The sequence below is a fragment of the Opisthocomus hoazin genome, chromosome 5 (assembly GCF_030867145.1).
Source record: "Opisthocomus hoazin isolate bOpiHoa1 chromosome 5, bOpiHoa1.hap1, whole genome shotgun sequence".
NCBI classification, from domain to species: domain Eukaryota; kingdom Metazoa; phylum Chordata; class Aves; order Opisthocomiformes; family Opisthocomidae; genus Opisthocomus; species Opisthocomus hoazin.
In genome coordinates, this window is record NC_134418.1 from 34481750 (window position 1) to 34624882 (window position 143133).

Sequence of the window (143133 nt, forward strand, 5' to 3'; positions counted from 1 at the left end):
GAAGCAACAGAGCGTACCCTCAGCAAGTTTGCTGATGACACAAAACTGGGAGGAGTGGTGGATACACCAGAAGGCTGTGCTGCCATTCAACGTGACATGGACAGGCTGGAGAGTTGGGCAAAGAGGAACCTGATGAAGTTCAACAAAGTCAAGTGCAGGGTCCTGCACCTGGGGAGGAACAACCCCATGGACCAGCACAGGCTTGGGGCAGACCTGCTGGAGTGTAGCTCTGTGGAGAGGGACCTGGGCGTCCTGGTGGACGACAGGTTAACCATGAGCCAGCAGTGTGCCCTGGCTGCCAAGAAGGCAAATGGCAACCTGGGGTGCATTAGGACGAGTGTGGCCAGCAGGTCGAGGGAGGTTCTCCTTCCCCTCTACACTGCCCTAGTGAGGCCTTATCTGGAGTACTGTGTCCAGTTCTGGGCTCCCCAGTTCAAGAAACATGAGGAGTTACTGGAGAGAGTCCAGCGGAGGGCTACGAGGATGGTGAGGGGACTGGAACATCTCTCCTACAAGGAAAGGCTGAGGGAGCTGGGCTTGTTCAGCGTGAAGAAGAGAAGGCTGCAAGGGGACCTCATAAATGCTTATAAATATCTCGAGGGTGGGTGTCAGGAGGATGGGGCCAGACTCTTTTCAGCGGTGCCCAGTGACGGGCACAAACTGAAGCATAGGAAGTTCCGTCTGAACATGAGGAAGAACTTCTTCCCTCTGAAGGTGACGGAGCACTGGAACAGGCTGCCCAGGGAGGTTGTGGAGTCTCCCTCTCTGGAGATATTCAAGACCTGCCTGGACATGGTCTGGTGCAGCCTGCTGTAGGTGACCCTGCTTCGGCAGGGGGGTTGGACTAGATGACCCACAGAGGTCCCTTCCAACCCCTACCATTCTGTGATTCTGTGATGCTGCTTAAGCATACTGTGAAATAAATCATAGCAAAAGATGGGGGTATAATGACAAGCGAATACTGAAATTAAGAATACCTGTAGATAAGTAACAAAACAAAGAGCAATTTCCAATTTGATTTTGAGATAATCATCTATGTTCTCAAAATCTATTCTACCCTCTGTTTCCCTTTTCCCTCCATTCTTGCCCAGCAACAAAAATTGTCCAGCAATAGTTTTGGTCAGCACACACCAGTACCGATATTTCTCAGTGCAGAATTGAGGCATACATGTTAGCAGCTACTGACAGGCTGCCTGCATACCAAGGATTTCATTTCAACTGTTCTACCTACCATCCACTAAATTAAGGACGAGAAGATTTTTTAAAAGGATGATTATTATTGTCCAATTTCAACTTCCATTACACCCAGGAAAGCCTCCCTGATGTCTTTAATAGGAACAGACTCTGACCAACAAAGCACTTTTGAAAATCCCCTCTTCAGTGACACGAGGGAAACACAAGCCACCCTAACCACATTAAGAAATATCAGAAACATATAAACTGTCTGTTACCCAGATCTTTTCAAAATTAATACCCCCACCCAGCAAAAATGATAGACAGACAACCCTCTGCCCCCATGTGGAGATGATCACAGGAGCGAGGGTTGCGTTTATAACTAAATCCGTATGCACTCTCCACAGACTGCACAAGGCAAGGCAGAGAACAAAAAGAAGGGGCCAGAACAGCAATTTGTTCCGTATTTTTCCAGGAATATATTCTTCTTTCTTTTACAACATTCAAGTCTTCTGTGTCTTCTCATTACTTGCTCTAAGATCAGTAAGAAAACAAGAAACAATTATTCAATTTCCAGATGAACTCGTATTATAATAATTTTGGGTTATGACAGGAAGATAAACGTTCCTGCTATTGCTTGTTATTCTACTAATTGTTCCTTTTTTTCTTTTTTTCTGGCAAAAAGTAAGACTCAGAAACAGTGGAAACCATCCTCCAAAGAGCACATTATTCCATTATAAATGCAAGGCTTCATAAGTGGCAATAATGAACAACAGAGTATGGGAGTCACCAGTGTAAGCTGCTGCTATGGAACTGGTTAGGAACTGCTTCTTTCCCCTCTGGCAGGGTGCGAGCGTGCCATGAGCTGAACAACCAAGCTTTCGTTGGGAATTCTGCCCACAGCAAAGGCACACACCACACAAGAGAACAAATAGACCCCCAAATTTCTGTCAAAAAAACTCATCAGGAAACTTTCTCACAGCCTTTGCACAGAGAGCAATGCCTCACTGCAGGTGAGATTCAGTTGTGTAAAGATAGGCATCCAGTGGCACTTCAGCTGCCTTGGGGCATCTGAAAATGTCTCCATGAGGCTGACAAATGAGACAGGACCTTGTGCCCTTCTAGGCAAATGCAGACCCAAGTGAGTTGCCCTACAGCATCTTCCAGAGCACAACGGGGTTTAATGCTTAAGCAACTGAATCCCACCCACAGTGTATGCCTCACCAATATCAGAGTCTGTACATTCAGATCTGTTACAATAAATTCAACTTTTGTTTGTTGGTAGGGTTTGGGTTGGTTTTTTTTTTTTTTATGAAAACAATTTGAAAACAAGAGACCAGAAAAGGTACACAAAGACGAAGGGGGAAAATAAACAGAGGAAAAACATGACTGAGGTGTAGAGTTCCGAGATATCCAGACAGGGATCCTGAGGCAGGAAATCCCACCTGCAGGGATCTCTTGCAGCCATCCGCTCCTGCAATTGTCATTCACATTTGCATTAGTTTATATCTCGCCTCACAGAGTGGAACAGCATCTGAGTGCTGCACAGTGGTAACAGGTGGTGGTAATCCCATGGATTTCCTTGAAGATATTATGGGAAATGAAGTTTTCACTGCCTGCCCCACACTAGTAATGTAAGAGTGTGAGCAAGAGCACAGGGGACAGCTGGGAGTGGAAGATCATCTTCTGGGAGGGGAAGGCTCCAGGACCAGAAATCTTCCTATGCCAACGCTGGCATCTCCCTCTGAATTTCAGCGTTACTGACTCCCTTGACACCTAATTCCAACTGATGTATTTAGGGACAGCTAATGGGTGAAAAGCTCTGCTCCCCAAACACATACTCTGCACACAGTAATGCTTAGCTGTTTTGGAGGCACTGTGCTCTTCGCTGCACTTGAAAAAAAGAAGTGACTCCAGTGAACGTAAAGAATTTATTTCTTTGTTCATCCTGAGCATGGAGAATAACACTGATGCCTTGGAGATACCAAAAGATTTATTTCCTGAGAAATATTTTTTAAGTGATTTCAGTTTGATTTTCTAAGATATCACCACAGCTGATCATCAAAATAAATCAATTTACAAACTATATTGTACAAAGTTCCTCACTTAAACTGCCATTTACATCTGAGGAGACAGGTATTACACATACCTATATCATAAGTTTCCAAAAGTATTCAGTTTTTAGAAAGGACAGAATATTACAGTCTTCATTCACCATTTCTGTCCACACATGCACAGTGTACAGCATGACTAGATATTGGGGTACAACGCAAGGCAGTAAGAATCCCAGTCTGCCCATTACCCAGACTGGGCAGCCTCTCTGGGCTGCCTGCCAGAGCTGCTTTGCATTGAAAGCTCCACTAAACTGAGAAACGTAGACAGAGCCATAAATACAAAAGTGAACTGCACTTAAATACCTCCCAGTGTAAGCCATGGGTTTTACACTCATTTTGCAGTGGTATAAAATAGTTACATCCAGCACAAGCAAGCAATGAATCAGTCATTCCATGCTGGATATGCACTAAAATAACAGGATGTATCTTACAGTCAATGTAATCTCATTTTATTTCTAGGTGCAGACAATGTTTTGTCCCTCCTCCAAGTAAATCACAGAGGAATTTACATTGCAGAATGGACTGCAAAGCAAACACCCAAAGCTACAATACACTGAGCTACCTTCAACCCTGGAAACTGTACAGTTGAGACTGCAAAGCCCTTTCCCAAATTAAGACCACCTGAAAAGTGGGTTTGCTAACTCAGGCTAAGAGCTAGGCTCTACTGCTTCAAGCATCAATGCTAGTTAATCTACACAGTATTGAGCAGCACCTTATGGCCTCTCCAAATCAGAGCTAACTTTGCAGAGGTCTTTGCGCTCCTTTTCCAGTTACTTTCGTCCTAATTATGAGCACAGGTTTATAGAGAAACCTGAGCAGCAAATGTAAAGGGTTAAATGTCATGAAGCACCAGGCTCAATGGGTATGTGTTCTGCTTAGTTCAAAAAAAAGATGATAAATTTATAGCATGCTAATTTGAGTAGTTTTAACCAACACAGAATGAATTTGTGCATTTTAATACAACTGCAAGAAGCATCAGAATTCTTGCATGCAACCTCTTAGCCCACTCAGGAGAAAAAAAAAAATCAGGAGGAAAAAAAAAGAGAAATGCCGAATGGTATTTAGTACATGGCATGTCACTAAATGCATATCACAAGATCCACAAATGTAATATTTTTGATCACAGAGGTGAACAAGCAAACAAGCAAAATGCCTCCAATTATTTGCAACTGTGCCATTAATGCTAAATCTCCTCAAGTCCAAAAGTGTTTTAAGAGGGTGAAGTTCAGACCGTTGGAATACAATGCATTCACATTTGATGCTACAGCCAGAAAAACAGATACACTAACAGCTCCATGTCCTTGTCTCAAATGCCTTCTATCCAGACCTTTCATGTGGATACAGAATACATGCTGCTCAGTTTCATGCCAGTGTTCCAGTTTAGTTTGCTTCTTCCTTTACATACAACGCATGTTCAGTTATCAGAGGTTTTCTGCATATTACATCACTTTTACAAGTGACCTCATGAGCTTGCACCACTAATTCAAAAGGATTAGTGACATTTGCTCGACATTTCTTTGAACTCACTTCTACTAAAGGATGGGCTGTTGAGCAGAAGTTCATCCTCCTGCAAAAATAATAGAAAATAGGCTTTGGTATCTGTTAAAAACATGTGCATCAGCAGGCAATCTCCTGTTACAACAGGGAATTACTTTTGATAACACACAGAACTTTGATCAAACTCTTACAGTCTGTTGAAATACATTTACTCACATTGTCTTATGCAGTTTCAGTGGTTAAGCTACTTCAGCTTCAATTACTGCAGTCTGGCTCTGACAGATCACAGAATAAAGTGGCCACAGTAAATTATTCAGAGTTCTAGATTATAGCTGTTTCTAAAGTATTTCCACTGAACTTGAGGATGGATATAAGGCATTCAGCAGTTTACAGTTCTCAAACAACATTTTGCACTGAAAATGCCTTTTTCTCTCTTTCTTAGTAAAATGCACGTTATGTACTTTAAAGAAAAATCCATCCTTAATTAAGAGGATAAGCAAACAATGCGGCCATTTTTACAAACTTTTAGGGTTTTATTCCCTTTACAAATCTGAACACGGAAACAACATGAGGAGAATGAACTGAGTAGACAAAAAATACATAAAACAGTGCAGTGCAAAACAAATGTACATTTTTTTTTACCTAAAAATTGTCTCTGTCCTATGTGGCTCTTAATACACCATCTTTGCTGTAGTGCAAGAAGCAAAGGTTCATAAAGAAACTCAGGGGTGATTCCTTTGGCACTTTGGGATTCAGAGCCTTGGGTTACAAACCCAGCTTTTCCAGGTATAAAGACAGCCACAAAACCCACCTTTTAACACTGAGACACCTGTCTCTGTCCCCGTCTCCTCAAGAGTGTCACATCCCAAACTGTAACAAAAACTCTTCTATTCCAGGCTATTGCTCCGCAAAATAGGAAAACCAGAGTGCAAAATTAAATCCAAGCTTCCCAAGGTCAGTGTGCGTGCTCCAGTCACCGAAATATTGGATAAAAGGAATAGATGTCAACTCCTTGTACCTGTTCTAAGCGAAAGTGGCAACCACTGCTGTGCTGAATGTATTTTTCTACTGGTTATATTGCCAGGACTCCTCCTGATACGAGCCTTCAAGAGCTACAGGAAGTTACGTGCCTAACACATGCACCCTACAGGCTGCAAGCACGAGAGAAAATATCGATCTTGTCAAGAGTAAGGTACCCTCAGCAACAAAAGAATTGCAAGACTTCACTCATCTCTGGAATGGTATTACAAACAACTAACATCCTTCCTGGATATATTCCCTGAAACAATCAGCCCTTTAAAGAAGCACGTGTCTTTCACCTATTTGCTGTATTTCATAAAACAGGGTTTATATATAGAAAGATGGGTGGTAGGGGTGTTAAAATTAACTAAGTGTCATGTCAGACCAAGGATTTGGCACAAACCAATAAAATATACTGTTATCCTATAAATCTAAGCCGAGTTGGAAATTGGCCAAGTGCTGTGCCATTTGAAATAGTTTGTATATTGTCACATATTTTAAATACTTGGGTAATAATATATATCAAAAGCAGAGTTCTTTCACATGGGGAAAACAAAGGAAAATATAATTATAAAAACATAATTTTAAGTTAGCCCAAATCCAAAGAATAATCCCCAGGCAAGCATAAATCATGTGGTGTCCTCACTCAATCGAAAAGTCACTGCCGTATCTGTGGCTTGGGGCACAGGGATGGGAAAGATGGGAGAGTTCTGTTGATCAAATAAACCACAATACTTAATGCATACTTAATATTACACAGTTTGTTTGAGCAGACAATATCGGCTGAGAATGTTACTTTAGCCCCACAGTATACAGCAATTACATCCATTGCCAAGTGCATTCTCATTGTCTGCCCTGCTGGCAGAAAACACCAAATGCCAAGCAATGTCTGAGAAGACGCAGATCCTCTGCACCTCTCACTTATCTACTGAAGGCTGACCAAACTAAGGAACATCTCCACTGAACCTGATACTCACCAGATGGCTATTAATTTGAATGATAACAAAAGAAACTATAATGAGTGTGTGCCTTTCAATTCTGTTCAGTTCAGTACATAAGAAATTTAAAGTTTACGACTCCATGCTATTTCTAAGACACACTAGCACAGCATCCTCCCCTCGTCTCCCACTAATAAAAGACAACATACAATTCACAATGTGGCTGTCCTATCCATCAACAATTCACATGTGGGCCAGTATCAATCTGCTGCTCAATGCTGAGCAATCTTTTTTGGTCAGCAATGTCTGTGTCCCTTCAGCTGGGTCACAGAAACAAATCTTCAGCTAATGAAAAGTCAACATAAGTCTCTTGAACTCTGTGCAGTTTACACACCACTCACAACAACAGTTGACAGTTTCATTTTGCAGCTCAGTTTTCTGATTTTTCAGTCTTTAAATTCAATTTTTACCCTTTTTTGCCTGGGTCCAATTTCCTTCAAAAACTTTATAACAAGATGAACTCCCACAGGCTGTAACTCATCCTAAAGCAACCTCTGATCTGGGAAGTTTAAAAATATCAGGGGAGGATTTAGAAAGCTGTTAACAAGCGATTCAGACTTGAATGCCACATCTTAGGTTCAGACCACTGTTTACACACTTGACCCTCGTGGGAATTTAACACTTTTGAAAATGGCAGACCTTATAAGAAATAGTTAGACAATTTATTGATTGACTGCCTCCTCCTGAAATCTTGAGAAGTTTTGCAACTTTGCCTTTCTACAGTGAGATAAAACTGAAGAAAACTATTTGAGGGAAATGAGTTTTCTTCAATGTACTGGCATTGAAACACACTGAACTATAGCTAGATAAAAAATATCAAGCAAATTCTGCAAATTATTGTTTCCATGAGTTTACTGGAACATGAGTTCGCCTATCGCAACATGCAACTTACTGCTTTTATCTCTCAAGGGACTAACTGGTAAGCAAATGTCAAAGTTACACGCCTGACTGCATAAGGAACATGAGTTTCGAACCACCTACAAATCCTGACTGCAAAGCACTCATACCCTTCTCCAATCAATGACAGAAACAGGGCCACATGACTTATCTGAAATTCATTACTATTTAAATTTCAAACATTAGATTAACACGCTGAAAAATGAAACCACAAATACCAGCATTGAACACGTGAGAAAGAATATATTCAGCCTCACTGATATTCCTTCAGAGAACACATAAGTTAAATCACTCAAAAAGCTATCCGCTGTAGACATTTTATTCGGATCTAGTTAAAATGTAAACAACCCTTGAAAATTTAGTTTGCTTTTCCACTTCCTGTGTTATGCAATGTACTCAAGTTACACAAGGCTGTTTTTTCAGCTGGATCACAACATGGTAGCATTTGCAGACCAATGCTGATGTTTCATTAATGATCTCCATAACAAGAAGATCATTGTTTTCTTTTATGTAAATGCTGGCTAAGTTACAATCACATTAAAATTTACTACATTCTTTTTGGTGGCCCAGTATCAGAGAAAAGGTCATGCTTCCTACCAGTAAGGACACTCCAACTATGTGTAGGCTATTTTGGGTGAGTGCCTGGTGATTAAAAAAGCCACATAGTTAATGAAGTCCGCCAGCAAAAGAGGAAATCTCAGTTGTTCATGTCAAAGCAAGACAACTTGGTTTGTTAGGTGACAAACTACTTTATATAAAAAAAGGTTTTGTACAGCTGAAACTCTTCCCAGTCAAGGAGTCCAACCTAATAGCAGACTCAGAATGCAGTTTCAAATCCTAGCTTTGCCACAGACTTCAGAGTGTTGCCAGGCCAATTCACTATTTCATTCCCCATTTATTAACCACAAACTAGAAACAGTATTTTTCTTCCTTTTTCTTACTATTGATCTAAACTGTAAGCTCACTAGTTAGGAATAACTCACTAGGTAGGTCCAAAACAGTACAAAGTAAAATAGCATCCCAGGCTGCAAGTGAGAACAAGCAGAAGACCACAGCACACACATCAAATAAAACTGTAATTCTTAGAGTAACATTTGCAGTTGACAGTCAGTGATGTTTCAGTTCACAAATCACTCAGCAAACGTCTTTTCCCAAATCAAAACATTTTAGCAATGTAATGAACTATTCTCATACTAAGAAAAAAAAAAAAAAAAACCACACTCTAGGTCACACTTAGTTTCAGGCACAAACTGGCAGGAAAATGCTGACCGTTCATATAACACCCGAACACTATTCCAAGCTGAAAACAAGGTTTTCAGAACAAATGTTCTTTTACAAGTGTCAGTACTAACTTTACTGAACAGAAAAACAGGCACAAAAATCCACCCAATGCCCTCCTCACATGCAGACTGATCAACACTTAGAAAAGCAGCATTAATGCAAACTGGAGATGCTTTAAGGAAAAATGACTGTAAGATATATTTTATTAAATATCTGCAATAAACAGATAATATATTAAAAAAATAGATCACAACACTACTAACAGATGCTTTCAATAAATACGCCAAATTTGATCTTGTAATTGCCTTTGGTAGCTTCCTGAGGCAATAAATCATGTTAGGAAAATGCTGCCACTAGCTGCAGCCTACACAGGGACTACCACGCAATGGGCTCCTCATCGTTGTGCAATGCGGGTGGCAGAGAAGAAATTCCAGCAGGACTTGACACTTAATTATCCGACAAAACGCCTCCCTCTCACGAATACTTGTGGGTCTCATTTGGCTTCTTCTTTTGGAAATACTGAAATGTTAGATAACTATGAACTTAGTAAAGGAACTAAGTATCTCAGTATCTATACTCCCAGTCACTGCTTGGGCACATAATCACACGCAGCCAGCCTCATGTGGTCTTCTAAATGAACCAAATAATACTGACTCTGCCTCTATTCACGTAGCTCTGAAAATGTTAGAAAGACATGGTTTAAAAAGAACAAAACTTTAGCAGTTCAGTAAAACAGCTACAGCATGCAGGAAATAGTGACACCTACATTGCATTAAAGTTAAAAATACATCATAAGGTGTGTCAAAGATACCAGAACATAGTTTTCTAGGGACCTTGAACTCTGCATAATTACTTATGTTATACCAAACTCAGGTGGAAAGGAAGTGTTAACTTTTCTCTACAGAAACACATTCCTGCTTTTACCACTTGCAGTCACATTTTCCTAGGTCACATCTTATCCTAGTAATCCACAGCAGTGCACAGCCACAGCAGTGAGAGTTTGAGCAGGGATCAAGATCTGGCAGGTGCCTCTGGAGGAAGGCTGTGAAAACACTGTGAAAAATATTGGTTCAAGTTGTGAAATCAGCAGGGAATACACCACTCATTTTGCGCTTTTGTTCTTCTGCTTGGAAGGAAAATAGATGAGTGCATCTTTCCAGATTTCTTGAAGAAAGATCCAAACACAGAGAAAGACAGCCAGGAAAGGAAGGGTTGAGAAGCTGACATGTAACAGCAACAATATCCTGAAAGGAAAAGGCAAAGAGGGGAAAAAAACTTAGAGAGAAACAGAATTTGTGTCATACCTAATCTACTATAAGAATTCTACTAAAATAAGAGAAAGGTTCAGTGGAATTGAGAACACAAAGGTAAAATCTTCCAGTGAAACACTCCTGGCATTTATCAGGACTTTTGCAACAGCTAAAACTCTGATTCCCTCTATTTCACACGCAAACCACCTCAGCTTAGATGAAATGATGAGTTCCTTCTGCACCTCATTTACCCTATTCCTAGTCTCCAGGAGATTATCTCATAAATTTACATACAAAGCTATGGAAATCTACCTGAAGTTCCACAAACATCTCTTTTCTGTAGTCTTTCTGCTTGTAGCCTACGCTTACCTCAGGGTCCTTCATCATGTACATACAAAGATGTACTTTCACTAAGAGTAAGCACACCAAATTCAAAATGTCCCACAGAAATTGTGAATTGCTGCTGCTTTCCCCCCAGGAACAACCACACAAATACTTCAAGTATCTTTGGTACCAGAGAAAGCTGTTTCAATATAATCAGCAATTTTTGGCGGGTAATGCAGTAACAACAGCAGATGGTGCAAATAACCTGCAAGAAAACCCATTCTGTTATTGTACGTCTTTGCGTCTACTAACTACAGTGTAAAATGTGGGATCAAAAGGCTCTTGTCATTAGGTGGAAGACTGGATTAAACTTCATTTAGATGGGCTGGAATAACACTGGACTTTCAATTAAGATAGTTTTATAAAGCCATTAAAGAGTCAAACAGATAAAACATCACATATGCTTCCACGCGAAACAAAACTGCACAGAAGGCCACCATCAAACCTGAGCTACATAGGTGGAGGTGTTTCACTGTATATTTTTTTGGCAGAATTGTGTATCTGTACATCCAAAATAAGAAGGCAAAACCATACAGGCAAGAGAAAAGAAAACCAAAGCCAGTCAGGAAGTCAGAGCAAGAATAATGTGCATATACCCAATGAAAAAAGCTTTGATGGAAAGAGAGCATTTTATAGTGACCACTACCAAGAAATTCTTGGAATTGCACTCAAAGACATTTCAGACTTTTTTTAAATTTTTCTGTATTCAGAAAAACAGAGTTTTGTACCTTCCTTGTAAACAAGTAAGATTTTATTGAAGATTTTCTTTATATTGCCATCAGTTTCCTTTCTTACTGGAAACCTGTAAAGCCCCACATTTTGGCTTTTTCTCCTAGAGAATAACAACATTCTTGCAGTCTGTTGCTAGCACATTCTTGCTAGTTATTCTAGCAACAGCACTGCAATATCAGAGCAATGAGAACGATGCGAGGAAAAAATTCAGATTCTAAAGAGGTAAATTCGCGTTCAAAAGTAAGTATCACCAAATAGAAGTAAGAAAAAAAATCTGCTGCTCAGCCACCAATGCCTACAGCATTTCAAAACTGAGGAGAGAAGCTTAAAAAAGGAAAAAAACCTCACAAGCTGGGGGGGCGGTGTGTGCAAAAATCAGGAGCTGGAGATTTAACGAAAGGAAGTAAAGCATCATTTAGAGTGTTTACAGAAGAAAAAGATGGATGATGAGTTGCATGAAAAAATAAAGCATAGTTCATTCGGTTTTGTGCTTAAATGATATGATGCATGCTAAAAGACCTCATGTATGTACAACGCGCTCTGTCAACCTGAAGCTAAATCCAGAAAAGTTTGTAGTTTGTCCAGAACAGATCTACCCTTCATACACTGTCAGCAAGACAGGAATTACTACTGACCAACCGCCACAACACTACATGGAACAAACCATCTCTGTAGGCACTCCCAGACATGCAATTCTGTGCATCACTGCCCTAAGTACAGGTTTATTTGTGGGTATGCCAATACTATACAGCCCACTATTCTGCAGAATTATTTAAGATTTTTAAGGCTGAAAAAGGCCCCTGTGACTGCTCCTTTCTTGGCAGACCCATGCTTCAAAACCCTTCAGATGGGACACAGATGATAGTGCTCAAGGACTGATGGCCGTGTCAGCACAAGATCATGAAGTATTTTAAGTAATAGACACCTGTTACCGAAGTCCTTGTTCTACAAAAGGAGATTGGTACATCACCTGGAAAGAATTTGTGGGAGGGGTTGCATCTATAGGATATTTTCACTGATATTGCTAACTTGTTAAGTGTCCAGAAATACCTCTATGCTGTGATTTCAGTAGCTCTGAGACCTGGTCACAAACTTGGTGACAAAGATGCAAATGGACAGGTTGGTATAGGCAATCTTTCAAGCGCATGCTCATTTATACCTGTGTGAAATATGCATTATCCTCTGACGTGTTGCGGCACTCTGGAGAATTAGACTGGGAGTAGGTGCAGCCCCTCTGGCAACGTGGGAGCTGCCTCTCTTCCCAGGTCACTTCACACGCAGCTGACTACATCCACATTTCTCAGCTCTGTGCAGCATTTCCAGTTCTCTCCAGGTCTTCACACCAGTCTTTGGTGGCCACAGAGGAACTGCAGTACTTAACTAGGAAGATCCAAATTGCCAGTGCCACTGCAGGGATTTTAGTGTAAGGAAACACCTGATTCATTAGCAGCTTTCCACTTTTCCCCTCTTTACATCTATACCTAGACCTTGATTCTGTTCTGTTGCTGAATCACTACAGAGGTTGGGCAAAATCAGGTGTAATCAGCTTGGTTCATAGAGGTCATAACTTACTGCAGCTCTTGTTCCAGTCAATGGAAAATGCAAGCGTTTGCATTATCAGCAAACAGGGCAATTAACTGCCTTGTGCTTCAGTTCCCACATCCACAAAATGGAAGCAATTATTCCTTCTTTCGAAAGCGCCAGCAGAATCTTACACAAAAACTGCTGAACACTTCCTCTTTCCTATAGACCACGGTGGTCTGTCATTATGCAAGTTCCTTTATCCAGTGTTGCTGCCTGACCAGCTACCCTTCTGTTTAATGAAACAACCAGAGAGCTGGAAGCCCTCAACGCTCCTTCTTCCTACTTGTGCTTCTTACCACACAGCTATTTATGTCACCTCCGTCTGGCTACCTCCTCTTTTTCTCAGAGCTGGGCACACCTGTTCTGCTGCAGCAGAAAAAGAGGTAAAAAAAGCGAAAAAGGAAACCATCAGAGAGCTATCCAAGACTAACAGGGATTTGAATATTATCTTTACCAGCCTGATAATTACCAGAAATGGCAGCAGATCTAAATCATGATTAGGTAGGAGGTGGCCCTGCCAGCAAATAAGATAGTCCTAGCTGGCCCCGCTCAGCAGCTCTTTTGCTGTAAAAATATTATTGCACCGAAATGAAATATTTTGGCCTCACTCCAGTAATAACCAAGGCAGGCTATTGTTGCTCTGGAAGCGAATTTTGCTCAATGTGATGGAAGCAGCTACTGCCTACTGGAAAGAAAATTCAGCAGAAATATCTCTCTGCTCTAGTATTCTGGACTGAGCCTTGATTTCTCTCCCCGCTGTCAACAAAAGGAATGCTCTGCAAACAGGAGCTTAGCAGCAGACAGTGGTTTGAATATATGTTGCCTTAATCTGGCATACCTCCTGTTAAAACCGCTAAACATTCTCTTAGAGTAATGCCAGAAGGTCTTAGGGCTGTGAGTCAGAGGAGTTGACAAAGCACAGAGCGCAAGTTAGATCTAGTCAACGTGCACACATTTTATTGCTGGAATCTGTTGGACACCTTAGAAATTTTGATACTACAGCCCAAGAGTACAAGACGAACATAAATAATAAAAATATTTTGATAATTTGACTGTCAAGCAGAAAAACTAACAGAACACATTTAGATATTCAAATACACTTTAGATGCATGGCATCAGCCCTTCAGTGGCCAATATACTGAAAAAAACCCCATAAATAGTTTGCAGAAACAGACTTTGTCAGATAGTGCTCTAATTGCTAGAGTCTTTTACTTCCTGGCTTGTCACTGACACTGCTACCTTATAAAGCACCTTATAAAGCAACACTGAGCAGCAATTAAGTAGGGCTATTGTTCACCAGTAACTTAGCAAAGGAAGAGAAATAAATGAGCTTTCCCAGGTTGCAGTAGTTCCAGATTGTCTCTCAAAGGGCTGCATCAATTACTGTCACTTATTTGTCAGCAGTATGCCATGATTAATTGGCAAGATCCACATTTCTGCGTGCCTTACGTCACACAAAGCTCTGCTCCCCAATCTGTTTTTACTGGTGTTATAGACGAAAACGTTCCACACCATGCACCTTGTCAAAGCTATATTAATGTCTCACAATGGACCCAAGCTAAAACAACTTAAAACCCTACAGATTATTTAAATGTGCTGAAAATAAAGATGTAAAGAGAAGTGACTGCAATATTCAGTAGAATTGAAAGTTGAGATGCAAAAAAGAGCTCCTACTCAGAAATTGCACTATTTTGAGAATCCAACTTTTATTTTTTTAAAATACACTTCTCTCTTTCCTAGGTGGAGAAAAAGTAAGATATCAGAAATTTTCATGTTCAGCCTCCAGAATCCATCCATTTTTAGAATCCATCTCCTCAGAGTGACAAAATCCATTTCATAAGATGCTATGAAGGACACTATTGCACTTACGTAGGAATTATGCTTGCCCTTCCACACTTCATGCCTTTCTGATCATCTGAAGCACTCAAATACTTACACTGCAATAATTTTCTGGCTTTTTGATTGCACTGGCTTCCAAGTTCAGAATCATGAAAATAGCACAGTGGAAAATTAGAAGTCTCTTATAATTCTTGGACCATCTCTTAGTAATTCTGCAGGGGTGACACTTGTCCATAGTACAACAAGAAAAGGAAGCTCCTAAGTGTCCTTTATATTTCCATATTTTTACTCTCAACATATACAATCTCAATTCAAAAGCATTATTTTTCCTTTAAAGGAAATACATTTTAATACACTTTCCTTGCTTACCCTTTAGTTAGCAGAAATGATTGACAGTCCAGGACAAACATTAAAACACCTGTATAACCTCTTTCAGTTTTCCCACAGTTCTGGAACATTCTCTCCAAGCTTGAATCAGAGTCCTTTTGAGTGAGCTAGATGAACAATTACTCTTCTTCTCCTGAAAAGTCTTATTTTCTACTCCTGTGTCAATGAAACAATGCAGGGGAGAAGGGAAAATGAGATGATCTTTTAGGAAACTGAATATTTGCCATCATGCATTCCCCCTAACAATATTGTCAGGCATTTAAAGTTTCCCAGTGGGACAGTCATTGCTTTACTATTAGCTGTGATAAATAAAATCCTCCTGATAACAATCCCCCCTCAACCTACAAGTGCTTTTATAGAAACAGAGCCTTCTGATCAGCTTTGTGCTCCTTCTCCTCAGAATTCTGATGCTAAACAGAGAAAAAACAAAAGTACAGAAGAGACTACCACCAGCCTTACCAGTCAAAACTGAGTTTACAGTTTCAAGAGATGTAAATGGTCTGTAATGTCAAATACAAATAATTTCAAATACAACTAATGAAATTTTACTTCCACTTCCATACACATCACAGCATAACAGCATCTTCCTGGGTTGAGGAGTTGTGGTCTATGTGATCTCTGCCAAAGAAATAGCATAAGTTTACTTCAATGTCTCTGTCTCTCTCAGTTTCTATCTGTTGTTTCACTACTCATTACAGTAAGCTACTGCTTCCACATTCACCAAAGGGACCTCTAAAGTCTCTGCTGTCTCCTACTGCAGGCATGAAAATGACCACATACACCACAAAAAAGCAAAGAAAAAACAACAAAAGCAAGTTTTGACCTGAGAAATTACAGAGATTAGGAACCATGTCTACACGAGGCAGTAACACTGCACGATAAAAGTTTAGTTACTAACAAGAAATTAAATTTCATTCTTTGAATATTTTTGTTTCTTTCTCAAAAATAAACAGAAAAAATATTCTGCAACATCATGCAAATGATGCAAACGTAAGCACAGAGGAATGAGGTTAAGTTGATGAGACATTCAGGCCAAAATGCAGATAGCCATGCTTTTGTGATGGCTACATACCATACCTGCATAGACGTTACCACAATATCGACACTGTCGGTACAATAGGCTTTAACAGTTACTCTTCCCACATCGTTGCGCAGAACCGAACAAAGCCTTGCTCTGAGAGATCCATCCTTTATCTGGGGGCTTACTGGTCCCAGAAGGCAGGCCCCCAATTCTGTGGTGCAGAGATTGTTCGCACGCCCTCTGTGCCATCGGCACCTTGGACGTTGTGAGCCTGGGCCTTACAGGTGGCACACACTGTGACCCCCACACAAAACGCAGGCAAAGCAGTGACCCCATGGTCACCCACTAACACCCCATGACATCTTAGGGACTCCACTATGGGATTTTGCCCAAAGTTTCATGGCTTTTACCAAAAATACGTTGAATATTTCCAGTAGGCCAGTTTGTGTGCTTCCAGAAAAGAACAGAATTCCAATAAAATAGTGCGACCAATGCAAGCTCTTGCCAGAGACAGTTTTCTAGTATCACTGGCTGCTGTGCTCATGGAGCTGCTGACAGCCACAGTGGTAGAAAACTGTAGAGGAAAAAAGCAAGATTAGACTGGGCTTTTGTCTTTACCTCCATTTTGTTATAAAGCCCTTCAGACGGCTCCTCGAGAATGCTCCCCGGTGCTAGAACACCTCCTACTTCCAGGAAACCAGCAACCTATTTCAAATTTCTCTCCAAGAATTCACTTTTCACATTTATTTCTTAATTCCCGACTTTGAGCCCATGCTATCTGTTTCCCCTTTCTTGTAAAATACAACAGTCAAAGGACAAGATATAAACCAAGAGACTATGTAAATTATTTTGCTTTGACCATTATATTGCCACAACAATATCGTCTGATAAGTCATCTTACATCAGCTGAGATTTTCTGTTCCCAGCTGCACACTATGAACATAAGACATCTTTCTCCTTGTTTCGTAGCAAAATTCAAAACTGCATTGGCTTAAAACACAGAAACACAATGAAAATTACAGATAATTTGAATGACTCAGAAACCCACAGAATGTATACATACTGTTTTGAATATCTAGGTGTGGATTTCTATTTTTATGCATTATTTACTATATTGTACCTTGCAGGTTTACATACACTAATTCTCCTGTACTTATTTAGCACAGGGAGTTATCCACTGGCCTCCAGCTTTGAGGCAATTTTGAAGCAATTTACACACACAGCAACATTTTAGATAGAAATTATAGGTAGTATTAGCAAAGTGTTACGCTGTAGAAGGCTCTGATCTGTTCACCTTATGACTTCAGAAAAAAGTTCCCAAAGCTTTGATAAGTCAGTGGTATTTCATATGCCTGGTCATTATCTTTCAATTCATGGTTTCCTGAGACAGTCAAATTTTAAGAGTGATTGTGTGACAGCAGGGGATGAGAAATGAGAACAACATGCAAAAGATCTGGCAGCTATGCTGTTCTGTGTAAAAACAGAACAAAACAACTTCCTAAACCAGAGGGTGGCTAGAACAATTCTTTTAGTCAAACAATGCACTCAGAAGAAATGCAGCAGATCCTAGAACATGCATTCCTGTTTTTTTTCTAGATAATGCAAATTAGTCCCAAGATCATTACAAAGACGTGTAGTCTTAAAATCTGGATAACATAAATCTAAGTATTTACTACATTTAAAATCCACAAGAGGGCAAAAGCATAGGTAAAATGATGAACGTAGAAGAGACACACATACAGACACCAGATTAAAAAGTTCAAGACCCTGGAGTTCTGACATATGTGTGGGGTTTGTTGGCTTGTTTTTGGTTTTCTGGTTTTGGTTTGGTTTGGTTTTTATTAATAGGAGAATTTGACCATTTACTAGGGGAAATTAGATTAACAGATTTAGATTCCTGAATATATTTACGTAAACATATAACCTTGTCATATGATGAAAATACAATACTATTAACCAGGTTCAGACAATTCTTCATTTGTTCTGAAACTGGCCTGCTTTGGTTCCACAAGATAATCAAAATGACCACAATTTAGTCATTAATATTTGTCCACATTTTTCAGCTGGAAAGCCCTTAATCACTGCTCACTATATGACGACTTTTAAAAACACACAGAGGAAGCCTGCATCCTCAGCCTGGTGGTGATATGATCAGTTTGTATGACAGCTAGCCCAACTCACATAGAGCTGCAACTCAGACACAGTATCTCGTGCTGTCTTTGACAGGACAAGACAAAATTGTCCTAGCTGACTTGGAAGCCTAAAAACAATTTTCAAAAGACATTGAAGTATTTGGGGCTACAGCCATAAATAGACATACTCCCAGACATTCTTTCACCCAGCTGAACCTACACTCCCAAATTAGACACCAAGATCCATCTTGTAAAACACATGAAAAGTACACGAAAACAAAGTGCAAGAGGGAAGTTGGCTCATGTAATCAGTATAAAGTCAGAATTATTATTCAGCACTTCATTTCAAAGCAGGTAACCACCTACCTGATGAGGGATTCTCTACGCTAAATCCTGTTCTGTGGGGTGCCCAGGTAAGAACAGAATTTGACATGAGAAGCCTGCCCACTGCAGCCTCTCTACTAATGTTGTTGTTATCTAGAAGACGAAAAATTTGTTTGAGCAACCTGCTCTAGTCTTGAGTAACCTGCCCCATGGCAGGGGGGTTGGAAACAGGTGATCTTTAAGGCCCCTTCCAACCCAAAACATTCTATGACTCTATTACCCCAATGTAGCTATTTTGGGAATCCAAGCCACAAGGTCAATATAAATTGGATGAGTAACTCACACTTCGGAGAAGCTTATTCACACACAGGGATGGTTCTGTTAGTCTGTGGACATGGAAGACACATCCTGTGTTTCATTAGCCGGTTGTTCAATGAACCTCATCAATGAAAGGCCTTCTTACTGCTGTCAGTTGCTCCTCACAGAGACAAGGCAGAGACACACTGTTCTCAGATTAACACAGAGGGGGTTTTCATCCTCCCCAACATAAAGGTGGATCTGATTTGTCTTGTTCAGTCATTACGAAAAACTTAAGTCATATTTGTAACAACCCTTTCCTACCCTGTACACATTTTGATCTGTGTATGTGCGTGCATGCATACATGTGTAAACTTTCTAACTTAAATATATTGCTTGTGCCTATTGCAAACAGTGAACTCCACAATCATAAACTTGCATATGTATTGACTATAGTAATTTCTTTCTCTTACACCAGTATAAATCAATTTCCAAAAGCAAAATTAAGGAAGTATGAAAAGAGAACACGAAAATGTTTTCAGTTTTCTCAGACTATATATGGCCAAAATCTAACAGCAGCTGTGGATTCACCTAAGGTAAGCCTGAAATGGATCACAGACCCAAGGATTCATCTGTGATCTATTTTTCTTGGTTTCTAGAAAATGTTGCTCTTTATGTCTGGGTCTTCTCAAAATATAGCATGAGGGATACCGAGCAGAAACAGAGATGGTAACAACAGTCACTTTATCCAGCCAGGATCTGCTTTTAGAAAAGCAAAGGCAAATTCCACAGCCATCTTGAGTGCACATCAAATCTGTGGCCCTAAATTCTTTTAGAGCAAGTGCCTTCATAGTTGTTTTTATCTTACTGAAAATATCTTTTGAAGCAAAACATGTAAGTACTTATCCTCTGTTGATAAAGAGATGAACCATGGCTAAAATGAACAACATCCTTGTGGACATGACAGTAGTCCGTATCCTGAGCAGACCTTGCTGGACTAATTTAGAAAATAGCACAATTAATCATAGGAAACTTGCGACTACAGAATTGACTACTGACTAGGTTTTTACATTCACAAGGGAAGGTACCAGCAATTATGAAAGAAGTCTGCTAGGAAAAACACGTTAAGCTTTCTTAGCTTTAATAAATTTATTCACCTTAGTAATAACTTGATACAACGATCAGTACTATGTTCAGGAGTAACAATTTACAATCATGACTAAGGACTCCACAATCTGACTATTAATTTCCTATTTCTGCAAAAATCTTGCCTTGTAACATTTATCTGGAAACTGGTTGTTTTATTGGCTAAGAGCTGTATTTCTGCTTACTGATGGCATTTTAATACTGATGAATGGGACATGACTGAATGGGAAAATACCATCTTCTACTGTTAGTCTTTTAAAAAGAAATAAAATCATTAGCTAATCCTAAAAGACAAAGATTACTAATATATATAAAGTCCCTATAATAATGTGACTCAGAAACCAGAATCTTGCTCACTGTCCATAGTAAGCAATCACACGGCTAGTAGCTAGCAGACTGAAATGTAAGTAGAGCGATTCTTTTTATGACTTGCTGATTTAAAAAAAAATTAAGACAACCTCAGCCAAAAGGGTAGATAATTCATATTGTCACTGAAATATACAGCAGAAAGGTACTATTCTGTTACAAAGCAAATAAACGAATTTATACCAGGGAAAACCAACATTTTTTTTGTTTTTCTTCTGATGGGCTGTTAATTCTTTAAGTTTAAAAAGAAACCATTAAAATTCCATATCAATCATAGTAGTTTTTCCATCTGACTGAGAACAGCTAACTTTTAACCAACAGGCAGCCCGCTCCTTTTCCACCTCTCCAGTGACAAGCTCAGTGACATTCAGTTTCGTGGTCGCACAGAAGGCCTCCTTTCTACAAACTGATTTTTAGAACCAGAAAACAAAAACAAAGTCCATATCATTAATTTCATAGATCTTTTTCACTCCAATCCTCATTTGAATTCTGAGGCCACATTCAAACCTTACTTATCTCACTATATAATTGCTAAGCTGATGAAAATCATCAAAGCAAGGAAAAGAACTCCCTGCTTCCAGCCATCCTTGCTGCACTGTAAAGGAGTGTGCAGAAGAATTTATAGAAGTTTTGGTTTGCAGGTCAGTACAGCTGACCTCATTCTTAGCTCTAATAGAGGGCTTGTGATCTAATGGCCTTTTTCTCTATTGAAGAGCTAAGCCTAGCCCCGTCATCCCACACAAATATTTTGGACCTGGGTGAGGAGATAGTTTAGAAAGAGATAACCTCACCTGCTTGGCTTACCAACAACTAGCCTCCAGGCAGAAGAAACTTTCCATTGCACTCATTTGAGTAAGACACTTAGGCCAAACCACTAAAAACAACTGCAGGATTTTCTCTCAGACAGACAGAGTAAGTATAGAAAACAGAAGTACAGGAAGAGATTTAACAGAAGGTGTTCTTAAGTGACTCCAGGCTGCTCAGATTGCAAGAAAGGATATGACAGCTCAGGCCTTGGCACCCTTTGCCCAGAATAACTGAGTAATTCAACAATCTTTTCTTTCTGTAAAAGCAAAACAGTAGGATATGTCCTCTGCATAAGCAGTCAGTGTCATCTGACATGATTCAGTTATCATGAACTAAACTCTGTGCTTAAAACCAGAAGGAAAGGCAGCAAGTAGCCCTGGTTAAAAACAGCAAGCTCCAATAAACAAATACAAAAAACGTGCATCTTGTCTCTTTTCAAATATTAGTGTAGTTTTAATTTAATAATTCATCCTCGTCTCGCATTTTCTATATCGAATTTGATCAAATAGATATTCTCAATTTTATTATTCAAAGCTTTTAATAATTTAGTTCTATGTGATAAAGGAAGAAAACTGAACTACGAAACTGAATAAATTGCATACAGACACAGAAAACAATGTAGAGATGAATCTTTCTGAATTTCATCACAGTATAAATGACCCAGACAAATGGACTTCCATGCTTTAAAACATTTAGAAAAAAGACGACATTTTGTGAAACAACTTTAGTGCTTCTTGACTTGAGAAGTGGATTTATGATCTACCTTGAATTTCGCAGACGAAGTTTGTTAAATAACATTTTAAAGTCAGAGGCATGACAAAGAAAATGACCACTATTAGCGCCAAAGAGTTAACCTGGATAATACTGCAGTGAAGGTCTCTAATCCAGCAGCAATGTTACCTGTTGTAGCACCTCCTCTCAGTTTTGTTTAAACAGCTGTTAAACTGGAAATGAACTTGTGGATTTAAGGGCTTACAATCTTTTCCTTGTAGAAGGATAACAAAAAAAACCAAAACCCACAAACCCAAAGCAACTTTTACTAATGGTTCCTTTTTTGCTGAATGCCTTCTCAAAGAAAAGCAGAAATGAAAACAACCTCTCTTCAATTACTGTTCAACAAATGACACGGTGCTTTTCCACGCAACAAATGGAACGAGAAAATCGTGAACCAGTTATTCATTTTACTACTTGCTAGATCTACCTGATGCTAGCTGCTGTACAAACATGCTGAGAGACACTTTAATTACTTCAGTGATTTCATAGCTAAAGGGCACGAACACATATGACCAATGTTATTTCAAGTATAGCTGTTTAAGTTAACTGTATTGCTCAACAGCTGAAACACCATAGCTAACCATCTATTTGCTTGTGATGCAAGATGCGTACGTCTCACAGGAAATTAATCTTACATAGAACCGACATGACATATCAATAAAAGGCTACAGTTTTGTGTCTCTTTTTTTTTTTTACAAACAAAAGAAATATAAAATTAAAACTGGGACATTTTCTGGTTATTTGTAGCCACATTAAATTCACAGTCCTCAAATACTGGTTTCCCCATCACGTTCTACTACCCTCTCAGTAATTATCAAGCAATGCTCCTATTATTACTACTACATTCAGCACAGTAACTAAACAAAGGCAAGTGCCAGTAGCTATACAAGCAGAAGAGAGATACTTTGTCTTGAAGAGCTCAGAGGCTAATCAGAAAGAAAACAGTGATGAGAGAGAAAGAGAAAAACAGATACAGCAGTTTGTCCAAGTGGAAGACAGTCAATAAGCAGATCTTGGACTAGAATACCCACATGCTTTTGAGTTCCTCACTTCCTATCCTGGGCCTCATGCTTGTTCCAGAGTGCAACAATATTTCAGAAGCCATGGCTCTATTAAAATGTCTTCTCAGCTAAACATAATTTGTTTTATTTTTAAAGATAAAGGTTTCAGTTCTCTTCTCACTTGCACTCAAATGACTCTATTGACTTAAAGAGCAACTGTTTTCCACGTATACTTGTACACAACTGAGTACCTGCTTACCAGCACATCCTGTTAAGGAAAACCTTAAGAACGCAACCAAACTCAAAAATTTACTTGAATTCCACTGATTTCCATAAGCACACACAGAATCAGGCTTCAGAGCTCTACAAAACTGTCATCTCACCTTTTCAGGCTAGACTATCTTTTATATATCTGACCTATACAACAGTTTAAGCATATGCATGCATACCTGTCTGTGAAACACCTGTGAGATCACACCATTTCAAAAACCTAGGTGGCAACTCTTACTGCTTTTCTCTTTCTTAAATTGAAGAACAATGCCTAACTCCAGGTTTTCTTCAGGTTAGTTGTTGGAAGGACTTCAGTCTTATGGACTAGCACCAGGAGGTTTCATTTTCTTCCTTTAAAAACATCCCATCTGAGACTTCAGTTGTATACAGTAGAAAGATGGTAAGCATCTAAGTCATATACTTGAATTAAACAGTTTTGGTTTGTATGTAGAAATGTATATGAAATGCATTGTAAGATACACTGCTTAAGTCATTTATCAAAATCCTATTCCACTCAGGACACACAAAGACTGAGAGCAGTGAGAATGCTCTCAGGACTCGGCTGACTCCGGTTACAACCGATCATTGCACAGTCAGTATAGAATGTGTTCACTAAAATTCCAAAAAAATTAGTGAAAGTTCCACTTGAAAATGAATGTACTACTCAATAACACACTTCTTACCCACTCCTGCCGCACACTCAAAGCAAAGGGGTTTTGGTTTTGTTTAAGCTACAAAGCACCTGCCACTACTTTCAAGGCAGGCATCAAACCACATTGCCTCTTACATTTCTGCCAATAAGTGAAACACTAAGTAGCTTTAAGTTTTTTCCTCCATCTTACTATCTATACTTTTCTGAAGTGATCAGGCCTAGGACATGTGCAGTGATTGAGATTCAAGAATATTTTCTTGCCTACCTCAGCTGTGGTCCACAGAGACAAATGGACCATCAAGACTCTCCTCCGCTTGTGACACAGGCTGATGTTCTCCTCTGGTTTCTTTCATTACTGGAGGGTGATGACACTTTATATATCATGCACAGCCTCTGACCACATTCCTGTTGTAACATGAGAGGCAGCTGAGGTTAGCAAACTCAAAGATGCATGCTACTTGAACATAATAAATACGGCTCGGTGAAAGTGACACAGAATAGCAGCAAATGCTAGTTTGCCAGTATACCGTCTGCCCTTGTTCGCAGGATATTACAGATTCAGTACTAGCTTACAAGGGAACAGAGATGGGAGATACAATAGACTGAAAAAACAGACAATAACTATTAAATAAAATTAAGACTGACATTCCCAGGTCGAAATGCTCAACAAATGATTTTCCAGGTCAAGGAAACTGTTTAGCAGACAGAACTTCTCAGCTGTTACTGCACATCCTTAAATCAGTCCATCATCTTGGCGTGCCACAGTATGTACAAGAGACAAAATCAGATGTCAGAATTCAAACGTACTCAAGATACAGCTTCACAGCTGTAACTGCTATCATATTCTAAGCTAGCCTTAAAAAAACCAAATAGGCAGATTTCAAATCTCTCTGTGAAGGGAATCCCTATACTTTTGTGCAATGAGTACTTATGCAACTGAACTTAAAATGTTTTATTATAACCTGATCATACACAGACAATAGTATACTGAGCCCCTCCACATCCAAGTAATGCTTTAGAGAGATTATTATGCTATGTCTTTCAAACTGAAAAACTAAAATATAGTCAGAAATCTTTGAAGAATAATGGTATTGGTACATATTGACACAAATGCAGAGCATTCAAGGTTGCAATTCAAAACACAGACCAGAAATATATTCTTATAGCAACATCACAAATTAACTTGCAGAACATCCAAATTGCTTTGACTACACTATGTCTGTACATTCAAACGTAGCAACTGTCCTGGGTTTGGCCAGGACAGGGTTAATTTTCACCGGACTCCAGGAAGGGGCACAGCCGGGGGGTGGGGGCTGACCCCACCTGGCCAAACGGAGCCCGGTATTCCATACCATGTGACGTCACGCTGGGTTCCGGGGGGGGGCGGCGCGGCGGGAACGCACTCGCGGCTTGGGGGGGCGCAGCGTCGGTCCTGTTTCGGGAGAGCGGCTGTTGTACGGTTCGTGGTTGTGTTTTCTCCTTATTTGTATCGTTGTTGTTCCTGTTTTCCCTCTGTTTGCTGTTCTGTTAAACTGCCCTTATCCCAACCCACCAGTTTCTGCCTTTTTCTTTCCATTCTCCTCCGCACGCCGGCGGGGGGAGGGGCGGCCGCGTGGCGCTTTTGTTGCCGGCGGCAGCCGAAACCAAAACAGCAACATAAAATGCCTGACACACACATTAACTTACACTATTTCCTCCTTTGTCTAATTTCTAATTAGAACTTGCTAGTGTAAACTAAAGGATGCATCAAAACCTTCACAATCACATAAGACAAAGCAGAGTTATAAACATCCTTTGCACTTGCTAATGTTATCATATTAATGACTCGTAACAGCTTTTGGTCATACATCTGACCGAAATGGGAAGCAAATGGAACAAGCGAGTTTGCTGCTGTTCCTAACATCAGGGATGGAGTTATCTCCAAGACAGGTTGACTGTAATGGAAAAATCAAGACAACAAATTCATGGTTATGATTTGCAGAAAATTATACAATGAGGGGCGAAATCAGAGTCTTCTAAAATTTCAGTGACTACATGCTATTTCAGGAATATCTCTAGCTTTTCATGTTACTCTGCACAGCACAACTTACCATGGAAAAGTCAGTATTTTAATTAATGATTAATTTTTGTCAGTTTGTCATAGTAGACAGTAAAACAAAAGAAACAGACACACACATAAAAATTAACGATTACCTTTAAACCAACTGCTTTGAATTTATTATTTCTCAATGTCAGCTGAAGGGAATGTTCTCTATCTTTTCCAAATGTAATACCAAGTGGAAGACTGTCAATGGAAATTCTAACTCAAAGGAGAAGGGTTTGTTGGTTTAGTTTTTTCGTGTTTGGTTTTTGTTTTTTAAGAAAGCTATGACCAAATAGAAATATATTGCATAACAGTAAGTCTGCATTGCACATAAACGCAATTATACAGTTTACTACCACGAATTCAGTAATCTGAACCATATTACCTGCGACTGCAAGAAATTCAAGCACCTCGTGGAAAGGACAGTACAGTTCTTGCCATGGAAACACCTGCAGCTGCCGAGCCAGGTGAAGGCTCTGTAAGAGCTCAGGCAGATCTGCAGCCACTTTAGCCCCACAAGGAAAGTTCGTGGAGGACATAATCGAAGAGTCATCATCAGGAGACGGGCTTCAACCTCCTGCACCTGCTTCTTGTGTTTCCCATGAAGGTCTTTCACTTGCACATTGATCCTGTCCACCCCTTGTTCTAGTGAAGCCATTAATAAGATCAAAGCTTCAGTTAGTTAACTGCTGCTATTGATTACATACAGCAAAATTAATCTTAACATGTATATTGTAATTGATCCAGCAATAATTAAAATAAAAAAAGTACTTTCCTGTCTTCATATACGGACTTTCTACAACTAGCTATTTATCTCAAATACAGTTACTAATCCTAAACATGTAACACAACTTTGCAGCAAAGATCTCTGGCAAAAAGCATATACAAAATATGTAAAATATATCAAATTACCTGGTTTTTTCCCCAAAAAAGGATTTCCTTTTTTGTGTCTTAATAGCATTGTCCCTCATATACTGTTTGGAAAATCTTCAATTTTGAACTGATTTTGGTTTCTTTGCTGTTCTGTGCCCTAGTTTGCATTAACCAAATGGAAATTTTCAGCCTCAAGAAGGCTGTGAAGGGACCTAATAAATGTTTATAAATATCTCAAGGGTGGGTGTCAGGAGGATGGGGCCAGACTCTTTTCAGTGGTGCCCAGCAACAGGATAAGGGGCAACGGGCACAAACTGAAGCAGAGGAAGTTCTGTCTGAACATGAGGAAGAACTTCTTCCCTCTGAGGGTGACGGAGCACTGGAACAGGCTGCCCAGGGAGGTTGTGGAGTCTCCTGCTCTGGACAAGGTCCTGTGCAGCCTGCTGTAGGTGACCCTGCTTTGGCAGGGGGGGTTGCACTATATGACCCACAGAGGTCCCTTCCAACCCCTACCATTCTGTGATTCTGTGAAAAAGGAAAAATATAAAGGAAGAAAAATTTTAAAAAGTGTAATCTCAATTCTTCTATCACTAAATTCTTGATTTTTATTTATGTCAAAAAGACAAACAAACAAAAAAATAAAGTCACCTTTGCAATGTTGTCCCACATCAGACATGTTAAAAAAAGTCACCAACGTAATTCTCCTTGCAGATAATTAAGAACATACAGTTAAAACACCACCAGACATCTCAGCAGACAGTACTGATTGATTTTGCTACCTGAACACTTCAATTACATTAATTTTTATAGTAGCTGTAGCAATAAGATCTCTGGACCTAAAATAGACTAGTCTGAGAAACTCTTTAACAACGCTCTCAAATAAGAAGAGGAAGTGTTCTTTACTCAACCTTATAACGTCTACTTCTACTATATTTCTCTTACACGCATACAATATGTATGTGTGACATGCTCCAGCACCTCAATGTCCTTGCCCCTGTACTCGGCACTGGTGAGGCTGCACCTCAAATACTGTGTTCAGTTTTGGGCCCCTCGCTACAAGAAGGACATTGAGGTGCTGGAGTGTGTCCAGAGAAGGGCAGTGAGGCTGGTGAGGGGTCTAGAGAAGAAGTCTTATGAGGAGCGACTGAGGGAACTGGGCTTGTTTAGTCTGGAGGAGAGGAGGCGGAGGGGAGACCATATTGCTCTCTACAGCTCCCTGAAAGGAGGTTGTAGTGAGGCAGGTGTTGGTCTCATCCCAAGTAACTAGCAATAGGACAAGAGGAAACGGTCTCAAGCTGCGCCAGGGCATGTTTAGATTGGATATTAGGGAAAATTTCTTTATTGAAAGAGCAGTCAGGCATTAGAACAGGCTGCCCAGGGAAGTGGTGGAGTCATCATCCTTAGAGGTGTTCAAAAAATGTGTTGATATGGCACTTCAGGCCATGGTTTAGCAGGCATGGTGGTGATGGGTTGACAGTTGGAGTTGATGATCTTAGAGGTCTTTTCCAACCTTAATGATTCTATGATTTCAATATATTCAATTCATATGAATAAATCATTTGTATGGAATTGGCAAAGACTCCAAGTTTCATGTATCTCTCGGGAAACAAAAAGGGCATGAAGAAGACTTACTATGCTTTTACAAGTAGGTGGTTGTCACAAACAAGTGAAATATTCATAATGAAACTGCTCCTTCAAAATCTGCAGGAATCCTAAACTATGTAGAAACAATTAAGTATATGTATTTCAACAGCCAAACTGAATGCAATAAAATCGTCAAGTGTTACTGAATAATTATAATTCATGAAACATCAACCGTACAGTTTGCCTTCAAAACTAATACTGGAAAAGACTATTAAAATATAGGAAAATAAGTTCTATATTTAATTAAAATTAGAAAGAGCATAGAGGTTATTACACAACACCATAGAGATTATAACTCAAAATCACGTAACACATACATCTAGTGACATGCTTTTCTGTTACACACCAGTGTAACACAAGTCATTTTTTCCACATTGAACCAATACATTACAGAACAACATTACAGGAAATTGGGTTCTCCATATGCAGGACTTCTCCAGCATCCTCTACACATGATCTTACATCAGTGTAATTCCAGTGGCCTATTTTTTACAATCACACTAGGGTCTGGATCACTTGTCTATTGCTTTACTAAGCTTTAATCCTTTTTTGGTCTAGATCAGCCTAGGGGAGACTGCATTCCAATTTCAAATCTGCAAATACAGCTGAAGGTTACCCCTTTGCCTGCCGAACCCTGCAGGCGGCTCATTCAAGCCTAACAAGTCATATGTACTTTGAGCCAAGGACGTATGAAATAAATATGAAGACATCACTTCAAAGTTTTCTATAATGCTGAAAACAGTGACAGTTCCTGCTTGTTCCTCATGAACTTTGTTAGAATTGCTAGCAGTAAGTGACCTGGTTTCATTAAGAAAGGGAACCTGTAAAATTGAGTGTACAGCTTCATTGTAAATGGGAAGGACACCTGTGAACTTGTTAGTCTATTGTCATGGAGCATTACAGGCATCCAAAAGGAAAGAAAGGGGGTTGAAGACAGTCTCACAACAAAACAGGAGGCTTTCTAGAAAAAACCTAAGACCCTCTGATATAAACTCTGTAATCAAAATTACCGCTTATTAGTGACTTGCTTTCTTCAGCTTCTGAGAAAAACACAAAGTGTCTTCTGTTTATTTTCTGAAGAAAAGTAATGGCATTGGAAAATATTACTGCTGGGATCCAATGCTGGGTCTCGAAACTTAACACGTAACATACAGATGTCCATGCAGAAGAATGGGATCCAAAATATTAGTAGAGAAGGAAGGAAGTGTTAATCACTAAATATATCAACATCTCCTATTGCTAGCTATTTCTATCACTATTTCTTTTTTGCTCTTCCGAGTAAAAATCTACTATGTGATAAACAGATTTGAGTAGTCTACTGTGAGATACAGAATCATGCTGTCCATTTCAGCATAATTGTCCCTGCTGCAGTTCAGAAAGAAGCTAATTCTTTTCCCACGAAAACAAGAAGCAAGATGTCCTAATGCAAGTTCATTTTACAAAACACTGACAGATCCAAAATGAATATGAACAGTTTACTAATGACAGAGCCTTAATATTAACTGCTGATAACTCAGGAATTTCACATGCAATCACCCTCTGAAGTTACAGCTTTACTGTCCTTGTAGATAAAAAATTTCTTGGTTATCCAGCTGTGGTACAAGCAGGCCTGTGGGAACTCTCTTCCAGAGTTTTACTGCAGTAAATAACTCAATCTGATAACATGGAGAATTTGATTGTTACCTAGTTGTAAAACAGTGTTTTTCCTAGTGCTCGTTAACAGAATTAAGAAAACAAAGGTAGTTAAGTGCAATGAAGAAATCCAGGGCATCTGATTCATCGGGAAGAAACACTCTCGCAACCAGGAAATCACATACACATGAACTACACAACTGTAACCGCTCAAGCCACTCTATTAAGATGTCTTTCCACTTGCCTTGCCACTCATAATGATGAGTATGAATATAGTACTTCAACTAAATTGCTCAAAGTTTTCACTTCAGTCTTGCTTCAAGTAAGCAGAAGAAATATATCATTCTCAATGCTCATATAGAAATACTTAACGTAATAGATTTCCACAGTTTCTGTACCCATACATTTTAGCATCTCAAGAACCAGTTCAAGTTACTGAGTTTCATCTAGTAATGAGAAAGCTGCAAATAAAACAAGACAAAATCATGTTACAACAAAATGCAGAATTAATATCTGAATAAAATATGCCTGGATGCAATTAGCAGTCAATTAAAACGACAAATTCTGTGTGGCTTCGAATTAAAGAATTTTAATAGAGTCTTCAAGCTTACAGAAATACAGTTGAAGACAACCAAGGGTTCAATTCCAAATGTCCAGGATTTCCAGATAACGCTGCCAATACCTAAGTTTTGAAAGCTGTAAGTGAGAAGGTGAAGTTTGCTTAAAGCTTTTTCTTTTTGGTTTTACTTTTTTTTTTATGAGGATAAAATTTTCCCAAAGTTCTTTTATTTTCAACTTTTTATTTTCAAGCTACATTTTACTTTGGGTGAATGTCTGTCTTTGGTTTTTATCCTACTAGTGTATTTAAAAAAGTGAGAAAAACAACATGTGAACACATTACAGTTGTTTCTCCTGACTATTCTTATTAGTGAGGTGAGAAGTCTGGATTTTGTACACATACAAGTGGAGCACTTTGGAACGCAAGATCCATTCTTCTCACACACGCCGTAATTAGCTGTCAGTTTCACCATGGACATTTTCCATGTGCACTTTGAGGTAGTCATTTCTTGTAAACTTCTTGTGGCAAAGCTGGCATTCTGCCATCGGTCGATTGGGGTTGTGAGTCAGCTTGTGTCGGATCAGCATCTTCTTCAGGCTGAAGGACAGGTCACAAACCTAAGGCAGTGAAGACAAGACAAAGGATGTCTTAAAACTTCAAGCACGTATAAAGCTCCTTATGTTACATCACTGAGGCCACAGCCACACATACCTGCAATACTTAATAAATGAGCTGGTCTTTGGAAGAATAACTCCTTCAGAGCGCACCTTCAAGATTATTACTCTGCCTGGTATCTTTCAATGTTGTACATTAAGAGTGGTACCACAGGCACGGGGGAGGGGGGGAGTGGACAAAGAAAAGGAGGAAAAGACCCAGTCTTCAAAATGTCAGTGCACTGAGGTGTCCCAGTTACACTGTGGGTTTGGGGTTTTTTTTTTAAACCTATTATGCTATCTGGGATGCACAAGCCTCTGTCAGTTCAACCTCGAATGAAGTATTTGCTTCCTGACCTCCAGAATGACATCTGTGGGTTCCTAAAAAAATCAGTTCAAATTGCTTAGTTACAAAACGGAAGGAGTGAGAAAAAAAGAGGCTCAGAAGACTGCAAGAAAGGTTAATAATTAGTATAAAGGAAACCTCATTATTCCAGTCTTCCTCTGCCTGGCCAAGAAAACGGAAGACATTTTGCAAATGAAAGTGCAAGTCATTTGATATATTAGTTGGTGTGCTGCTTCTCTTTCTCCACTGTACTCCAAGCAGTCAAATTCATTCTGCCATTTGAATAAATGGGTAGAGGGACGAGGGACTCTGCCATACTAAAACCATCACTTCTTATATAAATCCCTGTACTGAAGTCAAAATGAAAGGTTAAGAACAAGTTCAGCCAAGAGAAGTTAGAATGAAAAGTTAAGAATCTGTAAGCAAGGCATGAAGTCAATTGAAATGGTGCAGTTATATTGTTACATTCACCTTCCATCCAGGTACATATTCTATGCATGAATTGCCCAGAGAAAAAAATTTAGAAGGCATGCTCCTGATTTGACAAATTAGATAGGCAAGAGTTATAGAATTAAATAAGAATGAACACTCATAGGCTTGCAATCTTAGAATTCCATCTTCATTCCAGACAAAAATGTTCTCCCTGCAGAGGAAACTCAGCAAACCCAGCACAATCTCTCTGTAGGAAAATAAAGTTTAAAATTCATATTGGTATCAAACTAGTAATGAAAATTACTAGCTGAATGATTACTGATTCCTTTTGAAACCAAGACAGACAAATAGAGCTGACTATCCATTGTAGATAATCTTGACCTGCAGTACACGTATTTTATGCCAATTCAGGCAAAACCATACAATGACCATAAAAAGGGCAATTGCCAGAGGCTAGTTTTGCACCCAAAATAATTTTTCCCCAGACAAGAACACTGTATGTATTGTTGCAATGGAACATTTTTGAATTTATGACATGACGTAATACCAAGGACTTTTATACAGCAACCGTAACTCTCCAAATTTTTTCCCCTCAATGTATAATTACCTCTTTTAGACCCAAGCAACAGTCACCCTTTTGTTATGCAACAGTGAATGTCACTTACAGCATCCACTGGTCAGGTCTTAATATTGCTTTTGCCAAATACCACTTTCTACTCCTCTTCCACAGAACACACAAAGTGAACTCGTAACATTTATCTAATCATAAACACCATGCTTGCTCACAAGTCTCAACATGTTGAAGTATCACATACTTTTAAGTACATCACTTTTCTTGGAAGCCAGGAAGCTGATCAAGGACACATGTGCAAGATATGTACGTGTTCTGTGTCTCTTACACACACCTCTTCAATTTTAAACAACTTCCACAGTCTTAAAGTAGATTTTTTCTTTTATAATGCTTATGTAACTAGTATAATGTCTCCTGCTGTTCCTTTAAAGCTCTAGCATGTTCTACTACCTAACTTCCTCAAAAAGAACATGTAATGCACAAGATCATTAAAGATATGATACATCTTGTGCTGTGCTTATGCATAAAAGGGTTTTTTTTAAGAGTTTCCTTCATATTTTAATTTTATAAGCAAGACTGACATTTTATAGATTTACAACCATGGTTGCTAATGTGCACTTGAACTGTAATCAATCTCTTCAAAATTATCAAAGTTTTGATTAAGTAGGGAGGATGGAAAAGACTGACTTTTGCAAGTAAGTGTAGGGTCAACTAAAGGCAGAGTGGAGGGAAATACTGTACTAGAAAGAAACCAGGACAGGCAGTACCTGACCTTTCTGCCCCCAAAGAATAACCTGTTGTCTCCGAGGCAACTGAATTTCAATTGGTTGTCCAGTAAAAAACAGGCTGGTCTTCAGAGGACAAAAGTCTAATATATTAGGAAAAAACACATTTTATATTTCCATATTTCATTTATTTTCACTTTCCTGTGTGACATATATTAGAATTTTCACCTTAAAATGGGAATATTCAACTTCCACTTAACAGTGGGATATGACAGCTTTGAGTCATTAAACAGTAAGTACGGAAAATGTTTTTGTTGACTGATAAGACACAGAAATAGTCACACAAATAAACTGTGGCACCTTCATCAAACAGGGTACAAGGATTACTTTTACATGTAGCACAATCCTGTACTGTAACGTCTGTTCCATATGCCTGAGAGAGAAGAGAATGAGAGAGGAAGGGAAGACATGGCTTTTATTTCTGATTCTGGAAGAAAAATCTATTTAAAGCCAAAACACAGTCTAAAAAAAAAAAAATCGGTATGTAATAGTTTACATTGGGTGAGGAGAGGTGCATTGTCAAGCAAAGCCTATTCTTGAGCCCATAAAATATACTTTTTTTTTTTTCAATAGCCAAAAGTTTTCTTTCTTTCATTCTTTGGCACTGAAAGCAATTCCTGTTTGTAAATGCTAACAGTACTAAGAAACAAAGAAAACTGACCGCAAATAATAATATGTTTCGATGAAAGAGATGAATAGTCTCTATGACCGCTTCTAATGCCAGGTAGAAGACAAGACCAAACCTCTCAATCCTATGAAGACTTTTGCCTTTCAGTGTGGCTTCATGTATAATTACACTTATGAATATGCTCATCATTGAAAACACGCCTTGTTTTTCACCTTTAAAAGATTGTTAGTAGGTCTGGGCATTTGACTTACGGACTTCTCCAATTACTTTAATGAATAAGGGTATGCCAATAGTATGCCTTCATCCCTTAAAACAAGCAAAGGAAATAGGGAAAAAAAATCCAGAAAATAGTAACAAAAAATATTATGAACATGGGAAGTAAACAACTTGAGACGCTGACCAAGAAGAAACATGGCACATCTATAGAAAGCAATGAATGGAATCGTTATTAACACCTGCTGCTTGTGAAAGAACTAAAAGTCAGTTATTGAAATTCCATTGCAGTAACCTGACATGCTCTCCCCTCTGCAAAAACTCTTTCCACAGTTAAGAATTTGTGGAAGTAGTTGTCATAAGTTACCACTCAAGTCATTACAAGAAAAACAATGAAAACATCTACAGCTACCTTTAGTAGGATAAAAAAAACTGTAGGTGAGAATATTTAAGTGTAAAAAGCAATCTCTAGTATTGGGGAGCCAACAGTAACCGTCTCTCACAGGTACATTTTTCTGTAACTGTCCACTACTGGTTTTCCTGTAACTTCTGCTGAAAACTCTGGTAACATGCAATGTGTGAGACAGCTCTGGAGAAATGGTCTGCTCTGAGTGACATTTACCATGTCCCCAGCATCCACAGAAGTGGAGTCTAGATTAAATCAGGAGTAACTATCAAAAACAAAACTTTCAACACTCTCCAACTGTGCATTATGCAGCAGACCATGGTAGGCACCTGGGCAACTGGAAAATGTATGAACGCAGAGGCAACTGCTATTTATGTCCAAACCTCAAAAAGTCAGCAATCTCTACAAAGTGCAGCTGGCAAAAGACTAGTGCTGAAGAATAATTTTGGTGAAACATGGCAGTAATGTCAAGCATAAAAAAAAAAATCTCCAGTAAACGAAGGTACATAAAAATTCTCAGAGAAGGACTATGACTAGACACAGATTACAGCTGTTTCTAGATACACTTTGGTTTGGGAAAATACAGTTCTACCTAATCAATGAGGAAAACTGAAGGAATAGTTGAAGCAAGAAAGTATGTTGTCATACAGCTCCTATTTGCAATTAAAGAAAGAAAAAATAATATAACCACGACCCCAAACTGGTCTGAAAAAGCACACTGTGAATCCAAGACCCGTGAATCTTGGATCCACAGTGTGGGAAAAATTGCATTTACACTGCAAGCTAGCTAAAAGCTGATAGACATTATAGTAATCTGAAAACTGAAAGTTATTGACATTGATTTGGAATTAGAGAAATCCTCAAGGTACTATCTAGAGCTAGGCTGAGATTATCCCAAAAGAATACAGCAAATCTCTTGACTTCCTGACATCACCAAATTACTGTAGCTGAAATTTTTTATTAATACATTTTATGCTCAGTGAAATGTCATCAGATTATTTATTAAAAGCCAGATCAGTTAACAGATCCTTACGACTTTCATGCCAAGTGGTTATTCTAATTTTGCGTGTAATCTTAGAAATTTGTGAAAAAAATCTACAATTATTCAGACTGAGCCATCTAGGCTATAACTGAAAGCTGGCAGTTCCCTTGTGACTGGACTGTTAAAAGCTAGTATCACGGAAGAAAGCACCTATAATAATTCTATATCCTATTCTGACACCCATCTAAACCCTCAAGCAACAAATTCTGGCATTTCATAATTCTGAAGGACATTCTTTTCCAACAGTTTCAGCACATTCAGCCTCCTCACCTATCTTCAAAAAGCTGAGATACACTGTATACAGGATGGTGGATGCTGAACGAAAGGTACTTGACAGTGATCTATGAACTATAATATGACACACTGCATTTCAGTGCTGCAAGCACACACAGCATCCATGATTCCTTCACTGAACAATTAAAAAACCCCAACCTATGAGCAGGTGTTGAAAATAATCAGACCAGATTTTACTGAACAGAAACTGGAAAATCTGAATTCATATTTGTGTCATTCAACAACATCAGAAGCATTCAGATTCCATGTAATGAATTAAATACCTTTTCCTGTATAATCTAATCAACAACCATTAACCTGTCATACAATTTATAAGGAACCCAACCAGCATGAATTTGTAACTTGCAACATCCAAATTGCATTAATAATGTTGAAAATAACTCTTAAGGGATCCAAAACCATAAAATAAAAGGGCGTGCAACACTCTAGGTAACTGAAGAGGGTACATAAAATTCCCTGAATGGTCTTTCGTTAGTTAGGCAACCAAAGACCATGAAGTGTAACTTTATGCGACAGCCAATAGGTGCAAGGCCGTAGTCTTACTGCAATTAAGTCCCGCTGCTGCACTGAAGTCATGAAGACAAAGGCATAGATCAACTCACATCACACTGAAACGGCTTCTCTCCGGTGTGGGTTCTCATGTGCTCATCTAGGCCTCGCTTTTGACTGAAAGCCTTGTTACACTCTGAACACTGGTATGGCTTTTCCTGTATAAAATGACAACAGTGAGTGAAAGTGAGTGAAAGTGAGTCAACACAGAGACCAAGTCATTAAAGGAGTGGAATTCCATGCTGGATAGTGCAAGTTTTATATTCTCTCTACGGGATTACAGTCAGTGAAAACAACAGAAAATGACTTTCAAATGATTAAGTGAAAGCTGGGAAAGCTGTGGCCTGACAGTTTCCACTTCAACACCCACTTATGAATTAATTATCTGTTCCAGTCTTTCAAACCCAGCCATTTTGGGAGTCTGTTTTTCATAATGTGAAAGGTACAGAAACCTAAAATTCCATTGTACTTTCCTTTATCCTCTACAAAATTTTAAAGCATAAAGACAAGTAAGATGTCTATAAAAACCCTCAGGTTTGTTAGCACATTTCCAGGCAGGGGAATAGGTGAGAGGAGGAAGTGGGGGTACATGGAAAACTTGTGGAAGAGAAAAAACTTATTCTGAAAAGTGGTGACAGAAGGTTAATCACATATTCATTGCAGAATCTCAAAAGAAGTGCAGACGGCAACCAAGCCATCTGTATTTTTATTAGAGCTATCGGTGAGCAGCTACTGTAACACATGATGTTAAAAAACTGCAAGCTCACTAACATCAAATAAATAGTGAGAGCTATGTATAGAAAACCACTACATAAAGATTTTATTCTTTGAAGTTCTTCCTTAATATGGTACCTCTATATAATGTGTAATTCCTCCTTTATTCCACTAAAGTTACAAAACAACTGTATGGAAAACAACATCTAAGTAAACTAAACATAAAAGTATTATGGCATTGCACACTGACTCACTAAAACGTTGATGCTCTAGAGGCACCTTTACTTTCAATCGAACAATTATACTTATTTCACTCTCATCCTACTTATTTCTGTGGTCCCTAATTCTGTATTGCTTAAGTTCTAAAGACGGGTATTTTAGGCAACAAAGTAAACATTCTGAACTAAATTAAACTGAAAACAAAGACTTAAAATCAATAGGCAATAAAAATGCTAAGTCTGTGAATTAAAAAATAATAGGCAGTAATCCTAATGGTCTTTTGGGAAATAATGTGGGATCCGAGGATAAGTAAGAAGAAACAACTCAGGTTAGGTGTTGAAGCTACAAAGCGACGAAATCCTCTTCCGAGGATGTAGGGGACAATCAGGTCTCCATATATTGCTGAATCCTGCCAGGTACTCAGCATAAACCACACAAGTGATACAATGGACTACAAATCAGTGTTGCTCTGGGTAAGGCCCAAGCTCTCTCTTTGGGGCAGCTCTTCGCAGGTACAGAGATCTTGGGGGGCATGACGACTGGGTTCTTCATTTTGTTCTAGTTGCGATGGACTGCCCCTCCCATAACACTTCCTATAAAAGGCAGTGTCATAGAAACATCACAGCTTTTAGTGGTAGGAATCCTCTAGCTCACCAAAACCAGGTCATAAGCTGTGTACGTAGAAAAAGGACTTCTGCAGTAATTTCAATTTCAGATATGAGTAAATCATGAGATAAAGTACATTTCAGTATGATACATTTCTACTGACAGAGGCTCAGTATACAGTGTCCAGCTGCATATAATCAAACTGGCCTAAAGGAAAGCCACTAGTGAGCTTTTCTGTGCAAGACGCTCCCTACACATGTTCACCATCTTTGTGTTTCTTCATCATTCTCTTAATTTTGTAATTTCCATGATTCTTCAGTATAGAGTAAAACACAACAAATTACCTAAAAAAGATATGAGCTAATCTTAATTAAAAAAAAAAATCATTATCTACACCAAAAACTTCACGTCCCTGGGAACTGTGCTAGACTGACTAAAGACTTAATGGAGCAGGTTGGTAAGTTTTAAGGAAATGTACAAATAAGCCATATGAAAAGCAGGTTTCTGCAACACGCCCTTAATTGGTTTTGCATTGTGGTTCACATACACCACATTTTCTGCGAGTTCTCTGAAAACACCATTCTCTGTGTAGGTTGTTCCACAGAAAGTGCAAAGAAAGTGTATGATGCACACACCTTAAACACCTATGAAAACATTCATTAATGCAAACTGCACCAGGTGTATTTGCTCCCTTTTTATCATCTTGTTCTTCAGGTATCTGAAGAGTTAACTTGATTATGATTTTCTTATTCATTTCAGAGTTAAATGGACTTCAACATTCCATTTTGGAGAAAGAGCCATTACAAATTCTAGGAAGCTGAAGTCACAAGCCTGGGCTGTAATATCTTCCCCAGGGTTATGTTTGGCTATTTGTATTATTCTCTATGGCAAAAAAAAAAGGGCCTAGCTAACCATTCCCTCAGCATTTGTACTCAAAGTCACATGTAGTGCATGAAATGCATCCAAAGTTGTCTTTGATCTAATTTTAGATTCCTTACATCTGCATATTCCAGTGACTTCAGCAGACAATTCCAATTCACACCAGCCCTCTCTCCCCTAAGCTAAGCTGTCCTTCATTCACATTTGTGTCCGTTTCAGCAAAGTCGGTAGTGTTGTCCAGAGCAAAACCTGGCGATAGGTTTCTCTCCAGAGAAAAAGACTGTCTTGTCAGTTTTGAAGAAGACATTCTCAGAGACTGATTTCTTCAAAGCAAAACATTCTGTGCTTTTCCTTTTCTCTCTCCCCCTTCTTCCTCGGTATCAAATTTCCATTACACAATACTTGGACAAGGCAACATTTGTAACATGGAAAAGATGATGTTGGCTTGGCATAACCACCACTGCTCTAAACATGAACAGATAAAAACAGATAAAAACCACAGCAGTAAGTCTGAAAGAAAGTTAATGCCACCACAAAAGGACAACTGGAACCAACAATGAGATTAGAAGAAAGCTGGACAAATTTAAAACATCAAGCAAAGGGAAAAAACCTGCTGTCAACAAAACAGGAGGTCATTGGGAAGATCATGCAAGTCTGACTTCTGAGGAGTTAGCAACTGCTATTGCTATAAATCTACCCTCTGTTCAAAAAGCATCTGCCAGACCATGACTGTGGTGGCAGCAAATCCAAAGGATTACACATGTTTTCTTGTATTGATGACATAAATGAGAAAGAGAGCAGGGAGAGCAATAGAGATAGGATGTTGCTGATACTACAGTGATTTAATATTACATTTTTAAGCACACCAGGTATAAATGGAAATATGTAGATCAGAATTTATAACCTTCCTGCCACTAAACAAAGAAAGGCCAAGGAGAGCTCAAATGGGACTTGGTATTCTGGAAGGTGCTTCGCTGTAAGACTAATATGCTAACTTGGAAGCTCCCGTGCCTCTGATGACTTTCACCTCACCATGTTAAAACTGAGAGGTATTCAACATTTTAACAACTATGACAAATAAAACAGTGCCTGCACCACACACTTTCATCTGTCTGTGGATAACTAAATCACAAATGACTATCTTGGATTCTATGCAAATTGTGCTTTGCATTAGAAAGACATCAGAACATGACAAATTCTCAAGGCCATTTGACACCACCTTTAACAGATTGATAGAACATGTGTACAGAGTATCCTACAACTACAGCAGATAGAACTACTTAAATGCAGAATATCTGAAGTGCTAACTGCTGCTATAGTTGACTATCTCCCTTAAGAAATATAAATGCATTATGTATGTTAGCTTAGTACTAGTACACGTGCTTGTTTCTGTAAACCTGGTATAATTGATTAAACAGGTAAAACATGAATGACTTTGGTAGGAGTATCTCCAAATAACTTTTTAAGTCTGAATATACAACTATTACATGAGCTAAACAGCAACAGCAAGAAAATCTTAATCTAGACACTACTGCATCCAAACAAATCATAGCTCAGCATTCAGACAGATGAGAGTTAAGGATAGTTCTAGTACCTCTTTGCAAGGTGGCAGGAGCAAGTTAAAACTGGGCTGAATCTACAATTCAGGAGACCTTATTCTTGATTTTTTTCGTTAAGTTATTTTACTATAGTGACTGCAGATTTATACTGCTCAGAAGGTGAACCTGTTGACTACAGAAATGTTACTCAATAATCCTTTTTAAAACTTAGGTTTTAACTGACTTACAGAGTATACTAAAAATCCTAGAGCTATCTAGGATCTAATCTCTCTTCAGCTCATTTTTTTACATCCTACTGAATTCAGCAGATTTACTTGTAATTTAATTCAGAACTTCACATATCACACATTTCTTCTTGTAGATCATGCTCATACACCTAAGCACACATCAGAATTAGCAGCATCTCAGGGTAAGACATACGGACCATGTTAAGTTTCACATGACTAAACTCGCTAGATCTGTATTTTCTACAGGCTGAAAACTGAACATTCAGAGAAGTTCAGAGACACAAGGAAAAGTGTATCAGATCTTATATTACTTGTAAACTTTTAAAAGAAATCTTATATCAAATGTAAACTTTCACATTTGTGACATGAGTGTGAAAATTCTCAGATATGAATAAAAAAATCTTTTTTCTTCTCTGGAGACATAGAAAATTGAGATCTGTATAACAGAAAAATATGATGTATTCTGGAAAAAATAACAGGAAGGCCAAGTATGTACATGAAGATTCTTCATAAAACCTGAATAAGCCTGAAAAGGTCTCAACCTAAACTCCTTGATAAACAGTGGGTATGGAACTTTTTTGGGTGAGATTTCTTCTCACACCAGAAAACAGAGCTAAAGAAAAATACCAGCTTGTATTTTCAACACCAAAACATTTTAAAATATGTAGATCATCCTTTAGTTCACCTATTTTTTTCCTTCTTGTTTTTAATTGCTTTCATTATTCTAAAGCAAAGAGCTTTGCTTTGCTCCCAACAAGAAAGTTTTATAATGCCTACACATGAGATGTAGATACAGTAACACCATCTGCTTTCAAACCTTACGTGGAAAATTCGAAAATATTTGTATTACTCTTAATATTATTTGCTGCTACATGTATTCGTATTATCGCTTGAATACAGGGTTAGTAAAAAAAAAAAAATGTTTTGAAAAAAATCAGCAATGGCAAAACAGGGCCTAGAATGAATAAAAATGACCAGTCAGACAATGTTAAAATATACTAGTCAGGCTTGCAGCTATCAAAAGCTGACCTCTCACACAGAATCCTGGAAATCCTACAGCTTTGCCAACCTGAAAATGCAGAAAAGACAGTGGTGTGATCTACTTACAAACTAGGAGGGCAGTGACAAATAAAGACAGACTTCAGGAACCATTATCTAAGGGGGACCTTAGGCATTGATAGAATGAGGTTAAATTTAAGACACCTGCATATTTCACACAAACCCTTTGCTTTGTGTGTTTTAAACCTTTTCCTAATATCAGTAACATTTTGTTTCAATTATTACTGATTATTAATATTGATGTGTCCCTCAAACCACACTCAGCAGCTCTTCAGCCAGTTGTACATGACATGTATCAAAGACAGTCGCCAGAACGGGTACTACCCTGTCAAAAAACCCACTTGAATGTGAACTGAAGCTTCAGAGCTCCAACAGCCCAAAAAGCATGACCCCAAGGACCTGGAAGAGTCTAACCAGAGGCAACCTAACACAGGGTTTGTGATGCATACCCATAAGCAACCTGCAACCTACCTTGCAGCCTCACTAACAGCAAATTTCTACCAAAAGTTAAGCAGAACTGTGATGAATGAGTAACAGAAATCCTAGTGAATTGGACAGATCTTTCTTCTTGGTCTAGAAACTCCCCACAGATAGTGTCAGACCATGCTGAGGGACAGGTCAAGTGAATTGTTCTTTACAAGAAAACTTGTTAGACAGCAGCTGTGGTAATAAACCTTTAAGCCTCAGCAAATTCCAGTGTCAACAAACAGGTTTTTTCTACATTTAAGAACACTGATAGGTACTTTCACTATCAATGAAGTGGCAACACTCAATCTATTGCTCAATTGTTTTTAAAAGACTGGCTTTCATCTTAATAGAAGGGCTGGGAATTTAGGTATAGTGCAGTAAGAAAGACAGTAAAGTACCTACTGAAACAAGGGTGGCTTATGTAGCTAGTGTTTAGCTACTTTTCAGCCCTAAAACAAAAAGATTAAGTTCAATGTCAGGAAAAATGCACCAGTGATACTTTCTGCTAAGTCATCACAACTAGAAACACATTCCCTGTTGAGCAAAGAGGCAAAGTCACTTCAATCACAGACGGTGCAAGTTAGTGGAGTCCAGTTTTGTATTTAAGTGTGAAAAATGTGCAAGAACTATTAAGATGGTCTCTTAGTAACTGGAAAGTTTTTGGAAGATACAGCAAGTGGCTCACCCACAGACAGAAGTCTACTTAAACTATCAGATTTGCCTTAAATTACTAAAGCAACGCGGACACAGGAAGACAAAGGCTGATGAGAATTTACAACTCTACAGAAGTAGTAGGGATTTGAATCTTATAACGATTAAAACTCAATAAACAATCCCTTTACAAGTACACATTTCCTCAGCTGAGAAGTAAAATCCTTTAAAAAAATATTTCCAGTAACTAGACCAGGCACAGAAACCTCCCTGTTGAAACAATTGTGAAAGGATTTTGGCAAATTTAAACAGAAGTCACTTTTATTAGAAATGACTGAGGTTTTTGTTAGAAAAGTCCTCAATTCAGTTTTGAGGGTTTTAAAAAAAAAAAAAATCTGAAATTCTTGCAATAAAACTTGTAATGAAAATAAAGACATGGATTTTTACTGAAATGCCTGCCAGAAAAGAGATGTATTTCTTCAAAAGCTCTACTATACGCAAATTGACTTTAGTATATTATTAACGTCCCATTTTCTACAGTAGATCTGCCTATTTGCTACCTACAATCTGTAAAGTTTTTGTTTCTTTTGTTTTTTTTTTTTTAAATCGTTGAAGTAATTTCTGCCCTTAAGTTGTAGTGAAGGAGTGTTTATTTAAGCAGTCATGATGAAAATTCCATAGATGTTGATCCGCTCTTCTAAAAAGAAGAATATCAATACTAAAAAATATATTTTCATTCTATGAGAAAAGGATGATCATCAGTCAACATTACATAAAAGTGTGTGAAAATATAGGTCCAGTGGGATTCAAACCTTCTGTATTCTGTATACAAACACAGATTCCACAGGCAAGGAAACCACAGCACTGGAAAAGTCATCACTCAGACAGTTGTTTGGGAACTCACTGATGTCTCACCAATACGGAGAAAATCTAATATTGAAAAAAATCAAAATTCAACACCTCATATTATTTTACTACACACTGTCATGTGCATAGAAGATTATATTTAGTACTTAATGTAATTTTTTTTTTTTAGCAATAGCATGGTATGCTGTTTCTGGAACACATAACCTTTTTTAAAACTTTAAGCCCAAATATGTCCTGGGAAATACAGAACAAGTGAAATTGTCACAATTGTCAATATTGTTCTTGTATTTTTTTATTATTGTTTTATTTAATATTCTTCTGGGTTAAAAAAAATAGAAGGGGTTGTGTAGAGTTCCAGATGACTGCCTTGGAAAGACTGTTTAACTGAGGACCTGGATGAGGACAGTTTTCTTCTTGCACTGTTCCAGCAGCAAGCTGAAACACTGACTCGATGAGAAAGCTTCAACAGAAGACTGCTGAGCTTCCATACTTACCATGACTTCTACCTATTCCCACGAAATTAATAAATAAAACTCAAAATTAATTCAAGGTTGGTTAACTCTCACACATATTGTATCCGGCCTTGAGTCCTTAGCCTCTGAGGCTATCTTTACACTGAAGTCACTTACATGACCGCAGCCCACGGAGACGTATTACGAAAAGCTTCAGACTAATACTCTCAGGCACCACTAACAAAGTAACTGTGCCATTGAGTCCAAGTACTGACTTCAAAACATATCCGACACTCCAGACTACACTAATCCTTGCAATTTTGAGGCTACACTGCTAACTGTATCCAACTTGTCCAACTTAAAATGAGCGAGAAAGGAGACAAAGCTTCCTAACCAGTATTGCAAATACTGATAGCTTAAGTGTCCAGAAGCTACATAACATCAACTGCAATCTATTGACCAGTTCCATGCAACATATGCATGTATGCGTATAAAAAAAATGTACACACTGGCTAAGCATTTCACGCATGGACAAAGTTAGTTGCAGAGTCACAAAAATACGCTTATCACTTAATTTGCTCTATTTCTTACAGTATAATCTCTGAACATGAAGTCCTTTTTAAAAACATACTTAAAGATTAATGCATTTTTAAACAGTAGGCACTGCTGCCCAAAACAAAAAATGCATCTACTAATACATTGTCATTTCTGATTTTTAAATACTACCCCAGAAATGTACAATTAGAGTCAGCAGCCTTCCAACCACCAGAAATCTGATTTTTAAACAAGCTATGAAAAATACGTATCTGTTATACCTTCAAAGTATAAATATGAAATATTCACACCACGTGATGAAAAAGCATTTGCAAATGACTTCTCTTCCTGTTTTCCATCACTGCCATGTATTTAACTGAAACAAACTAATAAAACTACCATTTTCAGAAGTAATGAAAACATCAATTTGACACGATAATAACTCTGGGCACCTATCATTGATCACATTTCCAAACAAACAATTATATTGTAGTAACATCCAATAATTTGTCTACATGTTTAAGCTCAAACTATGTAATATTATGTGTCAGGCACTCAATGAAGCCTTAGGAGAGAGCTGTGGTTTACTGCACTGTAAAGGTTGGAAGTATGCATGTATCTCAAAGCTGATATGGTCTGTAAATTCATTTCATCAAGAACTTCAATGTTTTTCGTTTGTATTTTCTTAGGCTGATACATTTCTTCTTCTTAAGGAAAACAAAACCCACACTAACCAAAAACCAAACACATCTACTTCCATAGAAACAAATTAGTACTCAGGTGACATTTCACTACTAGGTGGTTGGTATTCTCCTTACATTGTCAGTAGGGGTTTTGGCTTACCTTCTCTGTTTACTCCAGAATTTGAGCTGACACTTGTGGCCACCCAGGTTGTACTCAGTTTAGCAGCTGCCAGACCTTAATCAACTTTCTGCAATGATTTTTCCAGCAGTCTTCCCCGATCCAAAGGATCAGGTTTGGCACTTAATCCCACTGGTAAAATATATCTAGATTTAATCTCTGCAATGACATTTTCCTTGTTGAATGTCATATTGCTAATTTTAAGGTGCTTCACAATTTTTCTGGCTGAAAGACCAGATTCTTTTTTCAAGATATATAGAAGAACAGCCCTTAAGGAAGGGTGCTATGATTATGTTTATTTCCACATTGCTAGGTTTAGCTGGTACAAAAATACCTTCTGGATTTATGCATCTTGTTATGTATTCTTTGAACATTTATTTTGCATGCAAGAATAAATCTAAAAATAAAATGTATACGTAGGAAAGGGTAAGAAAAGGAATAGGCAACATCCTTACAATATTTTGAAAAGTCACCACAGATATCTGAAGAGAGAAATTTCAAGTGTGACTTCCTGGCTTTTCTTGTTCTTAGAACTGACAAAAATAAACATCAATAAACACACTACATTTGTTATTTCCTAATCTTTAGTTTTGTTGTTCTTTAAATGGCCTAGGATCACTGAACAAGTTATAATTAATTAGCATCATGCTGAAGAGTCTTAAGCTACTTCTACATAGGTATAATATTTCTTCACTGGAAAAGTTCTTACACAGTACAGTCAGAATACAACTCCTTTCGTGTTTATATTCAGATCAGGGGTGTGCTTTTGAAGCACACTGTCCAAATGTCCCGTTACTGTGCTTTGCTGCATACTTCCAAAATCTTTTGGACTGCATGACCTGGATGCCTTCTGGAAAAAAATTAAACCAGAAAGTTTAATGCATTCCAGGGAGTGCTATTATGCATTTAGTCCGTAGAACCAGACTACACATAATTTGCAGTAAAATCCTTGAAATACATACAAGATAAACACCAGGTCTTCATCACCATTTCACTCTGCATTGTACTACGTGTTCAGATACGCAGTCTCTTGATTTCCAGAATGAAGAATTAGACCATCCTTACCCTAAGCACCAGAGAGGTGTTACAATGCGACTGCAGACATTCACTTCAAAAGACACCCGAATAGCTCCGAATTTTCAGTTCAGTTTATATCGCTCTTGGTTAAAGATCTGAAATTCTCAAAGCTGGAAATTGAACTATCAGTACTACACACCAATATGTTAGGCTACCAACCTGGTAAAGTAAACCACCTTAATATTTATAACTCTTCATCACCTCTACAAAACAGAGTAAAGAGAGCATCTGACTAAATGAGCAAGACTACTGGAGAGTTCCCACGTTTTTCTCCAGCAAATAGCATGTACCTGCTTGAGAATGAAATGGCAGGAAAAAGGAATCATAGAATCATAGGGTGGAAAAGACCTCTAAGATCATCGAATCCAACCATCCACCCAACACCACCATTCCTATTAAACCATCTCCTGAAGTGCCACATCTACATGTCTTTTAAATGCCTAAATAAAAAAGGAAAAGAGAGAACGCCTCAAGCAGTAACAACAGACCTGTCTGGTCTTAAAGCAAATGGCAGAAACTCTCAAGAGCTCTGTGTCTCAGACAGCGCACAGATTTCAGCTTTGCCAGAATCCCTGTTTTCAGAGAAATGTCAAGGCAGGTGATCCTGATATTACAAAACTACTATATAACCTACATACTCAACAGCTGTTTTCTCTACTGAAGGGGGGTAGGGGGGAAGAGGTGTTTGTGTCCCGTAAAATACACATCTAGATTTTTTTTCTCTCAACACACAACGAAGTTAAAAATCATGCATAAACACCACCATACACACAAGGATCAATTAAACTATTCAATGTCTCTTAATGAGATTCTGGCTGTCAACCACAACATTCCTGACAAGCATCAACCTACCACATACATTAAATAAAACTTCATATTGTTGCCAAGCACACAAGTGTTCTTGTAAATAATGGCCTTTTTTCAATTTGCCTTTCAGTATTTTCTCTCATCCTCTTCCTTCTTATTCATTCAAATACCCCAAATCCCTTCACCATTCTGTTCTCCTTCACTCATGTCCGAATAACACCACCTAAAACCCATATTTATTCCCCTACATCTGTACTAATATTTACTCATCTGAACAACTAAACTACAGCTTATTATCCTACAGTACTGCATGTATAATGCTCTGCAGAAGAACAGACTCAGCAAAGCCCCTCCTTCTGACTTTAAAATCTGTGAAAGTTCATAATAAACTTAGCTTTCTGTTTTACCATTTTTATTAATACTACTAGCCATATTTTTTTCCCCTTTGCTACTAAGACTTTAAAGTTTTTAGCTGTCCAGTTCTATTCGGATATTAAATAAGGTGTTGAAGTGTGAGTAAGAGTAAAAGTTGGGAGATGCAAGATTATAGCAACAGGCTTTGGTTTTCAAAATTACTAGTAATGTTAACGTTATCAACATAGATTCTTATTAGCTCAAAGTAAAAAAATATTTATTTGGGGATAAATGAATATAAAATGCCATTCATGTATGTCTAAAAAAAAAAAACCCTGTTGTGCCTGCCTATTTTAATCTTCTAGCATAATTATAAAGACCTCCAATAGTCTGCTTAGCACACACACAGAAAAAAGAGACTGAAATATGACCTGTTCAGAATTAGATAATAACAACATCTCAAGTATATAGCAACACTCCTATCACATTTAGTGTGAACCGAGTTTGCTCTTTCTGTAAGGATGATATTTTGACTACATAATACAGCAGAACATTGAGATGTCTGTCTAATTACAATATCTATATATATTAAAAAGAAATCTCCACTCTGTAATATCTATTTCCATAACTCTCTTCTTTCCTATTAGCTAAACAAACATTGGTTAAACTGTTACAGAATCACAGAATCACAGAATAGTAGGGGTTGGAAGGGACCTCTGTGGGTCATCTAGTCCAACCCCCCTGCCGAAGCAGGGTCACCTACAGCAGGCTGTACAGGACCCCGTCCAGGCGGGTCTTGAATATCTCCAGAGAAGGAGACTCCACAACCTCCCTGGGCAGCCTGTGTGAGGGCTCCGTCACCCTCAGAGGGAAGAAGTTCTTCCTCATGTTCAGACAGAACTTCCTGTGCCTCAGTTTGTGCCCATTGCCCCTTGTCCTGTCACTGGGCACCACTGAAAAGAGCTTGGCCCCATCCTCCTGACACCCACCCTTCAGATATTTGTAGGCATTTATAAGGTCCCCTCGCAGCCTTCTCTTCTTCAGGCTGAACAAGCCCAGCTCCCTCAGCCTCTCCTCGTAGGCGAGATGCTCCAGTCCCCTCACCATCCTCGTAGCCCTCCGCTGGACTCTCTCAAGTAGCTCTTCATCTTTCTTGAACTGGGGAGCCCAGAACTGGACACAGTACTCCAGATGAGGCCTCACTAGGGCAGTGTAGAGGGGAAGGAGAACCTCCCTTGTCCTGCTGGCCACACTCTTCTTGATGCACCCCAGGATCCCATTGGCTTTCTTGGCAGCCAGGACACACTGCTGGCTCATGGTTAACCTGTCGTCCACCAGGACACCCAGGTCCCTCTCCGCAGAGCTGCTCTCCAGCAGGTCCACCCCAAGCCTGTACTGGTGCATGAGGTTGTTCCTCCCCCGGTGCAGGACCCTGCACTTGCCCTTGTTGAACCTCATCAGGTTCCTCTCTGCCCAGCTTTCCAACCTATCCAGGTCACGCTGAATGGCAGCACAGCCTGCTGGTGTATCTACCACACCTCCCAGTTTGGTGTCGTCAGCAAACTTGCTGAGGGTACATTCTAACTCTTCATCCAGGTCGTTGATGAAGAAAAACTGTTCTTCTGTCATACATAAGCAGTGTTTAAATTATTTTCTTTTTCCTCCTGTTTCAATATTAAAGTCCTCCATCTGCCTTTCAGTCCAATTTTACAGAAGCATTTTGGAGCCAGCCTGCAAATTTCCAAGATTTTTTTTTTTTTTACTTACCTATAACAGAGGCAAAATATGATGATGTATGATATATGTAAGCAACAAGTTACATAAAAGAGGTAGTAGCAAGCAGCCAAACAACAAGAAAATAGCAAATTCTCTGCTAAGGTTGATAATAACGTTTCAAAGCATAGCTAAGAGCAAGAAACATCTCAATAAAGTACACTCAGCTAAAAAAGCAACTATAAGTTTTCCATTCAGTGCAATTTAAAATCTCTACTTCAATTCTTTTTTTTTTTTAATTATGAACATAATATTTATCTACAGTGTGTGGGTAATCAGGACTGATGTATACAACTATCAAAAAAATACACAGTCATAAAGAAAAAATACACAGCTTTCCTCCACTGAAGTACTGCATTTTCTAAGACTGCAGAATATACAATCCTGCTGTAAGTAACTGCTATCAGTTAATTTACAGCTTTTAAGCAATGAAGATAATGTTTGTAAAGTTCTCTAACCTCACTCACGAGCGTGCATTTTGGAACAAATCATCACTTGGTGTTAATCACTGTATTCAGAGAGACATCATTACAAGCTCTAAAGGTCTATTCTTGCTGGTTTTTTTCTCTATATTATTTCTACAGAGACTGGGGGATTTGTTGTTTTTACTGAAACTGTATGAAAAATCAGGAAAAAATTAAACCCTGCACTGTTTCAGAGCTGGTCTTCTTTACCAATCCTCCCACTCACAGCGATGTAGAACATTTATGGTAATGAAATTTCTTCTTGTGTAAAAACAGTAATATGGGACACTGCCAACAGAAAATATTTTATAGCAATTCTTAAAGTGATTTAACAGCTGGAAAGAAGGAGAAACAACTAATAACCTAGGACTAGCCTGATCCCAACAAACCACCAGGAAGCATTGCACAAACTACTGATTACTTCTAAACTAAAGTTTGGGGTACACAAGCTAAGGCTCTGTCTAGGACCTCCAGTTAATACTCTTCAGACCTGAGTAGAATGGTAGAAAATTAACCAAATAGTTTTGATCTTATTGTTACTTATTAGAAAGCTATTCTCTACACAGATTTCCATATGGAGACTACTAACTTAAATATCATCCTCCTGATTCCATATATATATATATATCTATCTCTATATATCTTTCTCAGGTTGGCCTCAAGGCCACCTTGACTTCTGTAAGCAGTAACAGCTTCCAAGGAATTGCTATTAAAAGTACAGTTTACTTCCAAATTTTTGGTTGTTTTCTTACAATGGATGGGGAGGCCGGAGGCAGGTAGTATATGGAATGCTAGACCAGCTTAACTTCAACTGGAGATCTCCCTTTACCAAGGGAATTCAATCTGGCTTTTTGTAGACAGCTCTCCACCTCTTTGCTGGCTGGCTAAGGCCAAGATCTCACCTTTCTCCTCTAGTAAGCATACATACATAACACAGCTTTTCCCTAAAACAGGGCACCTTTGTGCCAAGAGACTCATGGTTCAAAAATAATCTTGAAGACGTCTGTGATTTGCCTTTTCTTTTGCCTTCAGTTACATAAAAGTTAAGTCATTTTGCAGCTTAGTGATTGTCATCAGTGAGTAAAGTACAATCTCTACAAAACCTCACAGTTACTGGATTTTAAGGAGACAGTAAGAATCAAACCACTGGATATAGAAGTTTCAGGAATAGTGAAGCCTTTACAGAATTGTTTACTCAGTAAACAATCACAAACTTTAATTTATATCCATGAATAACCACAGGTTAAAGGAAGAAGTTAGTACTGCTATGATGTCAACATATAAGAAATAAAACACAGAAGAGAACAGGAGGTCAGAAAGGGAGTCAATTAAAATTTAACACTTAATGACTTAAATGTTTGCCTCTTATTTTGATAAGTATAAAATATCTTGGTTGGTGTAGTCTAATCTCTACACAAACAGTAATTATTTCATTTTTGCAACATGTGATTCACAAACAATCCTCAAGTAACCACAAAAACAAAGCTACACTTACCCTTGTGTGGGTGCGAATATGCATCTTCAATCCATCATTCTTACTGAAAGCTTTGTCACAATAAGGACACTGGTAAGGACGCTCACCTGAAAATAAGAAAAGCATTAGAATCCATAAATATGGCCTCAGTGTATGAAGTTCTTGCAGCATGGTTATTTGTTAAACACAACTACTTCTGTTTCTGGCCTTTTCTTCACAGTTCAAAGCAGAGATCTAAGCATTAGGAAAATAACAAATAAAAGCCCACCTAAGCAGGATGCACAGCTAGATCAAAATACTACTCTCTGCTGCTTGGTTTTGTCATAACAAAATATCACAGTGAGTGCCTTGGAAAAAAAAAAGAAAAAAAGAACGAACAACAAAAAAACACCTACTGCCCTTGCCTAAACCACATTCTGCAGTGACTTACACATGGTCACTTTATGGTTAGACATTAACTGCTCCCCAATATTTCTTCCATTCCATAGCTGGTCATTTCTAGAGCCCTCTGGGTGTCAGAATCCCAAAGAAATATGAAACCTATTCTTTTTTAATGCCTTATTTGAACTAACTGTTAGAAGCTAGTTCTGCAATTTTTGTGCCACAATTTGATTGAAATGGAAGCAGAAGGATCTTAGCATCTCCCTCGCAGAACCAATATCTTGAAAGGTATTTAGTTTAACACTCCATTAAACTGGTGTCATTTAGCATTGATTTTCCTAAACTCACATTAGCATAAAGTGGATACTGAGCTATTCAGAATCAAAGAGTGAAGAGTTTCTAAGCTAGCTCCGTAATTTGGAAGAAGTGATAAAGCTTTATAATTTCCCAAGAGCATTTTAATTTTAACTCCTTAGACAATGCACTGGAATCTGAATCAATTGCCTCCTCTTTCTGTACATAATACTTTAAAAGCAAATATTAGGTTGTTTCTAGAACAAAAACACACGGTTCAACAAATTAAAAAACAATAACTACTTTCCCATTAACAAAATGGACTTGTGTCTACACAATCATAATAATGAAGCTGTAACAAATCTGTATTTGAAAACACAAGTTAAGCAAAGCCTATCCTAAGCTAATGCACAGCTTTCCACTCATGAAAAAAAAAATCTTTGCTTGGAGTGAGAGATTTAAGATAGTCCAAATGTCAAACCCTTATTAACACTCATACTCAGTCCTGGAAAATAGGTAAGTGAGATTAACTACATTTTAGAGCTAAAAAGAGAAGACATCTTTTACTCATATGCCAAAGATCAGAGTGTAAGAGAGTGGCAGTAACAAAGATAAGCATTTAAAGCTCCACAGTCCCTAATAACAGGGATATTCATCTCGACTTGAAGAAAGCAAGCCTCATCCCTCTTCTCATCTTTTCTCTGCACGAGATGTCCCTCCATGATTGCTCAGAGGGAAGATATTTTCATTCTTGGGAACAAGGTGTCAAAGGATCACAAAAAGTATGTAATGGAGACAGTTTACAGAAACAGCTCTTCAGAAGGACCGACTGGGAATACAGCACAGCTGAGCAACTGATGGTCACTGTTGTATGTAAAATCTCCATATAGTCATAGATCGTGCAGAGATTTGAGGGCAGCTGAGATTAGATGATTACTTAAGGCGATAAAAAAAATCTTCTTTAGTAGATAGACCATTCTGTTATTTTCTTTTTTTTATTACTGTTCAGATAACTGTTAATGACAGCAGCAAAACACCTGTATAGCAAAGTACTTGTGGAATACAAATATTCTACTCTTGTATTCTGCCATCACTCAGAAAGCACAATTGTGTGAATTTGGCTTTATTTTTTTTAGGACGATGACAACAATTACTGTGTTATAGCTGTGTTTTCACTGAGCAGTTTGAAGTATGATATTTTCTCTTATCACCCTTGATGTCTTTCATACATGCCTCCGAAATTCAAACACTCCAACAGTTGTCAGTACTCAAATTTTTAATTAATTCAGCCAACATTTTTATCTTTTAGGGCTTTTGAAGGTAGAAGTTAAAGCTTTCAGCAGTTTGTAAGCAGATGAACATAGACAGGTAGGAGTTGTACCCCTCCTTCTGCTCTCCCCTCCATCCTCAAGTCTCTCTAAAGAGAAAGACTTTTGCGTTCAAAAGGACCGTTTTGAGTTTCTCTGAGATGGATTAACAGTGTCCTTCAGAAGTTAACCGTGGAGACCACGGTACTTGATGAGTAAGGTCTTAAGAGCTTTCAGCAGATGCCAGTAGATGGCAACAGTATGATTCCATATGAATGTTACACCTGAAAAAGACTGGCTTCATGCAGCTGTTATATACTGTAATTTTTAAAATATCTCCCCTGTTCCAAGGATCGATTTTACTATGTAACACAGACTACAAGCTCTGACTTGACACTGATGCTTGGTGACATCCTATTTTTCTAAATTATATAAACAACTTCTCACACACTTGTGTCATTAATAATTGTCAGTTAAACAACTTCAGATTACCCCAAGTAATTTTACTGTTGCTCTGATGTTTTTTTTATTTTCTTTCACCTGATCATTGCAGTCTGTATGCCCAAAAATGCATACAAGTGCCCTTGCGCTCACATAAGCGACTGTTTCCCCTGTGCATACAGATCTTTTAAATGTGTAGCATCTTCTACCTCAAAGCATTTTAGGATTTTAAAAAATTAACTGTGGGCCACTTGAAACTAATTTGTGCTTGCAACAGCCAAGTTTCTCAGAATAAATTTCTTAGTGTCTCTGTAACCAGTCCAAAGACAAGTGTGTGCCACTGTGTAAGAAATATATGGGTATTTATATTTTTTTAATAAAAACAACTTGTACTTTAAAATTATTTGATCTGTGAACAAGAGTAAGATTCTTCTCATTTGACATCAGCCATGTGAAAATATAATGTCTAATTTTAACTAGTTGCTCTGAATCCCAGTGAAATTAAGGATAAAATAAAGTCAGGATGAATTGCTCTCTGGAAAGGGCCTAATTTTGTTGCCTGTCCAAGAACCGAATGAACCACCCCCAGTCAATGCATCTTTTTCTCTGTTTACTGTATCAGGAGCCTAACTAATTCATATTAGATGTCTGAACTCATGGACAGCAGATTTTGGCAAGATTATTACAATCCTACTTACTAACTTCTCTTATCTCTGGTAAAAATTAACTTCCCTCCTTGCTTCAGAACTAGACTAGGCAAACATTATGCATGCTACCAGTCAGTTGCTCATAAGAATGATAGCAATAACAGATTTGTCAACGAGACTACTGAGGAAGTGGGTGTTCCCCAAGAGAAGGCTTACACAGTCTATCCCACTAAGTCCTGGAAGATAAACAGGAGCAGTGGATCGTTTTGCTAGTATTGTGAGATGCAAATGGTACAAAATGACAGCAAAAGCAGATTTGAAATAATAAATTTAAATATACTCCTCCCACACATGAAGGTTTGCTGAAGCACAATGTTTCATACAGAACTGTTGCAAGTGTCCACAAATGAGAGGGTTTGTGCTTTGACAAAGTTTAGAATTGTCACTAAGAAAAACTGGGGAGAAAATGCAATGTGACAAAAGCTCCTGGGAAGGTGACATTATCCATCAGTGCTTTCACATTTATCTTCAATCAAGACCACCAAAAATCAATTACAAGCACTGGAATATTGAACCTCAGATCAATTCACGTACACTAAGTACTGGGCATTTTCCAGATGTAAAACTTCTCTGAGCAGAAAAGGAATGAATCCATTAGAAGGAGATTAAAAGTAAGAATTACTAAAGTGAATAAATGAAATTGTGTTTCAAGTCATGTATCGCTGCTTCTCTTGTCCTCGCAAAAAGGAGTTACTAAGCATCAAAATGAAAGAAAGCTATTTCCCCTGTGACAGACATTTTCTTCTTGGATTTACTGCTAGGCGCATGCGTATGAGATATGGTGTCAATGTATGATAATATCACACAAGGAGGGGGTGCACCTTAGGTAAAATTGTTGATGCCAGGTAACAATTACGTCATTTGAACTCTCCATTTTTATATAAATATATTTTATACAAAAATATATTTATAAAATACAGAAATATCTTTATGTTTGGAGGCAATGATAAATCATACTGAAGTTAATCAGTGCACTTTTTTTTACTACAATGCTTTTTCATTGCAGTCAGTAGAGTGAATTTTCAAAGGTGTTATTGCACAAAGTCAGGGTGGTTGTTTGGTTTTTTTTTAACCTGATTTATATAAAAAATAATGGGCATGGAAAAAAACCTTTTAGCTTCCAAATACACTACCAAGCCTTAATCCTAATACTTCTTCTTCAGAAAATAGCTGAAAAAATGCCTGACCTTCTGTTATTGTTAGCAACTCTGCCACTAAACCACAACTGAGACTATTACCTGCACTTTTCACTAGGCTTTCTACTTTAGTACAGTATCAAAATCCAGTAGGCATATCAAATACATCTTAATTTGGCAGCTTGTCCAGTAGTAATGTTGTGGATGCAACAATAACCAAGAACAACTGCTATCATTAAAATAGTAAAACATTCAAGACAGATGTAATAAATGCTACATTTACCCTCAAGTTATGGCTGACTGTCATGTCCCTGCTGTCCAAGAACCAACTGCTCAACACATTAATGGCACTTCTGTAGAAATAACCCCAAATAAATAATCCATGGATAAACCACAGTGGATTTAATATAATTCAAAGTCTAGACATTCTACTTCCAGATTTTGTATGAACAAAACCAAAGCTTTTAATATAATAAAAAAAAAATTTAACCCTAATACAAGGATTATGAAAAACAATTCCATGATTAAAAACCATATGGGATTTTGATCTGAAAACATATCATCGTAGAACTGATACCTTTTTTTACCTCAAGTGTGTACATCTCTAGCTTGAGATCACAATACCTAGTGACCTTAATGCAGCATAAAAAGTTAAACACCCAATTATTCCATTCCTGTTCAACTCAGGACAGACAGTTTCCGATAAGACATTTGCTATTAAAGGTGCTGTACTGCAGTACTTACAGCGAGTTTTAGCAGCCAGATTTCCCAAACTGGGGAAAAAACAATTAAGAAACAAAACCAAATACACACTAGTTCTCCAGGATTTCAGTGGCTACAGCTAGACATTTAATAAAGACTTTGAGACACAATAATTCAAATTAGTCACGTGTTGCTATTTTCACACTGTATTTTACATTTCCTGTAGTCAAAGCTAATTACAAAATCAGGCAGAAACCTGATATAAACATCAATGTTAGTGATTGCTTTGAAACATTGACCTCAAGTAAGATCAACCAAATATGTATTTTACAGGTGACATTCTCATCATATGAGACAAGTGAAACATGCAACGGAGAAACAGTCCTAATCTGAAGAGACTGTAATAGAAGTGTCTGAAGAGACCAGCAAGCAAAAAAAAACCCCAAAACAGAGGCACAGAGAAGATGGTCAGCTACATGCTAAAGTATGCGTTTGATGAACTACTACATTCAAGTTTTGGAAGCATTCTCACAGAGTTCTTTCAAACCGTATACGGGCACTACTTCTATTTCATTCTGTTAAATTTGGAGCCATATTTAGCATCCCCATCCCCATGCAGCTTGCTTGGTCACTTGTATACAGTTCTCGAGCATGTATGTTAGTCTTCGTGTATAAATTCCCTGGCTTACCATCTTTATTGGAACTGCTGTAATAAGGAATGAAGCATTTGAATTATGCAGTGACATTATCAAGGGGGTTTTTTTATGCTTTTTAATACATCTATGCTTGGTCAGTTGGGATATTCAGCATCACCAGTCTAGGTCACTCACGAACATCAGAAAAAGACTTCTGATAGACTGGACTGAACATTAGATCATGTGCAGTGTATGTAACTTAAAAGGAACTGTTTTCTTTGGTTTTCTTTAAAAAAATTAAAAAATAATTATGGCAATGTGGTCTCTCAGAATCTTCCACAGACCATTCCTCATCTCCTAAATATAGCTCCTTTTCAGATGTTGAACTACTTATTGTAAGGATTAGATTATTTCTTTAAAAAATAAATATATATATAGGAGTGTATGATTTCAAAATGTCAATTTTCAGAACAGTTATGGTAAAGTGTAATCCTTTCTAAAGGCCTAACTCAAGACTAGGGTAGAGGACAGGGGAAGAATCCATCATCACTCAACTGTGGTAGAAAGAAGGCAGTTCACTTGGGGAGGAATTTGGAGGCAAGCGGGCCATCTGGATCACACATGCAACACTCCATACCAGGTGATCAACAGGGCAGCCCAGAGTGGGAATTGCAAGAAGGCTTTTTTAGTCAGAGATAATCTGGTGTGATGACAGCATTCAACAGCAAGTAAGGATGGGCAAAAGGTTAACGGATATAACAAAATTATAATCTGTGACATATGCTTTAGAACATTATCTGTTCATATGGAGCACTTGACAGCTTTACACGTTTATTCTCAGCTGCTGTTGCTCTGTATATGGTGTTCCCATCAAATTAAAAGGAAGTTTGTGTCCTTAACTGTATAGAATTCAGTTAATGCACTACGCAAGTATGTACATACACACAGAAAAACCTAAGATACACAGAACTGAATTTCTCCCACATGAAAAGAACTTCATTAGGAATTCAAATTAAGTTAAATAGCAACTCAAGGAACCAAGTGATTTCAACAGAACTTAAATCAGAAAACACCAGAAAACCAATTATTTAATGAAGATTAAAAATTCACACTTTGAGAAAATATACAGTAAATTTTACCACCTTGGTGTTGTATAGCATGTCAGATGGTCCTTAAGACAAACACTTCAAAATAATAAATTTTCTCTTGTGTAGAGGTGGTGGTTTTGAGATACCAAGTAGCATTTTCAAAAGCATTTAATACGCTAGGTCTCCTAATCATTTTCATAATTTTCACCAGGGATTCCAGGAAGGGAAAACAGGAGATTAATCAAGAAGCTGGGCCAACTACAGCAGTTAACTGCTTACTTTATGACACCTGGACTAGTCTTAATCTGGACTAGACAATAAAAACAGCGATCTGGCCTATACAAAATTACAGCCTGCCTGATTTTCAACTGTTAAACACTCAAAATGTAGCAGTTTAGAAGGTACAGAAGTACCCACACAGGACTAGCTTTCTCATGCCAAGAAACAAACAGCTTCTGTGATTTGAAAGATAAAATACTTCTGGATGTCAGCCGAGACAAGACCCAGAAACACCAAATACATGTGTAATTCTATACTCATAGTCAGCCAGATAAAGAAAGGGATAGCTCTTTGACTGCTCTGAGAACAGTCCTGTTGCCTGAGAGAAATGGAAAAACAGTACTCAGGTGTGGGTCAATTAGAGATATTTCTTACACATTCTTAATTTTAACCAACATTCAAACTTGGCAGACTCTGAAGACAAAAGATTAAATATTTCTGCTTTTTTTCCACCAATGATTAATAATACTAAGCCTGTCTGTCTGTGAATGCTTTCTAGCCAAGCTCAAATACTTGCGTATTTTCCAGGCACAAGAAAGAACTAGAATTGCTTTTATGTGAGTCAACAAAATGCATTTACCATTCACTAAAAATGGTTACATTTTTAAGAAGAAAAAAACCTTGAATACTATTCTTATCAAAATAAGGGGAAACCAGACTGCTTTAAGTATTTTTCTTTCTATTAATACTCTTTCTTGTAACTACTTAGCCATACTTTAGTCTTTGAGGCACAGAAGTGGTATTTTCACAGTTGAGAAGGGTTGCTTTCTGCAAAGTGTTGGGTTTATTGAGAGAATTCAGATTACCTGTATTTAAGATCAATAGTCAAAATGTTAGTCCTATCTTGTCCATCAAAATAATCATCATATAATTGAGGTTTTAGCTATTTGTAACTAAATGAAACAAAGACTACCAAAAGACCCTACAAAATAAGAAGGCTATCTGAAACTGTACCTTAAAGCATGAACTACCATTTTTACTTACAGACTCTCACCAGTTCTACAGTGGTATTAAGATTTTAGCCACAAATAAAAACCCGACACACTTACTTTAAAGAATAAAACAGCTTCATTCTTTGCATCTATCAGTGGAATTAAGCAATTTAGTTTCCCTATAAATGCGAGTGTTAACTTCTTTGACTTCAGTGAACCCAATGGTCAACCAGATCTTTTAAAGTATATGCATTAATCAATCAGTAATTCATCTGCTCTAAAGATGTCACTAACATTCAAATAATCTATCCCTTATAAGAACATTTCTTCATTCATTGAAGCAGACAAGAAGCTGACAGCTGCATGAAACTTTACAGGTACTTTTGAAGATTTAACTGTTGTCTGGAGATAAATAGGACAATGATGTATAAACTGAAAGGTTTAGAAATGCAGAATCCTTACCTTTGAGGCCTTGTGCAAGGTCCTTTTTAAATTCAGTAGATAAAAGAGAGATCACTTATAAGTTACTGAATAGAAACAACCTATCTGTAGACATCTGCAAGCTGTTCACTGACTAGATACAGATACTTCTTTTTCCACATATTTCTTTGTGATAAAAGTAGTAGTTCTTTCAAGCTTCCCTTTTATCTTTTTTTATTGTAATAAAATATAAGTTACTTATAAGGTAATTTGCCAGAAGATTTGATAGAATGATCATCCTGGCTGTACATTATTTCTAATGTACATGAACAAACAGTTGCCTGTTTAGCTATTAAAACTTGAGAGATATTTTACACAGTAATAAATAAGAGCTATGCTGTACTTCAACACATTACTTCTTTCAACTACTCTGAAGTCTTTCATGTTCGTAGATGACTGAACTACTGTTAATAACCAAAGATTATTTACTATAAATCCACAACAAGTATTTTCTTTGGTTACTCAGGAATTTTTTACACAAAGTGCAAAACTTGGACCTAGATTTTTATACAGTTGGACCTTAAATATGATTTTAAACATGATTTTAAACATGCTCAAATGCCTAGTTAATCAAATTGTAGAAATGTGACTACAATGGCAAAGTTAGGACCATAACATCAGGCTGTAAACGCAGAGACATCTCAAGAAGGCAATCAGCACCTAAAGTTATAGGGCACAAGCATGATGAAATGTTTTCACGAGCTTACAAAACAGATTTCAATTATGGAAATTGAAAAGGTAAGCTTAACTGCATTGACACAAAGGATATGGAAGTCCACAGTCTGAATGCTTTTTACTGTTTTACTGTAATCTCTCGGTATTATCTTTTACTCACGTATATAAGGAAGCAAATTTACAAATAACCTACTCAACTCCTGCTTACAAAATAAAGCAGCTTTTTCCACGTACCGGAGAATATAACATGTAAGAATGCCACATTAAGTCACAGCTTTTAAATGGCATAGAACAGAAACACTAATTCTTTCAGAAAACATTTAGGACAGATGTAAAGTCATCATTACCTTACTGGCTTTTTATCAGGTCTTTGACTAACTGTGATGAAAACAGTAAAATAAGGTTATGTTTTAATTTATGTTTATACGTATAAGCATTTTCTTGGAGACATGTATGGTCACTAGTTGTCCCTCACCAGTCCGTATGTAACAGAGTGGGTAAGAGACAGTATAGAAAGGACAGAATTACAGTTAAAATACTTAATTATCTTAAATAAAAAATAAATTTACCTGTAAATACGAAGTACCTCACAACTACTTTCGTTTTTGCATAACTTGATGTGCTATATCCCTAAGATGGAAGGGATTAGGATACAAGTAGTCAGGAAAGCAACAGTATAAATATCAGACAGAAAAAATGCATGTGTATATATTACATAGGTACACACAAATACCTACACACACAGACACAGACACGAGACAGGAATTAACAGATTTAAACAGCTATGTATAAGGCAACTGCGAAGCTGCACAAACCGCAGCCAGTAACTGTTAACACTGAACATTGCTTGAAACTTTAGGGAAGTAATTAACCTCCTGTCCCCCAGTTTTCAAGCTCAGGGAGTAGATCATAGAATTTCTTTTACAGTTTATGAATAAGCCAAGGAATTTATATCACAGTCAGAGGATTCTTTTGCTGAATTAACCCCAGCTCCCTCTGACCCTAAGAAGTCATAAACCAACAGGATACAGCAAAGGGAGAATGTGCTATAGTGTTTCAGCTGACCTACAGAGTGCTGTCTCTGTCATGCCAAGGCTGGAAACCCAGATGATGAATTACAGAGCAATATGCTAGGTTCAAATGCAAGCATCAACCCCTTCACTCTATATATGCATATGCAGACAGGTTCACTCACCCCAAACCAGCTCAGCTTCTGCAAAAGGCCAAGTACTGTTAGTGCTCATTTACAGAGTCTTATGCTAAGATAAAACAGGGAAGAAAACTGCTTATCAAGGAAGCATGCATACATCTGTGAATAACAATATTCAAGAACACATGCTGTATGTTAAATAAAAGCCAAAAACCCATTGAGCTTCTCTTTTTGTATATAGATTATCAAGCATATCAAAAATAGAATTCCAAAGCAGAACTAGGAAGGTAACCAAGAACCTCGGCTTTTATAAAGAACAGCTTTCTAAATTAAAAAAAAGGATAAAAATTGATACACAACTCTAAAAGAACTCTGCCTGGCTTTATCTTGTAAATACAGAACAAAGCCTTTTATACAAAGTAGCTAATAAAACAAAGTCTAGCTGACCACGTGCACAGAAAATGGGATAACACAAACATCTATACCAGGACCTCAAACCTAATCAGCTGCATTAACTAAGAGATGAAGGTCTTCGCAATATTTACACTTCTGCTGTACTGCTTAGTTGTACCGAAAGCTTAGCCCAGCTGAAGACTTATTCACAAAGATGAATCACCTCTTTAAAATGGACAGTGGCTGGTTGTTTTACCTCTAGCTCAGAATGAAAAGTGATACTTTGAAGTCTGACCAAAAAAAAAAAAAAAAGAGGGTACAGTTTTTAATTAATTCAAAACCACAGAACTTAACAGATACCGAGAGCATGAAGTATTCAACACTGCAACTTTTAGAAACCAGACATTCACCACTGAATAAAATAAGTTTATGGCTCCACTGTTTGATGAACTGAAAATATCTTATTGCTCAGAAAACCCCTGAGAAGCTGTCAAGAATTTTCACGATGCAGTGAACTTTATTACTAAAAGCCATTAAATGAGTACTCAACTATTTTTGCACTGTTTGCAGATGACACTGATTCCCTTCACCAACTACCCTCACTTTACTTGGAAGCAATGCAAGCTATTCCTCAGAAAGCTATGCTTCCTCAGGCCCACTGAACTTTGGACAACAATTGCCTCTGGTGATTAGTCTGCGTGTATTATTGGCTGAAGTCTTCAGTTATAGCACAAGTCAAAACCACTTCTCCAGAAGTACAACATGAATCTAAATATAGTATTTTCTTACAAAACGTCACATAAGGCATTTTGCCATACCACTTACAGATTTTTTTTTTTTTCAAATCACAAGTCACAACTTAGTGGCAACTCTCCCTTCCCCCCCCTCCTTGCCCCCCAACCTCGTTTTCATCAGTATAATCAAGAAATGATCACAAATTGTAACAGAATGGCATCAAAAACAACCATGAAAATTTATTTCAGTTGATTCTCACAGTGAAGGGTATCAATCACAAAGTTCTCCACCAAAACTGTGACTGACATCACAATAGCAGCTACACTAGAAGAGGAAAGGATCAGAGTTTATTACAGGACATTATAAATGAATTTAGCAAGGCATTTTTTCTGAATTACTAACTCTCTTTAAAATGAGTCCGTCTCGCTTTTTAGGTAAAAAAAAGAGGCCTTGCAAGTTTCCCTCCTTCTGTAGTGTTATTCTTTCATAAGTTGTTTTCAAACTGCATATTCCTGTAAATCCAACCTGTATCATCTCCTGGCAAGGTAGTTTCTCACACCGTACTTAATTTACAAATGTACTAGAAAACTTCAGTGTCTTTCTACTTCAAGTAAGTTCAAAATGTCATCGTTTACTGTTTCTCACATAATATTGGCTACAAATTTTGCAAGGCTCTATAGTAAAGGTTAGAGGTCTTTGGTATGTGGTTTCACAAAACTCACCTTAGCGTAACTCCTAAATTTAGGAAAGCCTGCTTGAGAGAGCTGAAACATTAAATGTAACTGGTAGGAGAACACACGAAAAGCATTTTCACTCAGACAGCTATAAAGCTTTTTCCCAAGAGCCATCTGCACTATCAACTTGAAAAACTAGGGTCTTTGTGCAAACTGATGTATAACATCAATAGTACACAGAAAACACACCTAAAGTTCAAGGATAGGGCTTGTGAAATAAGAAAAAACAAAAGCACCACATTAGTAAAGGCAATAAAGCAGACCTGCCTGCAAAAAATACTGGAATGTGAATCCAGAGATTTTAATGAAGAATTACAGTAACATTCTGATATTCATTTAAGCATTGGGGAAAAAAAAAACCAAACTGTAAAAGTCCTAATTTTCATGAAAGTGTAGTATGCCAAAATATCAGAAAATCAAAGGGTAATGTAGTTCCTTATTGGATAGCAAGGTGAAGAAATGTCCATAATTAAAACAGCAAAATAACTTCATGAAAAAACCTAACACAGATTAGAAATCGAGGCAGTCCTGTTCCTAGAAGCTTGGACTGATGTGCTGAGTGACTAACAACACTATTGAATCGCTTCCTCTTACTCCTGTCTACCCGATTCATTAAAGTACAGCCCAGATGGGTAAGTCATTGGCCCTTCCAAAAGGCAGAGTCCTCAAGGGTTCTCTGAATCCTCATACCACATGCTCCATGAGTGTTGGGGTTTTTTTTATTTCCTCTTCTCTGCATCTTCAGAAAGTCAAAAAAAGAAAAGAAACCCACAGCTTATGGGACAGAAGACTGAAGAAGTTGTCAGAACAGGTGAGACTGTGCAGGAAGCACTTTGAAAGGAATTGATAAGGTGCAGTTGTAGAAGAAAGAACAAGAATAAAGAGGAGGAATGGACAGAACTGCTACATTGCGATTCTGGGTCTTGCCAGCTTTGACCTTTAGTGTCTCTTGTGTCTATGATTATACAATATACACAAGCCAACTGAGCACAATGCATATATGAGAAGGCTTACATGTATATGTTTTTTACACAGCTGCCATGAGGGATAAGTGGTCCAAACATGAAATTCAGTAAATAAGCGCTAAAAGTCAGTTTTAGCCTTTTAACCTGACTGCAAGACCAGGATAAAAATTTGGTAATGTCTACATCAATCAAATCCAAAATAACAATATATCAAGAACTAGTAAAACCTGTAATCTTAAGTGGTGGTCTTGATAGACTGAAGTGATTAAGATTTTTCCAAACACAGTAGAAAGCCAAATCATCAAAAACACCTATTCTGTCATCTCTCTGCGAAGCAAATGGAATATCATAGGCAAATGGAATATCACAGGAAGGCTATTTGTTAACTGATGCTTTGACTGCCAAATGCAAGGGGAGAGCCATGGATGTTGCCTACCTAGACTTCAGCAAGGCTTTCGACACAGTCTCCCACAACATCCTCCTAGGGAAGCTCAGGAAGCGTGGGCTGGATGAGTGGACAGTGAGATGTATTAAGAACTGGCTGAATGGGAGAACTCAGAGGGTTGTCATCAGCGGCGCTGAGTCTAGTTGGAGGCCTGTAACTAGTGGTGTCCCCAGGGGTCGGTACTAGGCCCAGACTTGTTCAACTTACTCATCAATGACCTGGATGAAGAGTTAGAGTGTACCCTCAGCAAGTTTGCTGATGACACCAAACTGGGAGGTGTGGTAGATACACCAGCAGGCTGTGCTGCCATTCAGTGAGACCTGGACAGGCTGGAGCGTTGGGCAGAGAGGAACCTGATGAGGTTCAACAAGGGCAAATGCAGGGTCCTGCACCGGGGGAGGAACAACCCCATGGACCAGCACAGGCTTGGGGCGGACCTGCTGGAGAGCAGCTCTGTGGAGAGGGACCTGGGAGTGCGGGTGGATGACAAGTTGACCATGAGCCAGCAGTGTGCTCTGGCTGCCAAGAAGGCCAGTGGGATCCTGGGGTGCATTAGGAGAAGTGTGTTCAGTAGCTCGAGGGAGGTTCTCCTTCCCCTCTACACTGCCCTAGTGAGGCCCCATCTGGAGTACTCTGTCCAGTTCTGGGCTCCCCAGTTCAAGAAAGATGAAGAGCTACTGGAGAGAGTCCAGCGGAGGGCTACGAGGATGGTGAGGGGACTGGAGCATCTCTCCTACGAGGAGAGGCTGAGGGAGCTGGGCTTGTTCAGCCTGAAGAAGAGAAGGCTGAGAGGGGGCCTAATAAATGCTTATAAATATCTCAAGGTGCGTGTCAGGAGGATGGGGCCAAACTCTTTTCAGTGGTGCCCAGTGACAGGACAAGGGGCAATGGGCACAAACTGAGGCACAGGAAGTTCTGTCTGAACATGAGGAAGAACTTCTTCCCTCTGAGGATGACGGAGCACTGGAACAGGCTGCCCAGGGAGGTTGTGGAGTCTCCTGCTCTGGACCCGCCTGGACGCGGTCCTGTGCAGCCAGTTGTAGGTGACCCTGCTTCGGCAGGGGGGTTGGAATAGATGACCCACAGAGGTCCCTTCCAACCCCGAACATTCTGTGATTCTGTGATACCATTTCATGTTGGAAACAAATTATCACAAAGAAATCCCCTTCAGTTGCCTGCCACTTAATTGACTGAAAGTGTAAGCTCACAGAATGAAATCTGTCAACATGACAACATGATTAATTTATTTTCAGTTTGTTTACAGAAGCACAGATATAATGTGATAAGGAAATAGTAACACAATCTGGGTGGCAATATAAAAGCTGTTGCATAACTCAGACCCAGGAATATTAGGAGACCAACAGAATGAATCAGAAGTTGCAACAGAAAATAAGTTTTGAGTTAAAGCATACTCAAGTTAGAACATTCTAATTTGGGTAACATGCAGGTTGTGATAACATCCGAAGTTACATTAATAGGAAATCAGTTTCAAAACACCTTAGTAGCCACAGAGATGGCTGTATATTGTATATACATATACCTGTACATTCACATTTGTGTTTGTAGACAGACAAATTGTGGGCATACTTACAGATACCTTGTTATATATTTAGAAAGTCTTCTCTGTTCATTACAACAAACGACACTGTACCTGTATGGCTTCGAATATGAACTCTCAGTGTTCCATTGCTTGCAAACTTCTGTCCACAGTATGGGCAAATCTTCTCTTTTTCTCCTGTGTGAGTCTACATGGGGTGGGGACAGACAAGAATGAAAGCTTCAGCATAGCTGTGAAAGAAGTGAAATATGGACTATTTTAACTGTATTCACATTGATCACTTTTATCTCTGTTACATATTTTATACTAGCACATCAGGCAGAGATTCTTAGGAATTAGCTATAGGTGTCCTTTCCATTTTCTTCCAAAATTTCTAAACAAATCTCATTATTAATGGCAAAATAAACTGGCTTTTCAGTTCCTAAGTTTACTGTTTCCTAAACAGTTACTCTTAAAAATGTCCAATTCACTTTTGTGTATTTTCATGATTGCAAGACACATATTTTTCAGTTTGATAACTGTGATAGTGGTTTCTAAATCAGGAAAGAGTAATTTGGTTACCTAATAAAATTAATCTTCATAAATGGATCTGTAGTGAAAACAGTTTACCGTTATAACCTAGTATAACTTATCCTGTTGCAGACTTGAATCGGAACTTTAAAAGGTCTCTGTGGGGATTTGTGAACATCATTTCTGACTGTCTCATATGAACGAAACATGGCCATCAGTTCAGCTTAAGTATGGCAGACAACAATCCTTCACAGTGCAAGTTCTCAGTGGTTTCAGTCAACACAAATTGCATACTGGATCCTACCCAGTTTGTAACAAATGCTAGAATCAGATTGCATTTAGAGAATTGATCATGAGAAATACATTGTAACTGTCACTAACACTAAACCATACACTGAGCTTGGCTCTTGAAATCAAGTTTTTAAGGCACTTTGCTGATATGTGGATTATTTCAAAATGGAAAAACAAAACAAAACAAAAAAATCAATCTCTCCCATCCAACCTGTGTGGTCAGCAGGAAAACGACCTTGAAGCAAGTTACATACATGAGTTCTTGTAATTTTTCACACTGTACTTTCAATACCCAATTCTGAACCGAAGATTTATCAGTCTATTGAATATTCTGTCCTTGTAACTGACTGCTTTTAGTGGAGAATTTTGGATTACTTCATTTATAAGTGTTATTTTAAATGGGATAGGAACAATAACATTAAATTGTATACAGCTGACTGGGTTTCAAGCTTTTGCGCATGACTTTTCAGATTGGGAAATTAATTCTTATTTTTATAAAAGACATTGAAGTGACATAAAATTCTTCATTACATCATAAAAAACTTATGTCACATAGTACATATGCTGCAGCTGACGGAAGAGTAAATGAGATCATTTCAATACTGGATGGACTTGCACAGTTTTCATTCTGTGACATTAGGGATATGAATGTTAAATCCCTTTTGATTAGGATAGAATTCTTTAGAAATCACTTATACCTCTAAACAGCAACAGTGGGGGGGGGATACCAGATAGAGCTATTAATTCCTTTCAATCACAAAAAAAACCCCATTCCAATCACAAAAAAAACCAGGAAACTATTTTCTGGCAACTGTAATCATTACATAACTCAATGCACATTAAATATGAGACAAGCAGTATTTAAAACTGACTGAAGGCAGACAGACAGCAAATACATTAACATACATTTAATGGAAGATCAAGACCTTTAAAAGACCAGGAAAGAAACCAAAGGGACTTTGGTTCCTGGTTGGTTCCATTACTTTTTGTAATCTGTAAACACGTCAAGAATCAAACACGCATTAATGAGACAGCGCTGTCCATTACACTAGAGAATTCAATAGCCTGTTGTCTGCCGATAACTTGGTTTAGGCTCCAAAGACACTTACTAGTTCCCACACTTCTAACACACAGTAGGGTTGGCAAGACCTTGAAAGACTCCCTACATCTTTTCCTCAATTTTAAATATAGATTTGTGTTGTAATGAAGAGTACTCGCCATAATCATGTGCTGAAAATATTGTACCAAGTAACTCAATCACACTCTGTTTTGTTACTAGAATTTTACATGTGTATATGAAGTGCATACTATATGGCAAATAATATATGCACAATGTTTTTCAACAAACTCACAAGCTGCATTTTGTGGCTACACCAAAGCTGATTTTCCTCAGCTGATTCGTTCTTGATTCAATTATTTTCTTCGTATTTCTTCCCTGTAACATAAATCTTACCTCAGACCAAACCAGCAAGCAAGCTTTTTTCTACAGTTTACCCCAATTCAATTGCAGAGATTGGTGGAAAGGAGTATGGTAAGAGCAGTGTAGCAAGTCCTATTCTGCCACACACCTGACGCTGGAGTACCTACTCTGGATTTACATATATGAATCCGCTGCAGATTCTGTACGCCACCAATAATCCCACTACTGCAAGAAGCATTTTAGGATGTGAAGAACGATCACAGCTTTCTACTGAAAAGCCAGAAATGCAAAAGCATCTGGGAAACTTGTGTTTAGTGATAACCTCATGGACACAGAAAGAATTCATATGATAGAACTGTCTCTACTCACTTTTTTATGACTCTTCAGGACTGAGGGTGTCACAAAAGCTTTGTCACAGAGATCACACTTGTATTTCTTATGTCCATCGTGTACAACTTGAATATGAACATTTAACGTGTCCTTTCTTTTGAAAGTAGCATCACAGTGATCGCACTTGAAGGTCCTCTCACCTTATAAAGAGAAAAACAAGATTTAAAGATTTTTGTGGAAATACACTAATGTTTCTTCTTTCAGAAAAATGAATAAAAGCAGCAAAGACAAATGAAAATCTGGGTCCTAAGAACAAGAAAAGGAACATCACATCAGGTAAAACTGTCACTGAAAAATTAATAAAATAGTCATGACAAAAATGTAGCCAGAAATGCGAGATTAAAATCTATAGTCAAAAGTGAAACAGCAGCCAGTGGAAATGGCTTCCAGTGAAACAGAGCACAGGTTTTGTCAGCACCTCCAGTAACAGACTCTCTTTATGGTAACAAGGAAAAATATGAAATAGGCTTCATTTTTTGAAACTTAAATGGTAAGAGACATCTTCCTGAATTTAAAAGAACTCTCAAAATAAGAAATATTTGCTTTGAGTAACCCATCACATTCACATCAATAGAGGCAAATCCATATGACAAAGATGAAATAACTTTTAAGTGTTATAGCACTATTACTATCCAAACTGTGGTGAGGTTGTTGAAGGTTATGGCAGAGGCCAGGTTACTATTGCTAATAGTTTTAAAATTCAATGAATTACCTAAGAGAGGGGAAGAGACATTATATTCGGAAAATCTGCACACATCTTTTGAGAGAAAAAAAAGACGTGATTATTCAGCAAAATCATTACAATGAACCTTCTCCTTATCACTACTGTGAATGCAGAAGAGAATATTCTCTTCTACTTGTTAACTGCTTGATTAAAATTGCAAGTTAAACACCTGTAACGTGGCATTCATTCAGAAATCCACAGTCTAAACTGGAAATCAGCTGCCCATATCCCAGAAAAACTGTCCAAGCAGTGACATCACAAAGAAAGATCACCATAATCTAAGGACTATCCTCCACTTCATTTTTTTCAGGGCAGAGGTCTGATCTGCAGCCTCCAGATCCCTATGAATAAAATATGGACTTGTATAAGCACAAGCTACTTTTCCAGTAGCAATAATGCACATGTAGAGGTACACTTATGTCCCTGGTACAGCTCATTAAAGGATAAAATCATGCCAGCTTCGGTCCCAGTGCATAGGCCAATATGAATGGAAATTGACTTCAGCACACTACATATTAAAAGCCCATTTGATGCTACATGTTAAAGCACCAAAAATCTTTTTTCTTTGTTATACATTACACTTTAATACATATAAATGACGCTTACCAGTACAGTGGTGCCTCAAGTACTCACACACATTCCAAAGCCTAGATAACCTGTTTCTCTCCCCCATAAATTAACCATAATTGCCCACCACCCCAAACCTCTCATTCTCTGTTTATTTGGAAATAAAAATGGTTTTGTCTTGGATGACACAAGAAGAATATGCTAAAAGGTATTAGAGTATAAGCTGTCTTATCATGAAATATTTTCAGTGTAGCTATTCAGAAAAATTTTCAAGGTCAACTGGGATGCAACTTAATATGCTGTTTTGTAGATGTTTAACACTGACAGTGCACCTAACTGTTCAGTGAATCACTTTAGTCCTCATCTTGGGAACACGAGACTACCCTGCTAACAAAGTGGTCATTGCTATTTTTACTGAAGTAACACGCAATTTCTTACTGCTTCAAAGCAAAAATATTGAAGTAATTTTTTTTGAAAGTCACTTCCCATACGAACTTCTAGGCTTCACGGATTTTTTTTTCAGTCAGTCATTTGTTTCTTTCCATCTCTAAATAACTTAGCTCCAAGGCTGAAAATAAATTAAAAAAAATGAAGCAATACTAGACAATTCAAACCAATTACCATGTCTTCTGAAGTAAGAAATAATTCGTATGGTTTCCATAAATTTACATGATATCATTATGGCTTAAGACACAATTTGACATTTGTTGAGTTTCAGGAGGATTTGTCCTTTTTATCCTAAAGTTCTGTTTGTAATCATTCCTATCATTTTCAGTACTGCTCTTGTATCATGATTTGAGAAGATAAATGGCTTTCAGAAAACAACAGAAAATAAGGTAGTAAAAGATCAACCAGTTTTCAAATAGAAAACCTCCAAAGTCAGGGAATTTCAGAACCAACATACTGTTCAATCATATCTCCTCTGTGTGTACACATTATAATACTCTTCAATTATGCAGAGCTGCAATACCAGTATGTATTTAGTCAAGTCCTGGCTTTAGTTTAGCAAAGTTTTTCAACATGCAAAGTAATGGGAAGCCTAGAATTGGGTATTTTTTCAAGCGTTATCCTGGATGAAGGCAAAAAATCAGTGTTTCTCCTCAGCTTCCTCCTTTAGCAGAAACCCTGTATCTCATTATAGAAGAGCCATCAGGACAGTCTCCATCCATAGTTGATTCACTGAGCCCTCTTTCTGTCTTTTTTTTTTTTTTCTTTTAAGCCATAGACAAAGATACATGAAAACTTAATTAAAAAGTAACAATAATACACAAGTATGGCAGGAGTTTCAGAAGGTTCCTCAACAGCGTAAAGCAAAAATCTAAATCCCTTGCAAAAGATATGAGCACTAAAACACCTTGAAGCAGCTCTGGAAATCCTCTTCTAGAAGACTTCAAGAAAAATCAAGACCTATGCAACCTATTTCATGAAACCTCACTGTTATGATAAAAGAACACAGATTTCATATGGTAAATGTAAGAATTTGCCTGTTGCTTAAGTACAATCACTGCCAAAAAACAAACTCTTTCCACTGGCTTTGACAGATAACAGTGACATTAAAGTCACCAGATAAATTTCTAATATTAGCGCTTAAGAAATAAAGAAAGAACTTCCATTATGTAGTTTTAGTCAACAGGTTTGCACTGTGCTAGATCAAGAGGTTTGTTATAAATTGAATAGCAAAAGATATACATAGATTCTCTTCAAGCCTTGGCATTATAGAGAATGAAAGTAAACAAGAAAGTATATCATTGACTTCAGCTTTTGAAACCACTGAAGAAGGGAAACTTTTTCAAAGTACTTGACATGAAACTAAGATATCAATATCCACAAATGACTCCAAAGATGGAAAGAGAGCACTGACATAATATATTCTACAGTACTTTCCATCAGAAATGTACTCTCCTTATGACAAAATAAGGTAACAAAAATCAGGGCTACTTGTGCTTTACTTGAAATAAGCAATCTTCAGTGCCCACTTCTGCTGGCCCCTGTAGCAGGAGCTAATTAGTATTTCTTTTATTAACAAACATTCTGCATGTAGATTTTTTCTCTAGAAAGCAAATGTACAAAAAGGATGAGGTCCTTCTAAAACAATGCAATCCTGTTCATGCATGTCTCTACAACCCTAGACAATTCAATGATCCAAGAAAAAATGCTCTGGCTTACTCATTCTTGTCTTACAGCCTCATGAGCTAGTATAGCCAAGTATGAGCTACCATACACCCACCATATATCATACAGCCTTCCTGAACACTACAACTGAGAATGAAGGGTTAGCCCCAGCATTGCCAATGACATAATGAAAACAGTTATTAAAAGCATTATCAGCAATATGCCTAAGAAAAATCTTGTCTGACACTCAGAAGACAAGTTACATTTACACAGCTAGAACCCTGGAGAAAAAATTTTAGATTTTTTTAATTATTTGTTAGACATATTTTATCTTGAAGTTTGAAAGTTATATCCATGATGTATATATTTCCAATGTCAAGACACGAACACCTGAAAAGTAAGTTTATGAAATATGATTTTTTCTAGTAAATTAAGTTTGTAAAATAAAATTTAAGTCCTTCTACATCATTCTGCAGAGTGACTGCTTCTAAAACAAGGGGATAACGAATTTTTTAAAAAAATATATGATGTAGGCTGAACTTCAATTTTTCCTAGAAGTTTCAAGCTTCACAAAAAATTTTCTGTTTCCTACAGCACAAAACAGTAGAGCCAGCTAAATACATCTAGAGATTGTGGTTTGTTTACCTCCTTTCTTTTATAGAACAGGTATATTTCAGTGCTATGAGTGGGACTATCATCCAGTTGTAGCAGGACAATGCCTACAATTCTGAGTTATTTCAAATATGAGAAACTCATTATCATGGCAGCACAACTTGTCAGTCTCAGAGTTAGGTCATGAGGGGAAGAGTTCTACATTTCTTCACTGGGAACACAAGCTCTTCTCAGGTAACAGCAGAGCCCTTGTTTTAATCACAGCCTTGAACTGAAAACTGTTTATTCTTCAGTTCATCCTAGTAATGACTTTCACTTTGCTATTGGTCTGTAAACACTTCTTTTATAGGACTCTACAGACAAGAGAGATGCATTATGACTATAACAGTTTTGCTTATATTCTGCTGTATTAAGGCTTCCTTGTTAAGCTGGTCGGCTTTTGGGTTTGGTTTTTGTTTGGTTGTTTTTTTTTTTTTAAGAAAAAAGGTTTAAGTCTTCCCTGTGATTAATAAAAGTAACAAATATCAGTTTAAGGTTTTGACTCATTTCTGAGTCAGTTTTAGCTAAAATGGCAGAAGCTACCACCTTCAAACACCTACTCTGTCCTTCAGCAAGACATGTTGCCTTTCGCACCAAGGAAGACTGACTACACAATGTTGGTGCCGCTGCAGTTCACAGTCTGATATATTTAATATTTGATTAAATAGTGGTGGTTCATGGACAGCTAAACCTGCCGCAAATCACAACCCTAACTCAAATATCTCAAATTTCCTGAGCTCCCATCCTCTTAAAAAAAAAAAGTCAACGATATGTTTTTAGAGAGAGACCTTTACCAAGGCCTACAATTCTGCGTACTGTGAATTACTGCTTTTGGATATTCTGCAAACGCTTGGTTCATTAGAATACACATTACTAAGCAGGTTTTTCACTCTCCCCCCCCCCATCATTTTAACATTGGAAAAAGATTTTAAAAATTCATTGCTTTATGAAGTTGCAGAAGCTTCAAAAAATAATTATAAAAGAACAAACTAAATATGCCAGTCTAATAATCTAACAGAAATACTGTCATGTGGGATTAAAAAAAAAAAAAAAAAGGTTTGTGGTTTTCTTAATTATACCAATATAAATATTCCCCAAATCAAGGTACTGTCTCTAAGCTACAAGGATTTTAGATCATGACTATTTTCTAAAATCTAAATTGCTGACATTCACAAGGTTGAATGGTAGTCTAGAGCTCTAAATTTTGGAGAAAATTCCACCAAAAATAAATCTTCACACAGTTAAAAAACAGTACAGAATGCCAAGATCAAGTTACTCATGAGGGAAAATGGCCACAGCATTTCTCTGGGCTGCTAGTTCTGTGCCAGAGGCAGGAAACATTAGGCTAGGCAGGCACAGGATAGAGAATCTCAGTTTCAGGCTCTAAACCGGATTACCTACAAAAGCCAAGTAAGCCACCAAGTTATCTGTGCTTCCATTTCTCCTTCCTTAACATGGATGTAACACTATCACACTTAATGCAGAAATAAATCTCCTGTCATCAGACCTCAAATCATTGCTAGATTTTCTACAGCATATTTGGATTTGCATTTAAGTACATTTAAAGACAAGGTTTGAATTTGGCTCTGAATTTTCTAACTCCCTGGGGTTAGAGCTGAATCTTAATACTAATTTAATATAGCAAGTTGGATATTGGAGCAAGGTGCCATACGTCTGGCTTTCCCAGTCAAATGTGAGAAGTGAGGAAGTTCTTTTTCCTTTCTGACTTAGCACTTACTGTTATGGATTAACAGATGTCTTTGTAGAGAGAATGGGGTTCGGAACAAAGCTTTGCATTCCTCACACTGGAATGGTCTCTCTTCAGAATGGGTCTGCAGATGAAAGACAACATGTCAGAGGAAAGGCTCAGGGAAATCAATTAGGCATCATTACAGTAATTATAGCTAATTTTCTAGACTGGATTCAGGAAGGGATATCACAGCAATTTGAAACATCAGGGGATAAAGAATTAAAACAATCATTCTGCCATTATCCAGAATTCTGAAAGTCAGCACAGCAGCTACCAAATAAATGTACCCTCCCAGTCCTCAGAAGTGTTACATGGGGTGTGCATGTAAACAGAAACAAAAATAAATATAGAATAACCAGGGAGAAAACGTACAAGCTCAGCTGCACTGCTTCATCCATACTAACATTGGTCTTAAGTACCAATATGAATAAATACTTTAAAATTAAATACATGTACACAAACCCCTTTTTCTCAGTTTTGAAGTTTGAAGGTAAAATTGATCTGATTATCTCAAGATAGCGTCTAAAATTTGGCAAAGAAAATTTCTCAAATCATAAGACTAATCTTACAAATCCTTGTTTCAGGTTCTTGTATTAACAGGGAAAAAAAAGAAAAAACACAGAAGCATCAGTATCAAGATTTAAGTTTGCTGTAGAAAAATTTGTCATAGCTGAGAGATGTCAAAGCCATAAATAAAATAAAAGGCTAAGCTTGGATAAATCTCTCAAACTGCAGAGTTGCTAAAGCAGATTTCTCTTCTGGAGCTTGGGAAACATCCAGCTTCATTCTACTTTTGTAAATTTCAGAGCGTTTTCCCCGTTTCCTAGTGTTATTAAGTGCTGTCTCACTGTAGATAGTAAGTCAATCCATACTATTTATTACCTACCCTACTTCCTACTATTTTGCAAAAGAAAGTAAGTTTTTAAAGCGTCAGTGTCTAAACATTAGAAGCTGCAATGTCAAGAGGAAAACGGAATGGATAGTAAGTGTTTTATAATATGCACAAAATTAGGTACATAAGTTCATTTTGCAAACTAAGGCTAAATATTAGGTTGTATGAATATGCAATATGCTATTTCTGCTACTCATAATACCAGACGACATTTGTAGTTATCACTTAAACTATGGTAAACAAGAGACTGTGGGAAGTCAGCATAATTATTCAGATGTAGACTGAGGGCCTCAAACTTAGATTGATTTTAGTGCAAATGTCCTCTTACATACACAGGAGTACCAAAATGTCAGAGTACTTGCAATGGTATGCAGAGGCTTTGGATTCAAATTCAATTCCTTGAACTCAGCCTATGTCACTTAAGGCAAAAAGGCAACTGGAGCATCATCAACTGTGTGGAATATATCACACATTACACAAAATCTGCTGAATGTTTCAGTCCAGCTTCTACAGGTTTACATCACAGTTTCCATTAGTTGACACCCTGCTTGGTAGTCTCAGCAGTCAGGCCAAGGATTGACAGGACATAAAGAGACTGAACTACCTTCTCACCTCAACAGGTGGTTCCTCCAGAACAGGGTTGAGACATATTGACGAGACACTGTGGGGAAGCTCGCAGTGCTGCTGTCTGTGCTGTACCTGTTCTGTGGATAAATAGAAGGGTTCAGTCTCTAGGGCTGTCAATCTGGCACCTTTCACGAGCGCAAAATTCATGTTATTTATTTTAAAAATGCCCTGGTTTAGAACACTCACCACTTGAGTGATAGTTCTGAAGAGCACAGTGATTTGTACAGAATTCCTTAGCATCTCCTTGACAGGTCTCCTAGTCTTCTGATCACAATACACATATTCATCTGCACATCTTAACTTCTCTCAGAAGAAAAGCACCTAAATAAGCATACCCACATGCAAGGGTACACAGATGATCTCCCTCTTTTGTGAATGGTCCAGAAACAAGCTATATCTATTACAAAAAGCCATGCAAATCTTAATGAGGAGACGTATCCCCCCAGACAAGCACATTAGTTCCAATACTGTCCTTTTTTGTCCTACTAATAGGTTCCAGACCAGAGATGGCTTCCATTCAGTCAAAGCAAGGGACGCTAGCCATACGATCAAAGCAACTGAGGATTGACTCTTATGCAATATTTCATGGCAGCCTTTCCTATCATAACATTTGTGGAGGCTTAAACCCAGCCCAAGGCTATTTATTCCCAACAGAGAAACTGAGGGAATACAGTTGTTTCAATTCATTATACTCCCCAGAACCAAATAACCCTGGATTAAATATAAACCCTTTAAAATCCTGTGTCTGCTGACCTATTTCTGCTCGCTGTCATATCCTCCCTTTTTATTCTTTGAACTCATCCTCTATACATAACAACAAAGAAGCAGATGGAACAAAAACTTTGCTTTCTCCTGCATGGAAGTGATCTGCATTACATGGCACAGAACTGCATTACATGGCACAGAACATACACTTTCATCTGATCGAACCTGGTTGAAAGGTGACTACTGTAATCTATAGCATAATCCAATACTACATTTGCCTCTTAATTTCAGATACTATTCTCTTCCCTTGTCAGAAAAATTGAGCCGTATTTTTCATCCGACCACTTAGTTTCTATAGTTTAAGCTTTTTCAAAAGACATCTGAGCTAGTTCCACACCACTTAACACTTCTCAGTGCTGACATCCGCAAGCAAGCTTGCACATGCACCTACACATTGCAGTGTAGTACTTGTACAGAAGCAGCATGTCAGAGAGGTACCACAGGAAGACTAACAGCTCCTGCCTCCCAGATCTGCAGCTGCAAGAGCATAACGAGTGGTAAGTTAGGGTTCACATCACAATGCTCTGCCGAACAGTACAGACATACTCTTAGCAACTCCACTGTCTATCTCCCAGTGAAATCCTGTGAAACGTGAGGAACTCATCTCCCTCTGCACCTTTGAAATGACCCAACATTCACCCACATCAGAAAAACATTTAAAAGCATGTGTTGTGGAAGTCATTTTTATTCCGATACTCCCAACACAAAATCAGATTAAATAACCCCCATAAAGGAATCACAGAAACAACAGCAACGTTTCCATCTAAAACACAAAACAAGAATTCAAAGGTGCAAAATACACATGTATCCTGTTTCTTATTATAAATAAAAAGTATGTAGCTCTGCTGTAAAACTCAGAGTTTTCTCAAGTGTGTTGCTTCCTGTTGAATGCTGTTGATTTAAGTGTTTTTAACTACTATACCCATCATTCCTACTGCAGTTTTCTAAGTTCCCCAATACTAGCACAGCAACTGCACCCTGGAACTCAAAAAAGCACCATGAAATTATTCAGAGGCCAACTTTTTTTCCTCAAGAAGAAAGTGAATCTAGGAGGAGGTCTTAAAGGAATACACACCTAAAGAATATTTAAAACTCCAGCTGAATACATACAATGTATGACACACAATAAAGGTTTAAATCTCCACTGTTACTGCATTGACAATTCTGTGAAAAGGCAAAAAAAACTATTGCACTCTTCCCTTAGTAGCACTACAACCCTCCCAAAATCATGGCACTTAAAATTATTTTGGCATCCCAAACTACCACATCCTTGACTTACACCTTACAATTGGTTTTGTGTATATACATCCATACTCCCCTCCATTATCTACCTCCCCTTGTTTACACTGTTTACTCAATGGCAAGAGATGTGTCTAAAAAAAGCAATTCAGGACATCTATGTCAGTCTCCTGTCTGTCACACTCATCTCTTTCATTTAGCAAGTGAAATTAGAGACCTAAATGTAGATGGGTGAAAATTCACAGCTGTTTGGGTAAACTTCATGTAAACATAGGAATAAGTTTCTTTCATTATAGGACAATGTTGATTTACAGCCCATACTGTGTGCAAACAGGTTCAGGAAATCAGTATTCCAACACACTAAGGAATTCTGTCAAAATTAGGTACTCACTAAATCTGTCTAAATTTTAATATTTTTCCCATTAAGCAGAGTCTCTAATCTTTGCTTATGTTAGTGTTGCTGCTGCTTTAAACACAAAATTGGGTCAAAATGTTTAGTCATTCACACTTAATCCTGAGTTCTGTTTTCAGCCCAAACTCCCTACCAGTCATCAATTGCAAATATAACACAAGGAAACACGTAAAAATTATTCATTTAAGATATAGAAGTATCTTTTCAGATAGCATGTTATACACTTTCCTTAGAATATATCCAATTTGTGAGATTCTGCCCGATTTTCTTAATCAAGTCTAAAACGCAAGATGCAACCACAGCATATACGGGAGCTAATCCCATTCTTCAGCAGGCTTCTGCATGCTTTCTATTTTAGACGGTCATCACCAATTCATCTTATGAGATGCATTATTATTATTCTTACATGATTTATGGCTCAAAGTGCAAGAGATGGTGCAAAGATCCTGTGCCAAATTCCCTGGTGGCATATAACATGAGCCAAACTGCAAAAGACTGGTAAGTATGCGTGTATCAGTTTCATCAAAAGGGGAGAAGAAAGAGAGAGTATTTAAAAAATGTAAAGAAAAAAAGAAAAAAGCAAAGGGTTCCAAATACAGGACACAAACAGGTAGGGGTTGGGTTTTTTTCCCCCTTTCTTTTTTAGAGTTTTGTAATTCTGAATCCTCAGTCGTGGATATAGCCTTTCCATTAAAATTGTAACCCCAGGTTAAAATAATGAAAGGCATTATAGAAATTAGGCTAAGCAGATCTGATCTTAAATCAACAAAAGCTGAGCAACCCTTCATAAGCCTATTTTTCAGGTAACTTTTTTTCTAATGTTGACTTAATGTGGGAAGCAGGTGCTAAGTCCAACAATGACTGCAACAGGAATACACTTAAGTCTTATTCAAATACGGTATTTTTTAAAATACAAAAAATTTGAAGACATTTTGGATTAAATTTTTAACTTCATAATCTAATATTAAAAAAATAACAAAACAGAAAATGGGGATTTATTTGATGTTTTTAACCAAGCAACTGTAATTTCCTTCTGCTTATTTCACTTTTTTTTTACTAGAATTCATTTAGTATTTTGAGATTTTGGTTAAAACAAAGAACACTAAAAAATACATTCTCCAATACTTTAATCCCATGTTTATAAGCATGCCAGAGCTTAATGATGAACCACTTAAAAGAAAAAAAATCTGCAAATCTGAGGCTGGCAGACCTGTAAACAACAACAGCAGAGTGCTTTACCTTCTTGTGATTCTTGTAAACATTTCTGTGGGCAAATCCCTTTCCACAAAGCTTGCATTTATAAGGTTTATCTTCACTGTGTATTATTTTGTGTGCAGTCACTTGATCAAGTCGTTTGAAGGACTTATTGCAAACCTCGCAGGTGTAGGGGCGTTTTTCTGCAGAAAATGAGTGGGGGACATTTAATCTCCTGTTTATACAGGGGGAGAAGATGAAAGGCAGAGACAGTCATCTCCTCAGAGATTTTTGCAATTAAGTCAACCCAATTAAGATCAAACCAATTAGAAAAACATCTAATGCCCTTTATGTTAGACAGTTAAGTCACTTCACAGAAGATGAGCCATGGTGTACCTCAAGAAATTGGCACATTCTTTGCAATAATCATTGCTAAAACTAAATTCTGATTAATTAGCTTAAATCAAAAGAGAATGACTTCAAAGAGGAAAACCCTGTTTCCAGATTACATATGTGAAAGAGGGCATAACAGTTTAAATGTTTTAAAACTTGATTAACAATATACATATTAGCTTCCAAAATCAGAAGTTCCAATACAAAAAGCTTTTGTGCTTCAACTGGTGACTGCAGCTTAACTACACTAATGCTCATCCAAAAGTGTCAAAAGAAAGCTAGAAGCCTCTCAGATATATCTGTGTTACAAGAAATGAGCTTTTGGTGTGGACTGATACCAAGAAAATAGTTCATTTATAAGCCAGTACCACTGTAAAAACCTGTATTTTTAAAACACTACCATATTTGACAGAACAGTGTTTGTGTTTTCATTGCATTGGCTGGTGTTTCCAATCACTGGTGAAAGACATACAAACACTAGATCACAGTGATCAGAAATCCTGGCAGAGCCAATTTCTGTCATATTGCTAAACCTATGGACAGGCCACTCCCCGCTCTCCGCAGTTCTGGCAGAGGACAGACTCAGTGAAACATTTGTACATGTTCTACAAAATGATGTGGAGCATGAGCTGCTTTCCTCTAACTGGAAACTATGTGCATGTGAGTCCACTAAAATATATACATATGAATGTTTCCCATTTTATCACAGATCTCCGGCTGACAGCTTACCCCTGCTCCCATCCTCTTCTCTTCAACACGAAATTTCACCCATCGGTTCTTCACCTCCTCTCTAAGCTAAGTAGCAATCTTTTGCCCCATTCCAGCTAACTGACATCATCTACCCCAGCTAGCATGAAAAAATAGCTTGACAAAGCAGCAACAGGAAGAAGACTATAGCATTATACTTGGATTTTTGAAAGGCTTAGAAAGGATGATAGTTTCCTTGGAACCTGAGATTTGCTCGAACAGCTCAGGGCAACACAGAATTCATCAAGCCTTCCATAAAAAATTAATCCAGGTAAAATTCAATATACGTTAAATACATATACATATATATAAGTTTGTGTCATTTTTGTACATTACCTGAATGAGTTATCATATGGCGTTTTAGCTGGTTAGCTGAAATAAATTTCTTGTCACATTCCTGACACTCAAAGATCTCATGGACCTGCAAAATGAGTGTTTAATGATAATTAAATACGTCTCAAACAATATACAGAAAGTCTCTAATAGACCACAACTATTTCTGAGCCAGTAGCTATGCTAATATTCATGAATATTCTGTAATTTCCCCCTTGCTAGTCCCTTCATGTACAACAGCATCTCAAAAAATAAATATTCATAACTGTAAACAGCTATCACTGCAACTATATTTAGAAACACAGCTTATGCAAATTTGCAATAGCAGATCCATTCAAAATATCATTATTATTAAAGCATTAAAAAACAATGCAGAATGCCTTTTCAAAGCACTTTTTTCTTGTCAATAAGACGCAAGTAAAAATAACACAGTCACTACTTCGTAACTACTGTAAGAATTTTTTAAAAAAAAAGTACTGTCAAAAACTTCCAGGATTGTTTCTCTTAAAAGCTTTTAGAGGCAAGACAGTTGAGGGGCAGCAGTGTCTCAAACTGTAAATGCAGTAAGCATTAGCACAATTTTCAACATCAGAGCACATAATGTCATCAAGGACAAGTGTTGGAAAAACAGAAGAGACAGCTGAGAGTTGCAACCTCTATCAGAGGTCAACTAAAAAAAAAAAAAAAAAATCCCATTTTCTTTATTGTTCCCCAAAATCACAATACATACATACTACTACACCCATCATGATTACCGTTCACCTTCTACTCTGTATTACATTTGCCATCAGCAACCTCCCCTCAACCTAGCCACAGTGCAACTGAACATACATTTCAATTTTTTGGTACTGCGGTCTGAGACAGCAAAACTTCTGGTCAGCGCTCACATTTCATAAATGTTTTTTGGAGAACTCTATAGACTTTCCGTAGGAGAATCTAGCAGCTAAAAATAACAAATATCAAAGGTTCAACACAATACTCTCATGAAAAACATTTGCAGACAGCACAGTAAAGCAGCTCAACTAAGCCTTCCACTTCAAACAAAAAAAAAAAAAACCCAAAACAAAAACAGATTCTCCCTAAGTATTCTACCTCACCATGTTTTTACACTGCTACTCACAAACAAACTTTAGCATAAATTAAGTGTTTTAATAAACTGTCAAGTGATTATGTCATTTCCTACAGTCTCTGCAAATTTGCGCACTGTGGACAGTAATGCGTACCAAAATGCTCAGACGGAATTAGGTGGTAAACTCAAATGAAGATCATTCATTCTGTTTACCCAGCTGCATTTCAGATTAATTTCTCTTATATGCACACACAATCTACTACTCTACTCTTCCCCAAAAGATCAAAATTCTTACTTGGATAGTTAACTGAAGTTTACATAATTCTGCAACCAACTGCTATTAGAATCCCCTCCAACACAATTATTTGAAATAACTTGTAAGGTATTCTTAAACATAATATTTAATACATCAGAACCCAGACTATGCTTTGACATTATACAAATGCCTTATTAAACAATGCTGTCGAAATGAAGGCTCACTGAATACATCTGCATCAAAAAAGAAACTTGCACGTGCATTAAAAAAAGCTACAGCTATCAAATAAATATTCTATAGCTGTTACTCTTCTATCAATTCTCAGAAAACAATCAGACACAGACATATGCATGTGCATTACATAGCTGTCACTATCAAGCATATATTCTATAGCTGGCACTCTTCTAATCCATTTTTTAGAAGAGTACACAATTACATGGTAAAACAGTAATAAAATATAACAAATGTTTTTATGAATAACAATATTCAAACAGATTTTCATTTTAAGAAAACTTGTCAAGTAACATGCTTTATGAGTACACAGGCTGTAATACCAGACAAGTTCTCGTGCAATGATTTATTCATATAATAAAATTAGTCTCATTAGGGTGCTGTAACAGCTACCAACATAAACCTCTCTTGCATTAAAGTCAGAACATGCTTAGAATTGTTTCATTTGCATTTGAAGAGCTACACCTTCAGATAACAACTTGTTAAGTGCTATACAAAACAGCAAGCATCTGAACAAGATTAACATACACTCAGATAAATATACACCTTCACTTACAGGACTGAATCGTAAAATTTTCATGAGGTCTACTGAAATCAAAAGGTCATTCAAAAGAGTTTTGGGGGTGAAACTGAGCTAAAACTTTGAAGATACACAAAATCCATGATCAGCTTTTCCAAAAACTAATTTGAATTCCAATCTACCACTCCAATAACTGGATGAGACTCTGCCTGTTGGAAGGCAGTGCTTTGAGAGAATATGAGAACATTGCATCCAACTGAAATTATTAAACGCGATTGACACTTTCAAAGTGGTGTTCAAAAGTCAGTTTCCTCTATCTTTCTATGGCTTTCACAGTGATTGTGAAAAATAAAGACTGCACAGTTGAACAAAACACTGCCCAGTGTTGAACAAGGGTAAAAAAACCCAACACAGAGACACTTGGAACTGGCAGGTGAAAAAAGGCAGGAGGAGAGGATCACAGATGTTATTTAAGAGTGACTTTCCTCCTCATAGTTTTGCAGGAAGTCCAGCTCTACAACAAAGAAAGTTAAGAAAGAATCAAAGATTTTTCATAAACAATAAAACACTCTCAATCTCATAGAAAAAACAATGAATAGGATCCTTCTCGGTTCTGTTATTTTCTCTCCAGTAGACTGTGCTACAGCATTTCTCTTAATGGAATCTTACAGACCGATATAAAAAATACAGAAGGGCAACAGCACAAGCTAGTCTTACCTGTAAAGAACAGCACTGCATTTCATACAGGCATGTGTTTTATGACCTTTTCCAAAATCAAAAAAGCTTTACTGCCTTACACTCAAAGGCATCCTTAATCTTCTTTCTTAACAGGAGCATTAGCTACTTTACTGTTGAAAACACCCACCTACAACAAAGTCTGAAATTCACTCCACAGCTGTACAGCCAGAGACATACTCCCCCAACCTACCTACAAGTACTGAAAGTGTAGCACTGTCTATTCTGGCTGCATCATCTTGGGAAAAGAAACCAGCAACATTGGCATGTCTGAATTTTTCTTCCCTTTCCACTTACAGAACAGTAGAGCCTCAACGGAGATGTCTGGCAGCCTGTGCTATTCAGATGTATAGGCTCACTTTTAAGTTTAAGTTCCTGTGAGCAAGACAAATCCAAAACATAAGACACCTAATGTTCAAAGATACAAAAGGAACCCTATAGCAAGAATCTACATCAATGAGGACAAAACTCCTTTAGCTTGCTTGCTCACTATTATAAATGTTGAATGATTCAATTTTGCATTTTACTTAAACTTCAGCACTTGGTATCAGAATATAATTGAGATGGCATGTCATTTGCTTTGGCAGTAGACATAACAAACCTGCAAAAATGAGATTTTACAACAAATTCTTTTTGTTCTACTACACAGTCTTTTGTAAGCTCCTGTACAGCATTTCTTCAGTTGTGTTTGCTGGTAATTTTTTTTTTTTATACTACCATATCACTTAGCAGCCCAAATCATGGATTACTATAAATATCAGCTAGAACAATGTCACTTTACAATTGGAAGATAAGACAAAAGGGAACAGGTGGATATAGACAGAATGGAAAACAGAAAGATACTAATCACTACAAAAAGCAATATCATCAGTGGATCAACATCACAACTGTTGTTAAAGTTTTGTAGGTATCATGCAGGAGGAGAGTTGTGTTATGGCAAGTAGGTTTGGAAATCAAGTAAAAAATAAAAAATGTAGGTAAGACTATTCTGGGTAGGACTATAATCGCTAAGGAACACAAGATCAGAATCCAAAATGATGTCCACACTGAATGAAGCTTCAAAACACTCATTATTTAGGAAGGAGAAATCAAATGCATAAATGTGACATGATAACTAACAGTTTACATAGCACCACTAGAAAACAATATGAATACTGAGCTGATGCTGCTGTTAGAAAGCACTGTCACTCTGAGACGTATTAAAAGACATATTCTCTATATCAATAAACCCAGGACAATCATTCCACTATACCTGTCACTACCAAGGGCTCAACTAAGCATCATTGCTCTTCTTGTTTGGGCAGCTGACCACAAGATGCTTATAGGCCAAAAAGAGAATCCACAGAAAGAAAAAAACTTACTAAAAGCAAAAGTAGTTTGGAAAAACAGATGCATGAAGAAAGATTGAGATAATTGTGTTTGTACAGCCTAGGTATTGCAAATGGAGTTGATAACAGCTTTGCAATATGCTAATTGGTACAAGGAAGACAGTGTTGAATTGTTCTTCACGTTTTTTCAGATAAGACAAAGAGCAATTAACTCAATTTGCAGTAAAGAGGAAGATTTAAGTAGGACATCATTAAAAACAAACACTGGACTAATGAACACATTCAAAAAAATTAATAGCACTAAAGATGAAAGTCAGAATACAAAGGGACATCTATGCAGGTGGTAAAATCTTCTTTAGTGGAACTTCTCAGGATATGAGACAGTGCATATCTAGGATGCTTTAGGTACATGCTTACTCCTCTCTCAGAAATAGAATGGGCTAGAAAACCTCCTCCTGAGTCCTGAGTTCTCTTCCAGCCCTACATTTCACTGAATTTGAGAAAAACTAAAAAAAAAAAAAAAAAAAAAAAAAAAAAAAAAAGCAGCTGTGCCACCAAAAATAAGCATGGTACATTCACCAGTCTGGAAAACAAGCAGGTAAGACTAAGGGACAGAAGATGGTAACAGCAAAGTTTAATTGTGCATGGCAAAGAAAGGGTTTATTTTTAGACATTTAAGGCACAAGCAATCCGCAAGACACACAAAGCTAAAAATGGGTTTAAATCAAAGATGCCATGAAAGCTACAGGTCTGGATGACTGTGTCTTCAGCAAGTAAACAGATCTCTTAATCTCCCCTATAGCCACCCTTTTTACATTCTTTCTCTGTTTATTGGATTTCTCTCTGTTGTTTGGGCTTCTTTTCTGTTATCTCCTATACTTTACCTTTCTATACTCTACCTTTATTTCTTTACTTTGACAGAAAATGGGTGGGGGAAAAAAAAAATCTTTTCCTCCCTGTTTCACTGATTATTCTCTTTACTTTTTTACTGCCTGTCTAAATATTTATGGCAATGTTGTGATGCATCCTGCCCCACTTCCTACAAAAGCAAAGTAATTCAAGCAAACAGAAGGCATGAGCCCTGCATGCAATCTCCTTCACTATCTGATGTACATGTGTGAATCTATTTCCTGGATGCCTTAAAAAAGAAGCCGATCAAGAAGAGGAAATACGGAAGTTTTATTCACAAATTCTTCATGCTGATTCTTAAGTGCTCAACTGACCTACCATCAATGCTATTTGAAATGCTTGTTAGTGTGTGTCATAGTGTCTGCACAGAATTACAACTACCAAAACAAAACAAACATTTTAATAAAATGGACACACTAACCATGATATTCTGCATTTTCAGGGCCAACATAAGGTACACTGATGTGTAAAAACTGTAATTACATGTGGCAAGGCATATCACAATTTGGTCTGAGGAGTAACAAAGTATAGCCCTGTTCAACAAGAAATATAGGGCATATTAATACAAGAAAGGAGAAAAACAAATTTTAAAGGAGGGGCCCCACCATTTCGTTTGCAACAACATATTTTAATTGATATCATCTATATCCTCAATAGATTCAGGTTATAACCAGGGCATTATTAAATACTTACAGATAATCTGATAAACAGTACAATGTAGCTTTTTGTAAAAACAGAATCTCATGGGTTTTAATGATTTATCAAATTAATCTTGCAGGGACTTCCTTTGGGTATAATGGATTCAGAATCTCATATTCATAGTCCATCTGTATTTCTATACGAATCCCCTTATTTCCAATAGATGCTTTTCAAACTGTTAACCCCTCCTGTTCTGGTTATAAAAGATCATGTGCCTAAACAAAAGAGACACTAAAAATCTGGTTTTGAGGAAAAAAATTTTTTACTACTGCATAACTAAATTGCAAATAACACCCTTACTGGTATGTCACAAAGTAATAAGAAAGATTGATTGTATTTTGTACAAAAACTGAAGGTTCATGAACCTATTTTATGGTCTGTATGTATCCTATCATTACATAATATGCTTTTATATTTAGCTTAGTGTTTAAGAATGCTTAAGAACAGCAGACAACTTTGGCTTAATGTTGGAATGCACAAATGATACAAGCATAAACATTTTTCCATTTGGTAAAAGATGCATTAAAATTTCAGGAAGATTTTTGGTTTAACCAAGTATGATTACAAAAATAAACACGCCCAATAAAATACATTGGTTTTGTAACCATGAAATAGATTACCCAAAGGTTTGCATTACAGCAGCTTTCAAGTGACCTAAGCACCAGAGTCTCACATCTTAGTGAAGTCGAAGCCTGCTGTGGGTTAGCCTTCATCTTACTGACCTTTCGATGCTCTTGGAGATTTGTTGCTGAGGAACATTTCTTATTGCACACTGAACACATCAGCTTCTTCCTAGAATTTCCTGAAACAGAAACAAAACACTACCAACATCTCAAAAAGGAAGTGCTATGAAAGAATCTAAATATTTCCACTGAGTCTGTGACTTCTCACAGGTCATTTGACTGACATAAGATTTTTACATTTGTATCCCATCTTCAAAGCGTTCCATATCAGGCGTTCTCTGTGGGTGTCCAACAAACCAGTTACTGATGGAATGTAAATCAAGAAAACAATAAATAAAAAAACCCTTTCAAATCAATGTTATCACACATCACCAATCCAATATGAAAAACACAATTCACAACTAGGAACAACTCACTTTATAACTGAACAGTTGATTTCTTCCAGAAGTCAATACAGGAATTAGTGCAGCAATGACAAAAAAGATCCCAAAGTGAAACAATCATTTCCCATTTTTCTTTATTCAGAAAGCATTAAGATATCATTAATGGTCTTTAACTGAACAAGACAGGGAAATTGTATTAGCATCAGATCATGAATTCAAATCTAGTCTAAAATGTAAATTACAAAACAAGCCACAGGTCAGCTACCAGATGTATTTTCCTTCCCTTTTCACAGTTGCTTTAAAAAGTGACGGAACATTTAATTGTGTTTATCTATCATTCACCTTTTGAAAGTTATTTTAGTATCCCACAAAGCTACCACAAACCTAATTCTTTGTTTACAACTATGTGCCCACACAAGATATTTCCTAGCTTATGTAAAAAATTCGTATTACTCTGAACACTGAGAAGAGCAGACACAGAACAAAAAAGAGGAGTACTGCTTAGGCACACACAGAGGAAGCATGGATCATAAACAAACTCATTAGATGGCTTCTAGCTCAATTTTCCAGATCCTCATCTTCCTACATCTTTCCTGCTTTTGCTCTCCTAAAGAATTCGTATTAGGTTGATTCTTCTTACTACAATGTACCCTGTCAATGGATTGGTTCAATACTTAAATTTGTAGTATAAACAAAGTACTTAATCTCACATATGCATTTGCTGTTATAAAGCTTATGCTAAGTGCTTATATATACTGATATACAGCTAAATACAGGAATACATTTAGTTCTTCAACTTACAAGAAGATTAATGAGACCTTCTCGAAGGACAGAAAGGCGATAGTGAATATCTGTTCATAGCTTTGCACAATGAGCAACACATGTAACAATCCTTTCTACTTTCCCTTGCCACCAGGTAACACAAGCCAGGAAGTAATTCTAGAAATGTCCCTCAACAGTAGTAGGTTATTTTCCTTCCTGCACTGACACTAGTTGTGATTTCTATGCCTCCCAAGTGGTAAAATAAAAGCTCTGCTCATTGTGCAGGCAGAGCAAAAATATCCTCCAGGCATCTGCTCTCAGTTATGTCTGGAGTGATCACTCAAGAAAACTGTGGAATTTGTATACCACTACATAACTGATCAAAGCTAAGCCTAAACATAACAATGTTCATGGATGAAAAAAATCCTTACTGATACTGAGAAAAGGAGATCATCTTTTATAAGAACAGTCATGGAAGGGTTTCTGTACACTGTAAGAGTTTGGCAGAAGGAGGAGATCTCATGCAATGAAAACCTTACAAAGCATCTCAGTGTTGTCGTCATCAACTAAAGACCGTTTTCTTTCACTCTGGTATTCTGCTGTCCCACACATACTGATCTTCCATTGATGTTAAGAGTGGACACGCAGAGAGTTTAGAATGCCAGAACTGAGATCTGCATTGTGGACCTGAGAGCAGTATTTTGCCCTTCTATGAAAACAGAGCGAAGTTTGATTGAAAACTATTGATTCACAGTACACAGACGTCAAAAAAAACCTATGGTCTAACGGGACTAGTGGATTGTCTCATCTGGCTTCCAGCACAATAGAGGCTTTAGAATTTTATGCAATACCCTCACCAAGCCTAATCGTTTGTGAAGCATGTCTTCCAGAAAGACATCCCATTGTGTCCTGAAAATGCCAAATGATCAAGAACTCACCACTTCCTGCAGCAGTTTGTGCCAACAGTTGCATTTTCCTCGCTACTGAAATGTTTTGCTTTATGCATTATTTGCCTAGTTTAAACTTCCCCAGATTCCTATTACATTTGCTGCAGTAGACTAATGATTCATCTGTAATACAGTAATTTCTCCCTGGGGGAGGAGGAATAGTTACTCTTGCAATTAGTTACTTCTTAATTTTCTTTTTGATACAAATGAATCCACTAAAAAATAAACGAAAGACAACATTTAATGTTACTTGCAAATTTAAGGCTAGGAACACATAGGACAATTTTTTTGCCAAAGAAACATTAAACTCTTTCTTACCACTGTGAACGTTTTCTTTATGTTTTTTCAGGGCATCCTTACTCTTGAACCTCTTCCCGCAGCTATCTGCCTTGCATATGAATCTGGCATCCCCTCTGCATGCCTCCTTGTGCTGTTCGTAACTATATGGGATAACCAGTAAAACAAACCAAAAAAAGCAATACATAAAGCGCTATCTACAGAAACCAGACATGTAGCAAGTATTCTGAGCTTAATGCATGCTGCACTGCAGAGTTCCAAGGCCACCTCATGCATTACTTACAGCAAATACGAATGAAAGCATTTAGCTTCTTTCACTGTTAGGATTCATATTAACTAACAAGCTTGAAAGCTAACATGCAAAGGGAGGCCAGCAATGATATGACAGCAGTCCAGTAACTCAGACACAAAACCTCGATTCTGAGCTGAAGGAAGTATTGCAAACAGAGCACTGAAAACTTCTTGAAGAGTCTCCTGGGCTGATATTCTCTGTGCACTGAAGTACACTAAAGAAAAATAAAAAACAACCAAAAAAAAAAAAATAAGGGGAACATTCTACAACATACACAGGCTTGCAGTAGCTAAAAAAATATATACAGCTCTACAAATCTTTAAGTAGGTGAGTGATTTCTTTCATGTGTTAAGTCTCCTTGAATTTAGTGGGAGTAATCAAATGCATAAACAGTAAGAATCAGGATGATATTGCAGTATCCTCACACAGATTAATCTTACCTTGCACAATGTAAAATTTTTTTAACTAGCTATACAGCATAAATCCAACTTCCACTATAGACTAGAAGGCACAAGTCTAGTTCAAGAGAAAATACTTAATTGCCTCCACCAAATATTTCTCTGCCATGTAATCACATTTATTTCCACGAAAGAACACAGAGCTGATACAGAGCTGCCAGTTCTAGGAATGTTCACATTATTCAGATGTAAGAAAGATCAATTTATTACAAGAGCAGCCTTAAGTGCATTCTATGCAATATGAGTCTGTTTCTTTCCAACATGACAGTTAAACTAAATGTACTATCTATAATTCAATGTATAATAAAAAGTAATACATCCATTTACCGGCAAGCCAAAAAAATTGTATTATAAACAACAAGAGACAAAAACAGTTGTGTTTTTGTACAAAAGCGTAATTGTAAGGTATATGACTTTAGTGACAAAACTGCATATTTACACTATCAAGGACAGTAAAGATTTGCTCTTAGATGTCACATCTTTCATGTTTCTGTTTATTTTTTTTCATCACTCAAATATTTCATTAATCAAACAGGAAGCACTGTTCTACCATTTTTTTGTCCTTCTAGATCACTATTTACTTTCTTCTAACTCTTACTTCAGTACTGTAACGACATCCGCAGCTTAAAAATCACATCTCCCAAACTACTAAACGGCCCACTGACAGAGACCAACGGTTTTGCCAGCCAAACAACAACTCTGACCTGGTCTACAGCATATGATTTTAAAACAAAAAATTACAGACATTTTCTCAATGCAAATTGAAGTCTCCAACAAATACAAAAAATTAACATATTAAAAGACTAAAGTAAAGGGTAAGGATACAAATACATAAGCATGAAAATTACAGGTTAAATTGTGATTAAGCCAAGAGAAATAAATGATTGAATGAAACAGATTTAAACAATACCCAAAAAAAACACTCCTGTTTCTACTCACTGTCTTTGTAGAGCTTGTTTAACAGGGAATTTCTTTCCACAGTTTCGGCACTTAAATTCCTTTTCCTCACTGGGTTTTTGGTGCAAAGTCTGAAGATGTTCAGCTAGAATCTCCTGGCTGGCAAAACTGGATTCACAGTTTGGGCATGCATGGTCCTCTTTGCAGGTGAGGGGATCTGCACGATTGGAGGCAAAAAAACAGTAAAGGCATAGTTTTAAGTGAGTGTTTTGGTTACATTAAGAAAGACTTTCTGCCAGAAACAGATTGTGCAAAATAGCATCACAAAACTGATAAAAGACTGTCTCTGAATGGATTATAGAGAGCCTATCTTGAGTAGATTACCACCAGCATTATTGAAAACAGATACAAAGTATGAAGTTGGGTGTGACTTAGGCTGTTAGCCTAATTTAGTCATCCAGGTTGCCTCTACTTTGATAAAGATGCTGAGAATTCACCAGCTTAGGTCACATACCTTTTCTTAGACATTTTATCTTAGGATTGGCTGAACAGTTTTATGAAAAGGTTTATTTCTGTCCCATCTAAGTAAGAGGGAAACTATCCCTCTTAGAGCAAAAACTTAGCTTTCATAAGACTGTGTCAGGTGAAATTAACTCAGTTTTTAGTTCAAAAATTAATGGTAACTTCTCATGAAATCTAGGCTTAGCCATTCACTCAGTAATTCACAGGACTGGCTGCTTATTATTAGGCAAAGACAAGAACGTTAAACCAAAATAAAGTGATAAAGATCATACAAGAGCTCAGACTAAACCCAAGGAGCCTTCCAGTTCCCCAGTCCTATACAGTTTTTGTTCTGTTTCTTCTTTGTTACTATTTTTAAGTTGTCAAATGACCCTATTTTTTTTTTTTTACATATTGCTCACCTGCATTTTTTTCACTAGCTGGTTGCACTTCTTTGTTGTTGCCACTGTCCTCGTCTTCCTGGATAACAGTCACTTCTTCTTCCTCTTCCTCCTCTTCTTCCATGTCACTGTCCAAGTACCCAATTAGAAGTTCTGTGTCTGTTTCAATATCTTCCACAGCCAGATAGAAAATATTTTCCCCTTCCTGTTGCAAGCAGTAAGTAGAAGCAGTGAATAATTATTAATTATATCAGAAAAAGTAAAATCTAGAGACAAGTATGGGACCCTGACCTAATATTAGCCCTTAACTATGGAAGGGCTGGCTCCATTCCTCAGGGAGCACAATGCTAGAACAGCCTTTCTAAGACTTCTTCCCCAGTGCAGCTGCATGGATATTCTGTATTCTGGTAATCTGAAAATATTCCCCCACCTCCTCTGTAAGACTTTTCCAATACGCACTGTAGTCTAGACCAAGGTGAAGGTGGTGTTAAAGTCCTCCTCTCCTGCCAGACACTGCCTGACAAGAACTTCAGAGTTTGAAAATGAAACATTGGAGCATTAGAAAAATAACAAAAATTTAAATAACCAATATAACTTTAGCTCTCTCCACTGTTGGCTGCAGGAATTGTAACCCAGCTTTTAGCAGCCTGTTTACATAGTGTTATTTTCTCTCTCTCTCCTTCAGATTCCCAGCCTTCTTCATAAACAGGCTTCCAACCCTGGTCAATTTTCTTCACTATCAAGTTAGCAGGCATATCTGCACTTTAAACCACTAGATCAAAACCCTCTGTTGGTTTAAATCAGTGTAGATACACAGATCCACAGAAGTCCAAAGATCCAGCCCAGATTCTGCATGAGAGGACAAACTAGATAGTAATAAGCTCCAAAACCTTCTACACAATGAATAAACAAGCTTCCAAGTAGGCAGGTAAGCTAACAACTTTGGTCTTTGACAGTATTTAAAGTTACCAAGGTTGGCACGGGGAGGGGGAGCGAGGAGAGGGAGGATCTGTAGCAAAAACCAGCTGTCTCCTAAACTGATATACAAAGCTGCTTCCTTTTTTTGCCATATGTGAACCAACTGCTTTAGGTACTACCCAGAATGCCAAAGGAGACTCATTTTTACACAATGAAGGCTTCCAAGTTCCATTATAAATCTTAAAGCTTATCTGATTAACATCCAGAAAAGTTAATTGAAGCTTCTTTACACTACATCTAGCCATATATTTTGCAACAAGCTTCCGAGAACAAGGACAAGATAATAATTTTTAATTTTTGTAACATACCAAGATTAATTTAAACTGTCAGCAGGGATGTAGTATTCCCTGGGCTTTAGAAGGTCTGTTACACATTACACAAGATATTGTCACACAAGAGTGAAATCTATTTAATTCAATAGACTTGATAGAGCTGCTGCTTTCAAGGACACACCGCTTTTCTGTCCTTATCTCAACAGGAGCACTTAAAAAAACCACAAATTATGCACTTTTTTTTTCAATATATATTCTGCAGTCCAGAGGTCTATCAGCACATCACCATAACTTTTGCATATATCTCGAAGTTGCTCTTTTTCATATACCTCTGTCAAATTGCAGAGACCTTTAATTTTCTGCAATCTCAACTCAAAACAAATCATGTACTGAAACTCTAGACATGAGGAAAAGTAAAAGGTCTTTCTACACTCAGTCTCCACTTAGACAGGATAAAACCACTGGGGTAAACCTCCAGTACATCACTGTTTAGGACAACCTTATTCTAAAAGCAAGACAACCCTATAAACGGAAGCACGTACCTTTTACTGGCTTAACAAAAAAATAATAAAGAAATCCATGTATCCTAGGCAAAAATAAGAGTCCCAAACTTACTCATTAAAGAACCATATAGCAGACCTTTCAATTAGATCACACATGACACACCTTACACCACACAGGAAATCTGGGAGAACAGCAATCAGAACTAAGTATTCAGGTTAACCTAGACCAAGTGCATGAATCCCAACAAGCAAGCTCTTCTCAATACTGCTGCATCCTCACCATCTCTGAACTTCCTTATGTGCATCTGGGCATTATTTTATATCTCTGTATCTAAAAACATCCTTGTTCTTTCCCATTTGTGTACTTTTGGTTAGTAAAACGATTAATGGAAGAAGTTCTAAGGACTCTCAATGCTCGAGTGCTCTTGGTTGCATTTACATTGAAAAGAAATTAGCTTTGGTGCCAGCCCAAACTGAAACACAGCTCAAACTCATTTCTCCTCCAAGACTAATTTGTTTGACTTTTCCAGCCAAACAAGTGGTAATAGTCAGGTATTCCGAGCCCTAATTAATCCAGATATACCCACAGTGTAGTAGTTCCTCAAGGCAGCATTGTCAGTGCAACCAATGGAAGTTCTCCAGAAACCACAAAGGAATTCAAGCCTCTCCCTCTGCCAGCAGCGCCTGCATGAAGCACAATTATCTACGCGTATGCAGACACAGACATAGTGAACACAGTAAAAAAAGCTTTCAAATAATTTTTATAATCCTCCCATTTCTAAGAACACACTGCAGTTGTTCCACCTGCCCATCTGTTGAGGCCATGCTGGTTGTTTTGCTAACAACATTCACCTGCAGCAGGCCACAATGGTCCTTGGGAGAAAGCTTAAAGCGCTGGTGATGGTGGCATCCCAACCTCCCTACATACTATTCCTGGTTTATTAGTCCACTTTGCTTCTCGCACCCCCTACCTTGACTGTCATCCTTTAAGCTATGAGCCACAACTGATCTGGCCAGCAAATACAGTTTTTTGTTCCAACAGCTCTCGCCATTTCGTTTTTGCTCCACTAGAGGCACCTCTCCCATTCAGATTCTTGGTTTTTCCATACAGTTACACAGCTTTACATGGATAGCACAGAGACTGTTGGAACCTTTTCTTGTTTTCACACTAGTTCATACATTGGAAAATGCTTGACTGTTTAATCCCTGTCCCACTCAGCCTACTCCTGGGTATGCACCACGTTTGTAGCTCTCAACAGCTATGAAGCAGATGGATTCTGGAGAGACCTCTCTTCAAAAAAAAAAAAAAAAAAAAAAAGGCAAAACACCTTTAACACATGTGTGTAATGGAGACATTCAGCCATGGAACTCAGACTATGTCTAATCTGAAGTATAGCACCTGAACCACACACAGAGGACACACAGAAGCCTCAGCTCTATCTACTGATCTATTTCTGTTGTGCTGTACTGTGTGTTAAGGTAGGCAACCTTTGACATGAACATGAGACTAAACACAGCACAAGAACGTGAGATTAAACATAGCATGAGGTTAAACTAGTATGGCAATTCCTACATTTGCCTTGTGTTTTTACACCATACTGCAGTTTTTAGTGATAGTTCCCACTGAAGGCTAGAATATTTTTCCAGCTGAGTATTCTGTATGGTGATTGACTTTTTTCTTATTTTTTGATTGCAGTTGTTATCTTGCATTAAATTTTAGTTTCCCATCTGCAGAAGAAAGCATTTTACTGCAGTAATGATACTACATACTTAAATCTTGCAGTTAAACTCCTCATGAATTTGAATGACGTGTACACTAGCAATACAAATGAGAGTTGGAAAAATTTCTTTTCCCCTGCCCAAAGGTATTCCCTTCCACCATTCACTGTATATTTCAATTCAGTACACATTTTACAATTTTCCAGCTTAAAAAGAACATATTCTTGTTTCTCTGTGCGTAGAACAAAAAAAAGAAATTAAGTGGGAGTTCAAAAAGTAATTCTGGCAACATCACACTTCTGGTGGCTCTGTAGAAAAGCACTGAAACTTCTGATTATTCTTCTCAACAAAAGCTTTTGTTTAGATAAGTAAAACACGTTTGGTTCCCTCCCCCCCACAATCTTGGGAAGGTTGATCTCAGCAGCATTTTAATGGCACGTGGTCTATATGTGCCCAGTATGGCACCCCTTCCAGTACCAGCAGACCTTAATGAACCTATAGGATCCTGAACTGAGACACTGCAACTTACTCTTGGAACCATTAATTACAAATAAAATAATCCATTTGCTTAGATTTGAGCAATGTGCTTTCATCCTTCTTTCTATAGAGGAAATCGACAGGTGTTCCAACTTTAGTTATATCTTCTCTCAGAATCACCTCTGGAGGTCATCTCATCCAACACCCCTGCTCAAGTAGGGTCACCTAGAGCAGACTGCCCAGGACCATGTCCAGACAGCTTTTGAATATCTCCAAGGAGGGAGATTCCACAACCTCCACGGGGAACTTGTGCCAGTGCTTGGTCACTCCCACAGCAAAAAAGTATTTCCTGATGTTCAGAGGGAACCTCCCAAGTTTCACTTTGTGCCTGTTGCTTCTGGTCCTGGTACTGGGCACCAAAAAACACAGACCACTTTCTGCAAAGCTGCTTTCCAGCTGCTTGGGCCCCAGCATGTAAAGGTGCATGGGGGTTGTTCCTCCCTAGGTGTAGGACTTTGCACTTCCCTTTGATAAGCTGCATGAGGTTTCTGTTGGACAACTTCTTCCCATTTCTTCTTGGGGGTCCCTCTGGATAGCAGCACAGACCTCTGATTTATCAGCCACTCCTCCCAGTTTTGTGTCATCAGCAAAGTTGCTGAGGATACAACCTGCCTCACCATCCAGAACATTTCTCTCTTGATATATGCTCTCTCCAACTATGCCACAACATCCTTCTATAAATCTAGTTAGAGGATATCGCTTTCAGCATGCATCTGTTGCAGAGGATGTTAAGTACTCCACCACTAATACAAAATCTCACTCCATTGTGTATTTCCAAAGCATCAAAGGAGTGACCCAGCATTTTTTATGTTCTTTTGAGAAAGCATAATTTTCAATTTCTTTCCCTTTTACAACTAAAAAAGAGGAGCAAACCAAAACCACAGGCATTAGCTTCCACTTTGGATCTAAATCCCAATTTTCCCCAAAATTTACAGACGTTCAGATTCAGAGTTCCACTCCAAATCTATCTTTAACTAAAGTGGCATTTCACTGTTTTAAGAAATGCTGACTTAGTAACACTTACAACCACGTAAACCATATACAGGAGTTCAAATACGTGACTTTCACTGCCACAAGAAACCACTGAACTTAGCAACTGAACAGCTTTCAGCAGCAATGAACCATCCTGTATGGCACCATATGCTGTAAGAGATGCCAAGCACTCTGTTAACTTGCACAGTCCACACATCTGACGCTGCTCAACACCTCCGGGAGCTGTTCAGCATGATTTTGACTGGGCAACTTAGATTTAAAGCCTTCCAAATGCAATGAAAAGATTTCCACTGATATTAAATGTAATGAGATCACTCCTCACAGCAAACAGGAATGTCTGAAGCTACAAACAGAAGTAGCAGGGCTAGGGTAACTAGCAAGCATGAAGAGCATCTAATCACTAGGATGCTTTGGAAGACCAGTAACTCAGCCTCCTCAAGGCCTTTGCTTCTTCAGAAAAAAGTGAAGACCCTTTTGACTTGGCAAAATAATCTGACTTTGGCGGATAACATGAGCACACACATCTTCCTGCACATATTCAAACATGTTCATCTTCCTTATTGCCATCTTCCTTAAAATTGCTTGCGTTCCCAGACATGCCTGCAATGCTCTGAAGGAACAAGAATCTGATTCCTGCAGGGGTTTCTTTCCTCCCTTCACATGCCTCTCTCCCACCCTGCTCCACATCTAAAATAATGCAAGCAGATGGCAACAACTTCATCTACTTTAAAAGTTATTATTTAACATACAATACTAAAATAATTGTTTCTTCCATCGCGGACATTTAAGAAAAAATTGCACTGCTCATAACAAATGCCATATTACAAATTTTTACCTCACAACACCGTATCTCAGCAAGAAAAAGCACTTAGTGATGGCAAAACTTCAGAAGAGAGGCCTTTAGAAATGCATGGAGAGATAAGAGTGGTAGATCTTTTTGAACCACTCTATACACCAACTTAGTAATAAGAAACCCTAAAAATCAGAAATTAGTTACTTTTAAATTTAAAAAAAGATTCTGTAACCTTAGTGCTGCAAAAGGTCTAAATGATTTTCACACTCACCAGTTCCTTAGTATTGCTGAGGTTCCTACTGCAAAAATAAAAAAATGTAATAGATATAGTTCAAGGAATCTCATGGAGATAAACACTTATTTCACTCTTCAGAAACTTCTTATTTTGAATTCCTCAGTAACAGAATACCTGAACAGCATTAGAATGTATTCAACAACAGATAAATGCATATGAACCTGGAATTAAAAAATTCTCCTTTTTCCTAAAAAAAAAAAAATAAATCAAGAATCAAGTGGATTTCTAGGAAGCCAACAACTATGTTCATGTTCCTTCTTACATTGCATAAGAAATTAATCTTTCCTTTGCAGCACTCAAGCCACCAGTAAGTTTCAGGTATTCCTGAAATACGGTCCTGTAATATGTAAATTTATTAAGTAGCCTAATACAGGTTGTGCTTGCTTTCCTTGTGTCTTCTCCTCTCACTCTTGCTTTTTAGATAGTTGGGTTTTACTACACTTCTTATAGCGCTGTCTCACATGCTAATCTTCCTCTGAAGGCATTTACTGTTACTGCACAGATTGGGTTTTTTTTTACCTCAAGAGCAAACAGCACGTAATAGAATTACGCCACACTAACAAACACACATTTGTGAAATATGACTTTTAACTGCTCTACCACCCCAGAGTAAATATCCTCCTTCACATTAGTTTTTGCTGTTCACTGTTCTGACTCACTATTCTCTAAGCTACAGCAGACCATCTCAGTATCTGCTTGCTAATGAAAAAATATTTGAATTTAAAGCTCTAGCTGGCTGCAAGTCTGTTTACAAAACAGTTCCGATGTTAACAGGATCTGTTTTGCACAGTAATCTACAACAGAGAGTGTTTAATAAAATTACAACTGACAAACAGATAAACTTATCCCTCCTGGATAAATGAATATTGAAAAGATAATACTCTACCAGTCTAAAAACTGAAAAAAAACCCCAAACCCTCTGGTATTTTTGATAGGAGCCATTTCCTTTTGATCACAATATTTACAATGCATTTTTGCTACATACCAGAAGTCATATTTGTAAGTAAATAGCTAGGAATAGCTCAGGGCAAAAGACACTGCAATTCACACAGTTTCTGTCAATGCAAAAATTGTAATTCTAAAGCTATTTTAAATATAGTAGAGGATTAACGCATTACAATACTACTTGAAATAAGTTCGAGAAGCCTCCAGCAATTCAGCTGTGCAAAATACTCAGAAAAGAAATTGGTACATACACAGGTACCCTCCAACATTTCTGTCCTTCTCTAGCAGCCATACAGTGGTACTACTCACTGCACAGCTGTTAAAAATACTTCCTGTACCTTTCCAGCCCAATACAACCTGAACACCACAGCTGCAACCCCGGGAGTGGAAGCAGAACTCAGTGCCAAGAACCCTCTTCACAACACCAAGAGCTCCCACCAGAGCCAGCATTTTACAAATTAAACAGCATTACAGGAAGAAGAAAAAACAAACAGAACAAAAACCAAAAAACAACCCACAGACCCACCCCCCATCCTCTCCCTGCAAAAAGTCCATATAACAACAACAAACAAAAAAAAAAAAACCACCAAAAAAAAAATCCAACAGACTTACTTAAAAAAATCCCACGCCTTCTCAGTTTTTCAGCACAGGAAGGATTTTGCACAGAGCCTAAACCTGATCATTGGGTACAATTAACTTATGATTAACTAATCATGTTTTGCAGTCAACCCAGGATGTGGTTTACTTTGTTTGTATACAGGGACATATGTATTCACTTCATCTTTTAAACTGAATATCAAGCACTAGGCAGCAAACAGTAAAACGATTACCAATGACTTCATTTCAGATACGAGATTGTAATATTTATTGTTATGGAAGTGCCACCATCAGGATTGGATATGTTCTCAGAGTAGACCAAAAAGCTCCTGATGGACTAGTTGGAGACTGGAAAGAAAACTAGTGGGAAAGATGAGTGGAAATTAGCATTAGTGAGTATAAACAGGGAAATCATTACTTTCCATTCACCTTTTGTTAGTTCATACAAAGTCTCATAGAAAACTGCAGAGGGGTAGCTGTGAAGCACACAACCCGTGTTCTTAAGCATTCATAGAAGAGGCTCAGGGCAAAGCAAGAGCAGTCCCTGTTCTACCACTGTGGTTTACTTTATTTTCACATTTTATAGGCTAGTAGCATTAATCTTGGTCAAATATTCTCAATGAATCAATTTTAGCTTGCAAGATTCATTGCTAAAGATTCACTTTAAAGAGTAAGCAGCAGAACCGAGAGAAAAATCAAATACTTGTTTAAAAATTCAGCCAACCCCACAAAAATTTGCATAAAATACAAACGTCTGGAGAAAATTTGCATTTCACAAGTGTAATTATAATGTGCTGGTTAAAACACAAAGAAAAGAATACATCTCTAAATATTCTATTTTCTCCTCTTAGCAAATTAGCTCCTTCTATACCTATGCAGACACATTCTACTTTATAATATGTAATCATTCAGTTGATTTAAGATTAGGACTTTTTTTGTTTGATGTAAATCTATATTACAAATTCTTCTATTTTTTTAATTATTTTGGGTACTTGTTCAGCAATGAAACATTTTTTTCCGTAGACACGTTAACTTGAGTAATGATAATGAAGCTAAAACAACTATACTGGTATAATCCATAACAACTTCCTCTTTGGAAAACATAATTTTATCATCTTGGTGGCAAGCAGGCAACTCTCAATTCAAATTAAAGGATATCATTAGTGGAAACATTCTACCAATGTTTTGCCTACTGATTTCATAAAACAAAGTGCTGCTGCACCAAGTGGCCTTAAATCTGCTTAACATTAAAGGCAAAGATTGTGGAATTAGAATACTGAAGGATATGTGGGCTGTGTTGTTTAGGGTTTTTTCCCTAAAGGAGTAGAAGAGCTCTGGGATTTGCATCTCCATGTACTAAAGTGAGATCAAAGCCTGCAAAGAAATGCGCGCATATTCAGCTTTTTTCAATACAAGTAGTACCTATTCATGTTATATGTAATTAAATACTTACAAATATATCTACATATCTACACAACTTCAAGGACACTAACATAGAGCACACAAGTTACTTAAGCAACTGATTATTGATGGTACTAAAAAAAACCTCTGAGTAAGAAGACACACAAAAATTTAGTAAATTCCGTTTGCCTTTCCTATACTTTTCATCATTTTGTGCACGTTGATCCTGTTTATTCTGGTTTTCCACATAACTTTGAGACGTTTTTCTGTGGAAGCTTTTATAGGACTAACATTCTTGCCACTCTTTCTTTTTAAACTATCCTTTAAATCAATATGATCCTTTATAAAAGGCACGCAAAAAGCACTAAGCAAGGTATAACATTATGAAATATAGCATAAGAGTTTCTTTCCATTTCTTTATTTAAATAAGCATTTTCATTATCAAAAAACCTACTTGTATGCACTGCATATTCCATTAAAACTTCTATTCAGAAGTTCAGGTTATTTTACTGAGTGTTTTATTTAAAATACAATAATGAACATTAATTGTTCACACTGCTCCCTCTTGTGAACCTTACTTTTCATTTGCTAACATTGACTGTAATTTGCTATTACACTGCCTTGGCGCTCATGACATGATAATCACTGACTAATGCCCAAGACTCCTCATGTATGAGGACCTTTCATGTTTGGTACTATAAGCAGGACAACAAATCTTTTCATAGATCTTGGTATAACTGAGAGACAAAGACAGAAGGAAAACATAGAAATAACTGCATAGGCAGTGGTCATACTAAATTAACTACTGACTTGTCACAGGTATCAGGAAAACCATAATAAAGCAGTTATTCAGTGAGTACTGACAAGAGTTTCTGCAAATGGATGAATAGTGAACGCTCTTTCTTACCCATTACTCAAAATTCAATTGTAGCCTGGATATCAAGACCTAAAGAGGATTGAACCAAAGACAACAACCCAGAGCATAGGCCCAGAGGAAAAGCAGATGATTAAGCTGTCCAGTGCCCTAAAACAGCAACAAGGTCCAAGGAAACAATATCAGCAGCAAAACTGCAGTCACGTTCAGCCAGCAATATATGATGGAATGTCACAGACAGACATTCATTAAAACTAGAGCTTTGGAAAGCAGAAGGTGCAAATGAAACAAAGGCTGATAAACAGTTAGGTTTCCCAATACAGTACAGGGTGTATAGTAGCATTCAACTGCTATGATAATGGAAGAAAAGCCAGGCAGAAGAGGCATTGTAGGAGATGGAAATCACAGAACAGCAGAACGGAAGTCACAGAAAAGTTCACAACTGGGACAGGAAGAGGGAGACCAATACCAGGTCTGCAGGGGAACCGGTAGCAGCAATCTCACTGGGCAGTGCTTGCTTAAGATCCGAGTAAGCAAACAGTCCCTCTGGTGAGTAGGGACAGGACAGGTCATCAACACAGAAACTGAAATTTACTAGTGCTGAGTGAGTAATGTATGCTTCACAGAACTACTTCTAGGGCTTTACTAGTATTCTTTTACTACTTAGTAGTTTTAAAATAATTTTTTTTCCTGTTTTATTTCATGAGAAATGAACTTTATTTTCTTAGCAAGGAAATTTTTTTTTTCATTTGGCCTCAAAATAAACCATGTTTTTAAACTTTTCTGTCAAGACAAATCTTAGAAAAAAGTCATCTCATGACAAAAAAGCAGAAAAATAATTTTAAGAAATGCTGATAAATAATTCTTCATTTCCTAATTTTTTGCAAATTTGCATCACATCAGCAAATAGCTGGTGTTAGCCCAAAACAACATTTTGGAAATTATTTTACTGCAAAACTGAGCTGTTGGAAAAAAAAAATGCAGATAGTTCATTTCTTTCATAATCTCCAAAAGGACAACCGCCGTAACCAGAAAAGTATCACTGTTGCATTGGGCAAAGTCACAGAATGCTTCCAAAAATGAGAGATTAAACAGACTAAAACTCCTCAGCTTGAGAAAAGACCTGTCAAATACGAGGGAAAGAATATAACAGGGTTCTATAAAATCAAGGATGGCATAGAAAAATGAACATAAAGTAACTATTCACTGTTATATAAGAACTATGGAATGAAATGAAATTAAGAAGTTTCTAGAAGAAAAACAGAAGCATGTTTCAACATAAAGTGTAATTAAAACAGTGGAACTCATTACCACAGAATGCTGCAAATAACAAACATAAATTGGAAAACTAAGCTGGATAAATTCAGATCCACAGCCAACACTAGAAAAAAATTATTTTTTTATTAACTTATCCTCAAGCACTGCCTGATCATCCTATCCAATAACTAGATTCTTCAATTCTCTGTTTTCTACCGGAATACTTTAAAGACCGTGCTTTCTTTCAAATCTGTCACACTTACGCAAATGCATGACTGCTTTCTGCAGATCTAAGCCCATGCCGAAGTTCAGCATGAAACACAACTAGGCCTCTAAATCATTAGCCCTGATTCAGCCAGGTATATAGTTACCTAGTTATCTTTTTCATCTCCACAATGACACAAAAACAGCTACTCAGGCAAAAGCTTAACTTGACTGAATAAGGCTGTAGTGCGAAAATGAAACTGTTGTTATAGTAGTGAGTTAACTAGTCCAGAAATATGTAAACTGTTCACTTTAAGCCAGACAAAATAGTTATTGTAGATGATTCAGTGCAATTCCATCACAGTGGATTAACATAAACCTTTTGAAGAACACCAGATTCTAAGGACCTCTCTGGTTTTTCATCCTATCAATGTTATCTATGGTATTACATTTAAGCACAAGAGTTCATTTCTAAAAGAAAGGTAGGAAGAGGAAAGCACTTTGCTACTTTTCTCAGATACTGCAATTATACTGCAAGAGATAAAGACAAATAGGACATCAAATTAGGACATGAATAACAGGAAGCAAATGGTAGGAATCCACCAAGTCTACCTGGATGGCTGCCAGGTTCTTCTGTTCCTGTGACGGAGCCTCATGGACAAAGCGCAGCCAATTAGAATGGCGTGGATTGCTTGCATCCAGGATATAAAGGACCTCACCTTTACCCCCACGAACCTAAATCATGAAAAAAAATAACCAAAATTAAAATTGTTTACCAAACACACACAAACACGTAAAACACTAAGGCATGCTTGTGCTTAGCAAGTGAATCTTGCATTCAACAGGTGCTCACAGCTGTGGTGCACATTCACCTTTTTCTATGAGCGTATTTATTCATCTTAGAATAGGGGAGCAACTCAAATCCAGCAACTGGTGTCAGTTTCCTTTATTATCTATATCTCTTTCCTCAGACTTTCCTTTAGTAAACAAGTATCATGACTGACTCCCAGGTCTCCCCAGTTTGACAGTATGGTCACTGGTGCTCATATTCTTTCCTCTCTGTTCCTTTAAGTCCTCCTTTTCTTTATGATCTTGCCAGAAAGCGATACAACCTGAGACGTCGTTTCCCATTCCAGCCCTATCATCCCTTTTCCAGTTTTCTTTTCTGAGTTCTCCTCCTTGATGTATTCCGATGCCAGCATTTTATTCCTACAGTCTACCTAATTCTTTTTATACCTTCCTGTCTTTTGTCATTCAGTCTGTTTCTCATCACTTTCTCCAAATCAAGGTTGTAAGCTCTCCTGTCTCCAGTTCATTTTCCTTTCCCCACAACTCACTATTATTGTCCTACCTTCCTTCTTCAACACACTGCCCAAGAGTGGACCACACTTTATTCTGTAACCTACACATGTTCTCTAACTCCTCAACTCAGTACGCAGCATTTCTCTTCTGCTGACACTACAGACAAGGCCAACAGTAACTTTCTTCTAGGACAAAAGGGACAGGACATCTTCTAATCTTGTGCTGTTCCAACACCACTGAGTTCAAGCTCTTATTCGTGAGTTTCTGTATTCCTGCAGTCACCCATGTCCATTCAGTGATCTTTGCCTTGATAATTCTTCACCCTTCACTTTTTTTTTTTTTTTTCCACACTTGATATTCTTCTAGACTCCTTTATCCTTTGCTTATTATGTTCTAGCAGATCCTATTCACCCTCTACGGTCAATTCCTAAATCCATCTGCTTCTGCCTACTTTCACATTTCCAGAAACATCTCAGCCTCAACTAGCAAGCATTACAAACAGAGTATGTCCATATTTGAACTCAACTTTTCCACTATCTTTACCGCTTTCCTCTCCTGTAATCTTACCAGGATTACTGGTCCCACTCAACCCACTTCCAACCCGAATCATCAGTTCTGTCTCCACTCCTATCCCACTACTTCATCACTAAATCCTCTTTCTAGTTCTTTATCACCAAATATAACTTTTCTTCTTCAAAGAAATTCTAAATCCAGTAGGTACACTTTCATTACTGTTAACTCTTACTGCACCACACCACTCCCAAATATTCCACAAACTCATCAAACACTTCTTGAAAACCATATTTCTCATTTCCCTTCCAAATCTTCTATGGGTTTGTTTTTATGGTTATGTTTTGCTGTTGGGGTTTTTTTCCCTTTAGCAAGGACAAAATCCATCTTGCCCTTGGATGGAGATCTATCTTCATATCAAAGACCAACATAATTGCATTTATTCATTCCATATATCCTATTTTACAGTTCACTTGTACATCTTTTGTATATGCATCTTGAAAGGAAATTTAAATAAGTAGCCTCAATGCATACCAGTCAGTCTTAAACTATGCTTGGCTGAAATTTTATCAGAATAGGAGATTATTTCAGTAAACAAATTATTATACTATATAGGTGAAAGGCTGTAAATAATTTAGTAAAGGGAACAAACATGTCTAGGTTTTGTCCACTAAGTGAAGAAGCCAATTTAAAAAAAGAATTGTGCACACAAGATACATCATGTCCATATGAGGAGCTTTTGGCTATCATTACAGATCCATAGAAATTCTGACTGTGATAAAATTCCAGCTTATGTTGAAAAACAAAAATAACAGAAATACAAACTTAATATTAACCAAGCCATTCTTCCCCCTCGAAACAAAGATATACTGCTGAAAAAAATACAGTTGCTGCTGCCACATAAAAACCAGCTTGTTTTAAGTAACAGATCACTTGAATCTCAACTGATACAGAAGATAGAGCACTGTGCAAAAGGGTCACACATCCCCACTATTATTCCATGAGGTTTATTTATATAATGAACATATTTTCTTTTTATCTGTCAACAAGTATTCAGAGCAGTTATTTCCTAAGAACTAGGGATTTCAGCTATGTATGATCAAAATTAGATTGTCTTGATGGCTTTGTATTTGAATTGCTCATATTCTTGCTATATTTGTTTTTAATAGATGCAATATCATACTTCTCCAGTGTAACTGCTTAAATTCCCTAAACATTCAGGATATCATTACAAAGAAAAAACTGTATTCCATTACAGCAATAGCTAGTGACACCATGTTGTTCTCAGATTAGAATGGAAAAATCTACTGTAGTTCTGCAAACAAATGTAAGTCTTCCAAAATTTATTACTGTTCTTCCAAAGGAAGAAGGACACATCGTGAAAAAGTGCCAATCTTTCAAATTTTAAAAGTTATTTTACTTTCAAACACACACATTAACCACAGTGAAAAGTGTCAAACCTACATATTTAAATGTACCTGGAAACAATATTATCTAACACTAAGCACTGCACCCCCCTGCAATGGGTTTCCCAGAGAGGCTGTGTGGTCTCCATCCTCAAAGACGTAAATACCCAAAAGCTGTCCTGGGCAGCTGGCAGCCTTACATGAGCCGTGGGGTTGGACCAGATGACCTCCAGAGATCCCTTCCAATCTCAGTCATTCTGTCATTGTGCGACTATCACCTTGCGAAGTAATGTCTGCTCCCTCTTGGAACCATTGTTTTCATCAGGAACACAGGCAGAATGAGTGCAATCAAACCATAAAAGCAAGCTCCAAATTTACACAAAAATACATGCTAACAGTGTATTCACCTCCTGAAAAGCCACCTGCCAAGCAGAGGTGCTGCATTGATTATACTGTGATAATCATCCAGTTCTAAATAGGTAATCCAGAAAGCAGAACCTCACTTTGAGTGAAAATGGTTAACACTGCAGATTAGCATCTTTGAGTAATTAAAGTCAAGATAATGGCTTTGTGATTTAGCTACCAAAGTATGGGTTATAGAAGCCCATCGTGTAGGTTCTATAAAGGTTTCCATCAGATCTTGACTGGAGTTGGAAAGAGAAACAATCAAGATCCTACTATAAAAAACGTATGTTATACTGTCTAGCTTCTCATCCATTCTTTTCTTCATTTGCTTGAGCCTTAAATTATATAAGAATAATTTATACTCACTTCAGTGACGCATGATCATCTCAATTGTACTTTCTCAGTCTCTGCCAATTCATAGATATATCAAAGCAAAGACTTGACACATAAGGAAACTGTTGATAAAAGAATACGATAAATCCCTTAAAGATGTGCTATACTTTCTATTGCTTTTTTCACCTCGTAAAGAAATAATGCTGCATCAAATACACAGATGTGGGGAAGAAAAGCCAAGAAAAACAGTCAAAACATTGTACTTAACAGACTAGACTGGTGATGTTTACCACTCCTTTTCTCACCGGTTGCATGGATAGGGGAGTTTCTTTAATGAACAATCAATCTTTGAGCACCGTGGCAGTGAATCCCAAACTTGAACAAAAAGACTAGCTCTTGCTTTACAAATATATTTCTCAAACTCAAAGCCAGTACAAGCTAATCATGGTAGTTAAATGAAATAAACAGCTAGACTCTACATTTTCAGTTTGAAGTACGTGGACCTAAATATCATCTATACTGAATCAGTAATGAATAAAAGTGAAGTTTGGAATATATCGCAAAGGGTGGTCCCTCCAATAAAAGTCCACCAAAGTCCTCAGTCATTCTTCTGCTTTGTGGCATGATCACCAAGCAAGAAAATCAGTCTAATTAGAAGATATAACAACAAATACAAGCTAAAATGCTTGCACTTGGGTCTGCCTGTAAATCTGTTCTGATATCCAGTGAGATAGGATCAGAGACTGTTGTCAGTAAAGCAGATGTTGCACCATAGACCCACACAATTCTGCTAGCCACAGCAACAAGGAATTTTCTCTCCTGCACTCCTCATGCTTTCCAGTGTCACTGATGGAGAAGTGTACTGTGTAGCTTCAGTACCTCCCTCCAAGCCTGGCAGCTGCACCAGCTGTCACAGCAAGGGAAGAAAATGGGATAATGGTGCCAAGGTGCTTATGTGCTTCTCAAGAAAATTAAAGATACTGCAATTTACCTCTCTACACCACAGAACTAGGACTCAGCATGTGCATTTCTGGAGCACGACAAAACCACTCCCTATATTGAATTAAGGTTTCTTTGCTTTCTTTATCTCAGAGACGCCTCTTTTACAAATATTCATACTTCTAAATGGAATTTACTCTGCAACAAAGCCTCCAGTCCACTCTCAGGTGACTCCTTTCCAATCACACAACCACTCCAAGAATGTGCAGGACAACCTTCCCACCACAACTATTCCTGGCAGGAAGTTTCTGGAAAACTGAGGATGTCTTTCAGGGAGAGGAAATGAAAAATACTTTTGTATATCATAAACTAAAGTAGAAAATTCCTTAAGGAAGATTTTCTTAAAGTATCTGTAAGCAAATTACTGCATTCCCCCCACATGTTTGAACGGTTACAATCTTTTATAATTTTAAGGCTCTTAAAATATAGGCAAAATATTTTTACAGGACTGATATCCCTGATAGTTTTAGGAAGTTGTGGTAGTATCAATTTCACAGTGCTAATGAACATATTTGTATTTAAAAATTTTTACATTTGAACCTGTGATCTGTCTACTTTCATAATTCCATGTTTGAATGTCATTTTCCCAGTTTCTATACAGTTGGTATCACCCAAAATCAGCAAATCATCCAGTTAGCTTGAGATGTGTTCCTAAAGATCCTCAAGCTACACTGGTTAATCCAAAAGGATTTTAAAAAACTATCTTAATAGGACCTAAACTCAAGTACAAAAGTATTTCTAATTGGTTTTCTAAGGCTACCAAACTAAAAATGCTCTTAAGTCATGAGACCGCTGCTAAATAATAAAGGTTCAGTCATCTTCATAGATCAGAGACCTAAAATGATCGTACACTATGCCCATGGTCAACATGGAGTATCAGTGAAAGAGCCAGAAATAGACCTCAAAAGCCTAGCCACCAGTAGATGATGTCATACTATAATGTTTTGTTTAAAAACAGGAAACAGGACCTTATCCCTATTTCCTCTAAGCAAAGGGTTAAATCCACAAAGTTGAGGCTGCCCACTGTAGTTAAACAAACCATCTTGGTCTAGGACCCATTTATTGCTGAGGCCCTTTTGTCCACTGAGACCAAGATGTTCCTGTACTTTCTGTAATCAATAGGGATAACAGACTTTCTATTATCAGTGATGGATGTGACCAGACTTGCAGTCACCTTTGATTTCCCAGGCTAAATAACTAAGTAGCAATTAATTTCATATTTAAGCATATGCAGACTTTGGCATGAGCCTAAAACAAGGCTGACTCAAATTCATGCCTGATAACCCATGGCAAGATGTATTTCCATTTTATAATACCCTCAATATTTGGTCACTCACTACAATCAAACACCTAAAATGCATACACATATCCAAGGCATACACCAGACACAAAAGCACCTCAAAATGAGGTGTCTAAGAATTATCTTCTTGAGAATCAACACAAAAGGTGTCATTGAATTACTTCAGTCAAATGTCTTCACAGTAATATGAAATATCTGATAACTGTTATGACACAGGGGGTTTTACCTCAAGATCAGTGAGGACATCATTGAATTAGGCCACATTAACAAACACCACGTCACTATACAAGTATTCGGGGAAAAAGTTTGCCCCTAATCATTGTATAAGCTACCATATGAAACCCTACACAGGCCTAAATGTCTAAGCTGCTTGTAACGCCCACCAACAACATGCACTACTCCATCTGCTAGCCTTTTATACTGCAATTAAATTATCTCCAGATTTTCAAAAAACAGCCAAAGCTGTCATGTACGCTACTTCAAAATGCTCATGAGTGCAACTGCAAACGCTCTACCATGCACACCTGGCAAGCGAAGAAGAAAAAAAACTTCACTGAAAATAAGCAGATTATTATCTTTGCTGAAGGCAGTAAACACACTGCCTGCTTTCTGGAAACCATTTTCTGAACATTTATAAATCTAAAAAAAAAAAAAAAAAATCTACACTCAAACAATCATGTAAAGAAAAGTATTGTTTTTCTGCACTGCATTTTTTTGATTAGCTGAAAACATTATTTTTATTGTTAATAGCATAAAACAGCTAGATGCAATACTTCTGCATCCTCAGTTTCAGGCCTCCGTCACAGAGCTCCCTGCAGAGTAGAAACTCACTTTTTAGCATTGCTGCAGAAAGTATTAAAAAAAACCACTTGCAAAGGAAACCTGAGGCAGCAACTGTTGATTTGCTTACGCACTAAGATGTACTGGGACATAGACAACATGTTACATTTTTCTTCAGTCAAAATACAGAACAACAGTTTTTCACGTTAAAGAAGCTTCTGCTGCTACATTACATTATTTGACCTTGGCAGAGACAAAATGGTTTAGGAAGCTATTCCTAGGCTTCTGCTAACATTTTGTGGAGCTTTCACAAGAAGAGATGGACTTCGTGTTCACTGGAAGAACACCCAAATCTCCTTAAGCAACTTGTGTGTGATCTCCTGTAACAAGTTCAGATAAGAATACCAGCACCTCAACTTATCGACATGTGCTTTCTAACATCTTAAATAAATCATGTAACTGAGGATGTGAGGCTAACATTCTCAGTCAGTTTCGGGAGTAGATTCTTCTCAACACCAAAACCAAAAGATCATTAAGGTGCCTGTTCCAAAAGTCACTAAAATTAGAACAGTGTCATACACTTAACATGAATAAAGATGACTAAATCAAACTTTAAAAGAGTTGATTAATGAAATTTCACTAAGTAAACAAATTAAGTATTGGACACCTATCTATCCCAGTGGGGATTAATTCAACAAAATCAAAAATCCCGGACACAAACTTGCAACTGATAGGGCATCAATGTCTGACTTGTGTGGCAAAAGTTATTTTAAATGTAACTGGCATAAAAGTGTATCCAGGTGCATCTGTCTAAGAAGACAAATCAAAAGATTTCTGAAAATTAAACAAAGATTCACACAAAAACATTAAATTAAATTTTAAATGTAAATACTATCTGAGGTATTGACTGAGAACGTAGTCTTCATACAGAAAAAATAAAGACTACATTGCTAAGAACTACATTTCTAATATTACATTCATCTTGAGAGCAAACACAGAATTCTTCAAATTAAGGTTTATTTTATAATGAAACTCAGGACATAATTCGATTTAATGCCTTCTACATAAAAGCCTTCCTCTGCCAGAACCACACTTTACAGGCACGATATCAAAGAAGGAAAAAAACTCACCACAATTAGCTTACAGTTCTGGAATTCTCATATCTCAATCCTAAACATTAAAGCTCTGATCTAAAGCTGGTTACAGCCAACAGCAGATTTTCTATTGCCTTCACTAGTTTTCAGCCAGGTTTAACTGAAAACAACTGTCATTACAAAAGTGATGAGAGTCAAGTAGTAGAAACGTAAGTTCATTACATTTTCTCATATAAATAAACATGTTCATTAGCTTTCATTGAAAGACTGATTTCCAGCATGCTTCTGTTCTTTTCCGTTTTAATATAACCACGAAGAAAACATAATCTTGGCAGATAGGCAGAAACCAAACCTGAAATATGCAACATCCAGCATTAGATAGCTTACTATGTGCCATCCAGTCCCAACCAACATTTCTTCATGGTATGTCAGAGTATTTGAAGGAGGACTAAGTCTTTCCAGCCCTCCCTGTTTTAACATTTGCCAAAGTCATCACCAAAAGTATATGCTTGCCACAATCCAATAGCAGTGAAATGAATGCCACTTTCTTGGTTAAGGACAGTAAAGAAAATAAACTCAACAGATCTCTTCCTTTCACAAAGGGACACCTGACCCTCCAGAGGCAAAAGCTTCTGTGACTTTTAATACATGAAGATTATTCTGTTCTTGCCTTAAAGCACTTGCTCTTTCAACAAATACACATAATCTGAAATTGCTTTGCCGAATTCGTATACTAACAGAGACCAACGAAGCAGTATTTAATCAAGGTGTTAGTGGGATGCAAAGAATAAGAACAAAAGTCTGCATACTTAATTAGCACAGCACACAATTCAGTCAGAGATAATGACACAAGGGTTGGGGGATAACAGGCAGGTGGGTTTTTGACAGAAAGAAAGAAACAGCAAAAAGCCATTTGGACATTTTCTTGGCTTTTTATTATTACACCTAACTATATGGTTACCACAGGTTTATTTTTTTTCCCTTTCACATCACTTGTAAATAAAACATTTCAGCATATAGCTCTGTACAAAGACAACAGCAAGATAATGATGCTTTCCCCCTCAACCCAATCCTCTGGAATCTGTTGAACAAGCACTTGTAAATCTTTGATTTCTTCAAAACTATGCAAGTTATAGGCAGACTAACAGCATTCTGCTATATTTAATGTAAACACAAACTCTAACATCCTCAGAACGTTATTTTACAAAACCACTGGACCAAATAATTTTTTAGAGTTTCTTTTTTTCCTAAAGACCAAAAGAAAACATTATGTGTACAATTCTGTCTCAACATTACATCATGAAGATGCCAACTCACATTGCTGGTCTTGGAGAAAAAGGAATAGCTTGATCAAAACAGACCACATCTGACCACAAGTCTATACAACTAGGAATGCATGTGGTAAACTTCCTCACAGAAAACTATTCCACAAAATTGAAGCTCAGATCCCAGGCATCACACACCAAGAGAAATGCTCCACTAATGTTCATTTTAACTTGATTTATAAAAAGCCTCTACTATTTAGTTTTCTTTCTGAAGGTGTCCTCTCTGAAAACATGTTTTTTTGACTGCCATAAGACTATGATCAGACTTTCGTGTGTCTTCATCCAATAGTCTTCAAATTAATTATTTTTAATATCTTTGGTACAGCTGACTACACACAAACTTGGCTAGTTGCTGCGACTGCCTCCCACACCATCCGGAATAACCATCTACTTGGACTGTTCAGTTTCTTACTTTCTGCATTCCTGGTCTCTATTTTCAACTTAAGACTAATCTCAGCACGATTTAAATTATATTATAAAGCTCACGTTCAGCTCAACTTCAGTAAACGCGAACAACTTGGGTTCAAACATTCAAGGAAGTTATAAAATTTGGTATGTGGGAATCTTTTCCAGGCTCCCAAAACTAGGTTACAGTAAGATATTATGTAATGGTTTTAGAACAGCTCATAAAAAAACCATTTTCTGATTTGCTGTCAGTGGGGTCATATCAGTGCCATCAGTAAATACATGTATTTACCTTTTATTTTCCGTCTTACAGAAACAGATAAATCTCATTCAGTCATCAGCACTGAGGCACCTGGAAAATCATATGACTTTCCATCAAACTTAAAGACCTTCTTGTTGCTATAATCCACTCACCAACCCTTCTGAAAATCTTGTTCTAGCTCAAGTATTTTATTGACTTAAAATAACCTGCAGAAGTATCATGAAAAGGCAAGTGAGCCAGCGCACATTACCATGTAGTGTATTCAGCAAAAATCTGTAACAAAAGCACATTATATTGTTTTGTCTTCAGCTGAGAACAAAGACAATGAAACCGGGTGCTGTGAGTACATAACCGAAGCAGAAAGGGGAACAAATTGTACACACCTCTTCTCTGGGAAAGGATATTTTGGGCACATCCCTAGATTAAACAAAGAAAAAAAAAAAGGGGGAAGGGGGAGAGTGAAAACAAAGTCACAGGGATTGACAGACTTGAGTTAGGACTCATCTAGGAATATTTTGCCACTCACTGTATTTATATTCAGTTTGGGTTTAATAAGATGGGCTTTTAGTATTCTCTCACTTATTGTTCCAGTATGTAGAATCTATTTATAGCTCTGCTAAGACCATACCAATACTATGCTCTCTTTAAGCCACTCAGCAATGTTAATGTTAGAGTTTTTTTCAAACAAACATTTATTTTGTAATAAATGCACAGATAGCTCTTAAAGCCAGATGTCAAACATAAGCTTTTTTTTGTAGTGCCATGCATAAAAGTAACAGTTATCCTTCCACCTCTAACCACAGAAAGGTGAAAAAGTAGGAAAGGAGTCTCCTTCTCAGTGTAAAACAGTACTAAATATGCATCCACCAGAAACTGCTTGGCTCAGGGTGCGGGGGGAGAAAAGAGGAATTCTGCTCAAAGAACTACAGCAGAAGAGAAAGATTACAAAGACAGAACAGAAGCATGGAAAGCCAGGTGTTTATAACAAGTTGGAAACATTGTTACTGCAATTATTTTTTGGTTAGTGTAATCTCCTCAACTGGTAAACTCAGACAGATTTTTTGCTACAGGCAAACACAGCTGTGACAGGAACTAGGATGCATTAAGGACCTAATTACAAATGCATAATCTACTGTTGCTGCCTAGTACGTAAAAAAAGTTTAGAAGAGCCCTGAAACTCATGCTCTCATCTGTTCACAGCACCAGGTTTTCATTTTGCTAAGGATCTCACAACTACATACTGCATTACAAAGCTGCTAAAATTTAAAAACATTTACCATACAGTTGCCAAATCCTGGCACAAGTGTCACAAAAGGAAATGCTTTATATTACAGTTGGAGGAAGCTATGAGCTGACACCTGTTGATCAGCATAAATCAGTCTCAGTTTCTTACAATCACCTTTCAAAATTCGCATTAATCTTTTTTGTTATTTTCACATTTTTCAATAATTTTTCACAATGTTGTTATATTTTTGTTTTGCTTGACTTGATATTTTTCACACTTCATTGATCAGAAACTATCATTTGCTATTTCTTTATCATTTTAAAGAAGTCAATCCTCCTCTGCCCAAAAAGCATATTTTAAAAGCATCAAAAAGTACAAAAGCTAGGGAGAGAACAAAAAAAAAAAAAAAAGGATTTGTTACAGTAAAAATTTAATTCTGAGAACACTTTTTGCTAGGTGTGATAACGTCACTCTAGATCACTCACTTCCCACATAAGCCTGCAGTCTGTGTTCTCATCCAGTTCCTGCGGCATCCGCTTCTCCCCTGCAAAGGGGCCAAATTTTTCACCCTAAGGAATAATTGCAAAAGAAAAAAAATCAGTGAAGGGAGAAAAAAGGCAAGTGAATTACCATACTCCAGAAGAAGTATCATTTTTAGCTTCAAATGGAAAGGACAGTTTTCCTTTGTCATTCTACCATATGCCAAGAGAGTGCACATCCTTGAGGGTTCAACTTCAAGCTCATTCCCATTCTTTTCCTAGCTTGGAGAATCTCTTAAAACCATACCTTTCCTCCACACGCCTATTTCCCCTTTGGCAAACGCTATTTTTCTTTATTTTAAATACGACTGAAATTTACAAGTCAAATTTCTTAAGTTTCGCATAAGATTTTCAGGACAAAACTTGTAATAGACATCCAACTATAATGTAAAATATTTGGCAAGCACATTAGATTTATTTGCCAGATTATTTGCACAACTACTTTTTGAAGTGCCACAAATCAAAACATTGAATACCTGAGATTTTGATTACACAGGGAGATTCATTTAAAAACGTAGAGAATATGCACGTGTCTATAAATTAATTCAAGCCTTCATAAACAAAATTAAAATGTTATACCACCTGCTAGTCATTACACGTTCTGTGAAAGCATCCATTGATATGTTCTTCTGAAAGTTTTGGGTATCAGTGTCTTTTTCCTACACAGACGTCACAGTAGCAGCAGGGCGAGTTACTTAAATAGGACTTTCTTTTGACACAGGCCTCACTTCCTCCCACCCCCATCCTTATTTGCAGTGACAAGTACTACAAACAGAATACAGACGGCTATGTTCATTTAGGCAGTACTCAGATCGAAAAGCTCTACATACTTTTAAGCATTAGAGATTACAACTATATCATGAGAACCAACTTTGGCGTTTCCTTAAAAATAACAGTATTTTGGCTAACAAAAGTATTGATCTTGTCCACACATCCCTTCCCCCAGGCACATTCCGTGATTCCAGAAACAGCCTGCTACATGTTTTCCCTCTTGCTTAGTTTTTACAGATTGTCTACAGGTAGAGTGCAGAGGAAAAAGTGAAATGGAAAATTTCCAGGATCATTCCTCTCAGAAACAACCATCCAAATAAAAAAAATCTGGTATGTAAAATTAAACCCGAAAAGATAATAAACAAAGAAAAAGAAAATTGGCATTGCATAACAAGGCAACTGAGTTGAAGAGCAATATTTTAAAAAGCGCACAACGATGGTTTCATTAGAAAGAACAGCAAAGCAGAAAGTAAAAAGACAGGAACAGCAGAAAACAATTGGAGCCCAGAGCAGTAATCGAGACACAAATATGGGCTGTGATAGCAAAAATTGGCACTATGGGGCTTCATGTCCTTCACTTCTCACCAACCTCCATACCACCCTTCATCATTTTGCTCAAACGAAGTCAGAGTTCCTCCCTTGCCAGCTTTATATATCCTGGGATTAAATACTCAAACTGAAATTTCCTTCTTTTACCTTCATCAGCAATGAAGGTGAAAATAGTTCAATACAGTCGTACCCGCACAGCCATCAACATTCTCAGCTTATGCTGAGTGCTACCCCAGCAAACATACTGCTGTCCAATAGGGGCCACACAGGTATTACATGGGAGGCAACTTGCTTAGATTGCATTGTTTCCTTAGATTAAGAAGGAGAAAGAGTCAAGATGGTGGCAAAGGAAATCTGCTCTGGAAACTTATGGTCCTATCTATCTCAGTAAAGATAAGGTAGACCCTTTCTGGAGCAGGCACCTTCTGCCAGGCTGAAGTGGCTTTCCCCATTCACTTAGAAAGCAACAAGTAGTTTTGGTGCAACAAGGAAAGCAGCTCACTGCAATTGCTGAGCTCTGAGGGAGGGCATAATTATATCTGCAGAATCTCTCGTTACTCATAGCAATTAGCAAAATGAAAAGAAGTATATTGGACTATAATCTAGATTAGTTCTACAGAAAGACAAAGAGAAAACCTTGATAAATTTAAAACAGTAATTATTTGAAGACATAATGAATAAGGAATTTGAAAAAGCCAGTTTTCCATATTCACTTCAGAGGCAGATTAACACTTTTAAAGAGGACATAAAGATATTCATTTCTTAAGTACTTTGGAGGCGTCCACAACCCTCACCTCAGTAATACTTTCATCCTTGCAATCCAAAGGATCCCTAGATACCTCATAAAGCACCTACAGGGTTAATTTTACCCAACACTGAAGCACACACCACCTCAGGGATGAAGCACAGCAACAGCTTAATACCACATACTGACTCAAAACAAGAAACACCATACATCATTCCTACCTCAGCTACTCTGAACCAATAAGCCTCTCCTGCAATATGTTTAAGACCATCTAGAAGCTCAAAACAGCAGCAAAAGCAAAAGGCAAGCTATCCATCTCTACACATAAAGTAAATGTAACACAAACAGTTGGTGATTCAGATTTCTAAGCACTTCTTATAGCTTCTCAAATTTGGAGAGAAAAAAAGAAATTAGAGACAGCAAAACCTTATGACTTGGAACACAAAGGTCCGTGGAAATAAGTGTAATTATTCATTTAGCCTTTCAGAGCATTTTCTTCATATATATATTTATTAGTCTTAGTTAATAGACATGCTGTCATATGCAATATATATATTGATCAAACTAACACTTCAACTTCCTCTCTGATCAATAAACGTGAGGCATACCACACAGTCTAAAGTCAAACACAGAAATTATTCAAGATATGAAAGGCACATCACTCAAACATTAAAAAAAAAAAAGCTATTTTCAACAGTTGCTTTCAAGAAAGCAGCAGTGACTAATCTTCATCCAGTCGCAGCAAAACACTGAGAAATGTGGTGGCTCTCTGATGATTACACCAAGGCCTTTACGATACTGGTGCTGTAACCAACTGCCAGCTGTTGGAAAAAAGAAATTACAAAAGAATCACAGCTTTTGTTAAAGTAATAAAACAAAAAAGTTTCCACCTTTTATGATTACAGACAACGGCTTGAAAGCACAGCCTGAAGGTACAAAAGCAGATGGCAGCCAACAGCAGTTCAAGATGTATTATTACCAAAACTTCGCTAATAGCAGAATTTTAAGAGGCCTACTTCATGATTACTTAGCACTTAGAGAGTTGGTACTGCAATTTCTGATTATGAGATCATCTGAAATGTGTTTTACTTTCAGTTAAGACAACTGCAGTTGTGTGATAGGAAGAAAGACAAAATGGTGCAGTATTTGCTACTCAGGAACATAACATCTTACTTCACAATTAAGCGTCATATTCAGCACCTCCTCCCAATCTGAAAGCGCCAAGTAATTAATTTAACAGTTATTAGCTACTCTGAGCCATGAAGAATAGCACTGCTGCCTCATTACTGGACAGGAGAACATGTTGGGAGCATTTCAGATGTGATTTTTTTTTCTTTCCATGGAAAACAGAAACACAGTCTGGCTATGCGAAACATATCATCTGTGTTATTTACACATCTACCCTTCCCTGAACAGCTGTGGCAACACGCAGTGCTCAGGTCTCCAGTCATTTTTAGGAATACCCGATTTAACCACTGCCCACAGAGCAACTCAAGAGCTGGTTCTTCAGCCCATCAAAGAGCAAAGTCTGCCTATCAAGAGACATACTTCTGCTCAGGACTTTGCATACCACAACTGTCAGCTACCAGCACAGAGGATTCACTGCCAAATAAAGGGCAGACCTATCACAAACACTGTCACCAGACACTCCTAATACAAATATATCTTACTATGACTGCCTCTGCCTTTACCTTCTGTATTCCACATGCAATACATGTCACACAACATTTCAGTTTTGAAAGGATGTCCTGTATGATGTGGTCACACTGGCAGAGCTGTGCAGGCAGAGCTCAGACAACATGTTTCGCTTGTAAAAAGAGAGTTCAAAAGCAATGAGGAGTAGTTCAGGCAAAATCCCACTATTTTTCCTAGGATGCAGCTCTAATGGTTCAGTTGACAGCAGCATAAAGGAACAGGCAGGGCTCTGACCCTGAACTTCGAACCGACATTCGGTTGGTACTGACATGCGGATGATGATTTCCACGAGCTTCACTCTAGAGCTTGCTCAATTTCAGAGTCCAGCGATTAATATACACTAGCAGTGTACATCATTCCTTGCTGTGTGAACTCCCAAAGTTTTCAAACGAAAGCTCAGAACCTAAGTGGGAAAAATTTAAGCCAAGTGATGTAAAGTTGCTCCCCTTCCACCCCCCATTAACACTCAGGGACATCGTAAAAAGGAGAGACCCCTACCCCACGGTGTCTAAGCCTTGCTGATGAAACCACTGAAAAACTAGGCAGCCCTCCCAGCTCACTCAAGAGCCAAAACCAGGACAAATACGGAAGGCAAAACACAAAAAATACGTAGAATTACATACTAATGGAGAGTTCATAACTTCAGGTACGTCTTTATCTGTTCAAACAAGCCACCTGGAGAGTTACAGTTGGAATTTCAGATCATCAAGAGACTTTACGAGGTGTCAAGGGACACGACCTGGCTGGGGTGCGAGAGACCTGCAGTTCAGCTGACTTCCACCTTTCCCACTCCCGGCTTTATCAGGCCGAAGCGACGAACAAAACCCCCCAGGCCACCGAGCTCCAAGCGCGGGGCGGCGGCAGGCGGCTGCGACCAGCGGCCGGGCGGGCAGCCCCACCTCAGCAGCTCGCCGCGCCCCGCAGCCCGGCGATCGCCAGGGAGCCAGTCCCGCCTGGAGGAGCCCTGCCCTCGCGACGGTGCCAGAAACACCAACAAAGTTAAAAGAAACGGGGAAAAAAAAAAAACCACCACCGCAGAAAAAACCCCTCCTCCGCCGACCCCTCGGGGTACTCGGCGGCCCGGCCGGCCCCCGCGGCCCTTCCCCGCCCCGGCACCGGGAGGCTCCCTTCCATCGGCGGTGGGGGGGTGGGGGGGGCGGACGGCCGGCGCCTCCCCTGAGGAGAGGGAGCGCGGGCAGACGGAAGCGGAGGCAGCGCCGACACAGCGGGGCTGAGGTGAAGTTGGAGCGCGGCAGCCCGGCCGCCGGCGGCGGCGGGGCCGCCCCGCTCTCCTGTGATACGTGGCAGCCGCTCCCCGCCGGGCCGGCACAGGCCGTCACCCCCCGCCCGGCCGTCACCCACCTTTTTGACTCTGCGGGCCGTGTAGAGCCCCATCCCGTCCTGTACTTTTGACGACTTCAGGGCAAACCTATCCGGCACGTACATGCCCAGCATTTTGCACCGACTCGGGCCGCCGCCTGCTACCGGGGAGGAGGACTACCGGGGGCTTCCATCCCGCCGGGAGAGAGAGCGGGAGACCGGGGGAGGGGGCAGGAAGAGGGGGCTGGTTGCGGGGCTTTCCCGGCTTCTGAGGAAGAGGGGAGGAGCCAGCCCGCCGGCGAGGCCCCCGCCGCGGCCGGGCAGCGGGGCCGCGGCGGGACGGGGCGGGGCAGCGCCCGTCGGCGGGGGCGAGGCGGGGCCCGGCTGCGCGCGCCCAGGGGCTTCGCGCCGTCGAGGGGCGCCCGGCCGCTGCGCGCGGGTTCGTGGAATCGCGCCGCGCGGCTGTCGTGACAGGAAAGACGAGGCCTATGGGATCCCGACACCCCCGGCTGCTGAGGGCCCGGCCCCAACGACACGCTCCGGCGCGGGACAGAGCGCTGCCCAAGCGATCTTGCAAGGAAGGTGGGGTCTCAAAAGTTCAACTGAATCACATTGGACATCCCATCATGCTGAACATATGTTAGTTGCTAGTCAGTGGCAAGAGTGGAGTCCCATCAGTTTCAACATGTCATCATTTTCTGTTCTGTATTTGGTATGTATATAGCATAGGTGCATATAGCCAGCCCGTAGTCCTGTTTGTCATGAACAAAGTAGATTGCAGAACACACCTATGCCAGCATCGCCTTCAGCCAATGATGCAGCATACACCAGCGAAAGGAATGTTCTTGCTGACATAGCCAAGGGATCTCTCGAGTGACCAGCTGAACAAGCGAACGCACACTTCTGTTACAATCGCTGCAGATACACCAGGGTTTGCTGGCACAGCGGGCAGGAGCTTGGGAGGGTGAAGAAGTCAACCGTGTGGCACAACTACACTGACAGGACTTCGCAGTGCTGACCAAGCCTCAAACTCCTGAACATGAGCCCCCTAGTACCCAGGCACAAAGAAGCACTTCCAGGGCTCTCTCCACACACAAGCAGCCACCAGATAGCATAGAACAGGTGAATGGCTTTCCATTCCCTTAGTAGAGGCTCTCTTGAACAAAGTATAGGAAAAACTTTTGCCAGACCATTTTCCCAGAGAGTTAGAAGTACGCCTTACTGTGCACCTTCCAAAAGCACCCTTATCAACAGGTTTTTCATCTCTGTATCATGATCCACATTGATTTCTTCTCAGAAAGTCACTGCCAAACAAAAGGTATCTTTGCACTAAATATTTCAGCAGGTACTGTCTATCCTGTACAGTTAAATCACCACCTTTTCCTACATTTACTGGAGTGCTCTCTTCAAGTTCCCCACTCTTAATAGAAAGACCTGCCCAGGTAACTTTCTTTGCACTGTTTTCAAGTATTCTCTTCCTCGCACTTGCACCAGAACAGGTGCAATTGAGGGCAGTGTGGCAATCGATCCAGGAACATTTGTGCTCACAGAAGCAACCAACTTCATTGCCAAAACACTGTCTAGGTGGCTTAACTGAACTGATAGGTAGCACTCACGCTAGAAAACAATGAGTGAGAAAGTGGATTGTGTGCACAACTGGAACAAAAGATCACATGCAGAAGCCACAGTCACTCAGAAAAAACACAAACAACTTGTCTGAGATTCCTTAGCCCAGATTAATGACAACACAGTCATTCAACACAGTTGATCTACCACAGCCAAGTTAAACAGCAGTAGATGTTGTTCCAAAAACAGGAGGAAAGTAGCTTTGATATGTACACAAGATGAAGTTATTAGTTCCTATAATTAAGAATAGACATAAGACATACTCAGTAGGATCCTGCAAGATTTCAAATATCCATTTGTTCTTTAGCCAGAGTCCTGGAAAGTGGACTGTAAAGTGGATCCAGTGTGGAGCAGATCCTGAGTATGAAAACACACAAGTTTTACCTTGTGTTACAAACTGGAATTAATCCAGGGTATTAAAAAAGCACTGTTGAAATGACAGCACAAAGTTACGTGGAAAAAGTGAAAAATACTACTGTTTCATTGTGAAATCTCAGCAAGTCCTTTCCTCTTCCTGAAGGAACACTGAGTTTGTAAGGAAATGCGAAACCAGACAAGATTCATGTTTTCAGTTCTACTGCATGTAATGCACTTGATTCTAATCAGAAAAGCACACTGGCACGTACATGAGAATATTCACTGTTAGAGGTATGTAAAACACATTTCAGTTAACACAACTAGAAGGTTTAAAGGTAGGATAAAGGACTTTTCAAACTTGCACCAGTCACTGAACAAGCCTCAAACATATAGGTTGTTTTCTTTTTTTTCCAGGGGGTGGGCAAGTTTAGTTTGGGTTTTGGATTCCCCCTTTAAGCTAAAAGTTGCTTGTTCCGTGCCAGCATAGGGCTTTTGGAAGAGTCTTAGAGGTAAGTTGCATCATTCTTTCCCAGTTGCTACTGTAATTTGCAGTTTCTGCTTTACCTGCTTCAGTAGTTTTAATTATTTCATGTACACAATTGTCATGTTTTGTTTCCTAGTGTTAAGGTAACCTCATCACTTTTGTTTTGCATTCTTAACTTGCTGCACATACTGCAGTTGCTATTTACAAAATAGAAAAAGTATGGAAAGAAATACATAGGACAGCTGGGTTCCATTTTTATTGGCCTAATCCTTTTCAGAAAAATGCTTTGATAGTTTTAGCATTCATTTCAACTGAACCAGACAGACGAATTGTTTGGGATCAAAAAAATCTGAGGAACATCTCTCAAGTAAAATAATTTATTCTGAAGTAATGCATTAAATAAAAGCCACATTTTGATGGTAACCTCAACCAAGCACAGTAGATAAATAATAATGAAGCAGAAGTAACAAAGAAGATTACAAGGCATAACATACAATTTGAACTGTTGTAAACTTAACACAGGGAAATACTAGTTCTTCTAAGTCTGATATTCTTAATTCCTTCTTTTATTATCTTACTTCTTAAATAAAGGTACTTTTAATGTTTATATAGTAGGTCCTATACATGTTATCTTGTAAACTGCTTCAAACTGACTTAACAGAGAACACCCTTCATACAACTTGCTTCTCTGTAGTTCTGCTTTTTACTTACTTAATTGCTTGGTCATAGGTCATACATTGAGTTAGCTATGCTTAGGTTAATACAGAGCTATAAAGCTTTCTGTGGCCTATCCTAGGGCATATCCACAGCCTGCACAATGCCAAGCAGTTGAAAAAATCTCACTCCTCAGAGATCAAACATTGACCTACAATTCGTTTGCAGTCTAGCAGAGAGAAACTGAACATATTGACCCGCTGTTTCTATGCTGCTCTTTAGTTGCTTGTTTAGAACTACGTGGAACACTAAGGAGAAACACAAGGGCATCCAGCAGCCTTCAGCTTTGAACCCTAATGATGTCAGGAACTATTTACATAACTTGCTTGGGAAGAGAAAAAGGTGTTTTCAGAAGAAAGCTCTTGTGTAGTCACAAAAGATGCTGTGCCCCAAATGAAATTCCATAGCAGGAATCCACGTGCAGTGACAAACAAAATCACAAGAATTGCTTGTCCATAGTTATGATACTTGTTGCAACATCATACCAGAAGCATGATAGGATATTCCCTCCACCTGAGGAACCGTTAATTAAGGGCCATACTTAATAAGTTAACATGTCACACTCTAGGAAACAAAAAGATTTAACACAAAAATGGTCCTCCAGATTCCAGAAGTAAACATGCCAGCTACTGAAGTATCCATCAGCTTAGAATGAAAATGTGCTCTCCAGCAGGAAGGATGGCTTCTCATAGCTAAACCCTTATTTAGATTGTATAGTATCCCCTAAAGGTTTTCAGGGATTTCACATTTCTTTCTTCCTCCTCCTGCCTCTCAGAGGACTGAAATCAGAGGTGCAAACAGGTTTTTTTTATCATTTTAAGAGTTCCTTGCATCCTTAAGTGTTACAATATTTGCTTTTGCAGCATCCATAGCAATACCAGAATTCAACTCTGGCAGCTGACAGATCTGGGAAAGGGTGGTATTCATGATAGTGGCTCCCTTTTCCCAGTTTATACAATCACTGGTCCACAAAACATTTCTGCACTGAAGATTAATTAAGTTTGCAGCTACTGTTTTGAAAACTGCCTTCCTTGATCTGCATATCTCCTTTCCAGCCCCACTCACTTTCTCTTAACCCGATAAGATCAGAAGCAGCACTTTAAAAACAGTCTTTGTCTTACCTGAATTGTACCCCATTTGCAGAACACTTACAATATTATCAGACTATTTCCTCTTTGTTCATGTGTATCTGCACATTTCCAGTGTGCAAATAACATTCAGCTTTGACCAGGTATGCAAAGGTTTCAGTCAGATATTTCCCTGGAATTTGCCAAGCCCATTTCTCTGACTGGGTACAAGGTCATTAATTCTGTATGGGTTCTTTGCTCTTTTTTTAATTGTAAATGACTTCCCAGACCTTCTGCACTGCAGTGCACTTTCTAATTTTGCATTGAGGTTTCCAGGAAGCAAAGGTTTCAGCTTGTGTAGTGACAAAATCTGAGAGGAAGATGGGAAGAGGAACAGCATATAGATCTCAAGGTTTTTTTCTTCTTTTCTCACTCGTACAGAGCTCAGCCTAAAAAAGATTTTGTTGTTGTTTTTGTTTTGTTTTTTGTTTGTTTTTTTTTTTTTGACTACTCCATTCCCCAAAGAAACCAACTAATATATATTGGAAAAATCCTCCTCTTCTTTAAAGCCAGTACCAGCAACAATGGTATACAATGCTGACAAGCTGAATATGAAACCATATTACTTTAGTCCACACAACATGCCAGCACATGCAGACACAATGACTCTCCTATTGTTTCTGAAAACAAATCCATGAAGTATAATACTCTCAAATGAAAGATTTAGAAACAGAAGCAGCGAATAAACTACCAGAGCTTAGTAAGAGCTGTGCCTGTCTAAAGTCTGCCCTGCTTTGGGGACAATGGGACCCTTGCTACTAGTAATCACCAGGCACAGTGACTCTAAGTACCTGGAACAAATTGTATTGACATGGAGTCAACTTAAACCATATGTTATACTACCAACTAAAAACTCAATCTCTTAAATCTGAAACAATCTACTAAACAATTAAATGTGCCTTTTGTAAATATGACAATAAGCCCCATATACTCAGTGTCTCAGCGTTTTTTTCCCCAGTTTTAACAGTGTTTGTTTTGTCTGTATTTTCTGGTGATCTGAAAAACTTCAGTTATTCTTTCCCTAATACACTTTGATTTGCTGAGGAAAATTCCTTTCAGAGCTATTTTTAAGGACTGCTTTCTTTTTTGTGGCTTGTTTTTTCTACACTGGTTCTTTCAGAACTTTCTGAATTCAGTAAACACTTCAGCCTAAAAAAAAATTATTTCCCCACAAATCTCTCTTCTAATCAATGCACAGTTCGTTTTTTTTGGCTTTTCTGTAAACCAATACAGACTACTTTTGTTGTGATACTCAAGGTCATGTAAAGTAATCAACTAGTTTTGAACTTCTGTCTCTTTCATGAGACATGCATCAGACTATGTACATGTAAGCAGTTTCTCTCAGATATTTGAAGTCCTGGAAATTAGCTCTAGGATTTCAGAAATAAAAATTTTCTGCTTCCCACTTAAAAATGTAAACACTAGAAGACTCAGGGCAGAGCCTGCTATTCTGAAAGTGAGTTACAGCTACTCAGTATTTTCTACTAGCTCTTCAGACTTCTTTCCTATATTGCTTATGTGAAGTTATCATGTGAGATAGCAGCAAAAATCTACTACAGTCAATTCACATTGTACTTCTTTTAGGTGCATACGTGGATTAAGTGATCATTACTTAGTACATCACTATGAAACCTGAATTATTCACTTAACATTTTGTATTACGGATTTTTTAAAACCCTAGTTTAAAAGCCTCTGAAACAGTAGGAGTGAACACTTAATATACAGTCAGCTTGGGAATGGAAATGCAAACACATGTATGTATTTTAGTATTTTCATCTTCACAATTTGAAGGTGTAATCTGGTAAAACAGGTTGCAGTTCAATAGTGAAAAGATCTCATAGCTACAAAACATGAGCAAAAAAGAGAACACAATTGCATAGGTAGCAACTCTTTAGCAAAAGTACTGAAAGCAATAGTGGGTCTTAAGCAGAACTTCAGTCAAAGTTGTTATGCTGGTATGAAAAACATACTATATACTCTTACTTGTACACCCCAGCATGAAAAACTGCAAGATAAAGTAATCTTCAGTATTTGCTCAATCTCAGCTGGGGAACTGGATTCATTTTGAGGCACCACATTTCTAGAGAAAAGTGGAATAGCAGACAAAGTTCTAGCCTGTTTTTGTTGAGAAAAATAATGTCAAGTATATCTAATTTCTTTCTATAGCAGTCATAGGACCTTATAGATCATCCAGTTTCAATCCCCCTGCCATGGGCAGGGACACCTTCCACAGCACCAGGTTACTCAAAGCACCATCCAACCAGAAAAATTTTTTCTTTTGTTGACTACTGTAGACATGAGAAGAATGAACAAACAAATTGAAGCAAGTCAAAATTCGGACATTGAAAATGCTTCCTAAATAAGTCCTTGCACAGACTGCTTAGCAAGGTCACTGGGCTTTTGTCAGCTGGAGTCTTTGAGAACAGGCTAGGCAAGCATATGAAGTGACACAGGCAAAGATGGTGCCTGACATAGCCCTACACCAGATGATTTCCCAAGCTCTTTTCTAGTCCTGTTTCCTGTGATTGTATGAATTTAAAGTGAGATGTACAAAAAGTGGTGGCACTGATACATAAAGTATAAGTACATAGAAAACTACTTCAAATTTTTTTCTCCAACATCCAAGAACCTCAGGCCCCAGCTTTCTACCTCTTCTGATTTGATATTGTTGCTTTTTCTAAGCCCTCCTCTGTTCTTGATGTCAGTTAGCTTTAACTGAAAAAAATCAAAACTTTCCAGCCTTCATAGCTCAGGTTCAAAGGCCTATTCAAGAGGCTGATCTAAGAAAAACCTGTTGAGGATTATTACATTCATACAACCTGTGTCTAGATAAGAAAGTCTCCATGCCTCAAATACTCAGAGGCTAGACAAGTACCCAGGGGCAACACCACACACACCTGACCCAGGAATAATTTCTCCTAGACACCTATTATGGGACACTGCCATGAAGTGACCTCTGGTGTACTCGCATGTTATGCTCTGGTATAAAAGAACCCAGAAAAACATGAACTTAAGGAATCTTGGAAATTAAAAAAATAGAGCACAAGCCTCCAAAATACTGAAACCATTTTATGTAACCCATCTTCATTATTTTCTTCAGTGACAGGAACTGACAGAATCATTTTATGCAGTAGCAGATGAACTCCTACGCCATATCTTTACACATTCTAGAAGTGTCTTCCTCAGCTCAGCAATATCCTATTTCAGCTCAAGAGTAACTTCCTAAACTAATCTCACCCACCCTGTTTTTCCTGTCAGCCTCTTCAGGATCAGCTCTCCCTTTTTATCCCTTCATTAACAGAAAGTGACTTTCCAGATCCAGTTTCTCCCTGGTGAGCTAGTTCCTTCAACCCTAACCATTCACACACATGCCCCATTGCATAAAGGTCGTACCTTCTCAGGCCCCATTTCCCATTATGCCTTGCATTGAGTGGATCATATGCTCCTTCTGGGAGCATTAAGACTTAAACTTCCTCTCCTACTTGCAACCTAACCTAGAGAGGGATCTTCACGTAACACGAGCTTTGTACCAAGCTGATTCCTACTCTGTGCAACTTTTAATTTGTGGAAAAACAACAGAAATTAGGGTCCTTTTCAGTACCTGCTCTGTGCCTATTATTTCACTCACTAGATTTGACAGTCCAATCACACAATAAATTCTTTATAAAACCTGGAAAGAGCTTTAATTCTGTGAAATATTTTTCCACTGTTCCTGAACAGGACATGGAACCTGGAACACCATGTTGGGTTTCCTGTAGCAGGAACACAGCTGACTACTGTACTATGAACTTGCAGTAGTTTGTTAATATTACTACAGCAGATTCTCATTACTGAGCTCTATCTTTCATGTCTGCCACATAGCGTTGGATATTCATGTTTTCACTTCTCCATGAATCTTCAGCACTCTACTACACAGGGTATCCTAAAGCTGCTACACAGAATGTTTTTAAATCCTTGGAGAACAGCTACATACACACAGAATTCATTTCTCAGAACAGCCAGCTATAGAAAAATCATTTTGGCACTCTAAGCACATTTTCAAAATCTGTCATGTCCTTTGCTCAGAGACTTGTCTCAGGTCATCCTTCACTTATGCTCCTTGGCCTTGCTGTCTTCCTCCCATTCTCAGAAAAACAGCACTTGAGTCACCCTGTTTTCAACTGCATGAATGTCCACTACCTTCTACCTTTCAGTATTTTGTCAAGCTGTGTCTGAACCACCAGTGAAGAGCTTAAACCTCCTGATTACCCACACTACATGCTTGTTTCTTCCTGAACTGCAAGCTGGATTAGTTTAACTCCAGTGGTCAGAAAACCTGGTCACAGAATAGACCAGTTTGCTCTAAGGCCCACAGGAAATGGGAAAACAAATGTATCTACAACACTTAGTTGGGGAACTAAACCTAATTCCCAGGTCCACCTAAGAGGCAACACTTACATAGCTTTAATCCTCTTAGACCAGATCCCATCTTCAAGTATTACCTTTCATACACTGCAGCCTGCATACCTACTTGCCCCTCTGACCCCCTTTCCTCCTATCTTGTCTTCATTCCTGCTTCGTTTTGGCATTTCTAGTATTCCTTTCTGATGGAAAAACACCCTCAACTTTCAGCCACCAAATACTTCCTCCCTGCAAAAAACTTAAAACCCTTTTTCCATGAATCCTGCTCAGTGCACCACTAGTCTCAACATCAGCACCACTTCAGTCTATGTTATAGACTTTGAATTCAAATGATCACGTTTCAAGGACCAACACATGCCTCCAGTATTTACAGACTCTGATTTTCTTTTTTCACCTCTTTTATGAAGTGTTGGATTCACAGCTATCAATGGTATTTGATTTGAGATATTAGACAAAAACCCAGGTGGCTAAAGCATTAGGGGTGGAGGCAGTAGATATGAATGCCAGGAGAATTCTCATTGACTTCAGGGGTCTAGTAACCAGGAGTATTATTTAGAAGGCTGTTGGATATTTTTTTCTAGTTTAGTACAGCTGAAGTAATGTAATTTGAGGTGTCTCTTGTAAAAGGCAATACAACTTTCAGCCCCATAAACAGAACATTGTTTCTTTTGGGTTGAGTCCTATGCACAGTGCAACGCTGCAAGGAAGACTGTCTTGTGACTACTTCTGTGAAGAGTTATTTTGTATTGAACTCTGCTTTGACTGTAAGCTGAACACATTCATATACAGTTCCTTAGTTATTCTGCAAGGTTTTTTCTTACTTTAAATTATGGCAAATTTCTGGTAATTCTGTGCCATCTCTAAATTGCAAGGTTATAAAAGATTTGGGAAAGTTGCATCAACATTGCAAAGAATCTATCTTCTAGTCAATTTTAAGAATACAGATTTTTTTTTTTCTTCACAAACAGAAACTGTGGGTTTTTTTAAAATCCAAATATAGAAATTAAATATTGTTCTAAACTTTTTTGGAAGTGTTGTGTGAACTAGTCTAAAACATTTCCTTAGGGCACACACCAAAGTGAGAGCTACTAACTTAAGAATGGGCAAGAACTCTCTCAAACACATCTTAGTGCTTTCTTTTGTTTTCAGTCTCTTACCTGCCTGTAGTCTGCTCAAGTCACTTTGTCAGCTGACTACATATTCCCCCAGGAAGTACTTGCTTCTCAGTGCTGTAACAAATTCCTCTGGAAGAATGAGAAGTTCTTCCTGCTTTAATACAGGCCTGGAAGACAGACTTGAATTCTTCTGTGGATCTGCACTTCACTCCATCCAAATGGATGTTGTATTCTCAAAGAGAAACTAGTCCTGCATATCCAAATTTAAAACAAACATAAGAGTCTTCCACCTACAGGCCTTAGCAGAACCAGCTTCACCAACACCCATGGTCATGCACTCCTTTGTATGGCTTAAGAACCCACATAATCAGGAGTACCATAAGCATCTATGCTTAGAATTAACTGAGCCTAACAAAAACCAAACCAATCAACCAAAAAAACAAAATTACAAACATTTGTCAGGAATTCATTTTTCATTAAACCATGCTAGGTGAATATTTAAAAATGGCTTTTCTGTTGAATGCTTCTATTTGAAAACTCTAATTCTCATTATATTCCATATGACACCATGGGTACTTGGCAACTCTGTCCCAAATGTTCAGAATTCAGAGTCAAGTCAGATGAAAACACAAAATTGGAGACAGAGCTGCAAGTTACTTGTTGGTATGTTCTGTATATTCTTGTGGGCTATATTTCATTTTTAAAGCAATACATCCAGCCATATAGCTTATAGTTTTGCAGAACTTCAAATAAACAGAAGAGTCACTTTAAAAAATGAGATTGTGTATTGGCAATATTTAAAACACCAATTTCATAACATTCTGAAGAACTGATTTCAATAACAATTGTTCTCATTTAGGACCACCCACTGAATAGCATCAATTTCTGTAGCATTAAGTTGTGGCCTCTCATCTTCTGTAAATCTTTGTAAGTAACACTCATTTTTAGATTGTAACTATCTAAAATGTCACTATCCATCAGATAAACAGAAATATTTTTTTGATGTCATAATATGCAAGTTTCTGGCTACTGTACTTCTCGGGGCACTGTATTTCTTGTTAACATTAACTGGGGTGCCATGAGGTAGATAAGAGATTGTGAAATGCACTGTTTTGCCAGACTCTAGAGACTCCCCAATTCCACTCCCCTACCCCCTGGATACAGTCACAATATCAAATAAGAAAACTACAAACATAGTACTTCTGGTGTTATTAGAAAGAAAAGTTACACAAGATAGTCTTTCACAATACTTAGTAGGATAATTTATTTAACTGTAGGAGTCTTATTTCCAAGTCTGTATTACGCAAGATGTCAGACTAGACTAAAAAATACAGAAAGCAGCAGTCATGAAGTATACAACTCTAGCAAAAATCTGAAAATCATTTGAGCCAATGTCTGTAAGGATTAACTGTAAAATTACTTATTCACATTAGAAAAACAAGCAAACAATAAAAGGAAAAATGAAGAAAACCTATACCTATTTCAAAGATTAAGTTGTGTTATTACAAGTATTTTGTGCAGCTTAACATTGCTTAGTGAAGTTACTCAGTTTTGAAAGCAGTAGAAGGACTCAAGACAAGAATATGATTTCTTTTTATTCCCTTCATTATTTTTATATTTTCAAAACTGAGACAGAAATACAAGCAATGTTAGAATGATTCAAACAGATTCACTCTTTCAGACAGTGCCTTCTATCTAAACTTTACAGGTCTACTTGGCATCACAAAGCAGAGATGTCTGGAGACTCTGAAATAATGTGGGGAAAGGATTTCACATAACACCCTCTCAGGAACTTCCTTTCACTGTTCACCAAGAACAGAAGCTGATACAAAAGCTTAATACAAGCCTATTAAACCCATGCTTTGGGGCAGAAGTTGATTCCAGAGCAGATGAAAGTCAGCAAGGAGTTCTGTAACTATCTGAAATTGGTAGAGAAGAGAGACCAATGGAAAAATATATGTGTATATATGTACAGATTAATGATTAATAAGAGGACAAGTGTACTTTGAAAAGCATGCTTTTTGAAGAAAAGCAATAGCTATAGAAAGACATTTGAGAGATGTCTGCCACTATGCTGCTTCCTTTCTGAAGTATTCATCCTTGGTTAACAAGACAAACAAATACTACTGCTTGGTCCAAAGTTGTAGCTGGTTCTGTGTTGTTACCACACGCAAAGCCTGCCTATATAAATGCTTTCCCTTAGCCTAAGTGCATTCTCCTCTGACATTTCAGAGAAAACAATGGCACCCCTCTGGGTCAGGCTACAGAAAGTTTGGGTTTGATATTGTTTGTGGGATGCTGTGCTATTTCTCAAACAATGGGGTTTCCATTTCTCCATCAGTTCTATTGTGTTAAATCACACTGCTTTTTTTTTAAAGCAATATTTTAAGTTCTAGCCTGTCAGGCGCCCTAAGGCATCCAGACAGTGGGTGCCCCATAAATTCAAAGTTATTACTGCTCAGTATTGCCGTAAATGAGTTAGTCACCTTTTCTCATAAAGCAGCAAAGGAATGGACCAAAAATACAATGCAGGTGCATCTTATTTAAAAGTGTGTCTTTCAAGAAGTACAAGACATTAACATGCCCTTTCTGAAACTATATGAAAGTCTGCCCAAACTATAATAATTCATCACAGAAAGGCTGAATGAAGCCCCGTCTACTCTTGAGAAGTAGCCATAGTTAGCCCTTGTATAACATGGCTGCGGCCAACCTGCATGCTGAAAATGCTTCATTGTTCTGTTGATGTGGATGATCAGCATTAACCTGTGCAGAGTCACAACATACCGCTCAACTAACATGGTTTTGTCTGATCTGTGCCTAAGCAAGCTCATTCTTACAGCATGAAGGGAGGCTAAGAGAGAAGTGGGAGAGAAGGAAGCACAGAGGATGCAGAGCACTCAATATGCAGCTCCTGCCTAACTAGTGGATGTTTGAACCCATCCAACCTGCTCTTTAATAGTCTACGCTTCGTTGAATGCAATTAATCTCTAATGCTCTTCAGTTGGTGTTTAAAAATCTGTTAAGAAATATTGTTATGACAGATTAAAATCACATAACTCCCTAAGAATGAGATGGTTATTTGACCTGATAAATCCCATCAGTGAAGGCTGTTAACAAGAAGTGAGAATTGCAAATGTTTCAATAAACAAAAAATAAATCTGAAATACTTTCTTTGCAAGAAATCTACTGCTTTGAGAAGTCTAGGAAGGAACAGCTACTGATTTTGGTATCATCCCACATAATATTTTGTCCTCTCCTCACCAGCTTACAGCATCTGCTTAATGGGACAAAGCAACCAAAAACCCCAGCATATAAATCAAGATATTTATTCATTTAAATACAGCATGACATTGAGTGCTGCAGCAGCCCAACATCAGTAGGAAATAGAGTTGGACTAAACTCAAAGACAAGTCATTTTTAGAAGACTCAAAGCATACCTTTTATGACCAATCATTTACTAACAATTATGTTCCTCCTTTCTCTCTCCCTTCTCTCCCATAAAAACAGTGACAGAGAGGAAGAAAACGTCAAATGAGAAAAATCCACATTCAAATGGAGAGAAGGATAGTCAGGAACACAGATTCCCTTCAGGTTTAAATAACCTGCAAGCTTTCACTTGTTCATTCAGCTATCAAAGCTCATATACCCACAGGCCTTGTCCAAGGGAGAGACATTTGGACTGCACTAAGCTTCCAGGGGGTGTGTGTGCAAAACTCCAGTATGAAACCGTTATTTAAAAGGCTGCATGTTTGCTATTTCTGTGGTTTGTCAGAAAGGTCATTGTTTAAGATGTTTTCATTTAATGAAAATGTGCATCTAGTCTTGTTTTTGTTGTTTGGTTGTTTCTTTCATGTACGTTCCTCTTCCTCAGTATCATTGTTTGTCATTGTATGGTGAAGTATCTTGCTGTTCCTCTAGTTGTCATGGAACTATTTAGATGTTACAGATTTGTATAACTCTTCATTGCACTAGTAGTTAATTTACAGATAGGTATGTTTCTGCTGTAACAGCTTTTCTGAACTCATTAGGAAGTTTTAGACTGGAGTAGGATAAAAGCAACCATATTCATTGTGCAGAGTAATGTGGGAGCTGGGTTACTTCAGCAGATAAAGACTTGTTATACCTCTCAGGAACTACCCATCAGATCTTTCCTCTTCATCTGGTCTAGAAACCTGCACTGAGCAGACACATACACTTGAATTCATACAGGTCTACTACAACAATACCAAATGTGAGCAGAATTATCCATCCCATGCAGAAAACACTTCAAATACTGAACCTTCACTCTGTTATGAAGATGTCTGCTCAACTAGCAAAAATAAACAGCCTAGAAAACAGAAAACTGGCAATTAATGACCTCAAAAGCACAAATTCCAACTGAGGTACAAGGCGGTCAAAGAGACCTGCCAGTTAACCTTTGTACGAACTGGAGGTGTGGATAACTATACATTTTCTCCATTATATGAGAACTCAAAAAACTGCCTTTTGTACTTTGAGGTGAGAGATATTAGAAAAATCATACAAAAAGCATACAAACAACTTGGAAAAAGTAGCCAGAAAACATTAACAGATGAGTTAACAGTAGGTAAATATTTATATTGTACATTTCACATTTATCACAACAGACCCTTCTTTTTCCTGAAAAATGTCTCTGTTAGGGGCCAGGACAGACAGTATCCAATTTTATTTGTTTCTCTTGGTGTATTATATTCCTCTAAAGAGAGGAACAGAGCCAAGTGGGCCCCTCTGCAGGAAAAGGACACAGTACCTTCATTTCAGAGCTACTGGATATGCTTAAGGGGAGAAGCAGCAAACTACAAGGAGACATGAGCATGCAGTTCAGGCTCAGGAGACAGCTGAGGGCAGCAGGAGAAGCTAGAAACAAGTCCCAGTGACAATGGAAAAAAACTGACTAGAGACCAGGGTGAACTTGCAATCTGCTTCAACCCTGAAAGCCACAGAGCTAACTGAAACCAAGACTGGAAGCGAGGACAAAGTGAGCAGCAGGAGACTTGTTTATAAACCCATTCCCACATCTAGTCTGTCTTTTCTCTCTCATCTTTGTTGTAAGAGGTTTGTCTAATGTAGGCTTTGTTCAAAGAGAACCTCAGGTTTGAGTTTAAAAGCTCTTTAAGGGAAGATGTTTGGACAGACCTACCTCAAATCTCTGGTCAGATTTTTTTTTCTAACGACAGAGGTATTTTGGCATTTCATTTAATTATGGTGACAAATACTTAGCTACTATGTGCAGCATATAAGTAGTGGCTTTGTCAAGCCATACCTCTTAGAGAAGGGTGACTGAGTGACAGCATCACAAGCTACGCACAGGGACACAATTTGAGTTCAGAAATAGCGATGACCTCAGAAGCAGTTCCTTCAGACTTGGATATAAAGTCAGCATGAAGCTCCAGTAAAAAGGATTTTATAACTTTCCAGTCTTTCTCCACTTCTCCCATACTTCAGCCAAATTAGAAGCTGCTAATCAAAACCTCTGGGCAGAGCCTCCTGCAAAGCATGCTAGACTATTATTATACAATCAGCTGTAATGCCACTTGAGCAAGGACAGCAGAAAATGATCAAACATCTTCAAAACACAATGAGAAAAGGGGCATTGATTGTCAATACCAACATGGAACCTACAACTAAACAGAATCCAGGAACAGTTGTAACTTTCTTTAAACTACTGCTCAAACCAGAGCAGCAGGCTCAACATTTCCTCTATATCCTTTAGGTCTGCTCCACGCTCTCTGGAGAGGGCATGAGACAAATTACCCAGCACTCAGCAGTCACTGATTACAGAGGAAACAGAACCACTGTATTGTCTATACACTGTCACACATCATCTGCCTGCAAACAGTGTTGTACCAGCCATTGTCACTGTGCTGTCCTTCCCAGCAGCCAGCTGCACAGTTTGAACAAGAGAGGGTGAAATAACATAAGGAAGCCATTAGAGGTTAGGAGCAGTTGCCCAACATGACTTAAAAAAGGATCTAAGGAAACATAATGGAATCACTCATGAGCAACTGTCCATCCGGTCAACATCTGCAGGCAGCCTGCAGCTGCTCCTGCTCTCAAGACAGACTAAACCAGTTCTCTCAAACAGCACAATATATTCATTAGCTTAGTGTACCTGCCTATTATTTTTAAACATGTCAAACATCAAAAAAACCACCAAAACTTTTGGTCTGTGAAAGAATGGCTATGAAGAGACAGTACTTGGGAAAAGATAAACCAAGAGGAGGAACACCTCACTATTGAATCATGAAGGGAGAGAGTTGTCTCCAGCTTCTAATTACAATACTATGCAAAACAACTTGAAGTAAATGTATATGTTTATTTCACATTCAACTTCCAAGTTGTGATGGGAAATTGAGGAGAATAAACACAGTAATAATGGGGCCAGATTGCAGCTGGTGCATGGGAGGATAAATACCATGAGTGCCCACAGCCTATGTGTAAGCCCTGCCTACACTCAGCAGGGTCTTCATCCTTGTGTCCTCAAAGAGCTAATTAATTTGCCAGGACACAGAGAATGAGTAAGTCCTGATTCCACCAAGAAGGAAAATAAGAACCATGCTTAACTGTCTGAAAGGAGACACTTTCCCACCAACATCTTCCCTTCCTGATAACTTATCTGACTGAGACGTAACATCCTTTTTAAAAGGCATACTATTTTGTGCCTATAAACAGTGAGTATTCAAGTAATAACATTTCCACCTGTTCTTTTTCAGTTTTCCTCATAGTAGATATGATCAGTAAGGAAAGTCTTCAAAGGAGGAGAGGATAGCTTTTTGAAGTGAGTGATAAACATTTATCTAACAGTTCACCAAAAGGTACCTCAACTCTATGCTTTTCAGCAGGCAGAAATCAAGCTGTAAAATCAGTGGATTTTCCAAAATACACAATGGCTGCAAGATCAGAATGCCAGCTGTATATTCATTATTCACTCATGCCTATTATAAGATAGGTAAATCCCTTTTTTGTTACACAGGCATATACCTACCATTAAAGAGCAAGTTGTGCTGGAAAGTAATAACTAGCTGCATTCAAAAACCTATCAGTTTTTGTATTTATAAACATTTCCTTTAGAAAAAATGGCTTTAAAAAAAAGAGGGGGGAGTATGTCCCACACACCCTGCTACCAGCAGTAGTTGTCCAGACAAGCTGAGGATTATGATTATTACAACCAGTTATTGTGGACTTCAGAGAAACAATGAAAGCATTCTTCCAAGGCAGGCTTTGGAACTATTGAATAGACAAAATTAAGTAAGAACTTGCATCTCTGACAGGATTAATACCACAAGTTTATAAACCAGTCTAGACACTTATTTAGAAGACTAAATCATCTCTGAATTTGATCAGTTGCTATCATAGCCTTCCACAGATTCACTGAAACCCTGAATAGACTCCAAAACCCATAGAGTACCTAAAGACAGCAAGTGAAAGGCTCTCCTCAGTAACAAGGAGCTACCAGGGAAAAGGTTTAATATGGAAATAATGTGAAAAGCCCAGCTTCTCCTCTACATACATGTTTAAATCACACAGCCAGCAACAGCTGCTGCAGCTCAACAGGAAAATGCAACATTTGTAAACCAGCAGCTTGAAAAGGCAGGGGGGTGGGGAAGTCAAGTAGAAACAAGTGCGCTGTAAACATTAACACTTTAAGAAACTGGGAAAAAAAGAAAATGTTTTACTTTACAAAACATTTAAATCTCAGATTTTGTTCTATATCCCTCTGTTTCACCTGAAACAGTTTGCAGTCCCAGGTGTGGAACAGGTAACAAAATAGGTATGAATTAAGTTAAACCACTGAGGACCAGACATCAGTCATTCTCTAATCCAGACCCCTCTTTTCCCCCCATGCAAAAATCCCATACTTTCACTTGAAGAATGAGCGTGATAATTTCTTATCTCTTATTCCAGAAGCAGAGGAAGCTAACACACTGTTTCCTTTTTGTGACTTAATGAAGAAGCAGTCCTACTCCCATCTTAAAATCAGATTTCACATGGTCAGTCTTTACTACCAGACTTGCTAGACTTAGAAAAAGAATTTCGACACAATTCAAATGAGAATTCAGGTCCTCTGAGAAGGTATGCATTATAAGATTAATAGTTAATAATCCTGTCAACATTTATTTAAGCTAAGCCATTGGAGCAGAAATTTACAGTTATTTCAGCTGGCTGTTACTACAAACACACATTTCTCTTAATGAAGTGAACTAAGCACAGGACTGCTTACTTCTAGCAGGTGTTACACTACATAATAATAACTGAGAGGTTTCACTTGCAGCATGACACAAGGAGCACGTAACCTATCCTGTCAAATTCCGTATCTACCATCACTTACTTGGCAGCCAGAGTACCTAGGGCAGGTTCTTAAGAAATGTCCAGTGGTGGCTGGACCCTCCTATCACTAAAAGTAATAGCAGCAAGTTTGATGAGAACTAATCCCTTCCGGAAAAGCCTCACGTAACACTAGTCCACATGTACCAAGCACGATTTGCTGCAGTGGAAAGATACATTAGCATCTGCTGAATCTAGGACATAACCTTTTTAGATTGCCTACACTAAAACCGTTTATAGAAGTACAAGACTCACGTAGTCAAAAAAGAAATCCATCACCTTTGAAAAGCTGAAGATTTCATTTCAGCAGTCTGGAGCAAGAGATTTTTTCCTAGGAATACTTAGTGGCTGCAACAACATCAGAAAAAATACTCACACCTCTGCCTGATACAGCAGAAGCTAAGACAAATGTCATATTTTTAAGAAAGTTTACTTCACATTTTTCTGTCTTATTTCAAGCACTAAGTACACAGGTAGCATTGTAATTAAACAACCAAGCAATACAAATACATGTACAGAGATCACACAGATATGTTTAGTTCCTATTCAGATTAAAACAAATTAAGCCTCTGAATACCTATAGCCTTAAGCAGCCTAGAGCCTAGCCTTACTGCCACATAAGCAAAGCCTGAACTACCATCTGAACCCAGCATTATGCACACAGGCATAGCAGGGGTGGACAAAACAGGTACTAAGAATCAGCACGTATATCAAGACAGCATTAATACCCCCAAAAACCAGTAACAAATTATTTCTTCTGTATCAGCCTTTTAACAGCTTTACTATTATACTATCAACACATATTTATGATATGAATTACTTATCCATTGTTTACTCAAAGAACAGAGAAAGAATTCCAGAATTCTTTTGTTTGTTTACATTCTAAAGTAAGACAACATCATAGTTTATATTAAACCTCTTATGCATGAGGTTAGCTGGCTCAGGAAACCTAATACAGGCAAGAAGTACATGCACTTTTCAGACAAAAGAAAGGAAGGAGAGAAATATTTTAATAAGGCCACATTTACAAATCACTCACAAACTGAGGGAAATTCCAGTACCACAGTAAGAAAAAACTAATTCTCTCTGCCAGAGCTAAAAAAACAAATCCAAAACCCCTGCAGATTTGAAAATTCTCCTTTTCAAAACAAACTCAAAAAAGCAAAAACAAACAGACTGACTCACCTACCTCCAACAACTTACTCTTATCTTCCCTCCTCCTAAGGCAGGACAGGCATCTTTTATAGTTCATGTTAAAAGGCTTGTTAAAGGAAGCAGGGTCACTTGGCCCTGGTGGTGGGGTTGGTAATGAAGCCCAGCTGCATCCTTCTGGGCTCTGTGGGGCTAAGGGGCTGCCACACGTTCTGGAGAGCAGGCTGGTGTCTCCCTGTGGAACCAGCTCGCACTTTGTGTAGCCACTCAAATCAGTGAAAGCAAGGTAGATGCAGATGGGAGAAGCCACGTTCTTTGGTGTGGTTTTAGTCCATACCCGTATCACCATAAAAAGTCTATGTAAGAGGGAAGGCCAGCAGAGAAAGGGGTTTTTACAGGTTTTTCCTCAGGTTTCTATGGCCTCAGTAGGTGGCTTTGCTGATATGCCACAGCCCCATGTTTTTTAACATGATCATCATTACTTGCCTCCTAGAAGAGGAAGTGAAATTGCTGAGTTTGTTTATTGGGCAAAATTGTGCATCTTATTCTGCTGCACCTTCTAAGCAGATGTGTTTGAATGAAAACCAGCAGTAAGAAGTGTATAATAGGGAAGAAAAAAATATTCACATTCCTCTAGCCTCCTTCTAACATTGCTGGAATGCCAGGAGACCTTTTAAGTAACAGCAAACATTATGAATTGGAAGAGGACATAAAAGAAAATGTTAATACCTCAGGAGTACTCCTGTCCTTCCTAACTTTCTGCACTAGTGCAAGAACTTCATGTATACTTTGGCATCCAGAATCTTAAATATTTTCTTTGCATATGCCAAGGCTTTATCAGTTCATTTCAGCTTGGACCTGCAGGAGTGCTTGCAAAACAAAATTGGAAAAGGGAAATGAGTGGAAATACACAGTTAAATTCTCCAATTTATTCCACCATAAGCAGTTAGTTTGTGGTTAAGAAGAATATAGATTAGTATTGGTGGAATAAGAGCCAAACAACCTCCTTTTCCCAAATAGTAAAATATACTTTGGCCAAAGAAAAAATTTCAGATGAACAACATACATTATTTATTAAATGCTGTCAATTCGCACGGTCCTTGTACTCTCTAGAGGGCCTCATAGTTTAAAGCTCAAATCCTGAAATGAGATCTGCTTAGGGGAACCCCTGACACTATGCTGACTTACAGCCACAGCAGGTCCCTGTGTGGACACAGAGCATGACATTACAAGACGGGGACCCAACTGATACTAATTGTACCAGGTAGCTACTAATTAAGTTGATACACAAACTGGGGAAAATTGCCAGACAGATCACTTCAAGAATAGTTGCCTGGACCAAAAGCCAGTATGCAGTGCTTTCAGTAAAGTAACCCTTCCTAGCATAGTTTCTTTGTTTGCTAATTTCATTCATTATGCCAAGAGTGAGTTTGTTTGACTTGTCTGGGAAATGGGCTTGCAGTTCTGAAGCAGACAAAAGCACTACAAGGAGATGCTGCACTTTTCGAACATGAATCATGTTTCTGGTACTGGCCAAGCGAGAAGATAAAATATGCATTCCTGACAAAACTGTGGGTCTGAATTCTTTTATCTGAGACATAAAAAGAACGTCTCCTTGAAGTAACTCTTTGACCCAACGTGCTTGTTGAAAGTGGCCTTAAAACCGGAGAAGGCTCGCTGGCCAGATTAGCAGAACTACATGACAGTTGGCATTTGGAACTAAACATTGCACTTGTGTGTACAAGGTTTGCTGTCATTTTTATTAGTAGCAGTATATTTTTTACAAGACAAGATAAAAATGAATACCACTTGTAGAAAATGCAAGAGATGGCTTCTCTAACTGAGCCAAATAGGGATGGGTGAATACTGACTTTTCCTGTCAAAGAGCAATAGCTCAGTAGTATACGAGTAAGATTTGATGACTGCCAGTGTTTAACCTATGGCAAAAGCTTGAAAAGCTTTTCACAGTGTACACCAGCCTTCAGCCTCATCTTGTTTACTCAGTACAAGCCAAGTGTAAATGATAATGCCTTATTGAAATGTGTCTTTACTTCTAAATAACTCTGAAGTCAGAGTGATTTGAATTAGTAGATGCAGTACTGAGAAAGCAAATTACTGGCTGTGCTGTGCAGATCTGGGACAATCTCTGTGTGGTCAGTCAGACCAAATATGTATGTATTACCACAAAACTTGAGGGCTGATCTCTGCTATCACAAAGGTTTCTGAATAGGTTTCCAAGCAGAGAGAGGGAGAGAAAGAAGAGTTCAAGGTCCCTGGTACACAGTTGCTCATCACTGTTTATGTACTGAATTAGACAATGTGCATTTTCACACCTCATTTAACTGAATTCAAATATGG

The 143133-nt window shown here is 38.1% G+C and overlaps 1 protein-coding gene across 2 annotated transcripts; it reads right to left on the reverse strand.

Annotated features, from left to right (window-relative positions):
* Window positions 1-30722: 30722 nt before the first annotated feature.
* PRDM5 (PR/SET domain 5) lies at window positions 30723-121605 on the reverse strand. 2 transcript variants are annotated; one of them, XM_075422189.1, is made up of 17 exons: window positions 121499-121605; window positions 116323-116406; window positions 105104-105226; window positions 93145-93328; window positions 92264-92438; window positions 90988-91080; window positions 90596-90717; window positions 88225-88304; window positions 81759-81843; window positions 80328-80485; window positions 76658-76744; window positions 75142-75235; window positions 69329-69489; window positions 66832-66925; window positions 51723-51808; window positions 36710-36814; window positions 30723-31354 (listed from the first exon to the last, which is right to left on the reverse strand). In XM_075422189.1, the coding sequence occupies exons 1-17, from the start codon at window positions 121589-121591 to the stop codon at window positions 31190-31192; spliced, it is 1989 nt and encodes a 662-aa protein (XP_075278304.1). In that variant the 5' UTR covers window positions 121592-121605; the 3' UTR covers window positions 30723-31189. The 2 variants fall into 2 exon arrangements, with proteins under 2 accessions (XP_075278304.1, XP_075278303.1); XM_075422188.1 differs by lacking the exon at window positions 80328-80485 and having other exon boundaries at window positions 76658-76749.
* Between the last annotated feature and the right edge of the window lie 21528 nt (window positions 121606-143133).

Excerpts from the sequence above, each read along its gene's own strand:
- PRDM5 (XM_075422189.1), bottom strand. The coding sequence starts at position 121,591 with ATGCTGGGCATGTACGTGCCGGATAGGTTTGCCCTGAAGTCGTCAAAA. Across the intron at positions 90,718-90,987 it reads TCCTTCAGCTCAGAATCGAG|TTACGAACAGCACAAGGAGG; the intron begins GTTTTGTGTCTG and ends TATCCCATATAG. Across the intron at positions 36,815-51,722 it reads ATATTCGCACCCACACAAGG|GAAAAGCCATACCAGTGTTC; the intron begins GTAAGTGTAGCT and ends CATTTTATACAG.